This window comes from Pimephales promelas, chromosome 5 (genome assembly GCF_988280905.1).
Source record: "Pimephales promelas chromosome 5, fPimPro1.hap1.1, whole genome shotgun sequence".
Lineage (NCBI taxonomy): Eukaryota > Metazoa > Chordata > Actinopteri > Cypriniformes > Leuciscidae > Pimephales > Pimephales promelas.
This window is the reverse complement of record NC_142773.1, coordinates 30,855,648-30,999,826: the sequence shown is the minus strand read 5'-3', so window position 1 is coordinate 30,999,826 and position 144,179 is coordinate 30,855,648. Positions and strand designations below refer to the sequence as shown.

The window sequence follows — 144,179 nt, the reverse complement described above, 5'->3', positions numbered from 1 at the left end:
CCGGCTGATGCTTATTGCACACAAAAATAACATCTCTAGTTCTGATCGGATTGGCAGGTGTTTAGCAACTTTTGGAAATAAAGGCACATAGATTTTTTTACAATCTGAGCTGTTCATGTTAAGAGTTGATACAATGAGGAAGAACTAATACCTAGATTTGACAAGGTTAATTACATCAGGGTTTGGCTTGAAGCAAATTAGCAAGTTAAAGCATCACAGTGCAGTTTTTTACCTCACCTGAATAGCTTCATTGCCCTCAGTTGCCTCTGAGCGGAAAAGGAAGTGTCGCGTGATATCAGGTCTCGCGATATAACAAATTGCTTTACGGGAGGAAAGATCTGCTAAAATAAACGTTAAACAGAAATAACCTGGTGCCCTATACATGCGGTGTTCGAGGCGTATACAATACAGACTGCCGACAGTACAATAGGGTGCAGCTCTTAAAGGGGCCACACCTTATTTCCACTCGTTACAGCTTCAATCCTACTGAACAGGTACTGGTATACAGGGGGAGAGGATCAGGCTTTGAGTGCAGATACATCTCTGCGTGAGTGCTATTTACGACAGTACAAGTACTCCACAGCGACTCTAGGGGTCACAGTTGGACAAAAACGGAAATCCTGCATAGTGCTGCTTTAACTATATATCCATGAGAAGAACTACATTCAGATGTGTTTTCTGAATTATGTTCACGATGGAACTTCAGACATCACATTTTGTGTTATTTTCAGGTGTTTTTGTGCCGCAATTGATGGAAATTTCATTTTATGGAGCACCACACATGACGAGCGTCAGAATAGCCATGAATTAACAATTCGTTCCCACAAATTATGATGCTTTATTTAGTTTCCATTCATCCGTTGCTACACTAAGTTAAATTGTGACCACGTTGTAAAAATGTGTTCTCTCGTTTCATAAAAACAGGCAAATGAATTATTACAACGTAGCTAAACAACTAATTAATAAATCATGGTCACAATATCTTGGGGTCTTTTCCCCTCTGTATGCAGTGAGCAGAGCCTCATACATGTTCAGTCTTTTATTATTATTATATTATCCATTTCAAATAATCCAAGCCCAAAGGGCACATATAAAACAAACGTGTCAATCAGTTGGCCTCTTCCTGTCTGAGTGGGCGGTTCTTGGCCAAAATAAGCTGCCAAGGACCAAACTTCCAATTTTGATTAAGCCACTTGTCTTGCTGTGGTGTATTTTTTTCCACTTATAATGTTTGAATAAATATATTGTTTGCTTGTGTGTTTTAATGCTGATAAAGTATGATTCTGTTTGAGATGTTTGTCACTGGCCTCTGATACATAATCTAAATGTTATAAAGTCTGAAAGTTACTGCATTTACTATTATTAATAAACACATTTTCATTTATGAGTGAAAGTTTCACTTTTAGCAATTATTTTGTTGAAAGTCCCTCAGCGTTGTGTTAAATTCTGCGCTAAGAATTTGGGGTGGTTATTATTTCTGCCAGAGATATGCGACTGTCGCTTTGGTTGATTCAATAGCAAATGCTTAAAATCAATGATTGCTAAACAATGTTAAACTAGATTAACAGCAGGGCTGCCTTTCCCAAAAGCATCTTAAGCTTAAATTTATTAAAGAGACATTGGCAACGTTTTTAGAGCAAACTGTCTGAGGGAGACTGTCAGGGGACTGAGGAGGACACTGTCAGATTGATAGACAATCAGCCTGTTTCCGTTGGGAGACAAATGAACAATAGCGTCATTATATTGAGTTGTTTCTATTTTTTTACATAGAGAGAGAGAGAACATGCTTGGCTGAGAAATAAATGTTTGATAAAATGGTGTTAACATTTATCTGTCTTTACTAGTATTGGAGCACAGTTTGTTTGAGGTTCGATTCTTTGTTTTAAGCAACGTAAAAAAAAACTTTGATATGGATAAATGGCAAAACGAGGAATAGCAGTCTTCAGAACACTTCAGAATCAGTTAATTATTAAGTTTAATTATTGTGTGCAATATGTACTTTACTAAAAACAACTTAAATACTTTTGAGACTTTGTGAGTACTCCTTTACATGGCAAAAAAAATATTATTTCATTTTCACCTTCGGTCTTTCTCAGTGAAAATTGTTTCAAAGTAATTTCAACATCATTTTTTTTTTTAGGGAATATTGACCCACCTTCAAAATCATATCCAGTCATTGTTGGAAAGGGTTAAGAATATGCTAAATAAATAGTTAATCAGGTAATGACACAGTAAGAATCAAGGGTATTTAAACTTTTGAACATGGACATTTTTATAAATCCAGCTATTTTTTGTCTTGACTATGTCATGATTTGGTCTAGTCTCTGTCACATTTTGGTTTGTTCATGCCATGTTCCGTGTCTGTCATGTGATTCCCTGTTTGTCATCTGATCTTGCCATGTACTTTTAAAACGAGTATTTATGTACTTTTACTTCAGTAAAAATTGGTCTTTACAACTTTTACTTGTAAGAGAGTAATATTTGACCAGCAGTATGGACTTTCACTCAAGTAAGGAAGGTGTGTACTTTGTCCACCTCTGGCTTCAAACCTAATTAAATACCCGGTCCATGCTCATCAAGTCCATCAGGCTTATTTACAACTACAGGTATGGTTGGAAGTTGGAAGTAAACTCTTTTCCCAGGAGTTGTGTTGTGTACCCTTGATGAATTCTAGATCTGATATAGGGCAATTTGTTCAGCAGAGTGATGTAATCTTCATTATGATTGCATCATCCATGTCTTCTAGGAATAACATGATGCAACAGATTGCATCATTTATTGTTTTGTTTGAAAAGCAAGTACTATCTAATTACTGTCTGTTTCATCTTCTCCCAACTTACAGGCAGAAATTTGAATCTGCCAAGCCTGGAGTAAGGACTATAAAAAGATGGACCAACGAAGCAGATGGGAATGCAGAAGACAAGGAAAGCACCAGGCCCAGATGGTGTTTCACCAGCCTGTCTAAAAACCTGTGTCTCTGTCCCCCTCCCCCCAAAAAGCAGAACCTAATGACTACAGACTACAGTTAAGTCATTTGAGGGACTATTGTCTTACCCAAGGAACATCACAGGACCCTTGCTGGACCCAATGCAGTTGCATATTGAGCGAACAGGTCGGTGGATGATGCAATCAACATGGAACTGCATTATATCCTGCAACATCTAGACAAACCATGGAACTTATGTGAGGATCCTGTTTGAGGACTTCAGTTTGGTTTTCAATACCATATAGCACTAAATTAGCCCAGCTCTATCTGTCAATGGATCACCGGCAACAGCAAGTAAGAATAGGGAAATTCACATCTAACACCTGCACAAACAGCACTGGCGGCCCACAGGTGTTCTCTTCCCACTGCTTTTCTCCCTGTCCACAAACTGCACCGCCTTCTGTCAAACTCCCGAAGTTTGCAGATGACACTACAAGCATCAGGCTCATATACAATAGGGCGATGATGAACAGCTGTCTGTTTTGTTGTGGTGACGCCATTACAGAAAGAACAGAATTGTGCTAGTACACTACAGTTCCTGTGCTCTATAGGGACCTGAAGTGGAACAATCAGATTGACTCCATTGTGAAAAAGCACCAGCTGAGGAAGATCAACTTGCTGCAAGCGCTGTTGATGCAGTTCTACTCAGCCGTCATTCAGTCTGTCCTCTGCACTTCAATAAGTGTCTGGTTTGGCTCAGCTACAAAAGCAGACATCAGAAGACTACAGAGGACAGTTCAGACTGCTGAAAGGATTGTTGGTGCTCCTCTGCCCACCCTCCAAGAACTGTATACATACAGAGTGAGAAAAAAGGGCCCAGAAAATCACCCTGGATCCCTTACATCCAAGCCACCTTCTCTTTGAAATTTTGGTATCTAATCTCTCCATATACAGAATAGCCAGGCAAACGAAAAGTTTCTTCCCCCAGGCAATCTGCCTCAAGAACAGTTAAATGTCCTCCCCACTGCACAAAGATCAATATCACTTATCTATATGATAATACGAGCCCGTTCTCATCCTTTGGCGTCATATAGGTGGCTCCATATGACATTTCGTCGAAATACTACGCACATGGCACCCTTTAGCGTCAATATGAGACGCAGACCCTACCCCAGACCTAAACCTACCCATAACAGTGCGTGTTATATTGACGCTAAAGGGTACCATGTCAAGTCAAGTGAAATATATTTATATAGCGCTTTTCACAATACAGATTGTATCAAAGCTGCTTCACAGTATCAATCAAGACAACTTACAGTGTTTGTTTATTCATGAAAAAAAAAAGACAATCAAGTTTGGTAAAGCTGATCAATGGTATGATGGGTCATTTAGCTGATCAATGTAGAGCTGATCAATGGCATGTGTGTAGTATTTCGACGAAATGTCATGGGCGTCACCTATATGAATCCAAAGGATGAGAATGTGTTCGATAATACCCTACCTCTTCTTATTCCATTCCCTGTTAATTGTATTATAATCTGTTTATATATATATATATATATATATATATATATATACTGTTCACATCTTTATTTTCATTTTATTATCCATGTACTGGAAGCTTGTTCTGTCACCAAAACAAATTCCTTATCAAACATACTTGGCAATAAAGCTCTTTCTGACTCTGACTCTGTCCAAACCCAGACATAGATTTATTCATAGATCCAGTCAAAGATGTATTTGAGTAATTTCTGGTTTAAATTGAGAACCCTTCCCATTATTATTCACTTATCCTCCACCATTCCCAAGTATATATTGACCCAATACCATATCTTGAAAACTAGAGCAAATCAACCATTTTAAGCATAATCAGTGACCCAAAATTAGTCAAGTTTGACAACATTCAGAAGCATTTTGGCTGTGCAAGCTTGTCATTCTCTTGAGCATCATGCTTTAGCCCTTAGCTGTAGTGCCACCCTGCTGCTAAAGTTTACACAACATGACCTGAAATAGAGAGCGGCCATATGTCGATGATTCAAACCTCACAGCCTGACACCGAATGCTTTCTGGAGAAAAATCTGTCTGTAAAAAAAAACTGTAGTTGCTAGCTCAAAACTCAACATACCACTTTTAATAATATTAGTATGTAATAATACTAATACATTGCCTGGCCACTTCAAAACGATTGCTTTAAGTATGCAAGTGGGTGTGATTATTAAATAATTTAACTTGTGAATGTAAATATAGAATTTAAAATATGTGGTTTTTGTGATGTTTTGGGGTTAATTCATTCTTCCCTGTTGCCACTGGAGGGCACTCCAGGTTGCATGTTGTTTGGCTGATGATGCTAAAAGTAATAAAAGAAGATGCAGACGTTTAAACCAGTTTATTAGGTACAAGCATTTGCAAACCAAGCAGGAAGTCTGGTCCAGCTGAAGAGAGATGAGCATTGAGTTTTGATTATCTTTACAGTGGTATCTATTTTTAGTACTTTTATCACTTGCCACAAACCTAAGACGTAGCTTATATATCAGTTTAAATTATACAACATGTCTTAAAACCTAAACAGAACACAAAATAATTTAAATACACTGTGCACACAGTGCATTTGAATTACACTGGTCACTGACTGTCATCCTAGCTTCCAGTTATTTTTTCTTCTCAGAAAAATATATCCATAGGCCTACCTGTTATACGTGCAGCTTGTACTTTTAGTCCTACAGAACAATATCCAAAGAACAATGAGCTAACTAGTTAGAGCTTAGGCCGCTTATAGGCTATTTGTTTTCACTTTATTCTGATGGTCCCTTTAGCACACACTGCTGACTATAAGGAACGCTCACAGCCTACCTACATGCACATACTAACTCTCATTAGAGTGTTAGTAGAGTGTTGTTAGTAGACTTGTAAGGTTAGGGTTAGAGCAAATTCGCAAGCAGTTGCAAACAACCTGCCATCCTTAATGTTTATCAAACAACAAAAAGAAAGTCCTTCACTTATTATTTCATACAGTGGAGACTAGTGTTTATTTTGCATTTGATTACTTAATTACATTTCTGCAATTTCATGAATACTATTGTTAGGTAGACCTTTAACGTTAGGTAACATTTAATATTGCCTTGTCAGATTTACAAACACAGTTTGAAAGGAGACTGGCAAAACAGTGCTAAAGTATCTCAGGATCTCATCCTGCGAAAATGCCTCTGGATGTACACATCAGCACTGGGTTCTTCTGTCATCCAGAAACTGATTTTTCTTCTATACTGCTGCTATTCACAGATGACTTGCAGCTCTTTGTGTCGTTCTACCTGGACAACCCCACAGTGCACGGATCTCTGCGTACCTGGCAGACGTCTTAGACTGAGTGAAAAAACACCAACTTCAACTCAACCTAGCGGAAACAGAGCTTGTCATCTTCTCAGGTATAACCCATTGATTCAACGTCACAAAAAATAGACGTAAAGGTCACAGAGGAATGCTGTGAATACTTTTGTATGTGACTGACAGCTGCATTTAGTCTTACAATAATTTAAAAAACTACTATTTCACAGTGTCTTCACTGTGCTGCTTTACTGTGCATAAAAGAAGAGTATAGAGCTTTTTATGTAGACATATTACATGGAAATACTCAAAATTTTAAATGATTGATTTGAAGTGATAAAAAGTTAATTAGGTAAATTACAGTAGCATTCTTAATTCAAACGTGTAGCATTCACTCTATGGCATACAATATTAGTCATTTAACTGTGGCCCTTGTTTTCCTGTTTCCTTCCTTCTTATTTCACAAGGCTCTTTGACTGATTTTTATGATTCCAAAATAATGTTGCACTCTCACATTATATATTTTTTTCCAGAGTTTCTCTGGAAAAAAATATTAAATTATTATAATATTGGATATTATGATGGATGCAGCACATTGCATTTGGTTCTCCTCTGCTGTTAGAAGCAATGAATGTAAACATAATGGAATGTATGTTTTAATTTATCAGTCACATTGACTGAATTGTTGCCTCTAGAAAACAATTTAAATATAATTGCATCCCTTCCACATTAATCAAAAGGAAGACATCCAAGATGCCAAAACGAGTCTGGGTGAGACTAGCTGTGATGGCAACCTTCTGCCACAAGGGGTCTCAGTGCTGTTTTGCAGGAACGTGACACAAACTGTTCAGGTTTAGTCAAAATAGAGCTTGTGAATGAAAGTTTATTGCTTTTTCGTTTTTAGTGTTTCCCATATAGTATTTCTCTCACAGAAATAAGGATTCATAAGTAAAAAAAGCACACTTTTCTGGCAATTGATAAAATGGTACTATAATATTCCACAGATTTGTGCATGAAATGCAGTGGGTCTTCCTCAGCTCAAATCTCTCCATAATCTTATCAGCAATGATGCCATTATGATAACATGCATCCTCCAAAACTTATTCCAAATTCCAAAAGAATTTTGAAACGACAAATAAAACCTTGAATTAAACATGACATTTTTAACAGCCATGGAGCCGTATACTCATGGAAAGAAATGGGAATGTCAGTGGACATATACCTTGACGTATGAGCTAGTCCCTCACCACACATTTAAACGGCAGTTCTTATTTCTTTTATGGTTTGAAGTGAGACCTGGGCAAAAATCAATCATAATACAATCATGCAATGCGAGTCCATAATGATTATGAACCTGCGAGGACAAGAGCAGCATATTTGGACACAATAATTAGGTCAGTTGTCGTAATAACTGATCCCAAAAAGAATTCAAGTGAGATTAATACACGGATATCTTTTCAAGAGAGAAGCTCTTACGTTTGAATACTGTTACACTTGGAGAAGCCACAAGGTCTAGTACCTCATTCTCCATTTTGAGTCTGTAATGAGTGTGTATGAAATTGGTAAGAGCGTGAAACATGTTGTGAAGGCAGTCGAGCCACATAGGGTGTGCGACTAATTGGCCAGAGAGGACGTGAAGAGTGAGGCTGAATGGCTGACTGATGATTTTATTAACTCTCTGCAGCTGGGCCCGATCCTGTGGTATACGAGGACTGCCCAAGAGGCCTCATACAGTCTCCTGGGAAACTAACGGTAAGCCTATTGCTGCAGGAGACCCCCCCATTCTTCAAGTGAAGGGGGGGGGGGAATGGGGGAGGAGCTGTTTTTATTTTTTTGCCCCTAGCTTCAGTTCTCTGGTATGGCACATTTGGAGCAATGTGTGCTGAGATTTTTCAGGGGAGCTTTGCATTTCTATTTAGTGCCCATGTTCTTTGTCAGATAACATTGGTTTTAAGTTATTTTAAAAAAAACACCAGGGGGGCCTGGTAAACTACATTATGGGGATTAAATATCAAAAATCCTTGTCCTTGTGGAAACCAGCTTATAATGTTCTTTGAAAATGTAAAAATGTAGAAAGTTGTCAGTGATGGGTAAGATTAAGGGATAGAATATGCAGTTTGTATTGTATAAAAATCATAGTCCCAATGGAAAGTCCGAAATGCGTGTTACAGTCCGAAATGTCTACGTAACTGTCCAGAGATTGTAATAAGGAAAAAGACACATTGTTAGGCTGAAATTCTATATATATATATGAAGGTAATGAATGAGTAATGAAGGTATAGAATGCAAACTTTTAAGTAAGTTCAACAAATTATTGTATTGAACATTAAGTAAAGTTAACAAAAAAGTTCTTAGTAAGAACATTGTTAGATTTTACAGTGTTGCGAATATTCAAATTAATTAACCAATCAGTAATACCCTTGATCAGCTCTACCAAACGTGGATGTTTTTCCACTAAGAAAGGAACATTGTTATTATGTTTTGATTGATACTTTGAAGCTGCTTTGATGCAATAGGCCTATATTGTGAAAAGCGTTATATAAATATACTTGACTTGACTATTAGATAATTATTTATTTTTCAGAAGTGTATGAAACTAACAAAGGTTATTCATTATTTTGTATTCGATTTTTGCTGTTTACCATCTCAAACATCTTTATTTGTCTTTGATTCATAGACCTATTTTATTCAATACACTACAACCAAGCAGGACCTGAGCTCACAAACACTTGATATTTGTGTTTACTAATTGTATTTAAATAGCCTACATTCGTTAAATTCATATATATTTTTTCTATTTCTATTTCTGGACATAGATTAAAAGTTGTCTCAGAATATAAGTACTTAGGACTACACTTGGACTCAAACCTTACATTCAAAACCCACATAAAGAGGGTCTGTAATAAAGTAAAGTTCAGTTTGGTGAATTTCAGGTATATCAGGACCCTCCTATCAACTGAGGCAGCTAAGGTATACTTCCACTCATTAATTCTCTCCCACATAAACTACTGTTTGATAAGTTGGTCCAACGCACACGCTACAGCCTTAAAACCATTAAAGTCATTATACAAACAATCACTTAAAATTCTAGATAAAAAGTCATTTCGTCATCACCATTGCCATATCTTACAGAAGTATAAATTGCTTAGTTGGGATAATCTAATAAAATACAGAAATGTCTGCTTAGTTTATAAGATCATGCACTGCTTAGCTCCTCCTCCTTTATTTGGCCTTATCACTTTTAAATCAAATACAAACAGAGTTACAAGAGGTGCAGCTAGGAGAGACTGTATAATCCCACTTAAAAAAACTGCATTCAGTCAGGCTGTCTTTTCATTTACTGCTTCGCATGAATGGAACTCAATACCCCCACTAATTAGAGAGTCTACACCTTATTACTCATTTAAGATTAATGCTAAGAAATGGCTTATTGAAAATCAACACTGTCAACATTGATGTGGGTCCAATTCATCAACAATAATTGTATCGTTTATTAACATCTAATTATATTTTATATCTCATGTTTATTTGATTATTTGTGATTTTAACACAGTTTATTTTTTTTACTTTTTGTTTATTGTATATTGAACTGTATTGCATTGTTATTATTTATTATCTTAGGATGCCTAGTAACATCTGGCAAGGGGACTGCCGATGAAAACTAGCCTGTGGCTAACTCGGGTACACTTACATTTGTTGTGAATGTTGATTAGTGTACATTGTCCCTTTTCAAATAAACAAATAAATAAATATATTGAGCCATATTTACATTATATTCTGTCATATTTTAATTGTATGTTCCATTTCTCTAAAGATAAAGTGGGTCTGGAATTGGGGGATGTTGAACAAATGAACAAAAGAGAACAAAATTAATCCAAGACCAGAAACATTCATGGTCGCCCTATGATTCAAGCAAAATGCGAGATTCACTCATGCGAGGAGCGAGCGTGCGCTTGCCGATGACGCGCTGATGTTCTCACTGGAGGCGTGCGGCGCCATGTGCTGCTGCTCCGCTTGTGACGGGGAACATACCTAGACACAAAGGAGCGCATGGTCCAAATGCAGCCCCACCCCATACAAATAAACAAAGACCCCAAGCTTCACACCTGTCTAGCATGGGTCCACATAAGACATTTGCTTCGAGAAGAATACCTCAGTATCTAAAAGTACAGATAACGTCCAGCATGATAGATCAGTCGATGCACATGCACAAAGAGAGGAGCGCGCGCTGTAACCCTTGCGGTCATGTGAACAGAACTCACGTCGCGTCTTTATCTCTTCTTGCACATTACGGGTTGATGGCTGGAAATAAACGGGGGTTTAGATGCTCTCCGTGTGTTTGTGTTAAAAAGTGGACCGCCTCCTCCCTCATTTCTGTCCCCTCCCTCTAGAAACCCCCTTCCCAATAGCCTTTTGTGTTCACGGTGCCCTACACAGTCACTGCATTCCTGTTTCGATTACTATCCGCTCACCCGAGAGCTCTGTATTTGAGATCTTCATGAGAAAGTGGCCGAATCCCGAGGAAATTCATCATATCTACTTCTGGGACTTTGCTACGTTGAGGAAATATAAGTGGAGTGTCCAGTCCCATTCATACTTTTATCCGATCACTTACCTTCAGCGGACGGGGGGAAGTGAACAAAAAGATATATTATACAAGCGTGAAATGGATTAAGTCGCATTGAGGAAAGCTGGAGCACCACAGACGAACGAAGCGACGGCGAAGGGGTCGGAGGGAGTCGATGAATTTCCAACATCAAAGAGAAAGAGGTGAGATATCATCAGTCGGATGGTGACCGAGTCTGTTCCATCCTGGGAGCCCCTAATAGCAGACATGCTGAAAACTGAAATGTAGAATCAAGATTTTGAGCTGGTTCCTATTATTTCTTTTTATGAAATACTCATCAATTCTAAAAAAAAGTTCCGGGGCATTACGCTTGGTGCTTCAGAACGACATCTAGAATAATTCATGACACCATTTCAGGATATGAGAGAGGTGTTTGTGAGATGGTAACTGACCACGAGGACATTTTGAAATGCCAAATCTGAGAGAAAGGGGAAAAAAACACGAAAACGTAGCCTTGATAATTTATAGATATGCTTGGCTATTATAAAAGACAAATATAAGAATGTCCCGTGAAATGTTCTATTCAGCACAGACGACCCTCATATTCCCTTTTAATGTAGTCAGAGCAATTTCAGTACCCGTGTAGTGGACAGCGCTGCTGGTACAGTAGACCAGTGATTCAAGAAAGGGAATTGTGGGGGGCGGGTGAGTTCCCCCAAACCCAACACACACAATCACACACAACCACAAAAGGGGTCAAACAAAACAAAACAAAAAAATATGGGGCGGGGGAGGGGGACCCTAAAAACGATGTATTATTTGTATTAATATATGTACATTTAAAAGCATTTTGTAAACGTTTCAGTAACCAAAAAGTCAAGTAAGCAAAAGCATAAAAAAAAACTAAATAGACTCTCATGAACTGAAGTTCCCTGAGTAAGTAGGCTAGCCATGTCATAAGTTCGTCGCATACTGTTCGTACATCGACAAAGCATAAAGGCTAGTTCTCGCCAGGAACGACAACTGTAACAATAACGGCAACTAAATTTTTATAATCGTTCTAGTTGACAATTTTGAGTCCATACCACAAATAACGACAAGGACACATAAGGAACGATATTGCTGGAATAACTTTATTTTTTTCCAGCGGATGAAGGATAAAAATATTGTCAGCCAATCAGAATCCATTAAGCACTTACAGAAGAAAAAAATAAAAAGTTTATATTTTGTAACACATTTCTGAATCTATATAAAATGCAAAGTAACAAACACAAAATAAATAATTCAATAATGAAATAATAAAGTCATCCACATTTGATGGACTTGTTCAATGTTAGGCTATACGTTGTTACGGCAAACAAAAAGAAAAAAAGTATTAGCTATTTTAACCATACTACTGATTAAAAGGTTGGATTCCCAAGGCGAAACTGAGAAATTCTTGAATTAGGTTTTTGCTAATATTAGGCTACACAACACACTACTGTAATTGAAGTCCCTTCTTTCACTGCAGACATTTTGGGTTATCTTAGATCTTGGGCATGGGCCTTGTACAGACTCTCGTTCAGGTTCTCAAACATCTTTTTCCAGCGTCGAGTAAGGAACCACTAAAACGAGTTGAATAATCTCTCACCTTCTCTGCTATACGTATTTATTCAGTAGCAACTTCCCACCAGCTCAGACATATTGCTGAAGAGGCTCACAGACCGACTTGATTGCTGCTTTATTGCTAAGTTCTTTTTATTTGCCAGCCAATAGACTCCTTGACAGCACAGACTTGAGTCTGTTCATTCTCGGCCTTCTCCTTATCCCCCTCTCTCTTCAGAGACAAACAAAGTTGTGCAGGATAAATAGCCCCCTCTCCCATGAAAAGAGCCTTCTTTGTTTGTGCAGTGTGAGGCGAGGAAGCCGATGTGGCCACCATGTGTCACCCAACTTTCATTAGCTGTCTCCCTGGAGAGAGATGTGGCTATTGAAGCTATTGCAGGCTATGTCAATAGTGAATTCCACAAGGCAACTCCAATAAGGGAAGCCTAAGTCACTAATCAGTTGTCTGGGTAATATGCAGAACTGACCATTTATAGTTCTAATATTCACATCACTGTTTTAATATGATACTAGGCAGTACATCACAATATTGACTGGCCATGCAGTCTACCCCATCAAATATCACCACAATGCTGTAATATCATCCAAAACCGTTAATGTTGCACTTTGTGTTACACATGTTACCGTAAATGTTGCATGTCTTTTTTATTTTTACCTGCAAAGACCATGGATTTTATAACATGCATATGTGGTTGAGTCTGATATCACGCAAAAAATAAATCAGTTCTTCCTCCATGGAAGTTTCCTTCTATTTAAATAAATAACCATAATGACTCTTTAATCCGTGTAACACATTTACACTCTCTGATTGTGTCTACACATTCGCATTATATTTGCATGGTTAGCAAGCCTAGTGATCCAGTTTCCAGACTGATTTGAACACTTTCCAAGACCATATTAGGTTGAGCCCATTTAGGCTATTTAACACCTCAAGCATAGAGACACTTACTTATCTTTTCAACAATATGTATCTAAATATCATGTGTTTTATCTTATTGTGTCTTGACTGTATTCTCTTTTAGATTTTACTCGGCCAAGCCCCAAAATGATGTCTCCAAAAGACAAGCCCAAGAAGAAGCCTCCCAAAGACAGCATGACATTACTGCCTTGTTTCTATTTTGTGGAGGTATGTTCTCACTGTATTTCAGTTGTTGTGGTGAAGCTTTAACAATCTCTGCAAGCCTTCTTCATCCTGCCCTTGAACGGCTGAAAAAAAATTGCATGACATGTCACGCACCACTGACTTATCTTGTGCGGAGAGTCATCTACATAGAATGCCATTAACATGTCGCTTTGAGTTACAATATAATGATGTGATGAATCCTATGAACTTGTAAAATGAAATGTGCATCTTAGCGTTGTAATTTGACATTTGTGAAGATGACATATAATGACAAATGTGAAGTTGATATTTAACACCATAGATGACATTTATTTTAGTCATAAGCTGGATAATGTTAAACTAAGGCGATGTCAAGTACCTCTTTAACCAGGGTTAAGAGATTTGAACAGGATTTTAACAAGGATTACTTGGGCTTAAACTGCTTTATTCATTTTCAAGGAGATAATATTGATGTAAACATCTAAGAAAAATGATTATGAAACATGAAGAGAAAATGTAGTTACCTCTAGACTTATTATTTTTTGATCCTTATTTACTTGTTTGAATGTCATTACAGTGGATTAAAAATAATCAAACCAATATAAAAATATCGAACCAAGTGGTATCTGGAAACACATGATATCAGAGCTTTTCTTAGAACTAACATCACTCTTTTGCTATTTTGTAATTAATTTAAATAATTGGTTTCAAGTGTTCGTGGTTGTATGTCAGTTGCTCTCAGGTTCACACAGGTCTCCGAATTAGTATGAACTATCGATTTTACATATGACACCGAAGCTTCGAAGCATTTATGTATCGAGTATGCATTTCTTTTTTTCGTGAAGTTCCGTGCCGGATCGCATATTGTTTTCAGAGAAACATGTGATGAATGGAAATCGTACTCGGTTACTGATGTCACCAAGGGCCTCTCTCAATTGGCTGCTTCAGTTGCCGCAGGACAGCCAATAGGCACGCGAACCGCCTTGCCTTTTACATTAATTCAAAATTAAGGATTATTTTTGGCTTCAATATCTCGTGGATCTCATGCTTCACTTTGAGGCCACGACTCTAAAAGGGTTTTTGGAAGTTCAAGTCCATTTACAAAAATATTTTACACCCCAAAGCCTATATTTAATTATCATATATTAAAACAGTATAAAATTGGCTAAATATTTGCTGAAGTAGTGAACTTTATTATATAAAACAAAAGAATCTAACACAAAGATAATCCAAACTAGCGAATGCAACGTAGTGCATGAAACAACTCCAAACAATGAACTGACAGAACTGAGGGCATTGTATACACAGAAAACTAATATGCAACAGGTGTGTGTAATCAACAGGAAATTATGATAAACAAACAGATAGTGTTTGAAAACGAAAAATGGCACAGTCCAAAAGTGTTAAAATACTTTTGGCTTAAATTTGAAAGAAGATCTCCTGGGCCCGGTTTTTCAAAAGGTTTAATCTGGATAAAATTGATCCGGATTTAGTAATCCATTTTTTTTTTTTTTTGAAAAACCCATTTTTAAAATTTGATCCAATCCGTTATCCAAAATCCTAGAGGATTTACTTTTGAAAAACTGGGCCCTGGTTTTACAGACAAGGCTTAAACCTGGGCCCAGAATAAAATGCATGTTTGAGTTGAAAAGCAACTTGCACTGATGTATCTTTAAAAAGTGCTTTTGTTTTGTCTCAAGATGCACACTAATAATGTTTTTTTTAAGGCATATTTATAAAAGCTAGCTAAAGGTTTGATATTTTGTTATTTAAAGCCAAGAAGTTCATACATTTTTAAGCTTGGCTTAAATGTTGAAATGTTTCGGGGCGCCACTGTATGCCTAATATTGTTTGCATGAATAATTCATGAATGTGTCCATGCAGTAAATGTTGACTGATTCCTCTCTCCATAATCCTCTCCTGTGCCACCTTTCCCATAACCCACCTATTCTTTCTCTCTCTCTCTCTCTCTCAGCTGCCAATAGTGGCATCCTCCATGATCTCTCTTTACTTCTTGGAGCTGACAGACATATTGCAGCCAGCCAAAGTTGGGTTCCGTTGCCATGACCGCACACTGAGCATGCCCTATGTGGAAACGGGAGACGAGCTCATCCCTTTGCTCATGCTGCTCAGCCTGGCCTTTGCTGGCCCTGCAGCGTCTGTGAGTGTTCATACTCTATTCATAAACAGCTTAACCTATTTATCCCAGTGTAGCTTCTGTGAAAATGATACAAAATCCTGTTACTCTATTCATTGATGCAATGTGGACAGTAACAGTGAATTGCACGTGTTTTTTGCATCTTGTGTAAAGCATAATTAAGTACTTGACAGATTGGATTTCTTATGATGCTTCAGGCAGCTCTCAATCTTCTATGCATTTTTGGCTTAGATCATGCTGGGCGAAGCTTTGATGTACTGCATGCAGTCCAAACTGAAGATTCGCTCTGGTTCAGAAGGGAGTATCAATGCAGGAGGCTGCAACTTCAACTCCTTCTTACGCAGAACTGTGCGCTTTGTGGGTATGTTAAGAGAGACCTCAAGTCTTAAAAATGGCAAACTATATAAATATAAATAATAATAAAAATAATGATTTAAAAGTTTGGGGTCTGTAATATTTTTAATATTTGTAAAGTTAAAAAAATATGTCTTAAACAAAACCTGCATTTATTTGATAAATAAATACAGTAACAAACAGTTATATTGTGAAATAGTTTTACAATTTTTTATAACTGTTTTCTATTTTAATATATTTTAACTAATTTATGGCAAAGCTGAGTTTTCAGCATCATTAGTCTTCAGTGCCACATGATCCTTCAGAATTATGCTGATTTGGTTTGCTGCCCGGGGGATGGCTCCAAGCTCGGAATTTGTCCCAAACTTCCTCCTCCTTGACTGGGAAAGAAACCAGCCAAGAAAAAAATATCCTGATTGTATATTGTATCCATCAACATTATGTAAAGTGTCCTGGGGTTCTTGAAAGGCGCTTTATAAATAAAACATATTATTATTATTATTATTATTATTATTAATAAGAGTAAGGTGATGGCAAACTAGGTCTCTTATTCTTAGTTTTGATACTTGGGACCTCCTCTGACTTTTAACATTTATTATTCATACACAACTCGACCGCATTCAGTCATTTTTACAGGTTTGTCTATTTTGGTAGAAGCATATGGTCGAGTGTTGGTCATGTAAGACTCACACAGACAAACAAAAACAAGCCTGGTTCGGTTCAGACGGTTCCACACTGACAGTTTCTCGTCCCCTCACAGGTGTTCATGTGTTTGGGCTGTGCGCCACTGCATTGGTGACTGACGTTATCCAGCTGGCTACTGGCTATCATACTCCCTTCTTCCTAACTGTGTGCAAACCCAACTACACACTGCCGGGCGTGGCCTGTGATAAAAACCCCTACATAACCCAGGACATCTGCTCAGGCCGGGACCAGTATGCCATCCTGTCAGCAAGGTGAATACACATAAACAACACACTCTTAGAAGAAAAGGTTCTATATAGAACCTTAAAAGGTTCTATTAGCGCTAAGTATTTGGAACCCCTAAAAGGTTCTATACAGAACCCTTTTTAAGGGTTCAATAATAAATACCCCTTTAGGGCTCTTTGTAACCAGGAAAAAGGTTCATGCATGTGAATGATCACAAAATTCAAGATATGGGGGTTAGAAAATGTATATATTTATATCATTTTATGTAGTTAATCAATCTCGCACGAAGAGTGCCATTTCAGTGTTTCTCCTCCAAAAATCAGCAAGTTACTACAACAGTTTAATAAACAATCATTTAATTACAACTACAAAATGTTGCAGAATAATGTAATATATGAATGAATAATAGCCTATAAAGAACCTTTGTGCCAAAAGGGTTCTTTCTTGTCATTATAGAATATTTTTTTAGCATAAAAGGTTCTTTGGAGTAAAAAGAAGCCTATGCTTCATATATAGAACACCAATCAACCCTTTTTTTCTAAGAGTGTTGCTTTCACGTGACTGGGTAAATTCATGTTGTTGCTGCATTTAGGCTATTGCATGATTTTCGTATAACTGCTAAAAAAACACATTGCATTTAAATAAACAGCAATATCTATGCACTATTCGCCCCCTAGTGCTCTGGAATATTATTGTTATTGTTAAAAATATTGGTATTCTTTATGTTTATCTCATTTTTTTAGTTTTTTTATCCCATTGCAATGTTTTCCAACAAGGATTACAAATGGATTTGTTCTCAAATCCTTGTCAGGCGGCACATAGAAGATGGAAGCTATTGAACAGAAATGACATTGTGTTTTGCTCACTGAAGTGTGGTATATTCCTTCTGCATCTCTTTCTTTGCTCATTTACATTTCTTCCTCACATGCTAAAACTCTTGGCCGTGCTTTTTTTTTTTTTTTTTTTTTTGATTATTCATGTGATGCGCAACTGAATTCATATTTTCCTCTTTTTTTGTCTGTCTAATCAGGAAAACATTCCCCTCCCAGCACGCCACTCTGTCTGGGTTTGCAGCTGTCTACATCTCCGTAAGCATTTCTCTGTTCTTCTCTCAGGGCACTTTGATTTAAAAATTATGTGATGCAAAATACTTGTTATTTGGAACCCCATGCCACTGTGATTATTGAGCTGTCACTGTTATTAGAAGGATCCGGCATCAGCATTAAGCACCGTAGAACCGTGTCAACTGCTGAGTGACCTCTACTGATGAAGTGTAGAGTATATAGGCCACAGTCAGCTTGGTGTCTCCCAGCTGTAGAGCTTGATGCTCATTAGTCTTCTTTTGTTAGCTATGCCTCGTTGAACTCAATGTGGGATTCCAACTGTTAATGAAGTCATTCTCTCTGGACTGTGGAGGGAAACATTCAAGCTGCTATAACTACATTTGGAGTATTTTAGTTAATTCTAATTGGAAATTAGTGTTATCCTGTAGAATATAATTGGCTGATCATACTTTAAAAGCATGAAAACTGGTTGCTGTAAAAAAAACCTCAAGTAGAGTGGACTAGGAATTGCATGTCTTTTCCCATGGAAGGACAAGCGTATCTTCTTAAATACCAAACTATTTATGTAAAATTAAGTTGCTGCAAGTACATTTAACTTGTAAGTTCCATGATTAATGTATCACTAGTTTTACTTAATTATATTGAATTAGCTCTAAATTATATAAAAATATAATGTTATAACATTACTTAGGGTTTACAATGTAGCGTTAACTTGGAAGCATAGCGAAAAATCAAAAACAGTGTTAATTTGAGAAAGCTGTTTGGGGGTCATCATTTCATATTTTTGGTTTTACTAGAGCAGTTGTTATTGTTGTGACACTCGTGTTTCTCTACTCAGATGTACTTCAATGCCGCCATATCAGAGAGCACCAAGCTATTGAAGCCTGTGTTGGTGTTTTCATTTGCCATAGCAGCAGCCCTGGCAAGTCTGACCCAAATCACCCAGTATCGAAGCCACCCGATTGATGTCTACGTGGGTTTTGTGATTGGGGCTGGCATCGCTGTTTATCTAGTGAGTCTTTAATTGTTTAGCAGTTTGCTTCTCTGAACATTTTTTTTTTTGCTTTGACAGCTTCAAATTTAGGTTAGCAGAGGATATCAAAACTTATTTATCTTCCTTCTTTCACTCTTGTCTAATCTTTTGACTGCAAGCTCTATATTTAGGATTTCTATTCTATCAGAGGAAGACAAATCCTTCAGAATTCATCAGGGACAATTTCACAGCTCCTTTTCACTCTCTCCATGTCATCTCTTTACTTTGTCTCTTTCCTCTTATATGCTTTTCTGTTATAATCTCCATAACCAGTGAAGTGGCTCGAAACAATTTCAGAGAGCATAATTTACATTAAATAGATAATAGGTAAAAGAAAAAAATTCAATAGCCAACAAATGACTTTAATGATTACTTCAATGTAAAAAGTAATTTAATGCTTTGGAGTACAGGAGAATATTGCAGAATAGCTTACTTCCCAGAGGAATTTGATATTTTCCAATAAGACAATGCTCCTGAAAATTGTATATGCCTATGCCTACATGAACCATTTACAGTTGGTTTTATGACTGCAAGTCAAATGCTATTGAATTTAGAAACGTGTGTACCAATTTCGTATGTAACTTTAGAGATGGTCCCTAAATGTCAGAATATTGAATAGTGTCAAGCCAACTTTATGCTATTATTTCACTGGGAATCGCTTAGCGTGAAACTTTGTATGCTACGTTCATAATCTGAGTCCAATTGCCTGTTCCTATATCTAGTTTAGCCTACACCCCCCTATACGTTGCGAGTTTGGTCTTTTATATCACTGTATAAGTCCATTAACCATTAAGACTCCTGACCTGAAAGATGAATGCCGCTGTCGAACATCACTCGTTCGAATCAGCTATCGCGTCTGCTTTAAGCGATTCAAATGTTTCCTTTTTGTTAAAAACCGAGCAAAGAACAACACTCGGAGATGTTTTTCCGCCGGCCGCCGTCTGTATACATCATCTCCTTCATCGCTCTGATTGGTTTTTGGTTTACCCGCGACATCCGTTGGTGACACCTCTCTGGAAATGATTTTATCTATGACGCTTTGCCAGACCATAACTCAGTTACAACTGAGAATGGTCTGGTTTTAACCAGGCTATTAGTGGTTGTGTTTTTTTTTAACAGAATTAATATTTTGGAAGTGAAATCTGGAAGGTGAATGGATTAGTCCAAGTCCATCAGGCTCATGTTTTCGCCTGGTCAGAGTCCAGATTTGGAATCTATAGTGAATAATTGGTCTCACATTAAACTCAAACAAACTGAGAGACATTTAGCACATTCAATTTGGCTAAAAGTAAATTAAAAGTTTAAATTAACTAAGACTAAAAATCTCTGAAAAGACTAAAACCAAACTAGTTGCAATGAAATTGAAATAAAATCTGCAAACAAAACAAATTCTAAGCCATGGACAGCCCTACTCTATAAAGGCAAAATATTACTTCAGCATTTCATTTTCAGGCGTTTCAGCAACAGGTCTTAGTCAATCCTGCTCTAACACACCTTCCTATTCTCAAGTAATCTTGAACACTCTGATTATGTAACTATGACTCTCATTAACCTTACAATAACAAGTGTGCCTCATATTCCAGGCTCTATATGCAGTTGGAAACTTTAAGTCACATGAAGAGTCCTCCCCTAGGCCATTAAAGCAACCCCATCCTCCACAAAAAGATCCTCTAAGAGAACTGACACAGCGTGGTCATGACTCCGTGTATCAAAAGGCCCATGCCTCTGAGAGCAACGATGAGCTATCAGCCCCGCCTCATGTGACTGGCCTGAACCGTAAGGTGCGTCGGGAGAAAGCCTCAATGGGCAGCCTGAAGAGAGCTAGTGCAGATGTCGAGCTCTTGGCTCCTCGCAGCCCGATGGGGAAGGAGACCATGGTGACCTTCAGTAACACACTGCCCCGTGCTAACACCAACGCTATGGAGGAGCCTGCTCAGCGTCACATGACCTTCCACGTACCGATGGACTCTCAGCGTTCTAAACAGCTGGTCTCCGAATGGAAGCAGAAATCAATGGAGATGCGCAGTCTCAGCCTTAGGGATGAGGAGGAGGAGGGAGCAACTGCAGAGGGAGTTGATGGAGTTGAGCAGGAAGCTTCAGAGGAGCTGGGCGTGCTGACCTCCCTTTATCCTACCGTGCAAGCCAACAGGGGAGCAACGACAGCAGCAGGTGGTGCCAGGGTGATCATACCTCAGAGGCCCGGTGCACCGCAGTTGGTTCATATCCCAGAAGAAGCCACCAGACCACCACCAGTGTCTCCTAAAAGCGTCACCACGAGGGCTAAATGGCTGTCCATGACAGAGAAAGGAGGTCCGGTACCAGCTGCCACGCCAGAACCCCCGCGGCTGCCCAACCAGCCAAGGGTTATGCAAGTCATTGCCATGTCTAAGCAACACGGTCCAGTTAGCATCACCACACCAAAGTCCTCTGAGACCGCCTCGTCCTGTGCCACCTCCAGCACTGGTTCAGAGTCTCCGTACTACCGCATACCATCGGAACCAGACAGAAGCAGCATTGTCACGGTAGACGCTCATGCTCCTCATCACCCAGTGGTCCGTCTGTCTTCAGGCAACGGGAACACCTGGGACTGGAGAAGCACCTCCAATGGTAGCACCGAGGTCCATGAGACTAGTCGGACACTGCCCAGGCAGGAATGTGTGCGTGATTATCGTCCCATGAAAACAGACTCCCTCTGTTCGTCTACCAACGAGCCTGACCCAGGGATCCTGCCTCCGCCACCTCATCCTGACTTACTCTTAGACAGCAGTCTCAGCCGAGATTCCTCACTTCATCGTAACTCCTCAATCTCAGCTAAAGACTGGGAGCCCGGACAGCCTCACCCAGAACCGGACCACTTCTTTAAGAACTTGCAAACAAACAGACAATTTAAAGACTGAAGAGGGTTGGGTTTTTTTTTTTTTGGGAGGACTCCAATGTGAATAATTGTGTTTTCAGTGGATAGTGAGAGAATACAGCCTTCTTGGTTATCTCACATTGAGCATCTGGGGTGGATTAGTGCAGTGGAGCAACAAGAGGATCACAAAGACTTGAGGGGGCATGCACAAACTGTGAGGACCCACAAACCTCAGAAAAATCTGTAATTAATACATGTATTAAGGGTTTATGGTCTTTTACATCTTTACAATTTTACAGTGCAGAAAATGTTTCATATTTCAAGATCCAGCTATATACCAAGACCAAACAACCAACCATATTTACATTTTTATTTGAGGTTTCATACACAATGATTTAAACTGGATTGTACAAGAGGAAATCATGTTACAGTTCTCTAATGACTAACTGAGGACAGATTTACCGTGGGGAAAATGGCTTTGCTGTGTATGGAATCCGTTTTAAGTAAGAACTTTCTTCTTTTTATACTAAAATATGAAGTAGCCTACTGTTCCTTGTTTGTGCGTGTTGCATGTGTTTATTTATGTGTCTTCTAGACCTTGGATGGACTGTTACATATCAGCAGGGATGGCCTCTTTCATTTTGCTGCCCACTGGTAAGGTTTTTGTAACAAACTTCGAAAATTTGAAAAATAAAATTGTAATAATACTATGTGCTTTCCGATCATTGTTTTGTCAATATCAACTGTATGAAAAGCAAGTGATTGTGTTTATTACTTTCTACACTTTCATAAATTTATATTCAAACAGTTTTGATGGATTATCATTTCACAGTAATAAATAATTTAGTTTTATAATTGTTTCAGATTCAGAATATAAACATCCCATGCACGTGTGCCTGCCGCTAACAATATAATCTGCATTAATATATTTTATATAATAGTTCAATAATGTTTAATTATTTATTTTTTTAGGGAAACACATACCGTAATTAACGTGTGTGAGTATATGAGCACATAAAAAAACAGCCAATATATCTTTAAAAAAAATAGGTCTGATGAGAATTAAAACACATTTTATGAGAAATTTTCATACACATCATGATTTTTATATTGTACAAACTGTATACTCTATAAACCCATAAACCCAAACCTTTACCTTTAAACACAGCCCTCACAGAAAACTTGAAAAGAAAAAAAGTGCGATCTTTAATGAGTTCACCAAAAAGATGACTAGATATAATAAACATGATTGTATTCTTTAACAAAAAATGAATTAGAGCCTTTGAAGAAACAAATATCTTCAAAGAGGCCTCTATCTAAAGAAACGACTGTCATTATTGGAGAGAATATGCTGTGAGTCACGTGTCATGTCTGTTTTAAAGACATTGATCAAATCATATACTCATTTCAGAATAGTACATTAAACATTCAGTGCCTTGGGCTAAGTCAGACTGTGACTCAATATTGCAGGCAGCTATGCAAGAAGAGTGAATGTTCCCTTATGGGTCATAAAAAGATCTGCAGCCCAGGCTGGCATGACTGTTCCAACAGCACACCTGACCTCCTTTTGGAGATGCATACAAGGATGGAAGATTAGCGGTAAGATGACTTTAAAACTGTTATGTTTTCCTAAATCAAGTGATTCAGGAAAACACACTTGTTCTATCAATCAAGACCACAACTGTCATCCTGGACACAATGTTTTGGGGTTTTTGACTAGAGATCAATGGTATTGTAGAATTAAAGGGGTGCTTCATTGCGATTTCACATTTTTTTATTTTAAATACTGCGCAATGTTGCTGTTGGTGCATGAATAGTATCTGCAAAGTTGCAGCGCTGAAAGTTCAGTGTAAGCAGAGATATCGTCTTTTAAGAATCAGGAAGTTTAATGCCTACAAAAACGACTCAATACTTCCCAGGTTTTATACGTAACTAACCCATACATTTGAATCAACCCTCCCTCCGGAATATGCAAAAAAGGGCATGGCCATATTTCTGCGACTCTTTGAAAGTGTGTTATGTTCACCCAGCTGGTCTTCTGTGTTCAGGCTTCCCACGGACGTTATAGTTTGTCAACAATGGATACAATTTATGTTGTAAATTGTAATTGTAATTTAGCTCTCTGTGCTGCACATTTTACGACAGACAGCTTCCAGAATCTCCACGAATTTAATGCCAGATTCAACAAGAAACTGTTATTAAAACATGAAGCAGTTTCAACTTTAAAAAGTTTCAACTTTTCAACTTTAACAAACTGATACACTGAGTAAACTAAATTTTGTGAATAGATCAACGGTTGTTCATTATATCGATAAAACAAAAACATTAAAAAAAAAAACATTTATTCAGTTATATTAAATGTTTAATCAGGGGAAAACCTCAAAAGCTGTCAAGCAGCAGTCGCTTTTTCAAGAAACAAGGTATCCAAATTCTTATAATAATAGTAGAATAGAATAGAATAATAATCTTTTTTTTTTTTAAATGTACCATTCAGAATCGTTTTGTATTAGCTGTGTGTGGGGAGGTTCTGCTTGACTCTCTTCATCTCCGCTTTCTGTGTCTGATTCTGGCTCAAACGGTATCGGCTCTGCAGACAGATATTATTGATTATTTACATTGATCGGAGCACATGAAACATTCGCCCGTAAAGGTAATGGGCGTAAAGTTTCTGGACAACGTGTACTACGCCGTTTAGCCAATTACAACACACCAGCCCAACTAACCAATCAGAGCCCACTGCCTGTTTCTGAGGGAGTGGTTAGAATCAGGATATCAATTCGTTCAAATGAGAGAGGAGAAAGCGGCTTACAATAAAGCTGAAATGAACCTGGATTTATTAATCGACATTAATCCACAAAGGGAGAAACCGGAACAAATGACATGAGCACAAATGGAAAGGTACTGTCCCTCATTTTGCTTCTATAACAAAAGGCAATAACAAAATAAGTTTTCACTAGTGAATGTGAGAAAGTATTCGAGTAGCTTAGCTTTAGCTTCTCAAATGCTTCCTCACATTATATCCTCTAATCAGTTTCCTATTTATCAAGAGAGCATTGTGTGAATAACGAGAAACCTCACACTGCTTTCACTTGCACTAGCTCTTCAGAACAAATGAATACAATTGTAGGAGTGACAAGTAGGCTATACAACACAAAAACTGCAATTAGTGATTTGGAAAATGCAACTTGATTTGGCCTGCTCTCATTTTTACATGTGCCTTGCATCTCACACTCAGGCTGATCGAGTGACATTATTCGAATTTGCTTGCAGATGCATGAATATTTTAAATAGTTACGTTGCTGTGAGCATGTCCAGCAGGCTGATGCTCTGACACAGTAACACTGTTCTTACAACAGATAATTGGGAAGACTATTTACTTACTTGTTTATTAGATAGTAGAGAGGTAAAGTCAGCATGAATTGTTCATTTATAGCCTATCACACTTGTATTACTGCAACTGCTCAAAGACTCAACTGCAGTGCTTCTTTCATTTCAATCAATCCTTTTGTAAAGAGTGATATACAGTATGTGGCCCAGACACATCTCACTGAACAGGCCAGCAGGGGTTGCTATATAATATAAAATCATACATGTTTCAAAGGGATACTCCACTTTTTTTTTTTTAAATAGGCTCATTTTACAACTCCTTCAGAGTTAAACAGTTGGGTTTTACCGTTTTCGAATCCATTAAGTCGATTTTCTGATATTTAGAAGAATATCAGTAACCAGACAGTTTCTGGTCTCGTTGACGTTGACGTCCATAGTATGTCAACCATAGTACTATGGTTGACGTCCATAGTATATTTTTTTTCCTACTATGGAAGTCAATGAGACCAGAAACTCTGGTTAAAATGAGCCTATCATTTTATTCATACATGTTTGTTTATTATTATTATTATTATTACATACATGTTTGTTTATTCAAAATGTCATTAAGTGAGATTCATATAGCTGTCTGTAAGAGGAAACTAAGTTTCATGCTGAAAAAAGATTTGCTTGTCAAAGTAAATTTGCCCACATCAAAAAACATAATTTTACATATTTTTTTCTTCAGTTTATAGGAAAACAATCACAAAATATAACTTGGTGTACTGATTTTTCTCTAGTTTTTACTTTCTCTTTCTTCACAGTCAAGAAAATGGCTTATACCACAATTTTCTCAATGCTTTGGATTGTTAAATAATGATTAATGGAATATTCACACATAATCCTAAAATAGGCAATTAGCATAAATGCCTCTTACACCTCTTCTAGTAGCATGAATTGAAAAAATAACAAAAAATATTAACCAAAAAAGTGCTTCATGCAGTAAAATCTAAATTAACTGATTTTATTCAAGTCAAAAATATTATTTAACATTATTTAATCAACCAAAATACATTAGGTTACTCCAACAAAACTAAATGTAAGGGTTATATCAGAGAGCATCACAAAACAGCAGCTTCACTCTAAATTCCCATAACAGTAATACATCGTCACACAGTTATCAACCAAAGCCACTATTCAATACCCCTGAACATATCCTTCAGCAGAAAACAAATCTCCCACATCTTAAAAAACCTTGAGCATTAGATTTTACTCATTTTATTCCATAGTAAATACTGAGTATAAGTGCCTATACAGCGCTTGTTTGATCTTTAAGCGTGATAGCCCCATGGAAAAGCCCTGCTGCTACCAGTACTAACAGGCTTGAGATTGAGTCTTCAATTTCTTTTTCTTTTACCTCTACCCCTCCCCTCTTAGAAGGGAGACTAAACGAATTGGCCTTGTAGTGGAGCTTGAGCGTTGACCTTCAAATGTCAGAAACAGATAAGTTCATATTGGAGTTATGAGAGGGATATCTTTATTTCTTCGCATTTATGCTGGCTCATATGCATTCAGAACTATTCAAATGTGGGTTGCAAGTGCAACAGCTATGCAACAGCTACTTCTAATTAATACCATTTCAAAAGCCACGGCCAATGAAATGTTGTGCATTAAAAAAAAACTGGTTTGGTCTACAAGTGCAGACTCTGTCCTCAAAGGTAATTAATGTTATTTTTAGAGGATGCAACACATTGGAATTTCCCTGATGCAAGTCAAAAAAATTGTCCTTTGCCATAAAAGATAGATTACATTTATGATAATGCTATTGTTATTATATCATCACACTGAACTCCCAGTGTTTTTAACACCTTACATTTTATTCTCACTGCAAATTACAACATTTATTTACTCAAAAATTAACTTATGGGCCATATGTGAATTGATGCACTCTTGGGTTTGAGTTGAAAAACATGGATTTCATGAATGGAGCCCTTACGCCCCCTACAGGAGATTAAGTTAATTGGTATGGGATTGGGTAAAAAAACGATTTTAAGGTAATCAATGATTCAAGATTGTATTGAGGGATATGAAGAGAGGGAGTGATATATCACTGTTTATAACCAAAAAGAGATAAGAGTACACAATAAACACTATAGGGCCTACTGTATTTAAATATATGTTTAAATGTTGGACTATACAACATTTGAATATTCTTCATCGATTATGTGCTATATTATCATAAACACACAAACTTAACGCAGGCATAATAATAAGAAAATGTTGTAAAGAGCAGATATACACTAAATTGGTTGTTGACTCAAATCAAATATGAAAAATATTACTAAAATTCCAACAACACTTCAGTATCAATCAATTTAGATATCTACTCCGAAAGTAAAAATGGGATTTGAAATCGCTGAAGTTTCTGATGTCAAACTACCTTGTTGATAACTACCGGCGAGTGTTTCTTAAACAGGGGTCAAAATTGACGTCACGATATGGGCGTGGGCGCGAACTAGTTGGCAGAAAGAACCTAAAGAACCAACACATACGCAGCTGTGTTTTGTCAGCATGATATTTTTTTGTACAAAAAAGCTAAAAGGAGATATAAGGTTAAGCTTTTATATAACCAGGGTTCATGTTCTCTGCCTGATACCTGAGTGAGAATTGGAGCAAAAGCCCGGACAAATGGCTTTTCAATGTTCAATGTTCAAGTTCAATGTTACGCCGGAAGTGATCGCTCAATATTTACACTGAGATTTCGGAAGTTTTACCTTTTACTAAACATATTTAGATATACCGAAATCGTCTTCCATTGCGGTTTCCCGTATATCTAAATATGTTTAGTGAAAGGTAAAACTTCCGAAATCTCTGTATAAACAAAGAGTGACGTAGGCGCGCAAGCGATCACTTCCAGCGCATGCGCAGACTGAAGCGCCCGTGCCGTCAGATCATTTTGTCATGGCAATGATTAAAAGAGGTAAAACGATATAAATACTGTTTGTTTTCTCACACAAACCGCTCGTTTCGTGTCTTAGGCCATCAATGTGTACTTACATGTACGAGTCATTAAATCATGTTTAATTTTGACTTCTCTGTGCCTGCTCTTTGAGGTGAACCGAGGTGACACCTACATCTTGGATCTGCTAAAGCTAAAACATATCAAAAATTAATTTCAAAGTGAACTTTCCCTTTAAACAATGTCATCTTTGCATTCAAAATGTCATTAATAAGCGAAAGACACTTGTCATATAAACATGCATAAACCCTACTTCATATCCAAGACATATGTCATATGGTTATGATAGTGTCATGTCAGTCTTATGCACACCCCTTCAAGTAAAGTGTTACCAAAGTGTTTAGAGTGCAGAATCAGATGATAGTTAATGAATATAACCTAATTGTAAAGTTTCACTTTATTGAAATACTGAAATATTGAGAATAAAAGATGTAAAAAAAAATTAGGTACGCCTAAGAACAGTTAAATGGTATATGTGAAAAATATTATATTTTATCTTATATATATATTTTTTCTAACCATTTGCTTCTAGTTAGAATTAATAGATTTAAATACATGTAAATATTTATTACTAATATATTTCAATATGTGACCTACCTACGTAGGGTGTCCGTCCGAACCCATCGTCGACGTTTAGTGCACTTTTTCAATCCCACTACTGGAATGTGTTCTAGACATACATTTGATATTGATATGAGGGTTGGTTATACACAACCAATATCTGATTAACGTGAATATTATTACCAGTCTCCTCGACTATATTATCCTTTTTTCTTTTTTTACCTTGTAGAATGTTTCAACGGGGTCCCTGTTGTAGGAGGGTCCCTAACTTACTTCTAGAATATTGTTGTAAAATCATCAATCTAAGTTTCGAGTCTGTGTTTACATCGTTTATACGGCCCCAAGTGTCCGGAGGGAGGCGTACCCAATGCATCTCTTCTCACTCTCTCTAGGAGGAGAAGCCAGACATTGCCCTTAACACTCTCCCTGAATAAGTGTCGCGCGGGAAACAAAGGCTTGGCTGCTGTGGAGTCAACAGTCGCGCGCTCCATCCTAAAACCATGTGAGAGATCTGCTGCTGCTGCTGCTGCAAAGGGACGCCACAACACATTCATCGTCGGGTTGAGCGCCGCTCCCCGGAAAACAGACCACACGTCTTCGCCAGGCGCCGTATTTGCAACTCGAGAGAATAACCGAATTAATGCCCATCATTAGATAGTAGCACCTCAGTCATATTGATCGCCCGTGTCGTTTACGCCTCCGAGCGGGGGTTTGTTTTTTTCTAAACGGGCGCGAGAGAAACATTCGCTATCGAAAGGGAACGGACCTGGCCATTGAGTAAGTAGCCTATTCATTTAAGAGCAATTGTTATTTTCCTGCGGGTTTTATTGTCTTTCGCTTCCTGACATCTCTGCATTGTTGATATAGTAGGCTTGGTTCTGCAATGGCGCTTTAAATCGTCTGATGTCTTGATCAGGCTACATTGCAATAACCGCGAAAATAACAGGATTGAGATGTAAAGTAGGCTTCCGATGCAAAATAAGTGACATTTACCTCTTCGAATAGATTACATGAGGGTTAATAAGATTTATAAAGGTTGCGTCTTTCATCATATGTTTATAAGAATTGTAGCACAAGCCTTCTGTAATGGCCCAATAACACGCTGGTGCGTTTTGCAGCGCATCCCCTTGTTGAAGCAGTACGTGCTCGGGTGTGGGAGAACCACATAATATACTGATGAAACTGTAGGATTATCCAATATGGCCGTGCAGATCTGGATAGCACCATACGATATTAAATGTCTTGGTATGCAATTGGATTTTGGTCATTTTAGTTCAGAAATCTGCAATTAATTTCCCCGCGCGCGCAATCAAAGCTTTCACTTCTGATGCTCTCTCCCCCCACTGTCAAATCTTCACACCCACCGCGTCCATTCCTCAGCTGGAAACACTTTATTTTCGCCAAGAGCAAGATGAGAACCATGACGCGTTTTGTATTATACACATTACGCAAAACAGTTGGTTGTTTATCGTTAGTAGCATAATTGTAAATGTATCGTTTTTTGGAGAATAACAAGACCCACATTAAGGGGTAGGCTAATGGGAGAGTGATGTCAACCATATTACATATCCAATGCCAAAGCTTTGTGAGTCAAATGTACGCTTCCATGAACATTTGAGGCACTAGGTCATTGGAGCCCCAAAGCATGTTCCTGGGGGAAAAAAAAAAAATCAATGAAGTGCTTCTAAAATTGGGGTAGGTGCATTATTCAGTGAATTGTGAAAATAATTTTTAGGACATGGGCAATAATGAATAACCACAAAAACTCTGGAGGGCTCTCTTAATTTAATTCAGCTTTAGAATATGAAAATTACGATTCTCAAGGAATATTTATGTAGTTTTAAGTACTTTAGTTTATAATTAAAACAAGATATGGTTAAAACACTTGCAGGGGCATTCACATTTGTTTGAGCAAGGTGTGTGAGAGGTATTGCTAGAATGTGAATAGTGTCTAAAGGACTTGCTTCAACCCCTTGAAACATACATTTACTATATATTAAAAATATTAAACCTGGCATGAAACGAAAATTCAGCCTATCTATTTTTTATTTATTTATTTTTATTTTTTTTACCATAATGTTAATTCAAAATGTCTTACCTTCCGGTGAAATCAACAGACTTCTTTCTGGTGACGTATGCAGGACTTCTCCAGTCATTTAGTCTAATGCCTGCCCCTGAAACCTTGTGTATATTTTACTAACATCATCATTCATTCTGATTGCATTATTTCAGCCTAAATTGCATGTAGTCCTCAAACTTCAATACTTCAAACATGATATTTGAAGCTGCTGATGTGTTTTTAAATAAAAATCCTCAAATTTTAAATGTTTCTAAGCTTCCAATAAGGGACTCACAAAAAATATTTCTAAGCTTCCAATAAGGGACTCACAAAAATGTCTGTACCAGTTTTCCAACACAGCAACCCTTATCTGCCTAGGTCCCCAGCCCACATTGCTTGCTGAAAAGCATTTATAATTCATAATTAGAGGGAAATAGTCTCTAAATTTAGATTTTAAAAATAAAATTAAGATTTCCCAATCAGTGCATCAGTGGCATAAGTGCATTCAAATATTTTACATTGACATCTAGTATTATGCAAGTGGCTAAATGGACACATGGTATCTGTCACTTCATGGGTGTGGCCAACTGGCCATCTAACAGAAAGGAGTCCTGACAGCTGCGGTGATTTGACACAGTTGAGACTGAACAGCTCTGGATCGTCACTGATGTTTTAACCTCTCACCTATATCTCTTCCTTTCACTTTTAGAACTCTGTAGCAGATAATTGCCCATAACAGAATCTCTTCATATACTCAAGCCCTTCCTGCTCACTCCAGCCATTATGAAAATATCTTAATGACTGCTAGAAATGAGTTTACACTCAATGCTGTCCGCATTTTTTCCTCTTTGTCGCCATCTCTGTTCGAAATCTGCAATTGCAGTCATTCGCGGAATTTCTACTTTATGATGATATGATGTTTGACAATTTAAAAGATACATTTTAAAATCAAGAAAGTTGCAGTTTGATGTAAAACTGTTGAGGTATAAGACTATGAAAATATGCAATTACAAAGACTTTACAAACTCAAAAGACGCACATTTTCTCTCAATGAATGAAGGGGCGTAGAATTTAGTAGGGACACTATAGGGACATGTCCCTAGCAATATCCAGTGACACTGATCCCTAGCAATAATTTAGATCAAAACTTTAAATATATTTATATATTGATGTTCCCGTCCCCACCAATTTTAAAATCAAACCTACACTACTGCTAACTTTACTGAAGGTAACATCTGTCATTTTTTTCTATAGTCTTACGTTATAATCATAACGTTACGCCATCATGCCTGAGTGTTTTGTACCAGACTGCACACATACGGGCAACGGATCTTGCTCGTTGTTTCGCTTCCCGGGAATTGTATTTCATTGAGCGATTTTCACATAAAACTAAATGTTACTCTTCTGTTTTATGACAAATTGCAACTTTCTTGACTTTCATAATTATCTTTTAAAGTGACAAACATCATATGTGTAATTCAGGGCACAGTTCAAACGGAATAAAAAGATAAGTTGTCTCTCGCCATTTACTAGTGACTACCATACATATTTTTTCCGAAATAAGGTCCCATGAGCCGGAAGCGGAGGGGAGGGACTTAGGCTGTCTATCTGTACAGATGTGACGTGATAACGCAAAGACTTCGAATCTCCCGCGGAAATCCACCAGTACCACTGGAATTAAAAATATTATTACAACAAGCTTACCGTTTTGAATCGAGCTAAGGCAAACAGATAGCATTGAACACTGGCTGGTTATGTATTTTCTCAAATATGTATTTTGGATAATTTTTAACCCCAAAAAAAGATACGTACTGCAGCTTTAATGACTCGCTTTTTCACAAATGGCCAATTTACAGGAGAATTTTAACATTTTCAAAAGTGGTTACGGACTACATTCGCTTATGGTGGAAAATACTCTTCAGTTTTATGAAGGCAGTCATCTCTAAAATCTCTAACTGTTAACCAGAAGGTTCCAGTGAGAAAGACCATTGAAGTGTTACTAGCTATTAAGTGTGACCTACATTCTATATGCTTGAAATATATATGCATGCGCTAACAGCTTTAGAAGGTATCCTCCCTTCCTGTTCTTCTCCCCATGGGTGATTGGGCCCTGGCTCATGGCATGTCTAAAATAAAGGAGTGCATGAAACTATTGGTGCCGTCCTTTACCAGCCAAGCTGGACCTTCTCAAAATCCTCATGTTGAAGTTTCTCAAGTCTCCCTCCCACATTCCTCGCAATCAAATAGCTCTTAGTATGTAACACAGTGTGTTTCTGTCAGTCCGTGAGTTTGTTCGGATGGCCTTTTTAGCTCTTAGAGGATAAGTTTTGATGGCTGATAATTTGTGATATTTATAAAAAATGCCAAATGTACCCTAATTAGTTTCTTAACTGCCACCAGAAAGCTTCTAATATGTTTTAAACTGCTTTTTCACTATAACTGATTGAACATCTGCAGTTTGCAATAACAAGAATCACTTCAGATGCAGTGGTGGACAAAGAACACAAGTCACATACTTGAGTAAAAGTACAGATACCCTACTAAAATATTGCTCCAGTAAAAGTACACATTTTCAATTTTACTTAAGTAAAAGTACAAAAGTACTGATTGACAAACCATATATTTATTCTAGATAGACCAGAAAGATTAGCCCATACGTTATATAATGTATAGAATTTTGAAAATGGGGAAAAACTTACGTGGTGACATATTATATTAGAATAAATATAATATAATACAAAATGCATCAACATTTGAACATAATACAAATATAGCCTGCTTGTTTATATCATTTGAAACAGCTAGGCATTCATTTGCTCATATTACCTGACATGCACACATTTAACCATTTCAATAGGCTTAAAAAGCTTGCCCTCTCTTACAACATATTTAGTTTGTAAATAACTGACAGTCATGAACCAAATATGATTTCATAGTCAATACTAAAATGCATAAGCAAATTACTTCGTGCCATCAGTTGCATGCACATTCAAGCGCCGATGATATCCCTGTTCTTGGCTCACTGAATCAATGGCCCAGATGCATTTTGGGCGATCGGATCACAAGTACAGTAGACGTGGGAGACATACACATTTACGCCTGGTGTTTTAATCCTTCTCTTTTGTCCACTTTCAACCACTTCTGTCCTAATTTCTTCGAGGGGAGGGTATACGGCTAAATGTACGTTTTTCAGATCTTTCAATGTAATGGATAAAATAAGCTTGCGCAGATTACAAATGAACATGCCTGGAGACGGGAAAAACATACGGAGAGCATCAGCTCTCAAGACGAAATCAAGACTAAATGGATTTGTCCACATCAGTGTCTACAATACTAAAGCAATCCAGTCGAATGCATTTTTAACTAGCCTACCTCTGTAAGTGATCAAAATATTTTATACCATTACACGTGTATTTAGCATTGTCCACTTGTGATCCGATCAACCAAAACTCATCTTAATACCAGGTGTAAACAGGACCAGTGAGTTGTTGACTCAAGAACAGATGCAATTGGATGCAGATGCAATTGGATCAGTCCAATTCGCTAATTAATTGTTCTGTGTTATTTGTGAACCAATTCAGGAGGTTTAGTGTAACAAGAAACTTGTTCACATATTGGACATCACTTTTGTGTTTCAGAGGGGGCAATGATTTTCTTCAAGCTCATTTTCATCCCATGACGTCATCTAACTGACGCTTTTGACCATACGTCACTTAGATGACGCTATCTAATCCTAACCCTACCCCAGACCTGAACCAACCCGTGTCTGACGCTAAAGGTAAAGCGGTAAAAGGGTACCCTAAAATGTCGGATGTTGACTTGTGGTCAAAAGTGTCAGTTAGATGATGTCTTGGGATGAGAATGTGTTGTTTCTTCAGTTGTAAATAATGAGGAACAATATGCTTTTATGAAATGTAGTCAAAAAAAAGTACGATGTTATGTTAGAGAAATACTTTTTGACTGTCCACCACTTTTCAGATGGTATGATTTGCTCAATGTTTTGGAGTTGTATATCCTAAAAGCCATTAAAATCTACCAATAAAAGGACTCTCAGGAGAGATTTACATCACCATTCCTGCATCTGAGGAATGAAGATTGGCTTGTTTTTTTGTAATTTACATTGTAATTTGTTATTGGAACCCAATGCATAAATAGGACCTGCCATTTTTGTCACATCAAAGTTTATTGCATGCATATAAGGAAGCCTTTGATTGATGTTGTGGCATGTTTCTTATGCATTTTATTTTCTCTGTAAAAATCTAGCCATGATTATCTATTGGCTGCTCTTTGTCACTTTTGGCATTTTAAACACTTTTGTTGGCCACATTTTAAAAGGTCACAGCATGGCTTTAGTGTGTTGCCCAGCAGTTGACTAGAGAGGGGAAACAAGCTGTAAGATAAGTGCACCCACACTGGAGACTTCACAGATTGGATAAAGCTGGCCAGCGTTGTGTTTTTCCTGGACTCCCAAGTGCTTTTCCAATGCTGTCAATGAGATGTGGCGAAAGGAAATGGCTGCATGGTGTTGAAACTTTTCAAAGAGTTTCTCCTTAGTCTTCTATTCCTAAACCACCAATGCAGTGCTGTATTAATTTGCATAGAGTTAGAGTTTTAATGTAAAGAGTTACTGATGAGTTGAAAAAAAAAAAGCCCCACTAAAGAACTGGTAAGATTTTGTGCATGTTATTGAGTGGAAAAGGATTATGAAACAAGACTAACACACTATTATACATTTGTGAAAATCATCTGAAGTGGCCATTTAAATACGATCAAGTTTAAATTTGTCTGTAGGCTAAAGATTATACAGAGTCGTTTGGTGTTAGATTAGGTTTCCCACAGTCATGGAAATCTAGAAACATCAAGGAATTCTTAAATTGTGACTTTCAGGGCTGGAAAACTTATGTAAATCAATAAAAATTTTGGATTTTATCCAGTTATCAATCCCTGGAAAAGTCATGGAATTTCATTGGTTGAATGGTGGGTTCCTATTCAGTTATCTCTGAATCATTTGCTTATTTCTTTTGTTACAGTCCATGTTGCTCCACTTTTAATGAGTGGGCAATACTGCTCCATGAATCATCCTCGGCGTGATCTCAAGTGCTGCATTTGTGACTATCTGCACTAGCGGTTTAAAATGCGGGTGTTAATGCAACATTGAGTATTTTACACTGAGGAGTGAGTCTGGGGTGAGATTGAGTTCAACTGTTATTCCATCAGTCAACGAAAAATACTTTGGTCTAAGTGTAGATGTAAATTACTTAAGCTATTGCTTAGATTTCATCTTGCATGATCAGTTTCATTGTGAGTGATTCTTTAGCTCGGAATTTAGAGAGAGATAACTTATCGACAAACATTCCCTGTGAGGGAGTGAACATGTGACTGGCTCTGCTCGGTTGGGCCATTGAGATCACTAATCAGCTGGATGACTCTCCCCTAGAGCCATTTCAGGCGAGAAGCTCTTTCTCTGTGGACCAGAGCAAAACCCTGAAGTAAAACAAGCTTTGACAAAAGACATCATTGTGCCAGGTTTATCATGGGCTTCCACTGCCCATCTCCCATTCCATGGTTGACCTCTTTTTATCCATGTGTCCCTATTCCTTTGATATTTTGTTCTAAGTTTCCTCAGTCATGCATTGTATGTTTTGCCTCTCTCTCACAGGATTCCCATCAATGTATGTAGCAAACTAGTATATAACCACAAATGGATGGTCATGTTTATATTGATGTTATTGCTCGACCTTGCCACCTTGAATTATAAATTCAAATACAGTATCTTTTACAGTATTCATACCCAAATCAAAGTCATACTGAGCTAGTGGAACAAATAGATTATAAAGCGTTTGCTTTTTAATCTCTCCAGCAACATTGGTCTTCCCTCAGCCTTATGTTGGAGTTCTGGAATCAATTTAGGGAGGAATGCAAAGGCCTGTTAACATTTTTGATATTTACATGCATGCCATTCATAACTTCTCCCCTCATCATTGTTGGACTGGTGTGCTGTGAAAAAGATTTGCAATATATATCGGTGCATATGTGAAGTTTGATTCCTAAGAAGAGAAAAAGAGCTGCCCACTTCTTTTATCGATCCCTGTCGACCTGCTTTCCCTCGAAGGAGAGAAGTCCAAAACACTATTGACAGTCTGGGCTCATATTTTACTGGAGCGCAGCATGTGTAGACATAAAATGGGGTCCATCTGTAATGCATTGTGAAAGAGTACAAGATGTTCATTTTTGCAGGTAATGGAACAAAGTCTTCAATAGGAAAAGTGTGTGCATGTGTGTCTAAAGATCAAGCAGGGATCTGGTCATACATTTTTGAACAAGAATGTTATATTGAATGCTTTGAAGAAATACTATGGTTTCAGATAAATGTAAAGTGATGCTAATTTCTCCTGTTACTGCTTTTTTTGCAGGATGTCGGAAGCTTTGTCACAGGAAGAGAAACTTCGGGCCATTGCTGTAAGTACACTGTAAAAAAAAATGTACTGGTAATTTTCTGCCAGGACATTATCTAATTATCTACCTAATGCAGTGCGTAATTCAAGATACAGGTAAAACACCTGTAAAAAAAAAAAAACAAGGCGGAAAATTCCTTCTTATTTATGTGGACTTTTTTTACATTGTAAATAATTACACTAATTCTAACTTATATTTATTAGGACAACTTTAAAAGTAAATGATAGAAAAAAATAATGAGTTTCATTATTGATAAGTCAGGTCTGTGCACCAGGCATGGATATTTTGTTCTTGCATTCTTTCATTTAAAGCAAGTATGCATTAATTGTTCAAAAGTGACATTAAATAAATTTATAATGTTTCAAAAGATTTCTATTTTAAATAAATGCTGTTTTTTAAACTTTCTGTTCATCAAAGGATCCTAAAATCCAGCTTTGCCATTACATGAATAAATTACGTTTTAATATAAATTTTAATATTTTAAAATTGTAATAAGATTTCATTTTTTTGATCAAGTAAAACCTTGGTTTGCATAAGAGACTTTTTAATAATTTATACCAAATTTGGCTCTTTTGTATAGCCTAAGAAAATATTTCTGACCCCAAACATTTGAACAGTATAGTATATACAGAAAATATTTATATTTTTAAAAAAATCAACATAAATAAATAAGCCTTAGTATATATTGATTAGCACTTTCAGAACTTTTCCTCATTACGCAGCTTGGATGTAACAGTTCTATATATCAATCTCACAGGATTAGCATGAGGACGAATGTGAGGAGACCGTTTAGATGCACAGAGGGCTTAAGTGATGTTAGTCTCATGAGGCATTATGGTCCTAGTATGTCAATGACCATCTATAATGGCTAATGTATGTCCAGTCATCAGCACTAAAGCACTTCTGTGAGTTGAATTATTGATGAGCCTTGCATTGTTTGTGAACCACCAGACTAATGTTGCCTTCAGCTGTTCCCCTTCATCCATCTTCTGAGAAGTGGAGACTTCCTGGATGTGCATGGTCAAGAGTTTTATTGGGAGTTGTGTTTTTCAGTTTAATGAGATTGTCTACAGTATGTTCAGATTGCCACAGAATACAATCAGTCCTGTTTTAAAGCGCTAAATAGGGCTTTGTGTCATTGGAAGGTTTTAGATCCAGTCACAGTCTTCCATCTGAGCTCCTTTCAGTTTTGTTGCCTGTGCATCACTCAAAGGCGGCACTATACATAGAGTAAAAAATAAAAATAAAAAAAAACAGTCCTTGCCTCAATTGGACTTGTTAAAAAAAACGTTTTATTAAGATAGAACTTTCTGAAAGTCAGAATGTTTTATATTTACTTCAGTCACTGTCATATGGCTACAGGTGTTATCTGTAAAAAATAGTAAAGGTGCTTGTCTGGCCTCTCCTGTAAGCTGTTGCATGAGCAGGAAAATTAAAATCAGACCTGTTAGTAAATGTATTTATATTAATGCATTTTATATATTTATATTTTAATAAATATATATGTAGTCAAATTTATAACTAAAACTAAAACCGGTAAAAACAATTTCGTTGCTGGAAATTAAATTAAAGTTAACTCAAATGAAATAAAATATAAAAAACTTATTTTATTTTAGCTAGTTGCCAAACTATTTTTATGTAGAATAACTCAAACTAAAACTGAAATAAAATTAATAAAAACTATATAGACAAATTTTAATTTTTTTATAAAAAAAACTGCAAATTTATTTCTAAATCTAAGTAAAATGAAAAAGAAAATGGTAAATATAAAAATAAAACCTATATTAAAATATATATACAACTAATAATATCTCATGATGCTGAAACAACACGATTGTAACACATATAATAAAAGATTTTTACTATTTCTTTGTTCTATTCTACACTTTTGTTAACTGAGATTTGCACAGAAGTTATTTGCTTTTGTCAAGTGAAGAGTTTGATATCTTTCAGCAGTTAATTATTTTGTCTCTTTTTAGGAGAAGAGAAAGAGGGAGGCTGAGATTGAGAACAAAAGAAGACAACTTGAGGATGACCGCAGACAACTCCAGCATCTCAAGGTATCAAGACATAACAGCTGAAATGTTTTCACATGTGCAGGTGTGTGTCTGTCATTGTCCTGGTGTCATCATTCTGACTGCTGTCAGAGTCTTTCTAAGAATTTACTGTCTGTCTGGTCACACACACTCTTCAAGAGAATTTACTGTCTGTCTGGTCAGTCACATACACTCTTCTAGAGAATTTACTGTCCGTTTGGTCACACACACTCTTCACATTTCTATTTAAAGCCCTTGTGTTGAAATTCATATTGTGAGAATGATTTTGCGAGATTTTTGAGTTGCTGAAAGGAGAGGGAGAGAATTAACAGCAGTTTCCTGTTTGATGGGGACAAGGGAAAATATCTGTATCCTCCCTTTAAGTAAAGTTCTGCCTTGTTATGGTAAGTCAGGCCCTCTCACAAATGTTTAAAAGGCTCAGTTTTAAAATGCTCGTGTACATTCTCTGAAATCATGGGAACCTTTTAACTTTTTATTGCAAATTTTAATTAATGTATTTAAATGAATCATCATTCTGTGTACAAGGTAGTTGTCATAGCAACTCTGCCTTGGTAGTCTGTATGTTGTCCACAGCTATAAAGGCACCAAATGGAAGAGTGACAATAATGAGTTTTTCAACTTGTTTCCAAAGCAAAAATACAACCTTACTCCATTCTTCTTAGATATAGTTGTCTCTTCTTCACATTAAGCCTGGATGCACTGTGAACCCTAATAAGTTGAGTTCAAGGGCGGCATAAGAGGGGACTTACAAGTCCACCCATTTTTGCTTTTATGATAGACTTTTGACTGCAATTTCATGTCATCTAAAGCCTTTATTTATAGATATGGTAGTCAACCCATTAATAACATAATTTAGATTATGTAAACCAACAACATTACAATTTAGCTTTTTGTACTTCATGATAGAGTGTGTGAATAAGCATACATTCATAACTGAAAAAAAGTATTCAGGGATTGACCAAATTTTGTGTCAAAATTGTCTTCAATTAATCAATTTTTTAATGTTATAAGTTGAAGGTAAGCAATGAAGACAAGGAGGCAGTTTTATTTTTAACTTTATTCATAGTTAAATTGCTAACTGGCAAATTCTTTGGTGTCACTGTCTAGAGTAATTAACTGGTGAAGTGGATTGACTTACTGTAGAGTTAACAAAAGATATCTTTTCAAAACGAGCAGTTCATTAATAAATGCGTAAGATCTTACCTTCATGCTGTTGAAACGCAAACAGGAAGACAGAATACAACAAGTACAGTGCTGAAAAAGGGCGGGGCTACCTAAGGTCTATTAGCAAACATAACTTTCACGTACATCTGACTGACAGATTAAATAGCATGCTCTTATTTCAGTGTTTATTATTTGATATTTTAGTTAACAGTTAACTTTAACGAGGGAAAAAGTTCTGTTTTTTATTTTAATGTTACTTATTTGCACCTTGCAAATAACATAAATATACAAAACATACAGGCCTAAGATGGTTAAAGGTGCACTATTCAGGATTTAGGATTATATATTATATATAGGATTATATTTAAATATTTACATACATTTCTAAGTTTAGTGTTTTCCATAACCATGGGAACTAATTAGGGTATATAAACCCTAAAAAATAAGAAAACAGCAAAATGTATGCAATTTCTAAAGTTCCCAAGTCTGCTGCAGGAGGATCCATGGTCAAAAATAGTTCGCCTGCGTGCCTATCCTCATCTCCCAAATATCCGGCAAGGCTATTGTTTGCCTTTTGTTATCTGTCACAACATGATATTTTTTTGTTTGTTAGTTTTATACCTGCCATTGTTTTTTTTGCAAAAGGGATTTTGCTCAATAGGGAACAATGGAACAGGCCTTAGTTTCCTACTGAGCGAGACTCGGATCCTTTGTCCTCCCCTCTGTGCGGGGATTGTATTGCGTGTGCATGTGGATGGGTGTGAACATGTGGTGATGTCAGCCAATCTGTCACCATGCCAGAATTTGCGGTCACAAAGTCAGAGCGGAGGGTGGGGGCTAGGAACGAGAACGAGAGCAGGAGAGGGTCAGTTTGGACTGTTTTGAATGTATACAAGTCACAATATATTATATGAAATTGAGGAACTTGTTGCTCATTCTGTGTGAAGGATTACATTTAATACTGACCCAGTTTCATTAGAAAAGGGAGTAGGTAAGAGTTTTGAAAAAGCTGTCAGTGAAAAAATGTCAGTAATTGCCTCGAGTCAGTCTTTTTAGTTCATGTGACTGTGCTTTTTCTATGAATGGCTCTTTTTGATATCTGCAAATCTGTTTTTCTTGTGATGGTGACTTTATTTGTTGTGTATTTTCATTAATTTTTTTTTAGGTCATTTGCTTTTAAAATACTAATTGCACACATACACTTTTTTGCTATAAGAAATGTCTTGAGTATAGTGATAAAGCAGGTACCACTTACCGACAAGGATGGACTTGCTACAGAGAGCAATGGTACACTCTAAAAAATGCTGGGTTGTTTTAACCTAATTTTGGGTAAAATATGGACAAACCCAGCCATTGGGTTAAATTTTTAAATTACATTTTTTACCCAATTGCTGGGTTTGTCCATATTTTACCCAAAATTGGGTTAAAACAACCCAGCATTTTTTAGAGTGTACATTTCCCTGTCGGCTGTTTGAAGGAGAAAAGTTCCAACATCCATAGACCGGCCCATTTGCAATACAGTGATGAATCCTGCATTATTCATTGTTAGTAAACACCTCTGCTGTGCTGTCTTCTTTTTTACTTTTCTTTCTTTTTTTTTTTACCATTGTCTTCCTTGTCTGATGAGGTCTCTTGTTTGTCTATTGACCTTCTTCCCAATGCTTTTGTTATTTTCTTGTTCTTGACCTCACCTTGCCCCTCTTTCTTTCTTCCCACTCTTAGTTATATATTTCTTTTCATTTTCTCCTCCAGAGGCCTGTCTGAATGAATCTTTCAGATGTTCAGCCTTGCGGAGCTCAGACACTACCGTCTGTACAGTAGACAGTGTAAGAATGAAAGAAGGAAGAACAACAACAACCTCGTATACGTAATTGTGAAAGTTTGTGATACAAACTTAATTATTTATTCATGTATTCTCATATAATGTCATTACCTTTATGACAGCCTCCTTTTTTGCTCTTTATGAAACAACAGGTGTTATTATCAAGCGCTCTGTGATGTTTTGCCCTATCACTGGTCTTCGGTTCACTGTTTGATGTTCAGCAGATGTTTGTTTTTATCTGCTGCAGGTTTAACAGCCTGTTCTGTCTCCGCTACAAGAATAGAAACAGCAGCACTGTTGGCAGCAGCAGTTTTGTAATGCTATAGTTTGTCTTGAATAAGCTTACTCTAATGGCATTGATCACTCGTGCTCGTTGAGAAGGACTTTGTTTTTTATTTTTTTACATTTTGCTTTCTCAATGTGACGTTTCTTAATGAAACATAGGGCAGTCTTTGTTGTTATCCATATGACAGGTGACTGGTTGGAACTGGTTGAGATTTCTAAGAATACAATAGACATCCAGTGTGCCAGGATGCCTTGCAGTGCTAATTGTGTTCCAGTGTCATCTCTAGGGCCACCTATGCTTGTACCCGAAATATCTTCCATCCCTGTGCCAGAAAATGTTCTTTTCAGACAGCAGTGGCTTATTCTGCTTATCTGCTGTCTGTTTCTTACCAACATGGTCTGTCAGGAAGCCCTGTTTTAGCAGGCGCCTGTCAAAATGTTTCACTTGCAGAAATGTGCATAGTGTGCATTAGCTGCCATGGAGAATGCCCTAAAGTGAAAATCTAATGGACATCTAATAGTCATGTGCTTCACTAACCTTAATGGTCCAGATATGTTTGCGTCGTCAGCACAATGAATCAGACTGACATAATCTCATTACCAAAAGCTTGTTTTGTTACTATGAAGCAATTAGGGACCATGATATATATTTTTATAGATATACTACCGTTCAAAAGTTTGGGATCTGTAATATTTATTAATGATTTTGAAATAAGTCACTTATGGCGCTTTACCATTACCAGAACCAGCTCGACTCGGCTCGGCTCGCTTTTTCATTCCGTTTTCCATTGCAGGCAGTACCGCCACAAATAGTACCCGGTCGTCATAGGCTATGTGCACAACTGTAGTTTCGAACTTCCGCTTTTGTCAGAAGTCGGCGTATCAGTTTCCGGTCTACGACTGGTCGTCCGCATCCACTAATAAACAAACAAGATGAGTGCTGCTGTTGTACAAAAAAAAAAGAGTTCTTAAACACATCTAAGTTCCTAAGAACTGTAGTGGATCTAACGTCCGTTTCACACCCGTTTGCAGTGTGTGTTGCGGTGCAGGAGCGTGCTGTTAGTGCGTTCACATATTATGAAGCGTTTGAACAGTGAATAACTGATCCGCGGCTGTACAACAAACACATACTTAAAGGGTTAGTTCACCCAAAAATGAAAATTAAGTCATTAATTACTCACCCCCATGCTGTTCCAACCCCGTAAGACCTTCGTTCATCTTCGGAACACAAATAAAGATATTTTTTATTGAATCTGAGAGCTGGATCACTCTTCTATTGGCTTCCTAAGGGACTGGCTCTTGACGGCCCATAAAGTCATTAAAGAAAATGTTTAAATGTTTCATGTGCCTACAGCGGCTCAATTATAAGTTTATCAAGCGACGAGACTACTTTTTGAGCGAAAAAAAAACATAAATAACGGCTTTATTTGACTATTCCATTACTTCCTTATGGGCGCATGCGCGAGAACTGAGACGAGGACGTTCTCATTCGACCACTTCTTGTTACCGGCTGCTCACCGCTTAGGAGTTTTACCGCCCCCTACCGTATAAGATGATAATAAGGCACACTGTCGTTTTTTGAGAAGATTAAAGGCTTTTAAGTGCACCTTGTAGTGCGGAAAATACGCTAATTGAAAAGCGTATGTACAGCGCGCATCTTCCTCTGCTTGTAAACAGAAAGTTTTGCACTTCCAGCTATATCAGCACATCATCTTATACGGTAGGGGGCGGTAAAACTCCTAAGCGGTGAGCAGCCGGTAACAAGTCGAAGGAGATCGTCCTCATCTCAGTTCTCGCGCATGCGCCAATAAGGAAGTAATGGAATAGTCAAATAAAGCCGTTATTTATGTTTTTTTCGCACAAAAAGTAGTCTCGTCGCTTGATAAACTTATAATTGAGCCGCTGTAGGCACATGGAACATTTAAACATTTTCTTTAATGACTTTATGGGCCGTCAAGAGCCAGTCCCTTAGGCAGTCTATCTAGGACTGATCCAGCTCTCAGATTCAATCAAAAATATCTTTATTTGTGTTCCGAAGATGAACGAAGGTCTTACGGGGTTGGAACAGCATGGGGGTGAGTAATTAATGACTTAATTTTCATTTTTGGGTGAACTAACCCTTTAACATTTATATTAAGCGACCAAACCATACCCACAGCGACCAAACCACCAAACAAAGGAAAGTCTGCACCTCATCGTTCGAGGTGCGTATCGTTCGTAACCACCACGGCATATTCTTCCGAGTTGCCATAATAATAGTAGTTAGTTTAGTAACTATCTCTGGCCAAGCTATTTAAAAATAGCGGGGGTATTCTGGATACTCCATCTTGCGCGTGTAATGATGATGCAGTGAATTCTCTCTGACCAATCAGCAGTCGACATTGTTTTCATGTAACATTTTAGTATCGCCTAAGGTCGCCTTAGCCAGAGCCCGTCTAACGGAGAGCCTTGGCACTTCCTATTAGCCCCATTGTGCATCACCTTGGTTGCAGTTCCATTAGAATTCCACTGGAGGTGATCGCGGGCGAGCGCAGAATGAATGGGAGTCTATGGGGCTAAACGGCTAAATGTCTCTTTAACCTGCTTGTCGTTAAATCAAAATAGATTTTATTGTTGATTCCGCAAGTTCAATATAGATTATAGGCCAAAAGTCGAATGAACGAGTACTTAAGTCCTTTTGATTTCTTACAGGTTAGGCTGTTGTTGGCCGGAACACGCTGGCATTCTGCTATTGTGTGACGTCATCACATTTTTGAATGGATTTTTAGAACAGATAAGTGAACTTAAAAATGCAAGATGAGTGTATTTTCTTAGCCCTCCCTTTTGAATGCAACTTTCAAATTACTTGACAAAAACTTACATCCTGAGAAAAGTGGATTTCTGGGGGTGAAACCCCATTGACTCCCATTCATTCTGCACTTGACCGCGAGTGCCCCCGCATGGACAGAGACGCGTTACTGCAGCCAGTCCAGAACCTGGAAGTAACCAGCCAGTGCCAATTCTCTTCAATTAGACATTCTCTGCCTCAGCCTTACTGTCTATGGCCTCAGCTCGCTCAGAATCTCGCCGGAGGTGGTACAAAAAAAATACCTGAAAGCAGGAACAGGTACAACTTTTACACAGTGGAAAACTGAGTCGGTACTGTGTAGTGGAAAAGCGCCATTAGGCTCACCAAGGCTGCATTTATTTGATCAAAAAATACAGTAAAAACAATAATATGAAAGTACCAATGCAATTTTAAACAATAATTTTCTATTTGAATATTGTAATTTATTCCTGTGAGGACAAAGCTGAATTTTTCAACATCATTACTCCAGTCTTCAGTGTCACATGATCCTTCATGATGATGATATGGTGCTCAAGAGATTATTAATTATTGATTCGATATTATTTCCAGTATTGAAAACAGTTGTTCTGCTTAATATTTTCGTGGAAACTATGATACAGTTTTTTTTTTGAATTCTTGATGAATAGAAAGTTAATAAGAACATCGTCTTTGAGACAAATCTTTTTTAGCAGTATAAATGTTTTACTCACTTTTGATCAATTTAATGCATCATTGCTTAATATTATTATTATTTTATCTTATTAACCCCAAACTTTTGAACAGTAGTGTGATGTGATTTACCATCATCGAGTCCATCTGAGATTACATGAAGGAACAGAAAATACTGGGACTGTAAAGAGAAAATACTTTTTAAAAATGGTCATAAATACGTAGATTGTATTTATCAATTAACTTCCATTAACTAATTCAGTGGTCTTTAAACCTGTTCTGGAGGAACACCAGCACTGCACATTTTGTATGTCTCACTAATCTTTTACTCCTAAGTCAACTCATGAGCTCATTAATAGAGACTTCAAGACCTGAAATGGGTGTGTCATATATAGGGAGACAAACAAAATGTGCAAGCCTGGTGGGTAACTCCAGAACAGGTTTGAGAACCAATATTTGGTGTGATCACCCTTCACGTTTAAAACAGCTTTTGTCCAGGTACACTTGCTGGATTGCTGGATTATTACAATTAATGTCAAAATGAATGTTTGGAGATGTAAACTGATATTTCCTATTGACACACAGCAAAAGATATGAGTAACTGACTTAAAACGATTTTATTTGTAGCGAAAATACTAACGTGCCTAAGAGTTTTGCACAGTACTGTGTATAAGTGTATATTACTAGTATAATATTTGCAAGATGTTTTTGATGTTATCTGTTGTTTAAGTGATGTTAACTTCTCTAAAAAGAAATATCTAAGCTATATGGCCTTTTTTGACAGTCAAAGGCTTTGAGAGAGAGATGGCTGTTGGAGGGAGCGCCATCCAGTGGAGAGGACGAGGCACAGAAACAACTACAAGAGGATGAAGCCAAGACCAAACTGCTGGAACAGACCATCCTCAGGTTAAGACCAGTCATTGAACATTTTTATACCTTCCATACAAAATTCTAGCATACGTTTCTGCATCTAGTTAATGTTTACCTATATATATGTTTTGTTATTAATAGACTAGAACAGGAGATTGATGAGCTTGAGACTGGCGTGCCTTTGAAAAAGGGAGACCAAGGCAATGAAAATGTAAGGTTAAGTTTACTCAATATGCTTTGAACTAAATTTGCATATATGTTCAGTTTAGTTCAATGATAATATTGACTTTTTGTCATATGTCTTCTCTGCTAGGCACCTGATGGTCCAGTGAAGGGTGAGTGTCAAAATACTTTGTATATGTCAATATTTTTAGTTCTCCATCATTCTCTGTTTTCACGTGATATTACGCAAAATGGAATATGATTAAAAATGGTCATTCACATTTGGCATAAACAGTAGTGAAGCCAAATCAATCTCGTTCTCTTTCCCCAGCAGTTGAGAATGGCATACAGCAGCCCAGTCCTAATGCAGATCAAAATAGCAAGAAACAGATCACAGGCATTGAGGCAAAGCTGCAGTGCACCAACCCTGATGTAGCCATTGAGAATGCCAGCGCAGAGCATCCCGTCACCATGGTGTTCATGGGCTACAAGAATGTAGAGGATGAGGCCGAGACCAAGAAGGCACTGGGCATAGAGGAGACAGTCAAAGCTGAATTTGTGGTCATTGAGGACGGTGAGAACAAAGGTGGAAACGAAGGGGCCAAAGAGGACCAGGCCCCACCAAACGGCAGCGCCTCCAGTCCTGACAAAGCTCAGGACGAGGCCAAGAAGGCGGAATCGAAAGAAGAGGGCAATTCAAAAGAAAAGCAGCCGTGCAAGTGCTGCACAGTCATGTGAGTGCGAACGCTCACCCTGAAGTTTAGACATTGGCGGAAAACTGACCCCCTGACCATAACGCAACGATGAATAAGTATACCCTGTATACTTCTAATTAACTTTTGTTGTCTAGTATGTATTTCTTTTTTTATTTCTATTAATATTTTTCTATATTTCTGTCTTGACATTTATATATCTATATATACATATATTTTCATTATGTAATGAAGTCCAGTATTTTACTTGTTGAAGAACTGAAAAATGAGGACCACAACAGACTCCACTTTAGACAACAACATAGTTAAAAGAACATCTTTGTGGTCCTCACCCTTATTTTGTTTTAAGAAAAATAGGATGAAAGTCTCAAAATATGAGCTAGCTATTTATCTCCCGTATACATTTGTGTTTCTAAGATATTACTTTATTACTGAGAAGAAATTACTATATTGATATTATGTTATGCTTTTAATATATATTTTGAGCGTTTTTTTTATTATTGTTATTATTTTATTTTTGTTTTGCTAATTCATCTCAGACCACTGTGAACACTGGTACATAGAGTGTAGTCTTCGTCCACAGTCATACAATCTGCATTACACCTCACAGTAGACCAATATGTTTGTAAATATGATCCAATTATTTATGACTCTTCATGCTAGAATACATTTAATCATTTGTTTAAAACAGGCTGCTGTAATTTCCCCCGGAGCCCAATTATAACCACAGCAGCTATCTGCTTTAACAGCAAATCACGTTTTATAGGCCAAATACTATTTACAAAAGGACTCATTTTAAACTCATTCTCTTTTCTACATGATTATAATCCATATTAATTTTTGAAAATGTAATAACAACATTGCAATGCCTCATATTACATATATGTAGTCCATATTGTTAAAAAGCATTTTACAGTGTGTAAAATATATCTTAATATCATTTGAAAAAATGCATTGTTTGAAGTTGAGGGTTTTTGGTGTTAAATGGGTTGCTGTAAGTTGCCCTCAATTAAACAAGAGTCCAACATGTTTCAATGTTCAGGCAGATTATTCCCAATAATGAGTTAATCATTGGTGATAATTCAAGTTCAAAAGCCTGTGGTCTAAAACATGTTTCTCATTCCAAGAACAACAGCTTTGTAAATGTAGTTTTGCCGTCTTTATAATATTTCAATTTAATGAATTATTCATTTCCTGTAAGACAGTATGTGTTGTGGATATCAGATAATGTCATGAGTTAAAGGTGCTTTATTGATATGGCCAATGCCTGTTATGGTCCAATTGTTTAAAACTGGAACAATGACAATAAAAAAAAATAAAAATAAAAAAAGTGTTTTCAGTCATGTACTTGTAATTATTTGGTAATTTTCTTTGGTATTTTTCTTTAACTACAATCAGTGAAGTCTGACACAGTTACAAATGTGAGTCATTTGGAAAACAAATTGTTTAGATTTGCCAAGGGACATGATTATGATAGTATCTATTCAATACAGAGAATTTCTGTGGAAAAAAATAACTCAATCCCCTGGTTTCACAGACAGGGTTTAAGCTAGTTGCAGACTAAAAAGCATGTTATCTATTAAAATATTGTCAGTGCCATTGTTTTGTCTCAAGATGCACACAAATAATGTTTTTTTTTTTTTTTTTTTTTTGTGAAGGTTGCCATCTGCAGGCTAAAATCCAGTTTGGTTACCAGTGAAGCACCAGTTTGTTGGCTAATTTGACGCTACTGACTACTAGCCTACTGTCACGTTAGTCAGAGCTGGCGTGTTGGGGGTGGGGGTGGAACATTGTCCTGGGACCTGGTGAGGGGGTATTTAAATACCAACTGTGGTATTTTACGGTATAGCCTACTTATTGGGCCTGAAGAAGGGGAGGCACACCCATTAAACATTTTCCAAGGCAAATACATTTTAGTGACAGTGCAAAGTATTGTAGCACTACACAAAGATGGTAAGTGAATCCAATGATTCTGACCTAAGGGTAGTAATTATTTATGGTGAATTCGGTCAGGTAAATTAGGCCACCTTTTGCAATCTCAATGACAAAAAGTGGCTCACTTTAAGGGACAGTTCATTCAAAAACGAAAATATTGTCATGCCATTTACTCAAATGTGTCCTTCCAAAAGTGTCGTACACTTTCTGAATTTTCTTCAGCGTAACAGCACAGAAGAAAATATTTTGAAGAATGTTGGTAACCAAATGGTGACCCTTCCATTATAAAACAAAACACTAAGACATTTCTAAAAAAAAACCACAGAGAATATTTTTTGGGTGAACTATGCAATGCATCATAGCCTAGAGAACAATATTTGAAGGTGCTAGAAGTGGTCCAATTTTCTTTAATGTCTAAAGTTGTGTTTAGATTTTTCATTTAATAACGGCTAATATGTTTGATCATATAAAATCCCTGTTAATAAGACTGTGCCTGTACCACCATCTTTAGTTTCTTCTGACATTATTATAATCCTACTGTTCTTAGCCTATTTTAGCAATGCGTCTGGTAAAACTGTTTGCCCTTTGACTAAACACTAAACGGCTTCGCCCTTTTCGTTGCGGATAATGGTGGGTTCAAGCACAGTTCACTCTTCTACTTCATTAATGGTGTGACAACGGAAAAGTTTTTGCAAACTTTTTTCTACCGCCTTCCCAGATCGACGGCTCTTCTGTCCAATCCCGCTATCCAAGGACACGCGAGGCCCCGCCCACACTCGGCGATTCAGAGTCGATTGACTAATCAGAGAGCGACAATCCCTGCTCCGCCATTTTGTAAGGTTATAAGACATACTTGCTGGTCTACCTCCCGTCTACGACAACCTGTAGTTTTCTGTAGTGCCATGGACGGGTAAGTTGAAAACATGTTCATTCCAATTCGGTAACCCATTAAACACGTTTTTTCGTTGGATGTTTGATTCGTTGTGGTGACAATACATTATGCACATTTTAAATGTGTTAAATGACGTAAAGTGAAGTGGAAATGGTGATTTTTGACTCGTCTCTGCCGTCTCGTCCGTCGCGTCCGTGCCGGAAGAGCCCAAAAGTTGGACCAAACTGACCAACAACCTGTTGCAAGTAGTCTAGATGAGACCACTCTATGAAACGCTAGCGAACTTAAGCTACAGTTTTTCTTTAACCTAACTGGCAAGACGAAAATGTCAAATAAACCTTGTAACGCACAGAAGAGACAGAACAGCCATTATTTGGCAACCAACGTGTCTCAGTTTCCGCATTGTTGTTGGGTGGCTAACGTTAGCTAATTACCTGCTAGCCTGCTAAACGGTACCGATACCAGTTCAACTTTATTGTAGTTTCACTCGTTTGTATGTTTGATGCACGTTGATTTTTTTTTTCAGTCAGTACCAAGTAAGTTTGATACACGTACAATGGTTCGATTAACTTACAGTAACTGTTTTCGAATGACGCGTTGAATATATCTGCTGCGTTTACACTGCTACATATAAGCATCTTTTAGTCCAATTTGCCACTGATCCGAATTTGATATAAAACAAGAAAACACAAAAATCCCAAAGAGGTCATTTTTGCACCCGTTCAGAGTCACTTTCAAAATGTGTTTTTGACTCCCATGTCTGGACATTTGACCAATGTCTAAACTCAAATATTCGATTTCCATTGAAAAATTCCAAGCCACAACAGTAGTTTTAAAATGTTGTATTATGAGGCAGACTTTCTTGTATGAGCTCACAAATTCATAATAGTTTGTATTTGTAAAATATTATGCTTGTATATTATGCAAACATTCAGGAGCACAGAAACGTGTTTTCAACCTCTGCCCTTTGAATTATTTTAATAAAATCTTAGCTTCGCTACTGAAAGCTGTGTTATATGTCTCATTAACAAGGTGTTAACTTGGCTGTTTTTCTTTATTAATCTCACCAATAAAACAAGAAAGTTCAATGCATTGCAAAAAAATACAATAATACCAGTTTATTCACAACTTAGACTGATATTTTTGTAGTACTGGCCCTTATATTTGAGAAGCCCACAATAATCTCAGTACAATTCTTTTTTTTCTTTCTTTTAAAAAAAAAAAAAATCTCAGTACAATTCAATTTTTTAAAAAACATTGTAACAATGGTTTAAAAACTGGACAAGTTTTCATAAGACTTCATAACACAGCGTGTAGAGTATTAACTCATGCACTCAAACACTTTGCTTGCCTCGCACAATTCTCATTGCATCATTATAAACTACTTGAAGCCTCTGCAGACTTGCTTTCTATAATTTGACCACGAATGAGCAGTATAAATTGGTGTACAATATGCTTTAAACAATGACATCTTCTCTTCATCTGATCAAGAACTAAACTAGAAGTTTGTTAGTCTGCATAGTGCATACATCTCATGATGCTGCCTTTCAGTCCCATTGACTTGTCTGTCATGGGCTCAGAAATAAAATGTCAAAGATATTTTGCCTTCACTCACACCACAAGATCTCTCTCTTACTGTCTCTTTCTTTAATTTATTTGAATTAGATTTAAACGATCCATAGATAAAATAACAAATGAAAACTACCGTTTTTTTGTTTGTTTTTCGTTATATATATCAAATTGCGCCGAAAAAAAATCCATAACCTCTTAACTTATCTGAGCTGGCAAATGGTCTGATCAATCACGGTACCACCCAACCTGAGTTATAAATTGATTATCTTACCACAGCCATTCAAAATCTGAGGATCAACCCTGTTGCATAGTAAATATTGAAGTGTAAATTGAAGTTCAAACAGATATTGGATACCAGTCGTGTCTAAAGTGATTATAAATGGGTGGGACAGTTTAACAACAGCTTCATTGTTCAGAACAAAACTTTACATGCTCCAACCCTGACGATCATTGTATTTGTAAAGTATAATCAAAAAATATATTTAGGCCTGTTTTATCTGAATCATTTGCATGAGAATGCTAGTGAAAGAATTTTAAATGAAGACTATCATTCAGTAGAATAGATTTAGGCAGAATGACAGCCTACAATGTATGTGATTGCTGACTGAGACCTTTTTTTCAGTCCAATCTCTTTGTGAGAAGCAACTTGCAGGTTGACTGATAGTGAATGAATGACAAAATATTGACACAAAATCCTGTTTTTTGTCTTCTGCAGCCGGTTAGAGACTGATCTGTATCCTCTGGGATCCAGTTACGTCACTGAAATAGAGTAAGTTTTGCATCTCTGCATTCAAGTACAAACAGGACTGGTTTTACAGCATTATCGACTGAGTTTACCTAAACTAAAGAATTCAAGAAATGTTCTCAAGAGAAGTGTGGAACTGATTGATACCGTTGAGTGGCGTGAAGAGTGGCTTAACAGGCATGCTTTGTTTTACTGTTTGCTTTTATATCAGGTTGCATCCTAGGAGGTGTGCCTGAATTGCAACTCTTGTTTTGTACAACGGCAGTATGTAGTTCCTGCTGGGCCTGTTTGCATGACTTTTGTGTACCAATCAGTAATTACATTTTCTGTACACCTATTGTACTAAAGCCCTGTTCACACATAATGACAGTTTTTAAAATGATGCCAAGTCACTGTGTCTGGCAACAGGCCCATGTCTGCACTCACATTGGTAGTTTCTGCATTGTTACTGTTTATTTGCATGAACTTGAGCTCTAAACAGACAGACGTATTCAGTGAGTTGCAGAATTTGTTAGCAACGCATGGTGACTTGGTGAAATGCACCAATGCAATGAAGAAAATTATTTAAATAAATTCATCCCATCTATTTTCTAATTTCAGCGTATAGATCTTTAATCCATACATTTTTTTTTTAATTATTTTTTTTTACTAAGTAAGTCATAACTTAATCTTCCGGTGAAATGAGACTTCTTTCTTATATTTGCTGGACTTCTCCAAAAAATGACTAAGCTCACATTCAGTTTTGCCTCCATCCAATCAACAATCGATGGGTAGAACCAACTCTCTGCTCTGCATTTTTTCTTTAATAGTCTGTTTCACTTTATGTTTCACAATATGGAAGAAGAAATGTGTTCCTGTTTCCGTTACGTAGCAAACATACTTTAAGTATTGCATAGCCCTGCCCTTATCTGTTGCTGAATTTATTTATCAAATGTGATTGAGCCTCTGATTTCTAATGTGTTAAATGCTTTTTTTTTTATAGCAGTGTCCATGATATAACAGTCGGCACAAAGGTATGTCTTTTTTTTAATTATTATTTTAGATAAGTGACCATCTCTGACTTTCAAATGTGTAAATTTTGTTGCTGTGGGTGTTCAGTAATTATTAGTTTGGTTTGTATGTCTGTTTTTTTACGTTGTGCGTTCCTCCTTTTTGTTTTCTACATTGCTGAGAGACTAAGGGTACTTCTCTAAATTGCTGAGTCTGAAATTCTTCGTCTGATCCTTCAACTGTAATTATTCTGGTCAAAGGGCACCTGCTGTTTAAACATTCACTGTAATGACTGATCCGAATGTGAAAGAAGTAGCTTACACAAATCTTGATGTTCTGTAGGCGATTCAGAAAAGTCGACCTGGATGATTTAGTTTCTACTTTTTTATATTTTACTACTTTAGATTCTGTGAAATAGTTTCATCATACAGTTATTTGTTTACAGTATTGCTGTCTTCACACTCATTTGGATGTGTTTGTACATGGAGACTGCCTGCTGTTGTTTCCCCTGATGTCTTTCACAAATGTGAGGAGTAAAGATGTAGATGAAGTCGGAGTCTGGGCACTAATTACTCTGGCTGGAATGCTGTGCTTGCATTCCTGTCTCCCTGACCTCCTTATTCAACACAGACTGTGCTCTCACCCTGAAGGCTTGCACTTTGTCAATGGATGTAAACATGTTGGCACCTGCAAGTCTTAAGCTCCTAGAGACCAGTGTGGGAGTCATGGTTCTCGGCTCCTTTTTCCTTTAAGCGAGCACTCGAGCTGCAATACCCTGCAGTTAAAAATAGAGGAAGGAAATGCTGTAGTTGGGTGGATGTCTCGCCCGAAAACAATGGATGGTTCAACCAGAGAAGGCTTTCCTGTCATAACTGTTTTATAAAAGTCATGTTGAAACCTGACTCCTGCAGGATTTAGCTGGGACTGGGAGGAATGTGTTGTTAGGTTTTTTTTTTTGCTGTGCCACGTAAACGGTATTAAGTTATTTTTCCCTTTCTCTGCAATGTTATAGACCGTTTACTGTAGGCAGTTTGAGGCTTTGGGCTGTATTTAAGGTAAACATTTATCCAGGGTGTAGTAAAGTGCTCTTGAGGCTGTTTGTAGTAGTAAACCATAAGGGAAAAATCTGCTCGTGGACCAGGCGTTCAGCTTTGTTAACAATACTTTCTTTTGGGCTGGAACAGAACACGCATTGTGGTAATGGAGTGTAAAGGCTTTGGCTTATCCAGCGCATGTGACCACTTCAGCAGAGACTTGCCATTTGAAGTGGTTTATTAAGAGAGTGATGCTGAATGATTTGCTCATTGCTCCATTGGCCAGCCAAGTGGCTCCAGCTTGGCCTTGAGTGAGAGACTTTGTGTTAGTGTTATGGCTGGACACAGCTGCCTCTGTTTACATTTCTCTCTTTCTTTGTTCTGCTTTTACCAGCAGTAAACAGTGTAGTGATCTCTTGTGCTTGGATGCCTATGTCGTAGTAATTGTAACCATTAGGCAATGAGGGTTTTTTTCTTTCGTCATTTTGGTAATGTTCCAATTGGATCATATATTAATTAATCAGACTGGTTTGGTGCATGCTTATGTCACATGAGTTTCTATAGGTTAATACTATGTCAGATGACAATTTGTGACCTTTTTTTTGTTAATGCACTGTAGCTGATTCACATCTTGTCACAGTGTTTAGTGAGTCTTCTGTTTTGAGTGTCCTATTTTGCTAACCTTATAATTGTGTCCTGCTTCATGAATCACTTTCCTTCTCTTTTCAGAGGGGATCTGACGAACTCTTTTCCTCCTGCATACCTAACGGACCTTATATAATGAGCTCTGGAGCAGGTAGGCATTTATGGCTGAGGGTTTATACACCATTCAAAAGCTTTGGGTCAGTATGATTTTTTTTTTTTCTTTTTTTTTGCAAAAGGGAAAGGTGCCGTTAACTAGAGCAGTGCAGCACCCATAGTAGGCTACAGTTTAGAGTGCACGTACGCAATGGGGAAAGCATTAAATAATGTATAGTTATCTACATCTTTCCATCTCTTAAGTATAGTTAGTTTTAAATACGAAAAATACATTCAGCATGACACAAGCGGTTGCCGTGGTAATGAACAACCTGCTTGTTAAAGCGAATGTATAAGGCAAAATAACTAAATATACAGTGTTAGTTATGTATTTTTATCTTCCTTTGATTCGATACGTGATTATAACTTGACAGTCAAATTAACCGCTTGTATTTTAGTAATGCAAAAGACACGCACATGCACTGAAAGGGAGCGTGGTGTGTCAGTGTTCACTGAGCTATCGTCAAATAATGACGTTGTTAAGTCTATAATTTAAACTACTTAGTCATCTCCAACAGTAGCTGCTGTTTGGTTTTCTTACTGCTGCTTTCCTTCGAGTCCCTTCTGAACTTGACACTTCTGAAACTCTTGATTAAAGCTCAGTGTCACTGGTTGCCAGATATCACGAAAAGAGCAAAACAAGACTATTAAAAAAGCAGTATAATAAGCGGACAGGATATAACTAGTTTTACCAATATCCTACAAAATTAAAGGAAGTAACTGATTTGTTATGAATAGAATAATTCAATATAAAATATTCAGATATTATAAACTGAAGTAAACTAGGGCTGCAACAACTAATCGATAAAATCGATTATAATCGATTATGAAAATCGTTGTCAACGAATGTCATTATCGATTAGTTGGTCTGATTACGTCACGGGGATTGTTTACATGCTACATGCGCTTCTTACATGCGCTTCTTACGTGCGCTTCATGAGGCACACACGCAGTCTCTCTCCCTCGCCGGTCTGTGCGCAACACGGACGGTTTGGAGCACATTATCTTCTGTCTCGCATGCGCGCATTCTTGATTCCGTGAGTTTGAACTAATTTGCAGGCATCAGGAAACCGCTATCAATATGCAGCATACACGAAAATCATTCACCTTTCGGCAAATTCGCCGTTTTGAAACCAAAATAGGTGACCTGCGTTAATCGTGTATACTTTATGAAGCCATACTGTAGTATAATGTGAGATAGAAATGTATATTTAAGTCATTAAATTCAAGTTAACGTAAGCTTTTCCCTCCACTGCGGCTGTCAGTCATTCTCTATTCGGTGTTCAAACAGCGCGTCGCGTTACAACAGTTAACATGATGAAACTCTTTCCAAGATGATTCAATGTTATTATTATAATTGATCCGTAGATAAAGGTCTATGGTTTCGTAATATAATGACTATCTTGCTAGACTTTTATTGCTGTAACTTAATCACTTTCTACTGAGTGTCTGTTAGATCACAACACTAGAGTAGACTCGGCGCACTATAATTGTTCTTCACGTGCACAGTAGCCTAAATGAAGTTTAAAACTGTTAAAAGAAAAGGCTGAATAAACTATTGCAAAGATACTGTATAATACACAGTCAATACCTCACTAAACAGCTGTGCATCTGATTTTTACGATGTTTTTCATGAATGTATAACAACAATACAAAGAGCAATGTGTAACGTTTTACCAGAGATAGTGCTACACTTATTGTCTCTTATTTTTTCCCCACTAAGGAATGTTTTTTTCACTAAATGTTCAGATTTTATAAAATTATTGTGCACTTGTGATTTTTCTAGGCTTAGTTTTGCTGAGTTATCCACTAATCTAGTTTACAATAGCATTTTTGTCATAGGTTATAGTCATATATATTTTTTTTTATTTGTTGTTTTTCTATATAATGAAGTTGTCTGTATTAAGAAGATTGTTTAACACACAAAATAGTGTGGTTTTTAGGGTTTTATTTAGTTATAATAAACAAAAAAATGCAATAAATTTTTTATCCGATTAATCGATTAATCGAAAAAATAATCGTCCGATTAATCGATTATCAAAATAATCGTTAGTTGCAGCCCTAAAGTAAACCAATGCATGAGATTAAAGTGTTGCTGGATCATTTTTCAAAGTTTAATTGCACCTATGAGTTGTATTTATTATCAATCACTTGGGTAAAGTTTATCTAATAGTTGAGAGTGAGAGTGTTTTGTTTACTATATTTGGCTATCAAAATAGTTTACCAAAGAAATAATTGACCAAATAAAAGAAAAAGAAAAATTAACCAAGGTGAAGTATTTGGGTTTATTCATTATACAAAGCCCTTTTTGTTAATTTTGAGAATAGCTAGGCTTACATATATAAATAACTATATCGTGAAATATACCCTTACCGTAAAATAACATTTCATGCCGTAAAACACAATTTTGGTCATACCGCCCACCCCTACCGGCAGTATATTTGAAATATTCTATCCAACTTTACATGCAAACATATAATTAATGCAAGGTAATGTATGGTATGTAGTAAATCTTGGCTGTTTATAATGGAAAAATGTAAAGTATTATTGCCCAGATCTAATCTGCTCTAATGCAGGCATAAAAAATATGAATGAATTATAAACCTTGACTTTTTTTGTAAAGCTGCTTTTGTGTAATGTGAAAGGTGTGTTTTTTTTCTTTTCTTTTTTCTTACGCACAAATGCAGTCTTGATGAACATATAAGACTTCTTTCAAAAACATTAAAACAAATCTTATTGACCTCAAACCTTTGAAAGTTAATGTACATTTTTATGTATTTGGATTCTTAATTATGAAATTAAATTGAGATTCTTTTTGTCAGCAAATGGTAATGACAGCAAGAAGTTCAAAGGGGAGATCAGGAGCCCTGGCATTCCTTCAAGAGTGATACATGTACGCAAACTGCCAAATGACATAAACGAAGCAGAAGTCATTTCTTTGGGGCTTCCCTTTGGAAAAGTGACTAACCTTCTGATGCTGAAAGGAAAGAACCAGGTAAAGATCACTGCTGCCTTTTCCCTCAAAATATGATCATACCACGCTTTGATTGTACATAGTCGGGCCTTTCCTTATTGCGTTCTCTCCTCACAGGCCTTCCTGGAGATGAACACAGAGGAGTCAGCACAGACCATGGTCAGCTACTACTCCTCTGTCACCCCTGTCATCCGCAACCATCCGATCTACATGCAGTATTCCAATCACAAGGAACTGAAGACTGACAACTCACCCAACCAAGTCGTTAGTACAAATTACATCACATTAGACATTTAATCAAGGTTAATTACTCAATATAAACTCTTTCAAGAATGATAATGCATACTTGTGCCCTGCCCCCTCCATTCCCATAGAGAGCACAGGCAGCACTGCAGGCTGTGAATGCGGTCCAGACAGGAAGCCTCTCTTTGAGCGCTGTTGATGGAGCAGGTATGGGCAGCCAGAGCCCTGTGCTGAGAGTTATCGTTGAAAACCTCTTCTACCCAGTTACTCTTGATGTCCTTCACCAGGTAATGACTGTCCTTCAAATAAAATTGAAACATTTATTTATAGTCCTCAAGTAATTTTATTATTAAATAAAAATTGTTGTTGTTATTATTATTATTTAATATTATTCCATTACTTATTGCCCCACCCTCCTAGATCTTCTCAAAGTTTGGGACAGTTTTGAAGATCATAACATTTACCAAAAACAACCAGTTCCAAGCACTGGTTCAGTACTCGGATGGAATGACTGCACAGCATGCAAAGCTGGTGAGTGGCATAGTGGATCAATATATTTTTTGGATGAATGGGCAGCTAAATCCCTTCTGAACCTTGTAATCATTTGGATTAACATTTTAACAGTCTTTGGATGGACAGAACATCTACAATGCCTGCTGTACCCTTCGCATCAGTTTTTCTAAACTCACCAGCTTGAATGTTAAGTACAACAACGATAAGAGCAGAGACTACACTCGTCCTGACCTACCTACAGGAGACAGTCAGCCCTCCCTCGATGCACAGACGATGGCTGCAGCTGCCTTGTGTAAAGCTTAATCTTTTTTTACTGCTGTTAATAAATGGCATTCTCAACATGCATATCACAACTGCTTTTTTTTTTTTTCAGCTGCTCCTGGTATCATCTCTGCATCGCCATATGGGGCTCATGGTTTCCCACCAACGTTTACCATTCAGCAGGCAGCAGGTCAGTCATAGCCCTCATAATAACTCTGTGGATTGCTTTAGCACAGTTTCTCAGCATAGCATCCATGCTGTGTAGTGATGGCTGTCTCTCCCACAGGTCTGTCACTGCAGGGCATGCCTTCCGGGGCTCTCGCATCGCTTGGTATCCACGGTGCTGCGGCAGCCGCTGCTGCTGCTGCTGGACGCCTGAGTTTTTCCAGTCTCACTGCAGGAGGAAACAGTGTCCTGCTAGTCAGCAACCTTAACCCTGAGGTTAGTGCTGTTTTGAATAGTTTAGATTTTTTGTTTCAACAACCCATAATCCATTTTGGTTGGCAGAACTGTAAAAACAGACAAATGTTAGATGGCATATGGTGATGAATGAACCAAATACTTCATATGCGTAGCTCTTCAAACCATGTAATTTGTGTTCATAACTGTGGAGGCTCATTTGACTACTGTACAAACATGCATGTCAACCATTTCTTAATATTTGTTGACCCTTGTCTGAAGCCATCTGAAACATTTCGTTTCTAGTATGTATTTCTTTAGAGCTATGAATATATTGTCTCTATCTTTCCTGTATTTCATTGTTAATCTTCTCTCCTTTCTTTATTTATTGCCTTAGTATTCCTATAGTGAAAAGCATTTTAATTTAGCAAGTTCTGCTGACTGGAACACTACATTTTTTCTTTGTGTATACTGACCTTGTTTTTTACTTCCTTTTTCTTGTTTCTCTCCCTCCCCATTCCCCTTCCCCCTTTTATTATTTTAATACTTTGACCTGGAATCTTTTGCCAACTGACTGCACCACTTGTTTTTTGTAATAATTTAAACTCCCTACCCACCCAAACAATATGATTCCCTATGCACATCAATACTGGATACATAAACAATTTGTTTTTCTACTGTGCAACCTACCAACACACAACAACATCCCTACACTACATTGCCGGATATCCTCCTTTACTTCTACCCTTCCCCCACCTTTCCATCATGAACGATATCACCCACCTTCATGATCCTACCACCGTTTTTCGCCATTCCTGTGGAACTGCCTCGCTGTGGACATGTTCAACCTCCACTGTCCTGCCTCCGATCTTTTCCTGTCCCTTCCTCCCTACGCTGCCTTCCTCTGCTGTCTTAAGAGCGTTACGCCCCAATGCCTCTTTATTCTTTTCGGTATGTTATCATTGGCATCTCCTTTTTATTACCTTTTTGTTTTTCATATTTTAACTTCATCTAAGATGTGTGCTTTGGTTTGTATATGTGACGTGGAATTTTAAAGAATTTTTGGGCTCCTTCATTTGGCGGATGCTAAATATATACTGCAAATGGCTAAATTGTTAAATATTGTGGCCATAACTGTTGTGTTCTCAATAAGCCCTATTTAATACTGCATTTAATAATCTTTAGAAAGTTGTATGTTTCATTCCCTGTGTTTAATCAAAGGTTAATGTGCAAATTTCCCGCAGCCCTAAACGTAATGTTAAACCAATCAAGATTACATTGAGTAAATCTTTCCAAAAGCGACATACTCTGTTTGTTGTGAAGTAATCATACGTTCATAAATGTAGAAAGCCGGGTCCAGTAGTAATGGGTCACAATAGAAATTTAGTCTGTTTGCACTAATAATGCATGCCTTACTTGGCTATACAATTACTTCATTACATAAATATTTCATTGAAACAACATTGAGTGTTTGGTTGAGAAAATGGTAATCAATTGTCCTGTCATACAGTAGTCACGTCCTTATGTAGCTACTGCTATCTTTTGTTAGGCGTGTATGGTGATGTCATGAGAGTGAAGATCCTGTTCAACAAGAAGGAAAATGCATTGGTGCAGATGTCTGATGGAACCCAAGCCCAGCTAGGTATTTATAAAGGTCTTTAAATTTTTAACAACTTTCTTAAGAAGCAACACCAACCTCTCTTGCCCTTTTTAGCCATGAGTCACTTGAATGGGCAGAAACTGTATGGTAAGGCTTTGCGGGCCACTCTTTCCAAACACACCACGGTACAGTTGCCACGTGAAGGCCATGAGGATCAGGGGCTCACCAAGGATTACAGCAACTCTCCTCTTCACCGCTTTAAAAAGCCAGGCTCCAAGAACTACTCCAACATCTTCCCTCCTTCCTCTACTCTCCATCTCTCCAACATCCCGTGAGTCCACCAAACTAATACCTGTTAGTAACAGCTGTTATTCTTCTTTAGCACTGCTTTATTCAATTTCAAGTTCTCTTCTTAGTCCTGCTGTCACTGAGGATGATCTCAGAGGATTGTTTCTAAGTTCAGGAGCTGTGGTTAAGGCTTTCAAGTTTTTCCAGTAAGACACTTTTACATATTTGATTTCTACAGCTTGTCATGATATTTCCTGGAAGTTTCAAAATATTGTATTAATCCTTTCAGGAAAGATCGTAAAATGGCTCTCATTCAATTGGGCTCTGTGGAGGAAGCAATTGAGTCTCTGATCAAATTTCACAATCACGACCTGGGAGAGAACCATCACCTCAGAGTGTCCTTTTCCAAGTCCACCATCTGATGGAGGCTGTTTTGTTTTAAAGAGGTTGAAAGGACTGTCACTTTAGACCAAACTGTAAGCCTTCCACAATTTATATCACTGTGGACAAATGTGTTCCACAACACACACTTGATCATTCCTTTAATTATATCTATATTCACATGTATGTCTATTTTGTAATTCCACTTTAAACAAGTAGACAAGAGGAACTCTTCAACCCAATGTGACTTGGGTTTTAATAGTACGTTTTCTCAGACGGTTTGTTTCATGACTTTGTTCATTGTTGGCACACATCGGTTTTGGATCATAGATGCTGCGTAGTTTACACTTGTGCCTCTGCGGAAAGCCGCACCCCTTCAGGTTGCACATGCAAAGGCCTTGTTTCGTTTGTTGAACCTGTAATTAACCTTTTCGAACTTATTCCCTATTTGCCTTTACAAAAAAAAGCAAGTGTGCCTTACATGGTGCTTAAAGTTAATCTTAATGGCCTTAGTGATATTTTGATGTTTTTTGGCCTCTTTACAAGAACCATTAACCTCAAACCTAAAAAAAAACCTACCTGCTGTTCCTAGGTGGTCCCCATTTAAATTTGACTTGTGAAAACAAGAACGTTTTCCTGCGAAATGTTTTCTGGTAAATTACTTTAGTTTATTAACAGGCTTTGGTTTTGTACCTGACTTGTCACAGCTTATTTTGCATATAGTTATTCTAAATGTGGACCTTTTCCTTATGTACCGTATGTAAGATATTCTATAATCTATAGTTTCATTCCTTTTTTTTATTGTAGTCACACGCATACTTCTATACTGTCGTCTATTTGGGCTTTAACCCACTGTGTACTCTGCCTAGACTGTTATATTGTCAGTTTACTTGGGGGAAACGTTTTATAATTTCCCCATTTTACCCCATTGCCTTGCTGCTTATGGGTTTTGTCAGTTATGAAACCGCTTGGAACCAAACCAGAGTTCACTGATTTTTACATAATTTGATTACTCTGTGTGCGGTAAAATAAGTCAGATTAGTTTTTCTGTTATCTAGCTCACGTGTTTTAATGAACATGTAAATTTCGACCTTCAAAAACACTTCTTTTTTTGAGGAGGTCTCTTATTGTCACTTGCCATTTATGTTCAAGAAAATGTAACATTACAGAGTCTTAAGTTCCTATGTGACATTTGTGTGAACCGAGACACCTGTGACAAGACTTGGGTTTGTTTTTGGCACTTCTGTGTTTGTGGGGGGGTGGCATTAAGGCCACGGTCTTTTCGAAACATCCATGTCATGTTTGTGGCAGAAGTCCTAACGCTCAGACATTCCCTTTTACCTTTGAGCTTGTACTTGTAACCTTTATATTTTAGTGGGGTTTTTCGCCTTTGCAATTAATATTTGCTTGGGTTTTTTTTTTTTTTTTTTCTTCCTGAAGAGTAGCATGATGGACCAAAGCATTTTCCATGCACTGCGAGACAGTTTTTGATATTTCCTGTATCTTACTGTGCAGCAATATTCTGTTTCATTGACTGCTTTGATTTCAGTGAGCAGAGGCAAAAAGTTTAGAGGCCTTATCTTTATATTATTGCCTTTGTTTACAAGACCTTAAAAGAAAACAATACACAAGACATTGTGGGCTTTTTTGGCCTAAAGCATGGATCAAAACATTATTTCTGTTGTCGGAACAGAACCAAACAAAAGTCTTAAAGTAGCAATAGAGCTCCTTTCTATTGCGTTTATAATAGATACTACTTTCTATTGCGTATATAGTTCTACTTGTTTTTCCCACTACGGATGTAATGTTGAGAAACAGAATGGGCGAGGGCTACTGTGTATATATATATATTTTTTTGTTTTGTACCAGTATATGAAAATCAGCATCATTTCTGTGTCAAACATGTATATTTTGATAAGGTAATAGCAGACATTCAGCTCATTGTAGAGCCTTCCTTTTTTATTACACAATATTAAAGAGATTTCAACACGTGTCTGAACATGTAATTGCCCCCTTGAAAGCATAACCTTCTTTTGATATAGATGCTCATACTTTTCTGTCTTCAATAAATCTTTCTTTCTTGCTTTCACCTTTGTCTTTTTTAATTTCTGAAATTATTAAACATCTTGATCTTTTCACGTTCTACATCTGTTTGCTCTGTCAGTCATGTGGTTAACAATCTCTCTTTTCTACCTTCCTGCATTTGGGAGACCTCTAATGACTCACTGGTTTCACTAACTTGTTTCCTACCATCTGTTTGCTGTTAGAGGATATAGAATGAGAAATCACTTGAGTGTATGAATTCACTTTAATTTTGATTGGAAGCTATTTAATTTTTGGAGTTGCTTCAAGTGGCTCAATTAAAATATTTTTTATATGATTGTGATGTTCAAAATGAGTTTGTGTATAGAATAGCTGGAGATACCAGGAGCTGCCGTCTAGACTGAAATATGGCAATTCCCCCAGTATAGACCTTTTTCAGAGTAGCGCCATGACTGTTATGAAAGAAAGGCTGTGAGGTATATGTATTTATTGTGCTTCAATGTCATCCATTTCTTGAAAAGAGATTTTTGCAGCGGTTCATGAGCAGAATAATCCAAAAACACATTAAATAACAGTGCAACCCACTGAAAGCTGGTTCTGCTGTGAATAAGGTCTATTACTGCTTTGCTAATTCAGTGGCTTTTCTCTGCCATTATCACTTGTAAATTTTTTTGGTATGTTTTTACAATATTTACTGATTTTGCACATTTGGATGCATTAAGTAAGAGCCATATGACAATGTACTTTTAAAGTTAAGTTTATAAAGAGCCTAATAAAGGTCTATATTTATACATGTATTAGCCTACAGTATGTGAAAAGTCTCTTTGACTTAATGTTATATTCTGCTTATCATACAGCAGGTGGCACACTAGTGTAAGATTTAAAAGTGGGTCATTCCTGCATTTTGGTGCCATATATACATTGATACTTGTGGATAATACATGTTTTTTTTTTTTTGTAAAGAAACATGGTATGTTTTAAGTTGTATTGGCTCAGAACAATAATTTATTAAAGGTGCAATATGTAAAAATGGAGTATCTATTAACAGAAATGCAATATGACATCCACAACTATCTTTTCAGTGGTGTATAAAGAACTTGCTTAATAGACCGTAATGATTTTATTACTTTAGAATGAGACATTTATATCAGAATGTCTAATATAGGGAGAACTCTTAAACTTCAGGGGTTCTGGACTGGTTGCTGTTACATATGAGGGCGCTCACAAGATGAATGGAGGTCTATGGAGCTATACCCCTAAAAAGCTTTTCTCAGGATATAATTTTTGTCTAGTAATTTGAATGTGTTATTTGAAAGGAAATGCAAAGAAATTACACAATATTGGGTGTTAGATTTTTTTAGAGTCACTTATTTGCTTTAAAAAGTGTTTTAAAATGTCAATGACGTCATACACATCGTACGACCAGAGACCTGCTTTATGGCAATCCTTCAGTCACTTACGCATAGACAGACGAAAAAAGCAGCTAAATTTAAAAATACTACCGTTATTGTGTCATGAAATGTAGTTTTAATAGTTTTTCAGTCAACAATGTAGTTGTTTAAAGTTCGTATCTGTGGTTAATTTATAAAGATAGTGCCTATTTAAAAATTTGATCTGACGTGTTCGGAGTTGTGAGATCCAGTCTTTCACCGGGCCCTCAGCGCTCATGTACCCCGCCTGGAACAGCCTTACCTCGGCTAGTGCTTCTGACGTCTGCCGCTGGTGCTGATGTCTCTAGTGGTTAAATATGAGATATATAATTCGTCTTGTGCTAAAGGATCCCTAAGTAATCTTTGTTATTGCTAAAATCGTGTCAATCATAGAAAATGCTTTTTTTCCACAATAAGAAAACTATTGCAGGAACGTGCATGTATCCATTATGTCTGTTTTTGCGCTCTGCAAAAACACAGCTGACACGGTTAAGTAAATGTGAGATTTTAGTCCACTTTAACATTGGTCCCTTTTCAGATGCCATGATGCCATCAAGCAGGATCTCTGGTCGTAAGTCCTTCACTGACCAATCAGCGTCCATTAGCAGAATGCTAGTGTGTTATGGGCAACAACAACTCAACCTGTAAGAAATCAAAAGGACATGAGTACACGTTTATTCAACTTCAGGCCTATAACCCATGTTGAACTTGCAATGGCAATCGGGTGAAAGAGACAAATTTAGCCTAGCCCTATGATAGATTCCCATTAAAGGATGAGAATGCGTTGTTCATTTTGTACTCGGAAGATCGCCCCCAGTGGAACAACCAAAATTCAGTAGGACTTAATAAGGAGTGGCCTTGTTTATATCTACGTACATAACTGCAGACACCCCCTTCTTTGAAGGTCAACATATTGTAACGTAATTTTTCTACCATAGCCGACAGTGCTACAGAGCGTATTTCGTCACTACCTTGAAAGCGAAGCAGCAGAACGCTAGAAGCTAGCGTGTGTACACTGTGAGTAGTGACTTTTCCCTCGTCAGTGGTGTAAAATATGTAGTTGGATTGTTTCATGTAACTTACTTCTTCTCCCTCTCTGTGTTATGGCTTTGCTATGTGGGGATAAATGTTCTGGCTACGGTCGTGAGACCGCTGATTAGCCTGCTCACCGACCGTAAAACTGTATGTTGAATCACCAAACCGATCGTGGTCGACAAGTGGATCTTGGAAGCATTTTAAGCTGATTGCGAAGAGATTTCAAAATCAGAGAAAAAAAGCCTGTAGTAAATGGTGTCTAGGGGATGCAGAGGCGCGCGCGCTGTTATAGTGCGTTATTCGCGTCAGGCGCGAGTGATTTCGATGTTAAGTCAATGCAAAGACGTGGTTCTTCTCCCTCGTTGTATTATGGGTTTGCTATGTGGGGAGAAATGTGCTGGTTATGTTTGTGAGACAATCAGCAGATTACTATTATTAAGTCCCTTCCTTGATCCTCACTTGACTATGGCTTTGTAAACTTTATCCTTGATGTGGTTTATAATGGACTATGGTACAGAGACAGTGACAATGCTGCACACTCTTACTCTGGATTCTCGACTGTCTCAGACTTGTCATCGCGGCAACACTAGAGCAGTGGGCTGAGCCCTTAGTGCAACTCGCAGTCGAACGGCTAGTTTAACCCAGCTATTTAATACATTACATTTAGGAGGGTTGTGGCAGTTTAAAAAAAAAGGTTTGGCCAACATGTAATTGAGGTCACATGATTAGACGAGGGTTGTGTTCTGATAAAATAGTCTCACTTTAGCATCTTTTTTCGTAGAGCCTTTTAATTTCTTTCTCTACAAATCTCTCTCCCATCTCCTTCTTGTTTTCTAAAAGTGTTGTCTCCTCTCCTCGGTGTCAGAATCCTTGGTATGCATCTGCTGTGCATCCCTGCAATCAAGAAGATATACATAAAATATGCTAATGTATTTCATATCTGAATAAATAAATTCAGATGTCCATCCCGTTGGCATCATTGAGGCATCAGGATTATAAAAAGTCTGGGCATTGAGTGGGTAAAATTAGCCCCTTCATACCACTAACTACATTTGGTTATACCGTTTACAAACTACCTAAAAACTAACCTTTACTGGGAACTAAAAAGGCACAAAATCATAGGAGTTTTGATGTGTTAATAGAATTGAGAGGCAATAAGCAAATAATTTTTCATGGCGCAGAGTTTGTGTGCGCTTGTGTGTGCAAAATCCAGAATGGCATGAATGTGCAGCATTTTGTACAAAGACGCAAAGTTGTTAATACAAAACCTCAATTTTCTATTAATGTAGCTCAGAATGTACGTGTGCAACAAGATGTGCAATGGGCTTTATGCCCAGCTGCACTACTTCCTGAACTTCAGCCAGCTCCTTGTTTCCTGTCTGCCATTATTGGCCAAATTGATTAATCCAGGTGTGCCTGACCTCAGTTGTCATGGCAACAATAATCAGACACACCTGAATTAATCAATTTGGCCAATAATGGCAGACAGGAAACAAGGAGCTGGCTGAAGTTCAGGAAGTAGTGCAGCTGGGCATAAAGCCCATTGTGGTTGAGGTGACACACACAGACACACACACATCAGTTGTATTGAAAAGTCAGTAGCCTATTGAATAAAAAGCTTTTTTATTTTTTTTTAATTATTTAGTTATTTAATTATGTTACATTTCACCCCGGTGGATCTCATAATGTTACAACTAACCCCATGGGGTGAATTGTAACATTTCACTCCTTGTGTTTGAAACTAAACCATGCTTTTTCTGTTTGTGTTGCAAAGATAATAGTTAGGTCATTTGATAGCAGACACTTGTAACTAGTGTGAATCACATTTTGAACACACTGGCTTAAAAGTAGCTACTCCGAGATTTAGACAGAAAGGTCTTCCCTAGTCGTGTGTGTGTCCGGGTCAAGAAAGTCTCAAAATCCAAATGAATCAAATGAGATTGACTCAGAAAAGACATCAATGAATGCACGCGCGTCACCCGATCCACACATGCACATCTTCTTTGTTGCATGCGCAAATTATGATAGGCCTACACTTATACAAAAGAAAACATTTGTTTTCACACACAAAAAAAATGTCTCTATTTGTGTTGCAACACATTCATTCAATTTTTAATTTAGTAAAACATTTCTGCAACATTAATCAAGTTCATTGATATTTGTGCTTGCACGTGTTAATTATTTTGATATTATATTAATCCCATATAGCCTATATGAGCAATCTTGAGATGACTGTAAACGGCCATAGACTGTAAAAGAAAGTAAACGGCAGAGGTGAGTTTGAAGAGAGCTCGTCCAGGCCCCGCCCCCTCCTGAAGGTAACCGCTGATGAGAACTGTCGTAAACGAATCAGATTCAGGATGATGAACTGAATTATGAAGAAGTGCTCGAGTCAGATGCGTTAGAAAGCTTGCGCGATTTAGTTGATCTAAGCTAAATGTAGGCTTTTTTTCCAGATCCGAAAAGCTAATCCAAAGTGTGAGCACAGGCGGAGATGTTTAAGCCAGAATGTGGCAAAATCGCCTTTGTTCCCCCAGGACAGAAAGGACTGGTGCAAACGGCTTGAAATGTGCATAGGATCTCTGCTTTTCAACTGGAGTGAGCTAGAAACAACACGATTCCGCCAACAACTAACAGATAACTTGTCCGAATAAGATGAAGCACTGAAGAAACGCTAAACGGAAAGGCGTTACAGACGGGGATGTGTTTCTTGTGTGCTTCTCGAGCAGACCACATGGGGTAGAGGTATCTGGAAGTTGCAGCGCTGCAAACGGGGAGCATCAGTGTAGGAGGCTCGAGACGCGCATTACACTGTCCCGCGTTCAGATGATGGACGGATTTCTGACAGAGGGATAGAACAATGACCGTGGACCACATTGGAGCCCCCTTGCAGCATAAGAACCGATTGTAATGGATTTCCCCCTGAAAAACATCAACTCTGTGCCGATCAAGAAGTAGCCTAAGCTACAGAAAGTGATGCTGCTCGTTCCGTCTGAAGGAATGAAAATCGCTCTGGATTACAAGCCTAGTTATGATGTTCAAAACTGCGTGTATACATTCACTCAAGCAAGCGGGTATTTGAAAATTTGTCTGTGAAATAAGCGATCGAGAATCTTCGTTTGGAGGTGAAGACTATACCAAGTCAAATGGAGTTGCCACTGGTGGTTTTTACGGTAGTGTGTTGGGTCTCCGTATGGTCGGACGACAGGATCATCTCAGACAGACATGCGGTGTACTGGAACAGTTCAAACTCCAGGTGAGAGTGCATGTAACGTTACGCTGTGGCAAGCTAGCTTAATATTTAGTCCTATATGTTACCGTACCATTTCCTTAGGAGTTAGTAGCTACCAATTTGCTGAATTCTTTAACATTTAATTCAAATATGCTTCATACCTAGTCCTTTCCGATTATTCCAGTTGTTACTGATACCGGTTTAACATTGAAACATATGAAAATGACTAGTGGCATTTTCTCACCAGCTATAGCTAATTTGCATTTTGATTTTTCAAAGATAGGCTATATTTAAGTAACCAGTGTCTAACCAGTAGAATAAGCTAACTAGTAGCTTATTAATAACTAAACTAGTAAAATTTAAGGGCCAGCAATAATTGAAATACTCACTCACTTGTTAACTTTGAGCAGTTGATTTTATCCTATCCAATGGCGCGCCTTGCAATTTATTAGGCTATTACTGGGATAGTGACTGACTAGTAGCAAATGACCACTAGGATCTAATTATTAAGCACTAGCAACTAATTAATCTGGTTCTTCGAGTCACAAATAAATGAATTACTGGTCGTTAAAATCGGTACAACTTAGTTTTAAGGAATAAATGTTAAAATGGCTTGCCATCGTTTAAACCCTGAATCATAAATCATTACTGCTATAAGGCACAGATGATGGAGATGGGCTTTTCATGTGTTTGAAAAAGATTAATTTAATGAATTTCAAGGTGTAAGTAACATTTTTTTGTCATGTGGACTGTAGAATATGCATCATCCACAAAATATTTGTGACTAAGTATGAGTTTAACACTTCTAATCCTCTTAGAAATGTACTCGGGGTTGAAGAAAATAGCAAGTAGGGATCATATAATTGCCAGGATTTGTTCACCACTGCTGATGCTGTCAGAGCCCCTGTATCATTTACAAAATTAAGCAGCAAAACTTCTTAAATGTATATGATGTTTCTCAAAAGATTTTGCTTGAGCTGAATAAAAAAAAAAAGCACATTATCATGATGTGGGCTATTTTAGTCAATCAAGAGAGCAGATGCAGCCCCTGATGCTTTCATGGGTTGACAGGTTTTAAAATCATAAGTTCCATGTAAAGTTCCTTGACATTGCTCATTCCTCCTTATTTGAAGGGTATCTGTGAGCAGGGTTCTCTTGCTGGCTTGGAAGGTTTGCTCAGGGGATGTCAGCCTAATGGCTTTTGACATGCAGCTCCTCAGGTAGAGCTTGGCTAGATAAATAAACACGGCGAAGGTGCTCTCACGGCTGAATTAGCAAAGTTAAGAGTGGCTGTCTTGCAGTACATCAGTAGTCTGCCGAGGTTTAAAATATTAAAGAGGCTCAGAGGAAGATTTCTTCTCGAGCTGGGAGCATGCTCTTCCACCTCAATGAAATGTAGGGCTGAATTAGAATTTTTTTTCTTTGCATTAAAAAAGCTACCCTGATGCGTTTAATCTTCATTGATCTCTATTTAGCAAGATACTTTAGCTTTTTTCACACTGTAGCCCATAAACGTGCAGCGTAAGAGTCTAAAATCCGTTTATGATGTAGCTTGAATCGGTAGGCATACATTACGCTCTTAAAAATAAAGGTTCCAGATGGTTTTTTTTTTTTTTTTTTTTTTTTGCAACATGGCTTAGAAGAACCATGTTTGGCTCCTCAAAAACCTTTTACTGAACAGTTCTTAAAATACCTTCTTTTTTTCCATTATTGTTAAGGATTAAAAACTTTTTTTCACTTTAAAGAGCATTGTGTGGAATGGAAAGTTTCCATGGATGTGAAAGGTTATTCATGGCTGCCATTAAAAGCTTTTATTATTTTTATATGCTGGAATAGTTGTCAGAACTGAAAGAAAAACGCTGCTGGTGCTCACAAAGAACATGTATTTCTTTTATTTTCCAGCTATTCTATCAAAAAGAGTCACATTTGCGCCCCTCCAAGGGATTGTACGAGAACCAATCCAAAAGAAAAAATCTTAGGGGTCAGCTTTACTTTTCAGCCCATCCTGACCTCCCTTCTTGTCCTCTTGCAGTATTGCAGTCACAATCGAGGTGAGCCTTTTGCAGGGCAATTCACCTTGAGCATTAAAAGCTTGCCATGAATCATATTTTCTCTCTCTTAAGCTCCCTGTCAGGGCTTTTCTATTGAAGCCCACACTGAAAAGAAGATGGACATCCCCTCAATGCCAATATGCTTGTCCTCTTGGGGGTCCAGATGAAAAAAAGAGAAGATGCCCAGCTCTGTAACCCAAGAGGATAGACTAATCTAATCCTGTGGTTTATCCTTCAAAAGGCCCTCTCTTCTTGAAAGCTTTGAGGTTCTTAACAGAAGTCCCGGCTCATAGCCCCTCGCTCAAGTTGTGCTGCGGTTGGCTGGGGACAGCTCAGTGCTGGATGTTGTCTCTGCCCTCGGAAAGGAAAGAAGAAGAAGAAGAAAGAAAAAAAAACAAGTGGAGCTGAGGAATCCAGTGCTCACAGTGATTCATAGATGGCTGCTGTCATTATTCCCTTGACAGCTCACACTGCTTTTTTCTGAGACACTCTGCGGCTGCCTTTTGGGGCCTGCGGTAGTGCTTTCTGTTGGAAGTCCTGGCACAGCAAAGCAACCCAGGGTTATTTGCATACAGGTTCATCTTTAAATTGTTACCATTATGGAAACAATGAATACGTGAAAAGGTCTTGATAGAAGCCACAAATAGCCCTAGCTCTGAGAAAGGCTATGAATATCTTAAAGTAAATTGCCTGCCCAACATACAATGCGTATAAAAGTCCAGTTTGCAAGTCTTTATATCAGCTTATTGTTATTCGTGATTGAATTTAATTAAACATAACCTCTCCTCTCGTCTGATTGTTTGCTATTAGATGGAGTTGCACAACCATGTCTAATGATTTTGACGATCCACAGCTGTGTTGATGATGATGATGATGTAACGGCTTTGAAATACCCATCTTTGAGCTGTCTTTTCAACGGGGAGAATCTCAAGCACTCCGGCTCAGATTTATACGCTATACCCTTCAGTCGTTTACATTTGCTCTTTAGGTGGAATTAAAATTTTTAAAATGAAACTTATTTATCTTTTCATGCTCATTTGCCTTACGCTGAGATAGCACTCGGATACTCAGGAGCGTGTCAAATTTCCTCTTGTCAGACAAGGCAGGTAGAAGCTCAAGTAGCCGTTTGAACAGTAAAGAGGTCTGATGCTCATGTTGTGATTTGTCATTCCTGTCTATCTCTGGTTTACAACCTTTGTGGCTAAAATGTATTTTCAAGATGTTTCCACCATATGAATTATCCCTTAAAACAGCACCATCTTGTCAGGAAACGGGTGGCTTTTAAAAACAGGAATGGTTGTTGGTTGAATTTTATTCTTTCTCTCTGTTTCTGATTTTACTGCACTCAAAGGGGCTTCACCAGTGACGCATTGTCATATGGGAATATGTCTTGAAATATGTAGGTTCACCAGTTAAAGATTCATCCCCTTTGGTTTTATCATTTGGTTGCAGCGCGTCAGAGTGCACCATTCTGTTTTTAGCTTTAGCCCTGATTTTCAACATTAGATGTGGTAAATATTTATCTTTGCTTGGTAAAAGTGTTTAAGTTTTCAAGCCCTATTACACCCTAATTAAATCTCAGTATCTGATGTGTATTAATGTAGTTTCATGGTTTTCCCAAGGCTTAGACATTTCAGCATTTAGAGCAACTGTGTATGTTTATCTAAGAAAACCAGAATAAAACATGTTCTTTGAGATAGACATGGTCAAAATCATACTATTACATAAAAAGTGATGCTTTTAAACGTTTAAAAATAGCACAAGGTACAGCTTTAACCCTGGGGCTACAGTAAGACCTGTGGCAAACCACTATATTAATGCATGTTTTTCCACTTTCCACAAGCAATCTGGAGGGAAAAAAGAGTGTCCCTTTTCCAGTAAAGTTTCATAAATCTTTCTCTTTAAATACATAGCAACGGTTGTGGATGTTGCTTTTGCTGTATATCTTGCTTTCAATGCTTGCACAGTATGCTGTGTCTGTCTTGGGAATACAACTCAAGGAATTTTTCAAGCTGTCAGAGCACTTTCGGCACTGTGGAACAGAAGCTCGGCATTGTTTTAGGCTGTGCAGTTTCAGACCTGACACATGCTTGTTCAGCAGTCATTGAATAGACCAACTGTACGTGAAATGTGAAAATCAGATTGTAGGATTCCTGTGCTGATGAAATAAGATTTCTTCTTTTGTGATTTATTTTTGTTAATTATCACTTCTCTGCAGCTTTTACACCTCAGAGCACAAAAGCTAAAAAGGCAATGTACACAACAAAAAGGTGCATTTACACAGTCTAGTCCTGCACATAAGATGCATAAATGCGTTTACATTGGAATTTGCAAAAGCAGATATAATAATAATATTATGAAATTTAATGTTTGTCAAATATTGAATTTTTAAAGCTGCAGTCGATTAAAAAAGATCCAAAATACGTATTTGAGAAAATACGCAACCAGCCAGTGATCAATGCTATCTGCTTGCCTTAGCTTGATTCAAAACAGTAAGCTTGTTAATAATGTTTTTAATTCCAATGGTACTGGTGGATTTCCGCAGGAGATTCATTCGAGCATGTCTTTGCGAGTTTCGGCTAGTAGGCTATATTGAGTCATTACGTCACATCTGTACACATAAAGAGGAGTCTCGGCTAGTATGCTATATTTAGGGATGCGTCGATCCGATACTCAGGATCGGTATCGTCTCCGATACTCAGGATCGGTATCGTCTCCGATACTGCCATTTTTGCCGGATCGGGTATCGATCAGACGAGACCAATCCAAATCCGATATTGTGCGCATACTATTCTGTGTTATTGTTAAGCCCCCCAAAAAAACAGAAACATTCTAAAGTACCATAAAGTTTTTGTTCACTTTATTATAAGTGTTCTGAAGCCATTAGGTGAGAAAGAAATTAATATTTAAGTCATTAAATTCAAGAGCATGTAAACTTTTCCCCCGCTTTCCCTCCCTCCGGCTGTCAGTCATTCTCCATTCAACGTTCAAACAGCGCGTCGCGTTCGGTTACAGTCAATAATGAAACTATATTCAAGATGATTCATTGTTAATACTATTATACTTGATCTGTAGATAAAGGTCCATGGTTTCGCATAAAGCAACTTTATCTTTATTGCTGTAACTTAATCGTGTTACTCTCTACCGGGTGTCGGACGCTGTCGGTTAGAGCAGCACTATAATTGTTCTTCACGCGCACAGTTATTGACATTTAAAACTGTTAAAAGAAAAGGCTCAAAAACTATTGCAAAGATACTGTATAATACACTGTCCAACAATATGTATTCCCTTTGTGCTGTGAGCTTCCCAATGCGGACTCGACGCGTTGCGCGCTGTGCGCTGTAACTCCGTGTGGCTTCAAGCGCATCATTCTCCGCTCGGGATGCGCATAAGCGCTTTGTGCCGCACTGTATTGGAACCTTTCATATCATAATGCAGTGACGCAATGAAAGCTTATTAATAGCCTTTCTTATTCTGTCCTATCTATTATATGTTGTTGCCTCATTAAACATCAGTGCTATACGTTTAAAAGTGTGATTATCAGAGTTATCATTGAAATTCTACTTGATTAAAAAAACTGCACTGGTATCGGATCGGTATCGGTCGATACTCAGATTTTTTTGGTATCGGATCGGTTCTGAAAAATATGGTATCGGAGTATCCCTAGCTATATTGAGTCATTACGTCACATCTGAATGTAGGCTACACATAAAGAATGAGTCTCGGCTAGTTTAATAAGCTATATTGCATGTGATGATGTTGGAGGTGGAGGTTTAAAGCCTTTTTACTGCAATGTCAAAACCAGAACAAAAGTGGATGTCACTTGTTCAGATTACATTTTCCGGTAAAAATTCTTATGTTGGTCATACTTGCAAATAGAATATCTGTGATTCTGAAAGCCAGTATCCACACCGGCACGTTGACTGATAGCCTCACACTCTCCTCAAACATTGTGTTTGTCATTACAAATATTTTATAAAAGTTATTCAGTAAAGATCACTTGTTTGGACTGTGTTTAAATATGAATATTTTTCTTACACAAACTCATTGCTTTGCCAGTAGCAAAAACATCTAGCCTGACTAATATAAATTATTTAAATAAGCATAAGAGCATAAATCTTACTTTTTTTTTTTTCTCTAAAATTAGATATAAGACATAATGATCATTTTAGCTTGAAGTTGAATAGTATCTGTCTCTTGCATTCCCAGCTAATTAAGTGCTCTCAATAAATTGTGATAATGTCCTTCACTCGTTTTAGGTGAAGAGCGGAATTCATGATAAGGGATCCAATCACTAAAACGAGTGTTTGCAGCTCATCAGACCTCGCTGATTAATGACATCTGAACAGCACTTTGCGCTATCTGCATCATATAATGAAGAGTCTATATTTCGCAAAGATGTCCTCTGGCAATTCTGCACAGCACACGGGATGTGTTCTTCCATCCAGCCAGCCAGTGTGTTACTTTACATGTATTAAAGAACAAAAAAAAACAAGGTTATAATGCTGTTTTCATCCAAGAACATTTGTGATTTCGAGTTTCCTGACATAAATGATCCACTGTGAGTTAGGTAGCGTGAAGTTCTCATTTCTGTCGCCTTAAACCGAGCTATAACTTTCCATTGTGCTCAGCACCGGAAAGTGGTTGTCCTATATCAAGCCCATCGCTGTCTGTGTTTCTCAGCCCCTCGCAGACATGCCCACAGTGGCTCTTAATTAAGAATGTTGTCACAGAATAAAACTTCAACAGATTGGTTATTGATTGAACCTCTTTTCTTGGCAACAGTCTCCAAATCCCCCATGACTTTTTGCCAGCGGCAGCTATTACACACGAGCAGTAGGTACTGCATGTTTAACTCTACCATTTTTCTCCAAAGCCATTTTACTTGCTTTATTTCTATTATGTGTGGTTATTTATCAGTGCCTTCTAACTGAGGATTAAAATGGGTTGTAGCCTAATTCCTAAATACATTACACACAGCTCTGCTTCGGTCTGTGCGTTTAAATGCAGTTTAAGATATTAACTGAGATAAAAGCTAGATACCAAACCTGTTTGCAGTCCTTAGGCATAGATTTTAGGATGTGGGATAAAATCACTTCCTAAGGCTTGGTCTCACATATGATTAGGACATTACACTAGTGTGAGATAAGATATCTTTTAACATTTGTGTTTTAGACCTTGGCTAACCCCAGATCATCTTATTGATTAGCACCATGATGCACTTTTGAGCAAAATTGCAAAAAAGGCATCACTAAAGTAGACTCCAGTGTTTATATCTGAAATATAAATGTTTATCCCTGTACTTTTGTGCTAACTTGAATTATTGTAACACAGAAGCAAATAATGATACCGAGTGGCTGAAAAGACTGTTTCATACCTCTGCATCATAATAATAATACATTTTTTTTATGGACGGCTTACGTGACACTCAAAGACACCTTGCATGCAGATAAAACACGTAAAACTATTTACAAGCAACAATTAAATAAGCTAAAAAAAAACTTTACGACCAATAGGAGATATGCGCTTTCAAACGAGATTTAAAAGTAGGGAGAGAGTCACTATTGTGAAGTAAATTCCACAGGATCGCTAAAAGCTCAAAATCCCATAGAAGCCAAACAAATGCGAGGGAAGAACTAAGGAGAATGTAGATGATGATCTAAGAGTTCGAGAGTGTGTTGAAAGTAGGTCAGATAAGTATGAAGGAGCCAGGTTATCCAGTGCCTTGTAAACAAGAAGCAAAGTTTTAAATCCATACTCGGTAACAGGAAGCCAGCATATTTGTTCCATCGTAGAAGTTCTAGTAAGTATTTGTACAGCTGAGTTCTGCACCAACTGTAACTTGTGTACAATTTTAAGGGGAAGACCATAAAAGAGAGCATTATGGTCAAAACATGAAGTGACAATAGTGGCAAGTGCTCCTCGTTGAAAGGGCTGCGTGGAGGCGATTAATGTTACATATGTGATAATAATCCGTCCGAGTAATCTTGTTAATATGTGCTTCGAAAGACACCCAAGCTCTAAACCAGTGTTGAAAAAGTGAATTGCAGAGCCATCAATACATATATTAAAACCCACATTTGTGTATGTGGTGTTTTTAATATACTTTAAGACAAACCATATGCCTGTTACTGTGTAAAATATTGAACACGGAGTTTGAACACGGAGTTGAATGTTTGCAGTGATTGTACTTGTTAAAAATGTAATAGATGAATTATCGTCATTAAGGAATAAGATTGTGTTAGTGTTGGAATTGAGATCACTAATAGGATTATTCATGCAGCTCTACTTTGTAGTGTTTTATGTTGTGTATTTTATTTTTATTTGTCAAAGTTAACTTTCATTACATGGAAAAATTAATCTTCTATGTTACACAGAAGAAAGCCAGTTATATGGGTTTGTAACACGACCAGCTATTGAATAGAGCACAGGGTACAATTTTCATCAAAGAATAGCAAAGATGGCCTATATATTTCAAATTTGAGGGTTACATGTATTTAGAATTACTGTTTTTTAATCTGTTTTTTAACAATCAATATTTTGCATATTATATTAAGTTCTGAGTGGTAGTTGCCATTTTCATTTATTTAATTACATTTAAAAAAAGTATTGATTTAAAGTATTTGACAAATGGGTGACAGTGTATTTTTTTTAGAATAAAAGTCCTCAAAAATGTAAGTCAAGTTAAACATTTTTGGTGAGACGTATTTAAAAAGACTACGCAATTTTTATAAAGTTTGCATGTGTGTGGTTGGAGAAACTAAAGCCCTGAGATTTCAGGCTTTAGAGAAGGAGAGTTTTTGGCCCCTTTTGCATCTCTTTACTATTTCATGGTCTTTTGATATTAAAATAAACAATCTTTTTGGCCAAATGTACTGCTAAGAATATCAAAGAAGTGGATGGCGTAGAGAGCGAGGGATGGGGTCGCTACAATTTTTAATGCCCTAAAGAATATTTTATGCATCATATCAGAAAGAGCTGGTAGTTGATTGGATACACTTCAAACAAAATAATGTGGATGTTTCACACAAACATACAAGTCATGCACTATGTTCATGTGTCTGTTGAAATTTGAGTTTGAATCAATGTTTATTAATAGTTAACCTTCTAATCTGCTTTTTTTATTTTCATAAGTCTTAGTGGTTAAGGACCTGGTTCAGCAAGGAACTGTTAAGATCTCCAATTGTAGCCTGTGAGAAGCACAGCATGTTGCTGTAAAGTGAATGGACTAGAAGGTTCTCTCTGCCCCAATGCCACACAAGGTGCCAGACATTTTCACCCATGGGACTTCTTTGCATGCTCAGATGATGTTCTCTAATGGACCATAATAGCTGCTTCCTTTAATGCACTCACTGACCAAGTAATAATTTATTCACCTTTTACCAGACTGATTTCAACAATTCTCTTACAATGCATGGCAACTTACTCTGCAGCTATTTTTTAAGTTTCCCTCCACTGTAGCATGTGGTTCTAGTCTACACCTCCCAGAGAACTAATTCATTTTCTGAATTCTTACTTATCTAAGTTTGTTTTCTAATATGAGGGGATGTAGGCATAAGTTTGTTGTAAGAAATAGTAGGCTACGTGCATTTGGAACTTTAATATTTCTAGAATTGCTGGCCTTTGAAACCTTTGCACCAATATAGTGGATTTATTAGTAGATTATTATTTATAATTTAGTTGTAATTTGTTTATCCATTTATTCTTATCTATTTTGCAGACAAATGACATATGCCCCTTAGGCTTAGTGCATGACCCGTGAGACCTTTGTTTATCTTCAGAATCAGAACCCAAATGAAGATATTTTTGATGAAATCTAAAATCTTTCTGTCCCTCCATTTATGCAGCTACTTTCAAGGTCCAGAAAGGTAGGAAAGACATCATAAAGTAATCCATGTGACTCCAGTAGTTTAACCTCAATTTTATGAAGTGACTCCAGTGCTTTGTTTGCTCAAAAAACAAACAAACAAAACATTTTTTATCACATTATTTACAAATGAAAATATTGGAATATTTGGAAATTGGGAAATATTATTCAAACAATGTCAGGTCAACTAAACATGTATAATGGTGCTGCTCAATATTTTTGTAAATTAAGCAGAGTTTGGTCAAAGTGACTGGCAGAGTTTTCATTTTATGAACATTTTGATGATATGCCAGTCAAATATCGCCACTTTAGTCAAGTTTAGGATAACTGGAGGCAGGCTATGTAACTTAAAAAATGACAAAATCAGGCTATATAGAATGCAACGTTTATTAGCCTAACTTTCAAATAGGCGGAAAAAAACATGAACGTCCGATTGAGGTCAATCAACGCCAATTGTTTTTAATATGGTCTCACATTCATAGTTTAACAAACCAATCCCCCTTCCCCACATAAAATATCTGAATAGTAGCCTATTGTTTTTACCTAAGCGAACTTTCAGTATGTCTCATTTAGCTGACACATTTAAACTGTCCACTGTGAAATGACTCTGGAACAACTGGAACAAACAAATGACTAGGCCTATAACATTGTCTCGTGTTTTTTTGGCTACTTTTTACGCTGTTTTGCAGTGCTGAAATGCGCACCTGCCGACTTAAAATCAAAACTTCCCAATGTCTCTCCACAACTTGCAATGCGCATAAGCCGCTGGCGGTCAAGTTGGCGCGTATGGTCAACAAGGTAGGGCATCATGCGAGGGCATCATGTCGCAGGCTTAACCCCAATTTATACTTCTGCGTTGAACGTGTGTAGCGCGTGTACCCTTCGGCGTACGCTTGTGTGCACCTCTCCAAAAACGTAACAACGCATCAATTCTACGCGTACCGCAAGCGCTGTGATTGGTCTGCTAGAACTGCTCCCCGGGTTTCACATGCTTGTGTAATTGCACGTCAATGCGGACAACGACGCAGAAGTATAAATGAAAGCCAATGCGAGGTCTATTGCGTAGATGCTCCACTGTAAGGCTCATTTATACTTCTGCGTCGGACGACCTATGCCGGGGTGGTGATAGCGCAGTGGATAAAACACATGCCTTGGTGTGAGAGACCCGAGTTCGAATCCACTGTAAGACACCAATGTGTCCCTGAGCAAGACACTTAACCCCTAGTTGCTCCTGAGGTGTCCGACCTCTGACATATATAGCAATTGTTAGTCGCTTTGGACTTTGGCTTTGGAATTATCGGACAACGGAAACCCTGAAATAAAGTGGTAAAAGGTAAAACTACTGGAGTCTCATGGATTACATAAATGATGTCTTTCTGGTCTGGACCTTGAATATGGTAGTTGCGTAGCTCCCAGTGGAGGGGCAAGAAGCTCTCTGATTTCATTAAAAATATCATCATTTGTGTTCCGAAGATGTTAAGGTGAGGAATTAATGACAGAATTTAAATTTTTGGGTGTACTATCCCTTTAAGCCAAAGCTTCATCCACCCAGCTGACACTGATTCCTTTTGTACAGTTAAAATGAAGGATGAAGATTGTCTTGTTTTTGTTGAGTGTATTGCATTACCAGTAGTTAAGTGTAGATGAAACAGATTAACTAGCCTTACTGGGTTCAGAGAGTAGGTCAACAGCAACTAGTTAACATAATTGTAAATAAACAGTTCATGTCATTTTTTTTTTCGGTTTTCAATGGCCTGAATCATGTTTGTCATCAAAATGGTATCCCCCCCTTTGTGTTTTACATCAATTTTATGTGTTTTTGTGTGTGTACCTACCTGTGTTTGTCGCTAGCAGAGTGTTGGCTCTGAGCTCCCTTGTCCCTTTCTGCTCACGTTGAGGGAGTCTCATGGTGCTCACTTTAATTCTGAAAGGCAGGCCCGTATAAATAATTCATTTCCCCTTTGCATGCCTTATTTCTGCATGTGGTACAAGTGTTACAGCCAATCTGCAGGGGAGGGTTTTGGGGAAATGCAAGAAGGTTACAAAGAAAGTAAAAACGGGTTGGCACTGGCAATCACTTTTATGCTCCTTCTGCTTCACTATATCGCTCTACTCCATTTCCTCCTTTCTCTCGCTCCGTATGCACTTTCTTTTGTTTACACATTGTCTTTGTTCCACATATCATCTTTGTGCAGATTGTTTTTTCTGGTGCCAAGAGCGATCAAACACTCAAATACTTTGACAAAAGAAATCATCGGAGCCTTACAACCAGTGAATGTTTTAGAAACCCCAGTTTTAAAGACTGTGAAATGCCAAGTTGACATTTCAGGAGCCATCAAGTTATTGTTGCCAAAAATAGAGACTGCCCTTCACTGTTTGGTTTGGTCACCCGAAAAGTTGTGCATTAAAAAGGTGAGGAGAATATTCAGTTTAACCTTGCAGGGATAGTCCACCTAAAAATGAAAATCTTAAATAGGAGGCGATCTGGCGGAACACTGGAATGTGTTTTTGAAGTGTTCGTTGCCAGTGTTTTGGCTCATGCGTATTCTTCACAGATTACACAGACGAGTGTTTGGAATTAAATGATGAGTAATTGATTATTATTTTTTTACAATTGTAAACTCTACTTGTTTAACAGGGAAAGTTAAAAAGTTGAATTTAAAGGTTTTTTTTTGTTTTTGTTAAAAATGTCAGATTGCTTTTGGCAGACTTGGCACAGCCAAAGTCTATTCCATGGGATTATGTTATGTTCCAATACAATTTTAATATTTTGAGTAGGTGTAACGATACACAAAACTGACGGTTCGGTTTTCCCACGGTTTTTGACGTCTTGGTTCGGGTCGTTAGATAGCTAAAATTGCTTTTTTTTTTTTTTTCTTTGTCTTTAAATAAATTCAGTTACAATTAAACGTTTCAACAGGATTAAAAAAAAATATGCTAATGCTGTAAACTATATAGGGATTTAATTCCAAACACTACATTAGTATAATATTAAAGGTTGTAGCTGAGACTTTTAACTTAAATTCAGATGCTATTTGTTTTTTAGATATAATAATCAACACACAACACATTGTATGAAAACATATTAACTGAACATTAGGCAGTTTTTGCATTTACTTGTGTTTTTACTCTAATTTGTTATTGAAATATAAAAATATAATAGAATGCACACCGATGGCTCCTGCAATGACTCAACTTTAGAGATGTCAATCTACATAAATTCATTGTTTAAATTAATTTGATTAATTGATTAACTGATGAACTTGTAAGTTATAACATTACCTAACAACCACTTGCTTAAAGGTGCAATGTGTAACAAAGTTGAGTATCTATTAACAGAAATGCAATATGACATCCATAACTATGTTTTCAGTGGTGTATAAAGAACTTACTTAATTAACCGTAATGTTTTTATTACCTTAGAATGAGACATTAATAGCTCCATAACCGCGGGAATCCCCTTCTATGAAGGTCGCCATGTTGTGACGTCATATTCCTACCGTAGCCGAACGCGAACAAACAGCGCTACAGAACGCGTTTCATCACTACCTTGAAAGAGAAGTAGCGGAAAGCTGGAAGCTAGCCTTACACTCCGTGAGTAGTGACTTTTCCCTTGTGAGTGGTGTAAAATATGTAGTTGGGATTGTTTCATGTAACTTAGTTCTCCCTCGCTGTGTTATGGGTTTGTTATGTTGGGGATAGATGTGCTGTTACGTTCGTGAGACAGCTGATGATTAGTATTCATGTCATTGACCGTAAAACAGTACGTTACAGGAATCACTAACCCGTCGATAGAGACTTTTACTAAAGTCTTTTATCACTAAAGTCGATCGCAAAGAGTTTTCAAAATCAGAGAAAAAAAAAGCCTATTGTGTGTAGTAAATAGTATCTATGGGATGCGGAGATGACATGATTGTAACAGCGCGCGCACTTCCGACCTTTGGACTCATGCGGACGAGTCCCAGCTCAGCCACAGTAACAGCTCATATTAGCCAGCTAAACTATTACTACCCTGTTAGAAAAAATATATAGCTGCTCCCTCGCTGTATTATGGGTTTGCTACAGTATGTGGGGAGAAATGTGCTGCTGGTTACGTTTGTGAGACAATCAGCTGATTAATATTATTATATTAAATTATATATTAAAACCCTTGATCCTCACCTGACTATGGCTTTGTAAACAGTATTCATGATGTGGTTTATAATGGACTGTGGTACAGAAACAGTGACAATGTTACACACTCTTGGCTTACTCTGGCTATTCTCCGCTGTCTCAGCCGACGAGATGTTTGTCCCGTTTTAGCAACCGTAGCTTCTTCGAAAGGGAGGGGTGAGCAGTGGGCTGAGCCCTTAGTGCAAACCTGGTGCAAACTCGCAACCGAACCACTAGATGTCGCTAAAAATCACACATTGCTCCTTTAACCAACAAAATAGGTGTTGTTTTAAAGCTTAGAAGCAGTGAAAATAGGGATTATGACATCACTTAACATTTGATTTAAAATTTACTGACATATTAGAAGTAATCTTATTTTCATAGTATGAAAAAACAACTACTTTACATGAAAATGTGATCTGTAGAATTATCGTATATAACAGATAGACTTCAGCTACCTCTTCTTCGAAAAAAAAGTTAAGATTTGCAGTATGAGAAATGTTTGGAAATAAAAAAAACAAAAAATGCTAGTTGTCCTCAAGGATAGATATCTAATTTTGAATCACAGAATCCAGTCAAGAAAATGAAATTTACAGTATAACGCAGATGTTATATAAAATGTGTGAAGTGATGGATGGATGAATACATCGAAACTAAGTACTGTGCAATAAATCACATCGCAACAAGAAGACTGTTCCAGGTCCCTGCCTACCTATTGTCAAATACACTCAAAACTTTAAGAAATTATGGCAAAAATGTATTGCTATTGTACAATAGAATGTACTTCTCAATATAATAACAATAATAATAAAATTTATTTAAACATTAAGGGATATATTTTTTGTCCATGTTTTAACTGAGTAAATCTCTCTCTGTTGTGCAGAACTTTGCCAAAAAATATAAAGATAAAATGAATTGAATTTTCATTTGATTACATTTTAAAACAAATGTTATCAATCAAATTATCAAAAATGTAATTAATCAAAATATTAGTTTTATGCATTCATTTGATTACCACCATTCTTTGGTAATAAATGTGTATTAAATCCTAAAACTATTTTTATTCTATTCAACTATTCTTTTTAAAATAAATTATTAATGATAAAAATAAGTTTTTAATCTAATCCATAATCAATTGTTACATTTAACTGATTAGACTTGTTTGTGATGATGGGGATTTTAATAAACTAAACAAACAAATGGTTTCAAGTTTGTTATAATGAAGCATTTGTTCATCCAAAAAATCTTTTTCTCATTAATTTACTGGTCATTTTAAATGATTGTAATAATACGAATATTTTGTATACCTCTGTGAAACTGTAAAATCTCATACCCTTTCTCATACCATATTCATAACAGAATATAATAAGCATATTTGTTTCAGTTAAAGTTAGAGACCAAACTATACCAAGTATTTGTGGTGTGTAGATGTGTAGCTCACCTGGATTGCTTTGATCGTTAAGATTGACAGGTCTTGATTGCTCACATTGTTATTGCTTTCAAATTATTAGTGTCATCAAGAAGCCACTTTCCCCCAAAAAAACTGTCTTGGCATAGGCAATGAGATCGTTCCACGTTTGTTTTTTTTGTTTTTTCAGTGTGCTGTTTGTTTACAGCTTGTGACTTTATAACCAGACCATTTCCCTGGAAACCCCTCTAAACAGACCATGCAGTTCTTGAGGCTTGAAGAAAAGTGCTTTTTCCCCTTGAACCCACAAAATTACTGTCTCGTTATGGTCTATTTGTGTTGGATAGATTTCCTCAGCGCTAATCTCTGCCACAGAGGACATTGATGCAGCACAGTGATATGCATTATATCCAGACCCAATCCTGGACTACCTCATCTCCTTAGAGGGCTATTTCACTTCTGCTCTACCCCGGTTTAATGCTGCTCCGTACAATTATACAGGCCTCTCTCATGCACACAATGCTCTGCCCTGCAATTTCAGGCCCTTTTCTGATATGGGTTATTATGCAGGCTCAGAGGTGACTTGCAAAAACTTTTGTCGGTAAACAGGCAATTCAACACACGGGTTCTTCGCTCAGTTGACATTCAAGAGTCTGGCCGAGAGTGTGGGTGGACCGCTGGGCCACAGGATATAGTTTCCATGACTGCTCAAGCTCACATTTCACAATTCAGATGTGGAAGCTGCTATATGACATGGCACTGTTTTCTCAAGCCGTTCTGCTGGTGGTCTTGGTATGCGTGGATACGATGTAACGTCTTATAAGAACATGGTCGTTCTGTTAGTCATCTTGAAGTTTTACAGAGCTCAAACATTCATCTTGATTACTGACTGGCACTGACTGATTTTATAGTGTTTTTGTTGTGTGATTCTACCTGTTTTTCTTGCTGTTGCAGTCTGAGAGTCTGAAGTGCCACTTAAATTGATTCCTTCATTTTAATTTAATTTCTTAGAGTTCATTTTCAAATTACACTACAGTTCAAAAATGTGGAGTCAGTTTTTTTTTAATTATTGTTTTGAAAGAAATTCATAGTTTTATTCAGCAAGGATGCATTAAATTAATCAAAAGTGACATTTAGATTATTTGAAATAAATGCTATTCTTTTGAACTTTACATTTATTGAAGAAAAAAATGCAGCAACTATTTCCAACAAAGATAATTATAAAATTTTCTTAAAGGGATACCAGACAGTTTCTGGTCTCATAGACTGCGATAGTATATTTTTTTCCTACTATGGAAGTCAATGAGACCAGAAACTGTCTGGTTACTGATTTTCTTCTAAATATCAGAAAATCAGCTGAATGGATTCGAAAACGGTAAAACCCAACTGTTTAACTCTGAGGGAGATGTAAAATGAGCCTATTTCCAAAAAAAAAGTGGAGTATCCCTTTAAGCATGCAAATCAGCATATTAGAAGGTTTTCTGAAGGATCATGCACTGCAGACTCGAGCAATGATGCTGAAAATTCAGCTTTACCATCACAGAATTAAATTATATTAAAATGTAATGTTACTGTTTGTGTTTTGTTCATATTTTGCAGCCCTGGTGAGGATTTCATTGAAAAATCTTACCAACCCCAAACTTTTGAGTGGTATATTTTACACTGTTTATATAGTTTAAATGTAACAAAATAATACAATAATAAAACTGACAAGTTTTTAAATTGATAAGTAAAAAAGTAATTTAAACTGTTTTAAAAGTAGCAAAAAGATTATAACCGAGTTGTAAAATTGGCAATTAAATAGGCATTTGTTTTTGACAAAATTCTAGTAAAAGTTTTTTTTTTTTTTACCTTTTAACATCAATTAATTAAGCAGTTATAAATACACATTGTTAATTGGTTTCTTAATTTGTTGTATCTGCCACTATAGTCCCCCACAAACTGTATTTTCTACATTTTCTGTGGATAGAAAGTGATTGATGAGACCTGCGCATTCAAGCTAACAAGAACCAGCTTGTCTTCAAGGATTTAAAGGTTTTTTTGTATCACCTTAACAAGATCAATCCATTGCCATTTCTTCTGAAAATAAGTATCGACTTCTGAATTGACAAAGCACTAGTCAGCAGATTACAGGAGTCAAGTATGGTCAAGTAGGCTTGGAGATCTTTAAGGAGTGTGTCTTTCAGTATGGAGCTTGATAAGTTCTCTTCCTGCTCCTTCATAGTCTTTTTTTCTCTCTTCTTTTTTTGATGAAGGAAAAAGCAATCACTTTCTATTTGCATTGCATGATTCAGCCTAACTGATTAAACATGAGAGGGCTCACAACATCTGTCATTTCAACCAATCAGGATTTATGTCCATATAATGTTTTGGATGTCTTTTGAAAGAAAGACTGTCCGTCTTGAACCTCATTAAATCCCTCTCAGCACCCTCGGCACGTTTACCGAATTTGTCAAACTGATCTGAGAAGATTTCAGACCACAGTGTTTGTGCTGATTCATGGCATTCATCAGTCAGCCACTGTAATGAGCTTCTCGAATCAATATCAATAAGCGGAGGATGAGAAATGTGATGAGGACGAGAAAGGCCGATTTAACACTCCCTTCTGCCTTCTCATCGCTCTCAATCCTCCATTTATTGTATAGGATTGGACTCATCTGTCCATCATGGCTTAGTGCATCACTGACACCAGCCTTAACGGACTCTTGTATATTTTTCCTCACATAAAGTAAACACGATTGAGTTCTCTTCAGCTTCATTAAATCTCGCCGAGTTTTCATACATATAAAGCAGGTGTGTTCTCCTAACAAAGATATCTATCTGCGTTGGAATATAGATTAAATATCCAGAATATAGAGGAGCTGATTTGTGGAAAAAACTGACAAATATCTCTTCATTCCTCTGGCCTGTTTTGCAAAATGCTGACCAATGACACTTATTAATAGAACAGTAAATGTATTGATTAAAGTGCTGCGCCTTAATAATTGGCAAATGCCTTGCAATATCGCTTTTCTGACATGGACTTGATGATGATTTTCGAGTTATTTTAACCACAATTTGAGCGTTGTAGCACAGTACATGCTGAGTTTCTGGGTGGTTTTAGTAATGTCTTGCTTTATAGCAACATGCTGTGTGGAGCAAGACAGCGCTACTCAACATGTGATGTGGCCCTCGAGCCTTTACTTTGGAACCTGCTTGACATCAACAGCAACAATCACAAACATGCCATCTTACTGTTTTAGTAACCAGCAGGGTGGTATGACAATATAAAAAATGGTAGAAATGTGTCAAGTGGCTGAGATTGTGCGGAACCATGTAATGTATTGTATTCTGCAAACTGTCGCAGAGCGAGCGCTTCAAATGTAGACAGCTTTGTTGATTAGAGTGGGAGTGATTTAGTTTTCATTTTCAGCCCATGTCCTGTTAGAAAATGTCGGCTATTTACAACAAGGGTTTTTAAGATGGGGTCCGCGGCCTGCTAGTGTATACAAAATATGAGAGAAAAGAAAACCATTTTACAGAATGTATTTTTGTAGGACTGTCAAAATAAACTGTAAATCTGCTCTGGGTTGATATTGATTTTGAGAAGTGTTAAACCAGGGGTAGGCAGAGTCGCTGTCCTGTAGAGTTAAGCTCCAACACTTAAAAAAACCTCTCCTGCCTATAGCCGTAGTAATCCTGAAGACATTGATTAGCTTGTTTGTGTGTTTGATTAGGGTTAGAACTAAATTTTGCAGGACAGCTGCTCAGGACCGAGCTTGCCTACCCCTGTGTTAAACAAATACATTTTATATCAAGTTTATAGGCCTTTCAAAGGGTTGAGGTACTTTTTTTTTTTTTTTTTTAAGAAATGAATTATTTTCTTCAAGGTGCATTATACATAGACATTTATAATGTTACAGAAGATTTCTATTTAAAATAAATGCTGTTCTTTCGAACTTTCTGTTCATCAAAGGATCCTGAAACGAAGATAGTCACAGTTTCCACCAAAATGTTAAGCTGCACAACTGTTTTTAACACTGATAATAATATGCATCAAATTAGCATATTTTAATGATTTCTGAAGGATCATTTGACACTGAAGACTAGAGTAATGAGGCTGAAAATTAATTTCAAATTTTATCATTTATCATCAATTTTAATCATATGAAATTAAATACTTTTTAACATGCTGCACAATGAGCTTAACTGTTAAAATTAAAACATGGAAGAAAATTTGATTATTCCTTAAAAAATAAGTTTTGATGATAATTTATTTGGATTAGTGTTAGTATTATTAAATTCTACTGTACAACAGTAATATATTTCCGAATATATTAAAACCGAACTTTTATTTTGATGGGTTGCCGTGAAGACCTTGAGTTTCTGTGTGTTTAAAGCGGTTAAATGATCATGAAGTGACTTTCAGAGTGGATCTAGAGCCTGGAGAGGAAGTTCATGCATTTGTGTCTTCATATAGGGAAAAAAACAAAAAAAAACAGCGTAAGCATCAAACGTGCTTCAGTGCGTGGTAAATAAAAACTGCACGTCGGCTGCACTATTCATTCATTTACACAGAACATGCAGGATTCGTATTTAAATAGTCTTTGTGGTTTAATATTCACACACTCTAGTCTACATCGTGATTTGATTTCAAGTGTACTGAACTGCTTTCTATTTATTCCTCAAAAAACGTACAAATTCTATTAAACCCCCCCCCCCCCCCCCCCAAAAAACAAAAACAAAACAAAAAACAATACTAGGGGAAACTCTGCTCTTTCATTTCCTGGATAATCAGGCATTTATCCTGGATAAATTTTTTTTTGATTTTTTTTTTTTGATTTGTCCTCTTTTGGATTTGTCCTCTTTTGAACTCTGATATGTCCCCCATTATGTTGTGGGGATTGCAATAGTACTATTGCTGTGCTAATTCAACCTTCAAACTCTGCTCTTACTGATGGAATGGGCCACCCATATATAGACGTGAAACCTCCAACACTGAATTGGCCAGTGTTTCAGTTTCATTGTCCGACCCCTTGTCTGACCCGCACCTCGGCTCTCCTGTATCCACCAAAAATGTTTGTCGGGAGCTCCACAGAGTCAATATTCATGATCGGGCTGCTATAACCAAACCTTTGGTCACTCGTGCCATTGCCAAATGTTGGTTTCATTGGTTCAAGCAGTGCAAATCTTAGGCGGACAATAGGAAACGTGTTGTTCTTTGAGCCCACATTCATTTGAGTCTTTCCCACATCCATGGCACTCACGGTGTGGACTCGAGAAGCCTCAAAGAGGCTCAAAACCTGTTCTGTACATGTGACAGAATGGTTTGTTAAACATGAGTTGTTAAACAAAGTGAATTGAACTTCTCCCACTTTTGAGCCACATTGGGGCATTTTGGAGCGTGGCTCTTGATGATAAAGAGACCTGCTTTGTGGCCCCCTTTGTTTTCCAAAGTTAATTAACCTTGGAGTAAACTGAATATACAAATGTTTTATATTATTTTTGGAAGGAAAGATGTTTTTTTTCCTCCAAAGAAGGGGGCAGCAATAGTAAACACACCTCCTCTAAGGAGGCACGTGGAGCGGATCAGAGGGCATGCTGATTGCCCATTGGTGCATTGTGTGGCGAGTATATTCAAGGCTCCGAAACTGGAACGAGTGGCCCCTCCTGGCGAATGATGGGTCAGGTCCCTACAGAGACTGCTTTCCCCTCTGAGTAGGCCTTGTTTCCCCTGGCAACATCACAATCCAGGAGGTCACAAAGGGCTGGGGAAAAGAGGCTTTAGGGTTCAGTTCTGATGGTTATTTCTCCCCTTGTCTGTCAGAGGCTGAATGAGACGGGGAGCTAGGATTACACTGGACAATTCCTCCCTCTCTCACTCCTTCCTCTTGTAATGTGCGTTAGAGCAGCACTGAGAGAAAACGTACACGATCTGCGCTTTTTGTTTTCGCCGTTTCGCTCCCTGCTGAGCATGGACCTCCACCAATTCTCAGAGCTGTAGTGCGGAAAGTGGGCGAGAGACTCTTCTGTTCTCACTCATTTGAGTCCTCTCATTCACTAACACAGAAACAAATAGACACAGAACAAGATTTGATTGGCTATTAGTGGAGTTTGCATGTCTCGAGAAAGGAGTGATGGATAAAACGATGGTAGACTGCAGTCCAATATAACTCCAATATAAAGTTCGCCTGAAACTTTGAAGTTAAGTGAGCGTGAGCTAATGCCGTCTGAAAACAAAGCAACAGATATAACAAATGATCCACCCTTTGAGCCTTTTCCGTTTGAATTCGGCAGCATGCAGGGGTGTTCATTAAGTGCAAATAAATTAAATCCTCTGAAATCTCCCTCTCTGCTTTTGTTGAGGCGATGAAACACAGAAGCTAATGCTAAAAATTGAAAAGAAAAATAGCAATAGAAGATGACAATGAATTATTCATGAGAGATAAAGTCACCATTTTGTGTTCCTGTTTGTACGTGTTCCTCTGGAGAATGAGAAACAAACATGAATGCAAAATGCATGTCAGTTTGCTTATTGGAATCAATTACAGTTATTGTTAGAGCGTTTGTTTTGTCATTTTGTTTGACCTCCCTGGGGACAGATGAACTTGTAAGTCTCTGATAACATTTCTCTGAACTTTCCTCTCATGAGGTGTGTTCTCAATTTACATGGTGAGCTTTGCTTGACAAATGAGTCACATAAAATAAAATAATTTGATGATGTTTATTTGTTCTGTTGTCTTGCTGACATACTCTACTCTAAAGATGACAATGGCATCCCTTCAGGCCTTCCACACTATTTAACTATCATTCTCAGCAAATGAAATTACTAATAATGATGAACATGGTCTGTGTCGATCCAGGGAAAATTATTTAGGAGACTTAATCTCCAGGTCTGATGTTTAGAAATGAAGCTTTATGCCTGCAGGAAAAGACGACTAGAAGATTTGGCTATAATTGTCCTTGCTTTGGATTTAAAAGAGCTGCTTTTTGTAGATTTCCCATTAGCTTCTCTCTGTAGACAGGGTCTCTGTAGACATTCTTTGCTTATTGAACCATAGATCAGAGAGCTCAACCTGGATAGAGCGATGTAGTGCTGCTTTAAACGCATAACAAAAACTGAACATTTTAAAAGGGGGCATCAAATGTAATGATTTATAGTGCAAAATAATGCAATGGGTATGTTTTATATAGCTAGCTTATATGACTAACAGTAAAATAATAGAATTTCCATAATCTAACCAAATCTTCCATAATGTAACCAAAAAATTAGAACATTTTACTTTATGCATTTTGGCAGATGTTTTTATCTAAAAGCCTACTGCACATTGTACTATTTATAATAGTCCTTTGCTACTGTGCGAACATGATCCATGCTGTAAGCCATGTCACACTGTAGGATCTCAGTTGTCATTGATGTCAGACTCTACGGCAGTCAAGACGCGCTAAAAACAGATTCACACAAGAAGACTCGTCCAGAGATTTACATCATCAATCCGTGACATGTTTAGTGAGTGACGTGATCTGCATTTACATGGGGGATAGAAATGGTAGCTAGTAGCAAACGAAAACAATCTCTGGCGTTGATTTTGATCATCTTGAAAAGAAAAAAATGAAGACGATGTGTGTGAAGCAAGTGGTGGTTTGTTACTCTTATTTGTTTTTGTTTTGAGTTGTTGTAGAAGTCATACAACAGGGCTGTGTGTCAAATCTTATTGTGCTGTGCGGCAAGACGTGACAATTATATTGTTAGGCATATTTCACATGCAACTTTAGAAGTATGGTGATAATGTTAGCGACATTTATTACATGAGTTTCTGAAATATTTTATTCTGGTCAGGTCAAATGTTATTAAAACGGCAAAACTGTATGTTTGACCATTATCTTTGGCAACCATGAAGTGTCCTAAAACCTTGTATCCCTCTGCTGCCTCTTCTCATATGATGAAGTAATCTAAACTCAAATCAATATGTCATGTCCCTTTATTTATTTATTTCTCTAAGTAGCCATGTATTAAGTGGGATAATGTACATTTCAGCTTGTCATTATCTGAAAATAAACCACTCCAGGATAATACAAGACTCAGCTTTGTGTCAGTATCATGATCACCCTGTCAGGTGTTGTTTTGCAATAATGACCGGCTCACTGTACATTATCCCTTACATAACTGCTATTTGTTATGTGATCAAATTGCACGTCTTGTAGCAATGAAATGGAAACTATGGAAAACATCAACATCAAAATCTAACCATCAAATCTCAGGGAACAAGGATTTTTATGCAGACTAGATTATGTTGAAAATGCTTTTTGAAAAAAGTATGGTAATCAGCATTTTTTAGAAGCCAAGTTTAAACAGAAACAATGCACTTTACTAAGGGTAAATAGTCCGAGCAGTGTCAGGCAAGTTGGTCAAAAATGCCTTTGGCAACAAGTTTACACATAGTGTAAATAGACTCAGCCTATTTTATTTAACCTTTTTGACACATTTTGCTAGGCATATATACGATGTATCACAAATATTCTATCCACATGGCAGTGAGCCTGCAGGCAGTGACATCTCTCTTGCACAGTGTTCCCATCAGTCGAGCTACAGCTACAGTGTGTTTATCGAGCAAAGATTCGCGTTTTTTTTTTTTTTTATCTACTGGACATTTACACTTTAAAAAATGGTGTCAAGGTCACATAAAATACAAGTTTGACCAGATAACCGAAATTACCTATTGATTTGTTTTGCATGCAACTCCCGTTCTGTAGAACACATCAGTTCTTGTGTGATTTCATCTACATTTGTTTGAGGGACTGTCAAAACCTTCCCACAAAGCATTTCATGTTTCTGTCGAGGGCATCAGTGCAATGGTCTTCTGGACATGAAGTCTGACAGAATGCTGAAAACCTCACATGAGTTACTGTGTCTCTCACTGATTTTATCTCGCCATTACACTCTCATCCATTTTCTTGTGAAGGTTAGGGAGTTGGCAGTAGCCTCGTAAAGCTGTACAAGAGCAAACAGCAATCTTTCCTGAGGCCTTTCAGACATAAATAACAAAATGCCAGAAGGATTTGAACAGTTCTGTCAATAACACAAGCTCCCTCTCTATTCGGTTTTGTCATTCTGCACCCCGAAAGTTATTCCAATACCATTAGTGCATTACATGAGTGGGGTGTCACTTTATTGCTATTCCATTATTTCAAGCTCCCAAGTGTAAAGACAAACAACATAGGAACTGATACACTGATCTGGTAATGGAAAAGAGGTCAATGCTCAATATGTTATTCCAGAACACACCATAGCACAGAAATCAGAGCCCCCGTTCAGCTTCTGCTGTTGACAGCATCCTACTTATGAGATGCAGTTGGTACAGTGACACCTGTTTGGAGTTTTCTCTCTCTCTTTCTCTCCCTCTCTGCGTGGTTATGTTCCCTTGAGTGTTCTAAGCCCCAGCTGGTGAGAGTCTCTCATCTGAGAGATGATTAATGAACAGGCATACAGAAGGCTGCCCAAAGAGCTCTTCAGGACCCCTCCAAACCGCACCACAGCTCTGCTTGTAAATCATCAGTTACCGCTAGCATCCTGCTGTCAGTGCTTTAGTTTTAATGTGTTTAATGTGTCATTCGTACATGTACGTGTCCATGTGGGAAATCATTGTTTGTGGCGGTGATGGATTTGTTCTGCCTTTTCAAATAATTGTTAAGAGTGATGGTTTGTGGAAACCTGGTAAATGGGTAGATCTCCCAAAAATGGAAATTGTGTCATTATTTCATCAATCTCGTTCCAAACCCATGTACATGTGGAACAAAACGGGAGATTAAAAAAAATGTTCTAGCTCCTCTTCAAAAAATGAAAGTGAATTTGGAAAGAATGTAAAACTCCTATTATGACTAAAAAACACCAGCAGTTTATAAGATCACCCTTCCATTATTTGGGAAAAAGTAGAACTGGATTTCACCAACATTTTTAATTTGTTTTAAAGGAGTAGTTCACTTTTGAAAAAACTTGCCGATAATTTACTCACCCCCATGTCATCCAAGATGTCCATGTCTTTCTTTCTTCAGTCAAAAAGAAATTAAGGTTTTTGATGAAAATATTCCAGCATTTTTCTCCATATAATGCACTTCAGGAACCAAACGGTTCACAAAAGACACTTTCAGTGCAAACTGCAAACTGTTCAAAGGGTTTTAAACGATTCCAGACGATAAATAAGGGTCTTACCAAGCGAAACGATCGCTCATTTAATAAATAAATAACAAAGTTTAAGTTTTATAAGCTCAAATGCTCGCCTTGCACTGTACTGCAATGCATGTTTGTGACTCTCCTGTTTGAACTCGTTCATCAAAATGAACGAATCTTTTTCCGAGTCAATTTGTTTGTTTCATTCGTAGATTTTTCAAAAGTGAACTACTCCTTTAATCACTGCATTGTAAGTAATAATATCCTGAAATTGATTCAGTAACTGCTATACTGGACTTGCTATCTCATCAGATTGATTCAAATGGTAACTCTTAAGCTTGTGAGCCTTTGAATAATAGACTGAGTCATTTGTTTGTGAATCTGAAAATAGGAGTAAGTAAATGAAGACCCAAATTTCAGTGGAGCCATTACTTTAAAAGCAACAGGAGGTGAGATAAGAATGAAGCTCACATTGCCTCTTTCTTGCAGATGATCGTAGTGCTGATGGAGGTGTGCGCCAACAGAGAGACAGGGAAGCAGCGTGGATGTGCAAATAAAGTACTTGTCAGACATTGACTGTGCTAAACACAAATTCATGACTTATGAAATGACATTTATTACTTAAAAGCATTCAGAATCTGCTGTCACAGATATAGTCACATGATTAACATGGTGGATTACTTTTTGAGAGCTTAATCAAGTACTATACTTGCAGAACGCTTAGAAAGAGCATAAAGCGATTCTACAAAGGCAGAGCAGTGAGAGCCATCCGGCAAATTCCCTCGATATAAATGCATCTTGTTAGACATCATTAAGAGTATAAAGGTCTAAAACATTAAAGGGCTGAGATAATTCGGCATGAAAGTGAGGCGAGAGCTCATGGGAAAGCTGGTTATGTTAACTTCATTATGCTATCCCAGTTTCATCAAATGACTTCAATTTTATAGAGTTAATATACAAATACAAATCTGATATCTACAGTATTTATTACTATTGTTTCAAATGTTTGAGTACTGTATGCTTGCATATTAGTGCATACAATACAAATACTGTACACACAAAGTGTATTTAATCTTTAATAGGTTTTGAAAAAGTTGTGTACTGTGTATTGAGCGTGAATATTTTTTTTGACATAATATCAGCCGGCAGGCAAACACGGTGTTCCTTCAGTTCCTTGGAAAAACTAAAAAAGGAAAGATAGTTACAAGATTTACATATTGTTCACTCTCTTCCTCTGCCTGCATTTCTCATGTTTTCTAGTGTTCTGGAGTGTAATTGTCCATCTGTTTGACTTGATCATGTGGAGGATTCAGTGTGACTCCTCTCATGCAATGTATAATTTATTTATCAAGTGACATTTAAAAAGCTAGAATTTCATTTGCAAGATTCCTATAAATGTTAACACAAAGTCGAGCAGTCACTAAAGGTGCCTTACAGCAGTTATGTAAGACAGTCAAGTCCCTAATGACTCAGTAAAAGTCACTGAATCGCTGAGTCATTGCGCATTACAATGTGTGGGTAAATGTTTAAGACCACATTGCATTCTAACTTGCAGATAGATATTTTGTATTTGCATATATTAGTGCAAAGTTAACTTTGTAGGTAGAAGTTATTTAATAAAGTGTTTACCTGCTAGAGGCATTTATTCCCTGATGAAGTGTGCAAGTGAGGTTTCTTTGGCGCTAGTGGCACCAAATGGAATAGCAATCTATTTGTTTTAATGGCTTGACTTACCTTGACATAATAACTTACTTTGGTTCAAGTAATGGCATGAGTTTTCCAAGACAGGTAAAAAACTTTAAGTTCAGATGTTATGAGATTGGCTTTGTTGTTGTAAACTGCACAGTTCCAGGCTTTTTATTCTGATTGGATGAACTGGATTTCAGAAGGGTATTACAAATTTTACGTTGACATGAAATCAATCAATCGATCCTTGATGGGAAAACTGTGGCGACATTTATGCACAATTATATTATGTTGCTTCTTGTGTTTGTTTTGTGGTATTTTTAAAGTGAAATATCCAGTGCACGGTGCAAAAAGTGTGAAAAAATCTGTCAAAACAGATTGAACATAAATTTTGTAGCCTTATGCTGGTTGTAGTCAAGATCGCCTAAACAGAGACCAAGACACTACCAAGACCAGAGGCTATCAAGACCAAAACAAGACCAAGACAGACCAAGACCGAGACCAAGTCGAGACCGAGACCAAGACCAAGACCAAAAAACAGACTAGTGTTTTTGAAGCTAAGCAATAACTTTTTTTATTTATCTATTTAGAAGGGACAATGCATATTAATGAACGTACAAACATACTGTAGTTGAACGTAAATACGCCGGATTTAGCACAATGTTAATTTCCATCCGTAATTAGCATTATTATGGATGGAAATTAGATGGAAACAACTTGTAAGATTTTGTTTTGCATTGCATGTCTATCTCTGCCGATTTCGAAGTCTCCAAATGAATCCATTCTGCAACTTTTAAATACATATTTTTAAAAACAAAATTATAATCTTAAGTGCAGGATCCGAAAGTTGGTTGTTTTGTCGCTATGGTTATACCCCCCCCCCCCACACACACACACACCATTGGCTGTGGGCTCAAAATCATCTGTCAATTGTGCAGTTACCCAAAATCTCCTGAATGAAGTTAAAACCCATCATGTCACTCATATGTGTTTTACTAAATATGAATACATCAAAAACTACATGATATGTTTTTTTTAAATCAAGTGATAAAAGTGCTCGTTGCCACTGCGATCAGTGGCATGGGTAAGGTGTTTTCTCGTGTGGCTCGCGCACACCGCACTTTCTTCGCTCGGACGCGCGCTTCAATCCGTTGCGGATATCGTCGTGGATATTTTAGTTATTGTATTGCTAAATCCCCCGACCACTATGTCGGTCTGAGACAGCGAGACCTAGACAAGACCGAGAGGTCCGAGACCAAGACAAGACTAAAGACCGTCAAGGCTGTGACAAGACGTGGTCTCGAGACCAAGACCGGTCTCGAGACATACATCACTAGTTGGTTGTCATACATATTGCGGCAGTTTGAAAATAGAATGTCCAGTGAGTGGTGCTGAAAGGTTAATCGTGTTTAAAAATAATGTTCAACTTAAACTGAACCCTACTTATACTGTCAGCAAAAGCAAATGTGAGATAAAAAAGCTTCATTTGCTGAAGCAACCATGCTATTTTAGAATGCTTTGAGCTCTTCAATTGTAATTCACAGGACCCGTACTCAAGCGCTCCACATCACAAGTGCAGTGCTGTACTAGTTAAACTACTGACCAAGTGTAACTTTGAGGCAAGGACAAAGAGTGAATCCAATAGCAAGAACTTTTAATAATAAAAAAAAATGTAATCCAGGGAACACTCAGAACAGGAACCTCAGACAGGAACAAAGACAGCAGTGGCGGCTGGTGAAAAATATTGGAGGGGGGGCTGAATAAGAGGGGGGTCTGGGGTTCCCCCCCCCCAGAAAATTTTTTATTTAGTAGATGTGATTTCCTGCATTCTGGTGCATTTTAGGCCTTAGGCCATGCCCTTACCTATACCAATAAAATAACTTAAACCAGTCAATACCAATGGTCAAATAATACAATAATAATAATAATAACAGTTTCACAGTTAATGATAATGAACAAGTTGCATGTTTATTATGCTCTGTATGCTGACAGAAAAAGTGCAAACGCATAATATTGATAAATTATAATATAGGTAATACAAAAAATAATAGGTAATACAACAATCTAGTTTAATTAATCCCCAGCTGTAGACTACATATTTTTGACAAATTGACAATTGGATAATGGATAACAATGTGTTGATACTAGAGAAAGAGAGAGAGAAAAGGCTCTGAAAGAGAGGATGGGACAACATTCTTGAGGGTAACACCCAAGTATGAGAAGAAAGTTGATTTTAACTAGTATGAAACACAGTAATCTAGCTCAGAACTTAAAAACATCAAAAAACAAAGCAAACACACGGGTATTAATATTCCTATAACTATTTTAATATCAAATGTGTGTGAAACAGTGTTTATGTGTGTGTGAGTGTGTGAGTGAGTGAGTGAGTGACAGAGACAGACAGGTCAATTCCCACGACTAACTTTACATTATTTCCACTCGACGTCACTGGCGCTGCCATTCTGCTCTCATCTGAGGTAAAAAAAAATGTCCCGTGGTGCGCGTGCACGGTGCACTCCCCTCTTGAATCTGATACTGTGGGCGATATTTTCAGCGCCCCCAAACCATAAAATTTGACGACGCTGATTGGCGAAATATAAACTTTTTTGCATAGCAACCGGGGAACCATTGGCTTAAATTCCAGCACTGTGGGGCTGAGCGAACTGGCGCCCTGAGAAGACAGCTATACTACTACACCAACATGATAAACGTAACGAAAGTGAATGCAAATATTCTGGTGAGTTCAAAACACTTTTCAAAGTGAAACCATTATTAGCATATAATTAACACAGATTATTTTTCAAAATGATAAATTATAATATATATTAAAAAAACAGACAGACAGGTCGGAGGAAGGGCGGGCGCCCCAGCGCCCTCTATGGGCGAGCCGCCCCTGAAAGACAGCTAACAGCAAACATTACAACATCAAGAACTCACAAAGATTGAACTAGACACAGGGCTTAAATACACATGCAAACAAGAGGGGCGTGGCTAATTAGAAACACCTGGGAACATGATCAGAAAATTAACAATACACATGGCAAATAGGGAATCACATGACAGACAAGACAGTGTTGTAGTCGAGACCACCTCACTCGAGTCCGAGTCGACACCGAGACCAGAGAGAGTCGAGTCCGAGTCAAGACCGAGTCCATAGAGAGTCGAGTCCGAGTCGAGTCCGAGACCACAGACGGTTGAGTCCGAGTCGAGACCGAGACCAGTGAGGGTTGATTACCTAATTTACTTTTATTAACTTAGAGAAATCCTTTTTTTTTTTTTTACTGAATTTACTTAAAGTTTAAAAAATATGATCAGTTTAGGGTAAAAAGGCCACATAGTAGGTGGTGTTAAAAGTAATTTTATTACAATTTGTCATGCGCAGTTGCACACTAGAAAATCGCCAATCACTGGGCGTGTCAATCAATTTAAAGAAATATTTTATTAACATACATTATTAATCTTGAAAAATATTTTGAATTGAACTCGAGTGGACTCTGGAATAATTCCGAGTCCTAAAAAAAAAATGTTCGAGTACGAGTCAATTCCAAGTCCAAATGGACACGAGTCCATGACAAGACCAAGACCATTAAAATATGGTCTCGAGACCGAGTCCGAGACGAGTCTGAGTCTCGAGTACTACAACACTGAGACAAGAACAAGAAACAAGACACAAAACCCAAACCGTGACAGCAAGTTTAGTTAAAAAAAGCCATATGAAGCCATATGCAAATGAATTAGTTAACTGCATGAAAATAAGTCTTTACTAATTGATAATCTGCTCCTGTAATCATAATTTGTGGGAAAAAGAGTAAACGTTATTGCAATTTTACTGCCGTTAGAGTTAATTTTAGCTGGAAACCGCATCGAATTGTACTTATAAGTACGTTTTTGTGGAGACACATTTTTCCAGTGAGCCTAGATTGGATAAAAGAGCTTATATAGACAACTGTGACCACACATATTCTATAGATTCTGCCACTTTTATGTTTTCACCTTACCTACTGCAAGATTGGCTTTTGTAAATTAGCACTTTCATTAGCGTTCTTAAAAGGAAAAGTTTAAGGGCACCAAGTCATGCATAGTTTAACATTTTGCCTATAATTGAAATTCTAGTAGGCCAACGTACCTTTTGCCCAACAGAACCATTAGACCATTATAGGGTAAGGCACAAAATGGTGTCTTAGATCAAGATGACAGATTTCATGTTATGTGCTAATGTGGAGCTCTTTGCCCCTAGCACTTAGCTCGATGAATGTGAACTCTTGACAGCTGTTGCCAGTAATAACACTATACTTACAAAACAGTAACGGAACAGTTCCCTCAAGCATAATGGTCTGCAGGGGTAGAGATGTATTACAGTAAGCCTCATCAATGCTAATAATCTCCAGAGGGGCTCTCAAACAATTAGTTTCATCATCTGATCCCCAAGCTCTGTGACACACTCATGAGAAACTTTGACTGCCGTATGCTAACAACTACAGATATGTACTGGGTGAAAATACCATGATCATTAGTTGACATTAATGCTATTCTTCACAGTCTCAGCAGGGTATTAAACAAGATGAATATTTCCTGCAGATTTTGTCTAACCATGATGATCATTTGAAGTTGTAGATAAACAGCCCAGAAAGCATACAATGGGGTACAGAAGTGAGAAACCAGTAAAGAAACCAACGGGTGTTGATATTTCAAAATGTCTGACTACACTCACTCAGCCACAGGCTATCTCAGATGACTTTCAGCAGCAGGATGAATTTTGTGTTGAAAAATGCTGCAGTTGTGTTGTGTTCCTCTGTGTTGTTGACAGTCTGGTCAGGTGTGGGAGGGTGGGAACTCTTGAGGGACAGTACAGACACCCTGGATAACTATAATTGGCCCCGGGTGAATAGTTGTGTCAGCGGTGGAGGAGCGTGGGAGATGGAAGAGGGCCTTATAGATGAGATCGAAAGAGCAGGATCGATCACAATTACAGATTCACTCATATCCCAAGTGCTTGTTAATGACTTTATGTGTTTATGATGGCTGAGGTTGAATTGTAGGTGGAGTGGTTTTCAGCTAGAGCCAGTGATTGGTTTGAGATGTCACTGGCCATAGTTCATCATGATGCCACTTCATAGGATGAGTATGAGTTATGAATAGCATGCGCTGTCACAAATTAGGCTTGTTTCACTCTGCATATATAAGCTATGCGCAAGCAAATCTGAAACCTAACTAACAGCATCTTTGCTGCACAACAGAGTTGTGCCTTTATCATCATCTGTAACATATCAGTTAATGGTCGATTTTACTCATTTAAAGAGAGTAAAGACATTTTTAATGTTACAAATGATTTCTATTTCAATAAATGTTGTTCTTTTTAACTTGCTATTCATACAAAAATCCTTAAAAAAAGGTATCACTGTTTCCACAAAAATATTAAGCAACAAATGTTTTCAGAATTGATAATAAGATTTTCTTGAGCGGCAAATCAGCATATTCGAATGATTTCTGAAGGACATGTGACACTGAAGACTAGAGTAATGATGCTGAAAATCTGTTAAATTGTGATAATTCATTAGTACTGTTTCTACTTTTTTAATATCAAATAAATACAATACTTTTCAAAGACATTACAAATCTTACAGACCCCAAACTTTTGAACGAGTACATTATAATGTGTAATTTAATTAAGTTTTAACTTTATTTTGAGACTATATAGAATTTAGATTTCTCCCATTTACTGTTTTACCAAATGGTAGGTAGTTAGTGGCAATATTTTATCATGTTCAGGGCTACAGACTAACTTTTTTTACTAGGAGCGCTGTTGCCCCTGACTGAAAATTTTAGGAGCGCAAGCAAAAAATTTAGGGGCACACCTTAAATAAGCTTGCAATGCAATTATTCAAATTTCCCACAAAATAACTGTAATACTGACAAATTCTTTAATAATAAATAGACTTAACATTATGATATGCTGTTTTATTTTAACTTCACAGGGCTCCAGACCCACAATTGAGGGCAGCATCACCTCAAATGAGAACTCACAGTTCTATTAAAAAAAATCTGGTAGCACTGGGGCTAACAATAAATCACTAAGCTTAATTTAGGGTGTAGATGAAATTAACTTTAGTTTTTATCATTTATAATGTCTTAATATTAATTAATAAAAGTAGTGAAAATATGTATATGGAGTGAAAATAGCACTAAACATCCTACTGTTTACAATGGTATTATTATTATTATTTTAAGTGTTTAAATAAGAGTTTTCAAACATCTTAAAATTGTTCGTTTAAGGACAATCTTTAAAGGATGAACAAAAATGTGTTGGTATGGTAATCACATAAAAAATACAAAAAAATAAAACATTTATATATGATATTATTGAAGTGCTGGGAAAGGATGTAGTAGGCTACTTACACATTATCATATTTATGGTAAGAGTTAACTTGCCTAAATTCATGGTTCTGTTAGGCTGATTTGTGGACTGAAAGCCTTCCATAAGTGTTTTTCCTGGTTTCCACGTCAGCGCTGTTTGATCTGATATGGTTTATAACAGAACTCTGCGCCGAATCGGAGTGTTCACTGGATCTCGTGGTGTTAATGTTATTAATTCTGAGGCGAATTCAATGGATTTCTTCACTGGCTCTAGTAACAGTGTTGCGTGAGCGAGATCGGCCCGCGACTGGCAAGTTCGGGGCTTTATTTTGTCAATGGTTCGGATCGCTGCTACAGCTGAGTGGCGTATTTTCGTTCCAATTTCATTTTGTTTGCATTCGTTGCTAGATAAGACTAAAGAGTCGATAGATCGCTGATTGCTCTGACGCACATCAGTTTGTGATATTTGTTTCCGTCTCCTTCCCACAAACGTTTACGCGCGCTATTCTTGTCACAGGTTCATTGACGCGCCTCTTCCACGCTTTACCATGCGTTTAACGTGTGGCAAATTTACTGGTCGCACATGTGCGACTGGATGTAAAATTCAGTCGCACACTCTCAATTTTTGGTCGCAAAATGCGACCATTTGGTCGCAGTCTGGAGCCCTAAATGCCCATTTCAGAAGATTTTTAATAAATATTTTTCTAGTGCATTTTCTCCAGGGTTTTTAGCAATGCAGAGTCGCGCTGCTTACATCAATGGTGCGAAGACTGTGACCAGTTAATGTGGGTGCCAAAATGCATACACGCTGCTTATGTGTTAGTGTGAAACAGGCTTTAACAGAAGCCGAGAATGAGCTTCTTGCTTGAGCATCGATTTTGGGGAGATAGTCAGCAAAAATCAATTTGCCTTTTTTTTCATTTATGTGCCAGAGGTGGAGTGTAAAGTTGTTAAAAGCTGTGAGAGAAGGAGGAAATGAGCAATATTGTCAAGCTGGAGGAACTTCCTGAAGGTTGGCTAAGATCAACTGACAAGCCTCACAGGGGAATAAAATCAAAGCTCGGTTCAACATCAGCTTCAGTTAGCCTAACGTTCTTTAAAATGCGCAGAGCAGTCAGGCATCTCATTCTGAGGAGAGTAACCCTTCTATCTCTTTTATCAGCAAGTTTAACCTACACAACAATTAACATGCCACTTTCCTTATGATGACTAGCATCTCTGGTTGCTTTGATGTGTAAATGAGCGGAGGTCGTTTTTTTTTTTTCCCTCTCCTTCTCCATCGCAGAGTATGTTTACATAACGCAGAGCGCTGGGAGCCAATGAGAGGCAGCGTGCCAGTGCTGCCAAGAGAGGACCGATAGATCTCAGTGTCTGATCTCCGCTTAGCCATGGGCACTGAGAGGCGGTGGGAGAACCCGGGAATACATTATCCACTCAGGGAATTTTAAAGAGGGGGAGAAAGGTGGAGGATGGAAGAGAGTGAGAGATAGTTGGGGGGAGGGCGGCTGTTGGGATGGGGAAGGAAGAGGGAAGATTCCCACAGACCGCTTGGCCGGATTCACCCACCCAACCCCCTCACTCACTCTTTCTCTCTTCGTCTTTCACTTCCTATGAATCGCTCCATCCAAGTGCTCACTAATGTACTGTACTTTTGTCCTCAATCCACAGTTTGCTATTGCTTTATTTATTTACCCTAAGAGGAACGCTGCAATCCGCTCAAGGTCAAACTCACTTAAGTACCTCCATCTGTATTGCGTAACCCCAGTAAATATTCTCTTTGTTTCTTATGCCTGACTCGAATACTAAAGCGTGTACTAAGTTGTGCATGCTGATTTGGAAAGTTAGAGAGGAATCTCATCTGGCACAGCTGATTGAAGTTTTGCATCGCATCTTATTCGATTTAAATATTTCATACACATAGTCTGATTACTGGTGCGTGGGTACCACGGCTTCATTAATTACACTGCCGAGAAGAACTGCGTTGAACAACATTTGGGTACAAGTTGAATGGCACTGGTTTGGTGTTGGTTGGTGGTTGACAAAAGTAGCCTTGCTGGTTAAGCTAGTGGAAAATCCTGTTTGTTAAGGGTTTATTTGGTTAGCATAGCCCAGTTAGCCCCTGGTTGTAAATCCCTGAACTACACCATCTGGCTGCAAAAATAATAATAATAATAATAATTCTCAATTTATGTGTATTCTGACACATAAATTGTTCATATTTTTAGTATGGTCCTTGGTCCAGGATCAGAAATGGCACATTTAAATCTCATACTTCCAGAGAGATCTATACCAGCCGAGAAACTGCCATTAAGATGAATGTTTTTGTAGGATCTTGACCAGGGTTTTCAGCAGTAATCTTTTGTTTTATTTTGAATATGATAATTGCCGGCTATATTAAAAGATGTTTTCATTTTTTTTATAAAAACATTGAGGAAATTTAGTAGAGAGTATTTGCAGCCAGTGTTGTTTATAAATATTCTTAGTTAGGATTTCTGAGGAAAAAAGTTAATAAAAATCATTAGACTGCGCATCATTACATGGTTTTCTTTTTAATTAATTATAAGCTCTAGTTTAGGCTATGACCTGTTGTTTTCTAAATCACTTGAAACAAAGAGAAATCCTGGAGTGAGGATAGTGTGGCTAGAACGTGCCGTAGTGGGATGAAAATAAGTGTCTCAAAGTGCAATACTTATCCCAGACTTCGATCATTTGCTGGACACAGACCAAACCTCACACACAGCACGGTGCCAGGGACCCGGGAAATCAATCGATGTGACAAACTGCTCGCCATCTGTTTAGGAGTGTCTTCCCCCTTTGAAACCACCTGCCGGGGGGCGTTGATCTCAGAGACTTGGCCAAGATATAATTAACATTATTTGTGGATTATGCCAAGCATTAGCATTATTGAAAAAAAATAAATAAATAACAGTCCTTTTTGGTTCTTTTCAAAGCGTGGTACCATGGTATTTTGGACATGATATGTTGTATTATCATTCGCGAGTTCACACTTACATACAATTAAAGGGAGTAAAGTTTAATCCGTATTCGGTGTGAGGGCCTGAACCTAGAGTACCCCCCCAAACCCCTTTCCTAAGTTTTTCGGCTTTAAGTTATAATCGGGACATACCTTTACCTACATGAGGGATGGTGTCCTAAATCCTCCTTTTGCAGCCACTTTGCGTCCACATTTTTTGCAAATTGGATATCTATCCTCAAGGACAACCACGCTTTTTTCCTACAAAGTACTTTTATACTGGCCATAATTCACTTCATAAGAATTTGAGGGTGCTTTCACTTTCAGCTTCAGCTGGGTCTGCATCACCTTTCTTGCGCGTTTGTTCTCCTGCCCTTCAATCAATGCAGTAGTTTCTGGAGTGCAGAGCTGCCAACTCTCATGCCTGTGAGACACCCGCATTTGATTGGTTTCCGTCAACCTGGGGTGCGTTTCCCAAAAGCATCGTTGGCCAACTATGATCGCAACTTCCATTGAACTCTATTGTTAACGACGAAACTTGCGACCATGGTTGGCTTTGGCAAACGCACCACAGGTCGGTCAAATGCCTGTAGGATGAATTTTTCTATATATCTACCTATTTATCTACCTGTTATCTACTGTGAGCCACTCGTGATTGAGTAGTTATGCCGCAAATAAGTTAAATTCTCCTGGAATTTACAGCGAGCGTGTGACAGAGAGGGAAAGCGAGTGGAGAGTGTTGGAGTGGTTTTTTCTTTAAGGTGCGCTAGACACCGTGTTCCGTACAGCGTCCTGGTTGTCGCCATCAAGTGGTCGGGAGTGTGCTAACGCTTCAGACTCAAATATCGAGCGGAAGTTTATACGCGGTTGTGAGGTATCTGAAAAAATAGTTCCACTCTAGCAAACAACACGGATTGAAAGCATACACTGCGCCGATATATTTGTTTTTAATCATCAACGAACACCACCAACCACTTGGTGAGTTGCACAGTTTTGAAAATGAACGTTAAGAGTTGTTTTAAGGACATGTTTGTGCATGCCCATAGACAGCCAGTCTAACTCTGTCACAGGCGATTCTAAAATAGTCAAAAAGTCGAGACAGGACCCATTGTCGAAATTTCTAAGTCCACCACTCTATTTCATTCAAAACAAACTACAAAATAGACTCAAGGTGAGTCTATTACATTAGCCTCTAATGTAGTGGAAAATATCATCAAGTTCTGTTATTCTTTCAAACCAAAGCCTCATTGTGTTTCTCAGTCATCTATCCATTGAGTGACCGAAGAAATGAAGAGTGAAGGAAAAGGAAACAAGCTCAGCGGGCATTATCAGAGTGTGTCATAATTAAATCAGCGTTATTTAATGCTATTCAGCTATCCTTCAGAAGACCTAGAGAAGTCCCGAGAATATATCAGTGTTACAGTATTAACCATCCTTCTTTGCTGAGCTCATATGCCTATCTGTCACTGTCCTGTTTTCAAGTAGCACACAGCAGCACTTCTTCCTCACAGGTGTGAGTTAGGAGATAGCAGGACACCACTTAATTCAGATGTTTCCCCTCACAGTTATCTTGCTGTGATCAATGCAACATGACAGTGCTGCTTTTATCAGGGGTATATATAGGCCAGACCTTGGTGGTCCGTCCCTTCCCCTGACAATGCAAACTCATTAAGGGTCAATCAGACAGCTTCCACACCTAAGATCTAGTCTCATGGTAAGTGAAAAACCATGTCTGTATCTTTGCGAGACTGTCTGTCACCTGACTGTCCTCGCGGTATGATCATGGGAAGGATCTGGAAGGACTAAAAGGACTCCGTTCATACCGCAAAGTGTTAGTCAGGCATGAATTGCTTCAAACTGATTGAATGCTTCATTGAAAATGATAATTCCTGACATGTCACCCTCACGGCTCATTCCTACAGAGTCAAATGTTTGTTGCTTGAAAATAGTTCCTGCTTTGTTTACTTCAGGCCTATTACATATGCAGGTTTTAGATACAATAGCTCATTCACAAACTTAGTCAAGCAGTTAATTAAAAATCAACAAACATTTTTGACAGTTAGAGTCGCACATAAAGTGCTAAACATTACATTAGCTTCGGCTAATCCACATTGTAGGGCTATTGCAACGTTATGTGGTTATCACAACTCGGTTGTAATGCTAACTGTCACCGCATGCCAAACATCCACTCTTTTTACGCTTCACGTTATAGGCTATTTAACAGGAGGAGAAGGATTCTCCCTTTTTTAGTCTAATTAGCTAATGGCACAGAACAAGGCAGTGAGGGGCTAAAGGAAGGAAAACAGGATAAGAAAAACAGCAGAGCTAGCAGAGCTCATTAATGAACTTCAAAAGAAAATATTAAAAAGTGAGTAAAACCAGGAGCAACAATTTGGTTAAGTGAATAATTAAGCAGCTTAATTAAGTGCTTACCCTGGTGCTGAATTTCTTATTTTTGGGGTGTAAAAAAGGAAATATAGGCCTATACTCCACCCGGCTTTGTGTCTACATTGTTGTTAGCATCAGTTTTAACCCAAGGGGCTCAGTAACTGTTCAGCAGTTAGCCTTGCATCCCGCAACACTCTGGCTGATGGCTAAACTGTTGGGAGAGAAATTTAAATTCACACCAGCTAATGCTCGAAAGTCACGTACTATGGCTAAATAATATAAAATTATGTTTGTCAAGCTTTTTATTTCAATGACTGTCTTTCGTTGACCTTGATAGAACTTGATATGAAAGTCAGCGGGTTCTTTTGTTCTTAAGTCACCTCTTTGACAGCTATTCCCCTGTGCTTGCGTGGGAAACATCAAAAATGTATGTTTGTAAGAGGACTCTTTTATTTTGAGCTGATGCCCCAAGACATAGCCCTTCATTCTGTACTTTTAGATTTCAGTAAGCAGTCCTTTCATTCAAACAAAAGGAAACAAAGCATTGACCCTGTAATGTAAGTCAAGAGAAAGCTAGTCGAGCCACTGTTAAGGTGGTTGAGGTGAAGATACTAAATGAAACTAAGAAGTGACTGATAAATTATTTTGTTGAGGAAACTCAAAATGAAAAAAAGATGTCATGTTATCTAACATAACAATATAGCATAACACAACAACATAAATAAATGCCTAATGCCTAAATTCTATACTGTTCTGTTCAAGTTGTTCATTTAGTGTATTTAAGCCGTTAGCTTCGTTTATGATGGAAGTGGTTGTTCGTGTTTCGTGTTTTTTCGGGGAATCGTTGCGTATTTTCCAGGTAAAAACTTAATTATTTTATTTGCCATGCTGTGCAATTATTACCGCTACCTAGTGTTGTCAAAAATATTGATATTTTGATAAATATCCATACTGAAATATCTGAACGGTACCAATACTAATTTCCCGAAGTAGCTTTCGATACTAGTCGAGCAGTCTTTCACTTCTTTCCTAAGGTGCGTTGACAAACACCACACGTGACGCACTTGTCTCATTCGCTCTGGTAAAATATCAAAAGTGAATGGAAAGATGGCAATGGCGCCCCGACCAGCTTTAGTTGATTTATAAAGAACACCGCGAGCAGGAGTCGGAGTCGGAAAAAAGCGTGGACACGTGCGACACACCGCGAGCGGGCATGTCGGAGTCAGAGAATAGTGTAGACGCGCTACACACCGCGAGCGTTCATGTCGAAGAATAGCGCAACTATCAATAATCGTCAGGGATGTGAAACATCTTTCTGCTTTTAAGAAGTACAAAATAAAAAGAAATACCATTTGTAGTCTCAAGGCATCGATTTGATCATTTGCTTTAAAATTAGGCTGTTGCAGGAGCCTGTTTTTCCCTGGAGTATGTACCTATTTCAAGAGCTCTACGAGGGTCAAGGTTTGGTCAGTGGAGGAGAAAAATAGCGTCCTCGTTTAAACAAGAGCAACTGCCACTTTAAAGCACTGTACTGGCAATTTAGAGATTAGCCAAACCTCCCACAAACTGCTGTAGTTATAGCTGCAACACTCCAGAGACAGAGTCCCCATCTACAATAAACAGAGATAACTAGCGAAATTATTCACACTTTAATAGGGCAGTTGACATGACACATTGCAGCAGAGTCCTGCATTCTTTCCAATTGTACCGGTTTGTGGCCTCATATTAATTGAGACGCTACATGGAGAATTTGTTTATACAATGGAGTTATACTGTGTGTATGTGCGCATGTGTATACAGTACTGTGCAAAAGTCTTAGGCAAATTAGCATTTTCACCATTTTTGAGCTATATCTTTAGTTTGTCAGTACGAAATATAAGTTTACTTTTCCAAACATTCCTTGTGCCATTAATTGTAGCAAAAAAAAAGATTTCTGTATGCACGAGGAGTTTGACAACAGCCGGTTGTGCTCCACACAGGGATCTATCTATATATATTTATATGTATTAGGGCTATCGATTTAACATGTTGATATTATGAATTAATTATGGAAAAGTAAGGTGTTAAAATAATTGAACGCACTATATTATATATTAAACTTTTATTTATATTATATTATATATTATAGGCCTGTTATATTTGTCAACAGTGCTTTTTGCTACTTTTTTGAGTGTGTGTGTGTGTGTGGGTGAGTTAGTTGCTATTGTTGCTGCAGCTGTTGAAGGACTTGAAGATTTAATTTAGCTGTTTAGGTCCTTAAAGCACTCAGTATTCCGATCAGTTTCTATACCACCTCTCAAGTTTGTAGCCTTGTGCCTGTGTGTTAAATTGACCGTTCTGTCTCAGACCAGTCATGCATTTCAGTAGTGAGGACAGCTTTCCACAGGAGCCCTCCTGATTAGAGCCAGTCAAAGAAGAGTCGATGGAGGGTGAAAGCAGAGCAAAGTACTGTTTAGAGCGTATACACATTCATCTGGAGTTTTTTTCGAGGCTGTTCGGACCGTGCCGTATGGTCGCTCTTTTATGTGTACAGCACGCTCTCATTTGCGGAAGAAGGGGGGGGGGGGCTGGTCTGGTCAGTTGTCTCGCAAGAGATGGATCTCCCAAGAGCTCTGGTCTGAAACCGATTTTTCAGCTATGTTTATGGGACAAAACAAAAAAGAGAAATGGGGAAAGCGGTGAATTGTTTCCAACTAGCAGGACTGCTGAACACATGCTGTATTTGTTGATTAATGCTCTGAAAAAGGCAACAGATGGTAATGTTTTGCATCTGTCAGAGCAATTACAGAATCAATCAACCTACCCCGACCTTCACTTCAAATAGTCCTAATTTATTTATCATCAGTGGCATAGGGGTTGCATATCGAAATTTGTTATATTTATTGAAGTCGGTTTACCTCTTGAGAGTGATAAAGCTCTGTTGTAGCAGATAAAGCCATATCACACACATAGTCATATTTACTTCATATCTCATTATATTATCTCGCCTATAAAAGAGGTTTCTGTGCATAAATGTTCAATGTTTTCCAGATAAGGTGCAAGGCAGTTACTAAATCATCTGGTAGATATTGCTGCTTTATACAATCACGGTCTCAGTTGGTACGTGTTTGCTCTTTTGGTCTGCTCCAGTTTCGGGAAGTTTTTCATGAATAATTTCAGGTTTGTGTTGGATTTTGGAGTCGAGTCACCGGGTCTCGTTTATGGGCCGTGTTCGGGCTTCAGCTCGTCACTCCTCAGCAGTCACCTTCACCGAGCTAGTCTTCTGCGTGTAAAGGCAATCAGGATATTCATTCTCTCTCCATTCGCACAAATCACAATCATGTTGTAAAGTGGGTGATGATGGCTGTCAGTTGAGCTGCATGTTGGGGCACGGCCTCATTGGAGTCCTGTCAGTGGAGAGAAGATTCCCTTTCACTCAGTTTTCATCCACTGTGGGAATTCAAGAGTCTTGTTTAGTTTCAGGCACGAGTGTAAAATCCACTCCACGACAGCTTTGAGCCCAGCTTCATCTGTAGGACTCTCACGAAGAGGCTGAGTGTCTCCTCTGTGGACAGCTGTCCAGCATCATTAGGCTTCCTCCATCAGGGAGACACGTGCCCACTGTAGATCACCTCGTCAGGTGAGGTGAGACGAGACTCTCAGTTCCCTTCAGCAGAAAGCCATTGTTCACACTGCACGCAAATCCGATTTGGTTTTCAAATCCGATCTGATCCGTCCGCACTGTCATTTTGCAAATGATAAAATCTGTTCAGAGCTTGTAGTCAATATCCACTGAATCACTATCTGTTTGTACAGCGTGTAAGCGTCAGAACAAATATAAGAGACTTTCATTTAAAACGACTGAAAATAACTGTCAGTGTTAAAGGAGAGGACACAAAGCTGGAAATTGTACCTAATGACATCTTGCTGTGATGCTGATCTCGCAGGGAATATTGTGTGCCTAAAACTGCTGACTCTATTTCTCATTCACTACTCACAACATAATGAATGTCTCGCAGTTTGATATATGATAAAACAGTGAGCAAAAATGAGAGTATTTGAGTAGTGTAGAATACTGTGTATTCTGTTACATGCATTGTCATGACTGTACTGAATAAGAAAAAAAAACTACTTGACACCTGATCTGACCATTGAGACTGGGATATCTGGAATCAGATTGCAAAAAAATAAAAATAAAACAAAATCACATTCTAATGGGGTTTCAAACCACAATTGGATCAGGTTTGTGAACATTGATTCAGAAATTGGTTTGCAAACACATTTCATAGATTAGACTACAAAACTCTAATTGAATTTATTAGTGATAATAAAAGAAATAATAATAAGGTTCATTAATAAAGTCAATTAACCTCTTTCAGGGGTATTACAAATGTATTACAATATATGAAGAGTTCAGATGCAAAAGCCTCTAAATGCCATTTGAAATTTTCTTCTTTGATGATTTTTTTATCAAACTTGTATATTTAAGTTCAGTAATTTCACTTAAATAACAATTAATAGGTAATTATCATTGTCATTTAAGTGAAATTACTGAACTTAAATATACAAGCTTGATAAAAATCATCATTCTAGAAGAAAATTTCAAATGGCACTTAGAGGCTTTTGCATCTGAACTCTTCATATGTTGCCTTTCAAGCTTTGGGGTTGAGATGAGTTTTAAATATTTTTTTAAAAAAAAGTCTATGTTAATTTTTTTTAAATGCATCCTGTGATGGTAAAGCTGAATTTTCAGCATCATTACTCCAGTCTTCAGTGTCACATGATGCTTCGGAAATCATTCTAATATGATGATTTGCTGCTTAAGAAACATTTCTTACTATTACCAATGTTGAAAACAGTTGCGCTGTTTAATATTTTTGTGGAAACAAATCGTTTGTGGATTCTTTGGTGAATAGAAAGATTGAAAAGAACAGCCTTCATTTGAAACAGAAATCTTTTGTAATTACGTACAAAAGTCACTTCTGATCATTTTAATGAATCCTTGGGGAAAAAAATCTTACAGACCCCAAACGTTTAAACAAAAATGTATACAACATAGACATAGCTTTGGATTTGTACTAAGCAGTAATTTGCTTTGTCCTTTTTTTCCGTTGATGGATTTTCTTATCCATTATTAATGTATCCTTCTAAAGGATTCATCAACGACCCAAATGACTCTTGACAATTTACAGACAAAAAGTACTATAATTGTCACTCTTCATGACATAATCCATTTTATAGTCTAACAATGAGACACTTTTGAACTGCTTCTGTTTGACTTGATGCTCTAAAATCCATTCTATGAGAAAAGAATAAAAAATATGTGTTTTATGTCCTGCCCTCTTTAATAAGTTACACAGAAGCTAAAGCTTTGGGTCCTGCCTCCAATATCATGCAAAAGAGCAGACAAATCTCCTGGTTGTGACTTCCGTACGTGAAAGCTCATAATTTCACGTTTAAAATGATTACGGCCCCTGCGAGGCTGCACAGGCTCCCCGCTGGCATGTCACTCCCTATTCGGTGCCGTAGCTAGCCGTGCAAACCGAGCTGCCTAACAATGAGGCAAATATTAGGACCGACAGTGCCTGTGGTAAGATGCCACACTCCCGATCCGGTAATTGTATTCAAAAGTATTATTTCTTCCCATGGAGATGCTTCTCTATCCCTGCTGTGTTTCTGTCTGAGCGGAGGGGAGTAATGAGGCCGGCTGTATGCTGCAAGGAGGCTGTGGACGCCTTCATCATAAGGATGGGTCGCTCCCTCCAGAGCCCAGGAGCCTGGCTGCAGATCTCTGCCACTGTGACCAGAGGCAGAGTTACGATCCAAACGCCATCTATCATACAGCAGCTTGCTAAAGCAGTCAATGGCCCTGATTAATCACTTCGGCCAAGCATTGCTTTAGGAGGACTGATCGAGTCTGGATATTAGGGCTTTATTTTATTTTTTTACACCCTCCATCAATGCCATATAATAGATTAGATTGCATAGTGCATGAGTTCAGTCACTCGCTGTGATGTGTGTTGCAAGAGAATCTTTCTAGAAAGTGTCAGTAATTCCTCAATGAAATATTAAGAGTTTCCACGATAAAAGAAATCTAAAATCTTTATACACAATTGGCAAAAGTTCTTAGAAATGCTCTCATGTTGGTTTCGGTTTGAAAAGCTTCTATAGCATTTTCTAGGAAAGTTTCAATTAAGGACTTTAAAGATGTCATGTGGTGTAACCAAGGAAAGAGAAATAATATATTTTCCTCAAACCTTACGCGTGTACACAAGTACATGTGACATTTTATTTTATTTATTATTTAAAATATATACAGTGGTGGCCAAAATGATTAGAACGGTAAGATTCATTTAATGTTTTGATGTCTCTTCTGCTCACCAAGGCTTTATTTATTTGATTTAAAATACAGAAAAAAACAGTAATATTGTGAAATTTACAAAAACCGTTTTATATTTGAATACATTTTATGTAATTCAAATGTAATTTATTTCTGTGATTAAACCTGAATTTTAAGCATTACTGCAGTCTTCAGTGTCACTTGATCCTTCAGAAATCATTATAATATGCCGTTTTGCTGCTCAAGAAACATTTTATTATTATTAGCAATGTTGAAAGCTGTTGTGTACTATTTCTTTTCAGGACTTTTTGATAAATAGAGAGTTCAAAAGAACAGCATATATGTAAAATAGAAAGCTTTTCCAAACATAATAAATGTCTACTGTCATCTTTGATCAATTTAATGCATTGCTGAAATAAAATTTCTTTAAAAAAAACTCTTAATGACCCCAAATGCTGTTCTTTTGAACATTTTATTCATCAAATAATTCTGATTCATCAATATTTCTGAAGGATCATGTGACACTGAAGACTGGAGTAATGATGCTGAAAATTACACTTAACCGTCACAAAAAGTAAATTGTGATGAAATATCAAAATATAATATCAAATATATATCCAAATAGAAAACATTTATTTTAAATTGTAAAAAATATTTTATAGTGTTTTTGCTGTATTTTGGATCAAATAAATGAAGCCTTGGTGAGCAGAAGAGACTTCTTTTAAAACAATAGAAAATCTTACCCGTCTAATAATTTTGCCCACTACTGTATATATTTAATAATATTGACATTTTTATTACAAAGAAAATATATAAATATTAGTTTTTAAATATTTAAGATTTTAAAGCATTGAAAAGTATTTTTTTAATTTTTTTGCAAATGTCATTATTTATTCATCAATATATTTTAGCCTTGCCTTGTCATAATGTCATGAGATCAAATGATCTGATGATTTTTAGGACATTTATTGAGCTTGTCACAGCCATAAGGCCTTCTCTATGATATTGCGTGTTATCATTTTGATTGTGCTGATTTAAAATGATGTATCAACCTAATGAAGTACCCTGGACAACAGCAACCGTGTTGACATCATCGTGCAGGCTAGATTTGGCTCTCTCATCCAGCGTTGCTGTCATTTGGGCAAACTTGTTCAGAATGGCAGCACTCTCTCTCTCTCTCTCTCTCGCTGTCCCTTTCTCTTTCTCTTTTGGCAGCGTCAGTACATCCTCGCTCCTCTTGACATAACAAGGTCCGGTTCCCAAGCCCCTGCATCAGATGCGGGCAGCAGATAGCCCCAGCGATAAGTGGCTTTTCTCCTCTCTTTTATCTCGCATGGAAGAGCTTTGCCTTGGAGCTTTGCATTCACAACATTGTGGCAGCCCTTTGCTTTTCCATATCATTAAAAGCCCCCAGTGTCTAGCAGGGCTGGCATGATGGCAAAAGGCCTGCTTGTGGCAAGAACACAATAAGTGGGGCTGGAAAGCCTCCAGTATCACATCGTACCGAGCCGCTGCGATGCCTCACAATGTGTAACGCAAGTGTGTGTAATGCCAGAGTTTCGGCTCCACCACCTGAAGATTTACAGCAGTGTGTGTGCGCTGTGCGTGCATGTGCCTCAAGTGATCCTTTGGTACAAAGACTCGGGGAAAAAAGTATGCAAGACTTCCTGCGAGGCTTAAAGAAATGCTCACATGCTGCCATCTTCACTATTAATAGCAAATTTTGCTGGTTTCAAGTGTGTGTGTGTGTATGAAATGTTTGTAGAAATGCATGTTTTTACCAAAAATAAGTCATTTTGAATTTTTCTAAGTGGTTTACATAGAATTCTGATGTCTACTTTGGTGGAAATCCATGTTTAACCAATCATGTGCAAACCACCATGGATGATGAACCTTACCTATAACTCTAAATGTCAGTCTGACTGTATGTCATTGTGTTTTTATAGCAATTTTAGTTCAACATGATTGATGAAAGTTGTGAAGTATACTATTAATACTGAAATCTCTCAAAACACATTATTTTGATAAAAGAAGAAGAAAGTTGAGATTAAGAAGAGGTTTTTCTCCTTTGGGATTGAATTATTTATGCATTAGAGGGTTAAAAACATTTAGAAGTTTTTGTACCAGCGCATATATGTCCTTCAAAAAGCTTGTGTGCAACGTTTACAATTTTCTCAAATGTTGTTTACCAGAATATGAATGTTCAGCTCCGGTATCGTTGCATATTTTCTCCGATTGTGACAGTTTAGATCCATCGAGCTCTCTGTCTAAAAGCAGCTTCAGATACTTGAATGTGAAGATCTTCTGAATATCAAAGTTGTGAGAGACAAAGGGAAGACGACAGCAGGTGAATGAGGAGCGGCGTGCTGTGAGGAACTGAAGAGTGTTTGTTTAGAATTCTCCATGATGCTCCGCCTATTTGGGAAAGCAGGGAGATATGCGTGTGTGTGTGTGTACATGAGAGAGAGATCTTTTGATATTTCTGAGCACGAGCATCAGTTTATGATTCAGCTGTCTCCTCATCATGTCTGTTAACACTTGCCCCCCTCCCCCCAAACCACCGTCGGGAATAAAAATCCATTTATTGCGCGATCCCGTGTTCAAATCTGAACCAATCAGCGGTTATTTTTAATGAGGTTATGGAAGCCGCTGTAAATTCACAGATCGATATTTCACCATGAACCATAAACAAGTTCCTGATGTGCTTCGGGAGAGTTTGAGAAGGTCAGACTCAACAGAAGAAATGTGTTCCTGGAAAGATCGTGAAGGATGGGTTTCACGCACACACACACAAGGTTGCGATCCCTCAACATATGCTGGGATGTTCTGCTCGAACTGATATATGTCCCCTCGGTAATCTGTTCATGCTTGATTAGAAAGAAATATCTCCGCAGCGTTTACGTTGAAGGTCAGGAGCTCCAAACTTTCCGGAGATTTATTCCTTTTGATAGTATAAACAAGTGATTAGACAAACAAGTCACTTGGACTTGTTTGAAAGGACCTAAAATACATTTGTCCGCTTAATGTAAACGTGGGTGAAGACAGATGAAATTGAGGTAACAGTTTGGGAGTGCGGCTAATCTACAACAGGTGGACCCGATTTAGACTGTGAGAGCTGAATTACAGTAACATATCCAGAGATGTTCCGCAGCATGGAAGTCATTTACGGCACGTTTTATGGTGCGTGGGTATTTGTGTGTGTGTGTGTGTGTGTGTGTGTGTGTGAGAGAGAGAGATTGTGACTGCAAACATCTGAAAGAGCCATTAACAGAGGGCAAAACAAGCTGCCTTTTGGAAAGGCACTTGATGTGAGGAAATCACTGTGCCAATAGTTTGTCTTGTTAAAGGAAAGACAGGCAGGTGCTGTAGAGGGCAGCTTGTATAGATGAGAGCACAGGACCTCATTCTGAACACTGGAGGTAAATGGACCAGTTCCTGATGGTCCTTCCTCGCTTACAGAGGTGCCAGTGCTTTCTGCTGTTTTCACTCTATAAAATTGTCAATCTATGACAAAAAGGGAAGGTTTACATGAGGTGCACTTTTTGAAAATATTGTGCTATTGGTTAAATTTCTGCTATTCATTGCGGTTTGAAAAAATTTAGTCTTGTTTTGGTTTCTAGTACAAATTTGTAAACATTCATGAAGCAAAATGCATGCATGGATGCATCTCACGAAAACATGTTTTGGTCATATTTCACCAAAAGAAAAGAAAAGAAACACACACACAGAGTATGTATTCAAAAGTTTGGGGTCAGTAAGATTTATATTATAAATGACTTTGATGTCACATTTGATTAGTTTAATGCATGCATAGAAAGCTTTGTTGTTCTTTTAAAATTCACTAATGTAATACAAAAAATAATGCTTTTATTTGTATTAATTAAAATCAGTCAAATAAAAACCATTGCATTAGTGACTCTTTTTTTTTTGCATTAAAATAATATTAATGCAGTAATTCTTGATGGTAGAATAATTATTCATATCATGCAAATATAATAAAAGATGACCCTGACATATCCATGCCAACACAAAATTGCTTTAAGGCCGTCAAAAAAATGTGACTTGTCTTGTTCCAGTTGGCACAGTTGTTACTTGTTTTAAGCATAAAAACCCCTCAATACATCTAATGTTTTATGTTTTATTTTGTCAACAGCAATTTATTTTTCATTCAAAGGCATATACTCACAGGACTCTGACAACACAGTAGTGTCACACACATTCGCAGCCTCTGTAGGTCACACTGACTTTCAAACTGATTCACTCATGCTATCTTTTGCCTTCCCACCCGTTCTCTCTCCCTCTCCCTTCTTTTTTCTTACGCTCTGAGAGCTGCATTCTCATGAAACGCTCACAAATGCAAAGCATGAAAAATTATTTTATGGTGCTAGTGTGGTTCAAAGCTTGGATTAAGGGTGGAATTTAATATGAAGTTGATGATTTATATGACAAGCTCAACTCGCTGACTACATTTGTGTTTTTTTGTGAACATAATCTACATTTTCATTCATTCATGTTGCTACTGCACTAACCCAAAAATATGAACAAAGTTGTTTTTTAAGAGGTCTATTTTAGGCCCTAGTCAAAGATTTTTCTTTTTTCTCATTACAGTATTACAGCGAGAGTTTGGTTTTCTGTGTGTTCTGGTTTGCCATTCTCTCTCTCTGCATAACGGTGACCTAGATAGAAAATATGCATTGTGGTTATTCATTCCAGCTTATTCTGTTGTGTTCCCTGTGATTTTCTGCCCAACAGATTTAGCCTTTGTGTGTTAAACATCGTTCTTTGCTGCTGTATGGTTTGAATGGAAGCCAAATAAAAAAAGGAACCAAAGATTATTTCAATTGTCCAATTGTACCAGAAGTTATGTCAGTCATTCAAATCTAAAGCTTGACTCTCCGTTGCAGGTTCTGGCAGGGCGAATACACGGTGGCCGTGAGCATCAACGACTACCTGGATGTGTACTGTCCGTACTACGAGAGCCCCCAGCCTCACAGTCGCATGGAGCGCTACATCCTTTTCATGGTGAACCACGACGGTTACCTCACCTGTGAGCACCGCATGAGGGGCTTCAAGCGGTGGGAGTGCAACCGCCCCCAGAGTCCCGACGGACCCCTGCGCTTCTCTGAGAAGTTTCAGCTCTTCACCCCCTTCTCGCTTGGTTTTGAGTTCCGGCCTGGGCACGAGTACTATTACATATGTAAGTGTGTGCATTTTTTCATTATGTGCACGTTTCCGAAGTGGCATGTGCCAAACTTCTAAAATAAGACAAAGTCGACTTAGTGTTGCAGTGGTTCTCAACCTTTTTGACGCTCCATTGTAACAGTCCCCAAAAGTTTTCCAAGGCCTGACATTTCTAGTTTCTGTAAATTTAATTTTGGGATTCCAGAAGTTTTAAAAACAGAATGTTCTTAAACCAGTGATACCATTGTGATTCACTAATTATAAGGATTAGGATTTTTTACTCTCAATTACTCGGTTTGGCTGCTCCATATATTTTTGATCTTCTTTCATTTTATCATACATCCAGACACCTCAGATCAACCAGTAGTTTATGGTCACGTCTTAAACTGAAAGGAGATCGTGCCTTTTCAGTGGCTCTGGAATAATCTGCCACTTTACATTAATTCAACATATGATGATTTTAAATCTATTTTCATAAGTAGGTACAGTAGTATACTTTAGTACATTGCATGTGATTGTTTTGTTTTCTAGTTTTAATATTGTTTTCTGAACTTTTTACAGCACTTGTTGTTTTTAAATGTGCTTTATAAATAAATGTGATTGACTCTTTTAAAAGTAGGCTACCACATCAGTGTTATTTTAGCATTAATTATTATTCTTTTTTTAATTGGCTGGAATTTTACATTTTCAGTTTTAACTCGTAATGTTTAATCTTTTTGTTATGTGCTTGGTCATTTGTATTATTTCAGTTACTTGCCCGGACAACGTTTCTAAGGTTTTCTATCTAGTATTTGTTCTATTTACTTAAATTAATTTTACTTATAGTTAATTATTACAACACTGCCTCACATAAGTTTTTCAAGACAGTGGGAACCAGTTGTTGTGGAGGTTAAATACAAATAAGAAATATCTCGTTTGTGCTTGTTTTGGTTTATTTTAAATAATTTAGTCATCTTGAGATTCCAGGGTTTTCTGGGAGGCCCTGGTTGAGAACCACTGCAATGCGGCTTATTTATTTAGGACAAAAAAAAATGTCCATTTACATGTGATGTTTACATGATTTTGAGGTAAAAGGCATACTGAACATCATTGCACATTTCCTATGATGCTATTATTATTATTATTGATATCGTAATACATTAAGGCCTAGTTTAAAAACAGGGCTAAGCCAGGATTAAGTTTAATTAGGACATTTAAGTAGCTTTTATAAACATGCCTTAGGAAAAAAAGACATTACTGTTGTGCATCTAGGGACAAAACAGTGGCACTGACATAATTTAAGATATGTCAGTATAAACAGCTCAACATGCATTTTAGTCCAAGCATTAAGCATTAGCATTAAATCCAAGTCTCAAAAAGTAATTGAAATTTAAAAACGAATTACTACAACAAAACATAAGCATATTTTGTGTAGCAATTATTGGCTACGACTAGATGTTATTGCTTGGTAAATAGGTTTATTTATGGTCTCAAAAACAGAGGTACATCTTTAATTTAATTATATCTGAGTAGTAACTATACGTAATCTGAACAGGAGTTGTTTTCTTTGTAATTAGTTTGTTTTGACCAGTTTGTGGACTGGCTGTGAACATGACAGGCTGGCATTATGGCATTGACAGGGTCAATCAGCCAATCACAGAGACTTTATGTGACTTTTCAGACTGCATTCACGTTCAGCATTCATTGGAATCTCTGAGAACACAATGAGCTGCAGGGAAGCAAAAGAGACGCTGCCTAACTCTGAAACCTCAGCTGGTGGACCTGAGAAAAATGAGTGTTTTACGTGCAGTTTGAGCTTGTATTTCACACTATTTGTTTTGGTATTTCTTTTCTGTCATTTGTATTTTTTTCTTTCATCCTTGGTTAGAACGTTCTAAAGTTACAGGACATTTTGAAAGGCACGGATAGTTTGTGAGAGAAAAAGAAATTTTGAAAAAGAGATGCTTTAATCTCAAAAGCTTTAGCTTTTCCTAAATGAAAAACATCCAGTAGGTCATTCCCATTATCCTGCACAAAGCTTTAAACTGGTGTGTTCAAATGGAAAACTTGTCCTTCAAGCATTTGTTTTACTCTCCTCTAGTGAAGACAATTTAGTGTGGCTAAACCAAATTAAAAGTAGACATTCAACAAAAAAACATCTATTCAACCGCCTAGCTGTTTTAATATGATAACATGAAAGACTTGTATCAGTAAGATGCCGGGAGAAAACAGGGAACGGCAAGCAAATCAATAATTTATATGGTAATTACAATTCCTGATATGGGAGGCTGTGGCGTGGGCAGATGTGGCTGGGCCGGGAGCCACCTGTGTACAGTACAGAGAGTCTGGTGACTTTGAGCTCTCGTCGGCTTTGTGTCGCAGAAGCGCTCTGTCCATCAGCAGCCACTCGCACAGCGGCCGGACAGGCCTTCCTTTCTCCCATGGAGATTGCCACAGATCCTACATGCTTTTCATTTGACTGCTGATTATTCCCTGATTGACAGCTCAAACTGAAAGGGAGCGAAGCAGGCGCGGAGGGGGCGTCGTTCTGAGTCAACATCCCCTCCGCCCAAACCCCCCCCCCTAAATCAGCAGGGCGTAACGCTGCTTATCATACACGCCGCAGTGTTGTCTCCGTGCACGAGAGAGAGAGTGAGAGAGATGCCATAATAAACAGGCAAAAAGGTTCAAAGATACCCTTCAACTCTGTGTTTCTGCCCCCAAACTGATTTTTAATGCATCTGCCTCGCAGCTCCCAGCCAGGTCCTGCATTGTGAAAGCTTTTGTTTCAGGCTGAAGGGGCAGGGCTGGAAAAGGCCTTCGGACACCCCCACTCCCCCACCAAGACGGCCCCATTCAGCACCCCAGCCGCTCCCTGAGAGGATTGTTTGGTTACCGGCAGCTCTATGGGCGTCATGGTCCCTTGAGGGATTGATGCTTTGAGGCAGGGTCGATGGGGTCAGCGATGAGAGATGGATCTGAGAGGTTATCACGGGGGAAGTGGGGGCTGATCTCGATTGTCTGCTAGTAAAAGAACACGTCCATCAGACCTGGTCAGACTTAACCCCCGGACTTCCATCTCTCCGCCCGTGTATTGATCGGCTGTGATGACATCTTGACAGGCGTCTTCTACACAGCTGCCGGCGGTTGAGGTTGGGTGCTCTCCAATGAACCTAGGATCCGGTGTGCTGGACATGCCACAAGAATACACAATGACCTGGGGTGGGCAATGGGGCGTGGGGGAGGGGGAGGGTTGTTCAGGTTAAGAAAATGACAAACTCAAGACCAGGGTTGGATTTTTTTAGGGATCCACTGAAAACTTTCGTGAAAATACAAATATCTAACATATCTAGCAATACTCTAATAGTGGTTAGAAAGAAAAGATGCATCGGAAACGTAATTTGTAAACATTTTCAAGATAATATTGTAATAATTTTTATACATTTTTTGCTTTAATATGGTGATAAAACTATATACTATATAAAAAAGCCAATAATTTATAAATTATTAAATAATAAAAAATAAATTATTGGCTTTTTTATTCTCTCTCTCTTCCTGTGTGTGTATATATATATACACAGAAAGAGAGAGAGAGAGAGAGAGAGAGAGAGAGAGAGATAAGAAGTTTGGGGTCAGTAAGATTTTTTTATGTTTTGGAAAGCCTCTCAGCAAGGCTGCATTTATATGATCAAAAATGAGATTATTACAATTAAATGATTTTTTTTATACATTTCTATTTTAATACGTTACTATTCAAAATACTGTCACTTTTGGTCAATTGAAAAGCTTCCTGATCCCATATATATATATATATATATATATATATATATATACGTTTGTCATTTCTTGTCTGTATTCAGGGTTCGTACTACAGCAGCTTGAGCGGTACATCATGTGCTGGGTTTTCTTTGTGGACATTAGACTGCAGCCAAGTTCAAATAAATGATTTCACTCCCCCCTTCTTTCACAGAAGACCCTATAAGGAAATAAGCAGGAGATGTGTTGTGTCTGGAGCACAGAGATGAATGAAGTAATCTGTCAGAAAGCTTGTGTCTGGGGAGCAGAGATGAACTGTGTTGCTGATGTTCTGGTGGAGCCGATCTGATGGTAGACTGCTCGCTGACTCAATAGTGACTCTTTGCTCTCAGGTCACTGAGTGCTATGTGGGGTAATTTGCTATGGGAACATTGCGTGTCGCAGGCCATTGTATATGATGGCACCAAGCTGGTGAAGGTCATAGCAATTTTCCTGAAATGAAGAAAATCTCAGACTTTGTTCTTGATTTGGTTGTCAATGGATCAAACATCTACAAGCGTTACCTCACAACAGCAGGAGGATCTTAAACCGGATTGACTCATTGGCTTGCTGAACGATTCTGTTTGTCGCAAGAACATTTAGCTCATTATTTCTCTTTTACTTCCTTTTCAACAGCCTCTCCTCATCCTAACCACGCTGGCAAGCCGTGTTTAAAGTTGAAGGTGTACGTGAAGCCTACAAGTAAGTCACGCTCTAACTGTTTCGCCCTGTCGGCATAGAAAATAATATCCCCTCATGTCTACAGGTCAGCCTTCTGTTAGGCATAACAGGAATGCAAAAATAAGCAGTGTTTGACACATTTTCCTGGAACATTTTGTTAATGAGATGTCATATTTATTTTCAAGCTGTGAGAATGTGTTCAAATGCAGTCTGCAGCTGTTGAGGTTTAATGGGACTATAGGATTATGACTATTGTGGATTTTTCCTTTAGGATTTTACCTTCCTTTCTCACCAATGGAACTGAATCTTAAATTCTACCAAAAATTTAAATTTCTTACAATTTCAAAAATCAAGATTTCTATGGAGCATACTGTTAAAGAAGATATTTTGAGACATGTCTCAGTGTTGTTATTTTTTCCCATACGATGCAAGTTATCGGTAACCCAAGCCAATGTCCGGTTATTCAATTCAACATTATGCAAAATATATATAATACTACCCGACTATAGCATATAGTATAATTCTATTGTGAGACTACAGTATACATTGTAATTGTTTTGTGGGAAAAAAGATGTACTTGGTAAGAAGGAAAGCAAATAAAGTACGATTGAAACACATTTAGTAAATTCTAGACAGAATAATGAACTCAGAGAAGAAAAGGAAACAGTGTGTTCACTTTCGTTGTCACTCCGAGTTACGTCGGATGACGATGAATGGGGTTTCGCTTAGAAAGCCTATCAACTTAAGGATTACAAAACGAGCCAATGGCAAAGAAATGACATGGGCCTGCATGGCGTAAGTCCGCCCACCTCGTATAAAAGCAGGACGCTGACAATATGTAGATATGTTTTTGCTTCGGAGCCAAGTTTATTAGCCATCTCTGAACTGTCAGCCTTTACAGACGAGTGAGATTTTCCGATGTTCATGTGACTGCGATCTCCCAGCGAGTTTACACTTCCTGTTTATCTGTGCAGTGGTTTGTCAGTGAGTGTGTTTCTCCCTGGGAATTTAATATATTTTCACTTAATATATTTCAATAATTTTTTTACAGTTATTACTGTATTGGTCAATCAATAAATGGAGCCTTGGTGAGCATTCTCCAAGTCTCCGTGAGATTTCTTTTAGACACATGGGCCGTCCAAACTCGGTCCTGGACGGCCACTGTCCAGCAGAGTTTAGCTCCAATTTGCCTCAACACACATATCTGGAAGTTTCTTTCTAGTATGCCTATAGACCTTGATTAGCTGGTTCAGGTATGTTTAATTGGAGTTGGAGCTAAACTCTGTCAGACAATGGCCACTCTAGGAGCTGATTGGACACCCACGGTTCAGAACAACAGCGTTCAAGTTCCATTTGGAAATACAGCGTTTACTTTAAATTCATTGGCACAGATATGTCAGGTTGGTGTAATCTATGAAAACCTTGTGTGAAATGTGAACCAGATCCTCTGCCTCAGTAATTAAACTCTAATCAGGTCACTGCTGTGGGCCCCTGCTGCTTTGAGTAAAGGTATGCATTTCCTATAGCGCTTCTTCTCCGTGTGCTGTCTCTCTGTGTTTGTGTGTTTCAGATGGTTCGGGCTATGAGTCTCCAGAGCCCTTCCTGACTGATCAGAGCCAGCGGTGCAAGGTGGACGGCCCGTGCATAGCTGTGCTCCTGCTTCTGGCCTTTCTGCTGGCCCGCGTTTAAGAAGCACCACCGCTGTCCAGACTGCCTACCGCTCTCCCTCCATCCATACTCCCTCAGGGAAGCCCTCTCATCCAGCCCCCGGCTCACAGGCCAACGCGCAGTCATATTCTTTTTTGTTACTGAACGAGCTCCTCGCAGCTGAACCGAGGACAAAGACGTTCGCCCTGCTTAGCGGCTCATGTAAAGCAGTTGTGAGACTTAGACACCTGTCGTGGAATGTGACCTTTTATATATGCTGTCATGTAATCGAGGCTTGTATTCAATGTGCCATTTTGTCACATTTCAGGGCATAGCGGTTTACAAATGATTTCAGATTTCACTTATTTGGTCAGCTATAATGCCCCCCAAGTCCCCCATCACACCATCTTTACTCCTTACTCCATACTCAGCCCCTGTTTACCCAGAAATGAAGGGATTTCCCCCACCCTAATAACAAATGACACCAAAGGACTCTCTTCAGAGTTTTAGTTTTATTTTCCGTTTGAAGGGAGAGAAGAAATGTGTTTTGTGGTAGCCAGCAGTTAGGGACTTAGTGTTAGACGTTCACATGCATGTGAAACACTGTGAAACAGAAACTGATCTTCTTACAATAGTAACGATATATTTTTGTTAGCAAAAAGGAAACAAAAGTAGACCTTCTAGCCACTCGTTCAGTGTATGGCTCAGCTGGTGGAGTTCGGATGAGACGCAGCCAAATGTCAGTGCTCACTGTTGGCCTTCGCCTCAAAACTATATGTCTACTGGCGGGACAAGGACACTGAATCTCCGAGATGAGAATAATCACTTTGGTGCAAACCCGAATGCCGCTTAATAAAACTCTGCATTGTTTTTTCTTTCCAGCTCTGCGGGACAAACAAGCAATGAAACGCAGTGTGTGTTTCAAAAAATGATCTGTGTGGATCAGGGACTAGCCACTTTTAATTCACCGACACACGCACTGCGGGCATGGCCGAAAAGGGAATGGATTTTTTGTATTCTATTTCATGTTATTTTTGTAGCATTTAAAAGCAACATTAATTATTCATGTGATATGAGAAACGGTTTTAGTGGCAATACAGTGTGTGAGTCAGCAGTCGGACGTATTCAGATGGGCCCACTCTCTCACTCTTACTGTTGTTATTGTGATCTTGTCAAACTGTATTCAGTATTTAAAGAGACAGAAAGCATCTGATTTGATTGTGTCCTCTTTTTCATGTGACATTTTGTACAGCCAACATGTTCTGTCGAAATGAAGAAACATGCAGAAATGAAAAACAAAAAAAAATAAAGCATTTTTGTCTACGAGATGTGAGAAAAGATGCATTGTCTAAAGTCGACAAGTAACATTTTGACTCAGCTTTGTATAGAATAGATGTTATATGAATATTTTACATTGATGCTAAAGGTGCTAAAAGGTCTTTTTTTTTCTCCTCCCAAAATTAAATGACGACACAACACATCTAAAAACTTATTTGTTTTGCTATTCACTGCTAAATTTTCCTGATCTGTAAAGTTCATTTTGTACAGTATCTAAATGTTGATTTTTAAAGTAACTCTATGTAACTAAATTGTGCTACATTATAGTGTTCTTAAGAGAATACTTTATATAATGATGACATATATTTTGAGATAAAAAAGAAAAGGCTTTAGGCATCCTGTGATTTAAAGGTGATTAAATCAGCAAATTATACAAGAAAATATTAGAAGAGACAATAATTTTCTTCAACAAGGATGCATTTAATCCATCAAAAGTGACAGACATTTATAATGTTTCTGTTTCAAATAAATGTGTTTTTTTTATAAAAAAAAAAAAAATCAGTTTCCACAAAAATAGTGCAACTGTTGTAATCAACATAGGGAGTTAACTAGTTAAAGCTAGGGTATACGATTTCAAAGATTGTTCATTATTAATATCCTTGTTTATATGCTGGTTATGGTTATAGTACAATCCTAACAATATGAATAGAAAAAATAATGAAAAAAATCCATTCACTCTATTCCCAGACAGCAAACTGACATTGAATCAACGTGAAAACGACGTCTCTCATGACATCGAAACAACGTTGATCTGGCATTGGGTTTTTTTTATATTAAATATATATATTACTCTTTCACTGTATTTTTGTTTTACTGTATTATTTTTACAGTTTTCATTATCATTTATCGAATTGTGTTTTAGTCATTCATTTATACAAGTATAAACTAAAATATATAATTTGTACTTCTGTTTTAACTCTTAAAATGTAATTAAAAAGGATCATTATAATTATCAGCCTTTGTGAGCATAAGAGACTTCAGAGTTCAGAACAGTTATGTATGCCATAATGTACTAAAAGCAAAATAATATATCAGATTTTAAATAATACTTGAGGTTTTGAAAGTAAACAAAAAGGAATCATTGTACTTTAATTAAAAAATATTGCTATTTCCAAAAACAAATTTTGTTGCCCTTATATTTACACTGTATCAATAGCAAGTGGACATGTAGCTCCATTTACATTTTAATTTGAAAAACTCCTTTTGGCCTTTTTTCCCACACAGATTGTGTTGTTTTATCAATATTAAATACAAATTTAATTATTATGATGATTATTAATATTATTATGTCATTAACTTTGACACTAACCTTTTCTTAACCCATTCAGACCCTGTGTCCATTACAATGGACATCACATGTCAGCCCCCATTTTAACTTCTGGACCATTTCACCTAGTTTAAAGCCTACAGTCCATGAGATTGGACGTTTGTCATCCAATCAAATGCCAGTAAAGCTCTGCATGTAGTAATTATATAAAAAAAACTACATTGAAGAGAAGCATGGCAGCACTTCACTCCAAACACAGAAGCAAGCAACATTTTCTAAGGTGTATTTACATTTTGTATATATTTTTGCCAGTATTTCATAGTTTGTATGTAAAATAGAAAGATTGAACTTATTAATTAAAGTTAAAATCGACTGTAGAATTTCACGTTTTAAATCAGGATTTTTTTTAAAATGTGTCTGTCCATTAGAATAGACAGTAGGATTGAAAGCCTGTTACTGAAGTCACATTTTCAGTGATGCTGATTGAAATTTCTTTTTTTTTAAATATATATATCACAGTACCGATACATTTTTGAAACTTTTTCATGTGCAAAATATACAGTTCTGTAGTGCTTGAACATATAGCTGATGAAAATATCTCAGATGTTGACTTTATGTGGAGTAATGAGGAAGATGGAGATGTAAGAAAAATGTCCATATTTAAAACTTTATAAAGTAAAATAACTTCCGACCAAAAGAACATATGGATTTGACTTAAATCTAAAGCACAACTTAGATATGAATATTTAAAATATTTTATATTAATATATATTTTTTATGGATAGATGCACTTTTATGATGGATAGATGCACTTTTATGATGGATAGATGCACCTTTATCATGGATAGATGCACTTGTATGATGGATAGATGCCCTTGTTCTTTGGCGTTGGCCCCGTCCTTAGCGAGCAAAGCGAGGTTAGCCGAATCTGCATGTCCAGCCCGAGATGAAGGCGGGGGCGCAGCCGACCCCCTGGAGGTAAGGAAGGGACCATCCTGGTGGTGGTGATGGGGAGGATGGAGGGGAAGGTACCATCTTGGAGGTGGTTGGGGAGGATGGAGGTGAATGGCATGCGTCAGCATCTGCGAACTCAGACAAGTATAAGTACCAATCTTTTATACTGTGACTGTTAACACCTGATTGGATAGGAATGAGGTAATACATGACACGCTTATTGAGTCTTCCTTCATGACACGCTTATTGAGAATCCAATCTTCTCAAAACTTCTCAAAAACCCTTCCAGAGCTGAGATATCGAAACTCAAAATTTCGACCAGAAAAAAAACCGACAGTGTTACCCCTTACGTTTTTTTTTTTCGGGCGAAAAATTAAGTATCCCCAATCTTCTCAAAACTCTGGATTCTGATAGAGGGCAATGAGACTTAGTCCTGAGTGCAAAAATGGAGGCTCTAGACCCTTCCAGAGCTGAGATATCGAAACTCAAAATTTCGACCCGAAAAAAAAACGACAGTGTTACCCCTTTCGTTTTTTTTTTTTCATTTTTGGGCGAAAAATTAAGTTTCTCCAATCTTCTCAAAACTCTGGATTCTGATAGAGGGCTGTGCGACTTTGACCTGAGTGCAAAAATGGATGATCTAGACCCTTCCAGAGCTGAGATATCAAAATTCAAAATTTCGACCCGAAAAAAAAACGACAGTGTTACCCCTTTCGTTTTTTTTTTTTTTTTTGGGTGAAAAATTAAGTTTCTCCAATCTTCTTAAAACTCTGGATTATGATAGAGGGCTCTGAGACTTTGACCTGAGTGCAAAAATGGATGATCTAGACCCTTCCAGAGCTGAGATATCAAACTTCAAAATTTCGACCCGAAAAAAAAACGACAGTGTTACCCCTTTCGTTTTTTTTTCATTTTTGGGTGAAAAATTAAGTTTCTCCAATCTTCTCAAAACTCTGGATTATGATAGAGGGCTGTGAGACTTTGACCTGAGTGCAAAAATGGAGGCTCTAGACCCTTCCAGAGCTGAGATATCGAAACTCAAAATTTCGACCCGAAAAAAAAACGACAGTGTTACCCCTTTCGTTTTTTTTTCATTTTTGGGCGAAAAATTAAGTTTCTCCAATCTTCTCAAAACTCTGGATTCTGATAGAGGGCTGTGCGACTTTGACCTGAGTGCAAAAATGGATGATCTAGACCCTTCCAGAGCTGAGATATCAAACTTCAAAATTTCGACCCGAAAAAAAAACGACAGTGTTACCCCTTTCGTTTTTTTTCATTTTTGGGTGAAAAATTAAGTTTCTCCAATCTTCTCAAAACTCTGGATTATGATAGAGGGCTGTGAGACTTTGACCTGAGTGCAAAAATGGAGGCTCTAGACCCTTCCAGAGCTGAGATATCGAAACTCAAAATTTCAACCCGAAAAAAAAAAACGACAGTGTTACCCCTTTCGTTTTTTTTTTCATTTTTGGGCGAAAAATTAAGTTTCTCCAATCTTCTCAAAACTCTGGATTATGATAGGGGCTGTGAGACTTTGACCTGAGTGCAAAAATGGAGGCTCTAGACCCTTCCAGAGCTGAGATATCGAAATTCAAAATTTCATCCCGAAAAAAAAAACGACAGTGTTACCCCTTTTGTTTTTTTTTTCATTTTTGGGTGAAAAATTAAGTTTCTCCAATCTTCTCAAAACTCTGGATTCTGATAGAGGGCTGTGAGACTTTGACCTGAGTGCAAAAATGGAGGCTCTAGACCCTTCCAGAGCTGAGATATCAAAATTCAAAATTTCGACCCGAAAAAAAGACAGTGTTACCCCTTTCGTTTTTTTTTTCATTTTTAGGTGAAAAATTAAGTTTCTCCAATCTTCTCAAAACTCTGGATTCTGATAGAGGGGTGTGAAACTTTGACCTGAGTGCAAAAATGGAGGCTCTAGACCCTTCCAGAGCTGAGATATCAAAATTCAAAATTTCGCCCCCAAAAAAAAACGACAGTGTTACCCCTTTCGTTTTTTTTTCATTTTTGGGCGAAAAATTAAGTGTCTCCAATCTTCTCAAAACTCTGAATTATGATAGAGGGCTCTGAGACATTGACCTGAGTGCAAAAATGGATGATCTAGACCCTTCCAGAGCTGAGATATCAAACTTCAAAATTTCGACCCCAAAAAAAACCGACAGTGTTACTTACCCCTTTCGTTTTTTTTCATTTTTGGGCGAAAAATTAAGTTTCTCCAATCTTCTCAAAACTCTGGATTCTGATAGAGGGCTGTGAGACTTTGACCTGAGTGCAAAAATGGATGATCTAGACCCTTCCAGAGCTGAGATATCAAAATTCAAAATTTCGACCCCAAAAAAAAAACGACAGTGTTACCCCTTTCGTTTTTTTTCATTATTGGGCGAAAAATTAAGTGTCTCAAATCTTCTCAAAACTCTGAATTATGATAGAGGGCTCTGAGACTTTGACCTGAGTGCAAAAATGGATGATCTAGACCCTTCCAGAGCTGAGATATCAAACTTCAAAATTTCGACCCAAAATAAAAACGACAGTGTTACTTACCCCTTTCGTTTTTTTTTTATTTTTGGGCGAAAAATTAAGTTTCTCCAATCTTCTCAAAACTCTGGATTATGATAGAGGGCTGTGAGACTTTGACCTGAGTGCAAAAATGGATGATCTAGACCCTTCCAGAGTTGAGATATCAAAATTCAAAATTTCGACCCGAAAAAAAAACGACAGTGTTACCCCTTTCGTTTTTTTCATTTTTGGGTGAAAAATTAAGTTTCTCCAATCTTCTCAAAACTCTGGATTATGATAGAGGGCTCTGAGACTTTGACCTGAGTGCAAAAATGGATGATCTAGACCCTTCCAGAGCTGAGATATCAAACTTCAAAATTTCGACCCGAAAAAAAAACGACAGTGTTACCCCTTTCGTTTTTTTCCATTTTTGGGCGAAAAATTAAGTTTCTCCAAACTTCTCAAAACTCTGGATTCTGATAGAGCGCTGTGAGACTTTGACCTGAGTGCAAAAATGGATGATCTAGACCCTTCCAGAGCTGAGATATCAAAATTCAAAATTTCGCCCCGAAAAAAAAAAACAACAGTGTCACCCCTTTCGTTTTTTTTTTCATTTTTGGGCGAAAAAATTAAGTGTCTCCAATCTTCTCAAAACTCTGAATTATGATAGGGGGCTCTGAGACTTTGACCTGAGTGCAAAAACGGATGATTTAGACCCTTCCAGAGCTGAGATATCAAAATTCAAAATTTCGACCCGAAAAAAAAACCCGACAGTGTTACCCCTTTCGTTTTTTTTCATTTTTGGGTGAAAAATTAAGTTTCTCCAATCTTCTCAAAACTCTGGATTATGATAGAGGGCTCTGAGACTTTGACCTGAGTGCAAAAATGGATGATCTAGACCCTTCCAGAGCTGAGATATCAAAATTCAAAATTTCGACCCGAAAAAAAAACGACAGTGTTACCCCTTTCGTTTTTTTTTTCATTTTTGGGCGAAAAATTAAGTGTCTCCAATCTTCTCAAAACTCTGGATTCTGATAGAGGGCTCTGAGACTTTGACCTGAGTGCAAAAATGGATGATCTAGACCCTTCCAGAGCTGAGATATCAAACTTCAAAATTTCGACCCGAAAAAAAAACGACAGTGTTACCCCTTTCGTTTTTTTTATTTTTGGGCGAAAAATTAAGTTTCTCCAATCTTCTCAAAACTCTGGATTCTGATAGAGCGCTGTGAGACTTTGACCTGAGTGCAAAAATGGATGATCTAGACCCTTCCAGAGCTGAGATATCAAAATTCAAAATTTTGACCCGAAAAAAAAAACGACAGTGTCACCCCTTTCGTTTTTTTTCATTTTTGGGCGAAAAATTAAGTGTCTCCAATCTTCTCAAAACTCTGAATTATGATAGAGGGCTCTGAGACTTTGACCTGAGTGCAAAAATGGATGATCTAGACCCTTCCAGAGCTGAGATATCAAACTTCAAATTTTCGACCCGAAAAAAAAACGACAGTGTTACCCCTTTCGTTTTTTTTTCATTTTTGGGCGAAAAATTAAGTTTCTCCAATCTTCTCAAAACTCTGGATTCTGATAGAGGGCTGTGAGACTTTGACCTGAGTGCAAAAATGGATGATCTAGACCCTTCCAGAGCTGAGATATCAAAATTCAAAATTTCGACCCGAAAAAAAAAACGACAGTGTTACCCCTTTCGTTTTTTTTTTCATTTTTGGGCGAAAAATTAAGTTTCTCCAATCTTCTCAAAACTCTGGATTATGATAGAGGGCTCTGAGACTTTGACCTGAGTGCAAAAATGGATGATCTAGACCCTTCCAGAGCTGAGATATCAAACTTCAAAATTTCGACCCGAAAAAAAAACGACAGTGTTACCCCTTTCGTTTTTTTTCATTTTTGGGCGAAAAATTAAGTTTCTCCAATCTTCTCAAAACTCTGGATTCTGATAGAGGGCTGTGAGACTTTGACCTGAGTGCAAAAATGGATGATCTAGACCCTTCCAGAGCTGAGATATCAAAATTCAAAATTTCGACCCGAAAAAAAAAAACGACAGTGTTACCCCTTTCGTTTTTTTTCATTTTTGGGCGAAAAATTAAGTGTCTCCAATCTTCTCAAAACTCTGAATTATGATAGAGGGCTTTGAGACTTTGACCTGAGTGCAAAAATGGATGATCTAGACCCTTCCAGAGCTGAGATATCAAACTTCAAAATTTCGACCCAAAAAAAAACGACAGTGTTACCCCTTTCGTTTTTTTTTCATTTTTGGGTGAAAAATTAAGTTTCTCCAATCTTCTCAAAACTCTGGATTATGATAGAGGGCTCTGAGACTTTGACCTAAGTGCAAAAATGGATGATCTAGACCCTTCCAGAGCTGAGATATCAAACTTCAAAATTTCGACCCGAAAAAAAAACGACAGTGTTACCCCTTTCGTTTTTTTTTTCATTTTTGGGCGAAAAATTAAGTTTCTCCAATCTTCTCAAAACTCTGGATTCTGATAGAGCGCTGTGAGACTTTGACCTGAGTGCAAAAATGGATGATCTAGACCCTTCCAGAGCTGAGATATCAAAATTCAAAATTTCGACCCGAAAAAAAAACGACAGTGTTACCCCTTTCGTTTTTTTTCGTTTTCGGGCGAAAAATTAAGTTTCTCCAATCTTCTTAAAACTCTGGATTATGATAGAGGGCTCTGAGACTTTGACCTGAGTGCAAAAATGGATGATCTAGACCCTTCCAGAGCTGAGATATCGAAACTCAAAATTTCGACCCGAAAAAAAAAACGACAGTGTTACCCCTTTCGTTTTTTTTTCATTTTTGGGCGAAAAATTAAGTTTCTCCAATCTTCTCAAAACTCTGGATTCTGATAGAGGGCTGTGAGACTTTGACCTGAGTGCAAAAATGGATGATCTAGACCCTTCCAGAAATGAGATATCAAAATTCAAAATTTCGACCCGAAAAAAAAAAACGACAGTGTTACCCCTTTCGTTTTTTTTTCATTTTTGGGCGAAAAATTAAGTGTCTCCAATCTTCTCAAAACTCTGAATTATGATAGAGGGCTCTGAGACTTTGACCTGAGTGCAAAAATGGATGATCTAGACTCTTCCAGAGCTGAGATATCAAACTTCAAAATTTCGACCCGAAAAAAAAAACGACAGTGTTACCCCTTTCGTTTTTTTTCATTTTTGGGCGAAAAATTAAGTGTCTCCAATCTTCTCAAAACTCTGAATTATGATAGAGGGCTCTGAGACTTTGACCTGAGTGCAAAAAATGGATGAGACCCTTCCAGAGCTGAGATATCAAACTTCAAAATTTCGACCCGAAAAAAAAACGACAGTGTTACCCCTTTCGTTTTTTTTCATTTTTGGGCGAAAAATTAAGTTTCTCCAATCTTCTCAAAACTCTGGATTCTGATAGAGGGCTGTGAGACTTTGACCTGAGTCCAAAAATGGAGGCTCTAGACCCTTCCAGAGCTGAGATATCAAAATTCAAAATTTCGACCCGAAAAAAAAAACGACAGTGTTACCCCTTTCGTTTTTTTTTCATTTTTGGGCGAAAAATTAAGTGTCTCCAATCTTCTCAAAACTCTGGATTATGATAGAGGGCTCTGAGACTTTGACCTAAGTGCAAAAATGGATGATCTAGACCCTTCCAGAGCTGAGATATCAAACTTCAAAATTTCGACCCGAAAAAAAAACGACAGTGTTACCCCTTTCGTTTTTTTTCATTTTTGGGCGAAAAATTAAGTTTCTCCAATCTTCTCAAAACTCTGGATTCTGATAGAGCGCTGTGAGACTTTGACCTGAGTGCAAAAATGGATGATCTAGACCCTTCCAGAGCTGAGATATCGAAACTCAAAATTTCGACCCGAAAAAAAAAACGACAGTGTTACCCCTTTCGTTTTTTTTTTCATTTTTGGGCGAAAAATTAAGTTTCTCCAATCTTCTCAAAACTCTGGATTCTGATAGAGGGCTGTGAGACTTTGACCTGAGTGCAAAAATGGATGATCTAGACCCTTCCAGAAATGAGATATCAAAATTCAAAATTTCGACCCGAAAAAAAAAACGACAGTGTTACCCCTTTCGTTTTTTTTTCATTTTTGGGCGAAAAATTAAGTGTCTCCAATCTTCTCAAAACTCTGAATTATGATAGAGGGCTCTGAGACTTTGACCTGAGTGCAAAAATGGATGATCTAGACTCTTCCAGAGCTGAGATATCAAACTTCAAAATTTCGACCCGAAAAAAAAAACGACAGTGTTACCCCTTTCGTTTTTTTTCATTTTTGGGCGAAAAATTAAGTGTCTCCAATCTTCTCAAAACTCTGAATTATGATAGAGGGCTCTGAGACTTTGACCTGAGTGCAAAAAATGGATGATCTAGACCCTTCCAGAGCTGAGATATCAAACTTCAAAATTTCGACCCGAAAAAAAAACGACAGTGTTACCCCTTTCGTTTTTTTTCATTTTTGGGCGAAAAATTAAGTTTCTCCAATCTTCTCAAAACTCTGGATTCTGATAGAGGGCTGTGAGACTTTGACCTGAGTGCAAAAATGGAGGCTCTAGACCCTTCCAGAGCTGAGATATCAAAATTCAAAATTTCGACCCGAAAAAAAAAACGACAGTGTTACCCCTTTCGTTTTTTTTCCATTTTTGGGCGAAAAAATAAGTGTCTCCAATCTTCTCAAAACTCTGAATTATGATAGAGGGCTTTGAGACTTTGACCTGAGTGCAAAAATGGATGATCTAGACCATTCCAGAGCTGAGATATCAAACTTCAAAATTTCGACCCAAAAAAAAAACGACAGTGTTACCCCTTTCGTTTTTTTTCATTTTTGGGTGAAAAATTAAGTTTCTCCAATCTTCTCAAAACTCTGGATTATGATAGAGGGCTCTGAGACTTTGACCTGAGTGCAAAAATGGATGATCTAGACCCTTCCAGAGCTGAGATATCAAACTTCAAAATTTCGACCCGAAAAAAAAACGACAGTGTTACCCCTTTCGTTTTTTTTATTTTTGGGCGAAAAATTAAGTTTCTCCAATCTTCTCAAAACTCTGGATTCTGATAGAGCGCTGTGAGACTTTGACCTGAGTGCAAAAATGGATGATCTAGACCCTTCCAGAGCTGAGATATCAAAATTCAAAATTTTGACCCGAAAAAAAAAACGACAGTGTCACCCCTTTCGTTTTTTTTCATTTTTGGGCGAAAAATTAAGTGTCTCCAATCTTCTCAAAACTCTGAATTATGATAGAGGGCTCTGAGACTTTGACCTGAGTGTAAAAATGGATGATCTAGACCCTTCCAGAGCTGAGATATCAAACTTAAAATTTTCGACCCGAAAAAAAAACGACAGTGTTACCCCTTTCGTTTTTTTTCATTTTTGGGCGAAAAATTAAGTTTCTCCAATCTTCTCAAAACTCTGGATTCTGATAGAGGGCTGTGAGACTTTGACCTGAGTGCAAAAATGGATGATCTAGACCCTTCCAGAGCTGAGATATCAAAATTCAAAATTTCGACCCGAAAAAAAAAACGACAGTGTTACCCCTTTCGTTTTTTTTTTCATTTTTGGGCGAAAAATTAAGTTTCTCCAATCTTCTCAAAACTCTGGATTATGATAGAGGGCTCTGAGACTTTGACCTGAGTGCAAAAATGGATGATCTAGACCCTTCCAGAGCTGAGATATCAAACTTCAAAATTTCGACCCGAAAAAAAAACGACAGTGTTACCCCTTTCGTTTTTTTTCATTTTTGGGCGAAAAATTAAGTTTCTCCAATCTTCTCAAAACTCTGGATTCTGATAGAGGGCTGTGAGACTTTGACCTGAGTGCAAAAATGGATGATCTAGACCCTTCCAGAGCTGAGATATCAAAATTCAAAATTTCGACCCGAAAAAAAAAAACGACAGTGTTACCCCTTTCGTTTTTTTTCATTTTTGGGCGAAAAATTAAGTGTCTCCAATCTTCTCAAAACTCTGAATTATGATAGAGGGCTTTGAGACTTTGACCTGAGTGCAAAAATGGATGATCTAGACCCTTCCAGAGCTGAGATATCAAACTTCAAAATTTCGACCCAAAAAAAACCGACAGTGTTACCCCTTTCGTTTTTTTTCATTTTTGGGTGAAAAATTAAGTTTCTCCAATCTTCTCAAAACTCTGGATTATGATAGAGGGCTCTGAGACTTTGACCTAAGTGCAAAAATGGATGATCTAGACCCTTCCAGAGCTGAGATATCAAACTTCAAAATTTCGACCCGAAAAAAAAACGACAGTGTTACCCCTTTCGTTTTTTTTTCATTTTTGGGCGAAAAATTAAGTTTCTCCAATCTTCTCAAAACTCTGGATTCTGATAGAGCGCTGTGAGACTTTGACCTGAGTGCAAAAATGGATGATCTAGACCCTTCCAGAGCTGAGATATCGAAATTCAAAATTTCGACCCGAAAAAAAAAACGACAGTGTCACCCCTTTCGTTTTTTTTCATTTTTGGGGCGAAAATTTAAGTGTCTCCAATCTTCTCAAAACTCTGAATTATGATAGAGGGCTTTGAGACTTTGACCTGAGTGCAAAAATGGATGATCTAGACCCTTCCAGAGCTGAGATATCAAACTTCAAAATTTCGACCCAAAAAAAAAACGACAGTGTTACCCCTTTCGTTTTTTTTCATTTTTGGGTGAAAAATTAAGTTTCTCCAATCTTCTCAAAACTCTGGATTATGATAGAGGGCTCTGAGACTTTGACCTGAGTGCAAAAATGGATGATCTAGACCCTTCCAGAGCTGAGATATCAAACTTCAAAATTTCGACCCGAAAAAAAAACGACAGTGTTACCCCTTTCGTTTTTTTTCATTTTTGGGCGAAAAATTAAGTTTCTCCAATCTTCTCAAAACTCTGGATTCTGATAGAGCGCTGTGAGACTTTGACCTGAGTGCAAAAATGGATGATCTAGACCCTTCCAGAGCTGAGATATCAAAATTCAAAATTTCGCCCCGAAAAAAAAAAACGACAGTGTCACCCCTTTCGTTTTTTTTTTCATTTTTGGGCGAAAAATTAAGTGTCTCCAATCTTCTCAAAACTCTGAATTATGATAGGGGGCTCTGAGACTTTGACCTGAGTGCAAAAACGGATGATTTAGACCCTTCCAGAGCTGAGATATCAAAATTCAAAATTTCGACCCGAAAAAAAAACCCGACAGTGTTACCCCTTTCGTTTTTTTTCATTTTTGGGTGAAAAATTAAGTTTCTCCAATCTTCTCAAAACTCTGGATTATGATAGAGGGCTCTGAGACTTTGACCTGAGTGCAAAAATGGATGATCTAGACCCTTCCAGAGCTGAGATATCAAAATTCAAAATTTCGACCCGAAAAAAAAACGACAGTGTTACCCCTTTCGTTTTTTTTTCATTTTTGGGCGAAAAATTAAGTGTCTCCAATCTTCTCAAAACTCTGAATTATGATAGAGGGCTTTGAGACTTTGACCTGAGTGCAAAAATGGATGATCTAGACCCTTCCAGAGCTGAGATATCAAACTTCAAAATTTCGACCCAAAAAAAAAACGACAGTGTTACCCCTTTCGTTTTTTTTCATTTTTGGGTGAAAAATTAAGTTTCTCCAATCTTCTCAAAACTCTGGATTATGATAGAGGGCTCTGAGACTTTGACCTGAGTGCAAAAATGGATGATCTAGACCCTTCCAGAGCTGAGATATCAAACTTCAAAATTTCGACCCGAAAAAAAAACGACAGTGTTACCCCTTTCGTTTTTTTTATTTTTGGGCGAAAAATTAAGTTTCTCCAATCTTCTCAAAACTCTGGATTCCGATAGAGCGCTGTGAGACTTTGACCTGAGTGCAAAAATGGATGATCTAGACCCTTCCAGAGCTGAGATATCAAAATTCAAAATTTTGACCCGAAAAAAAAAACGACAGTGTCACCCCTTTCGTTTTTTTTCATTTTTGGGCGAAAAATTAAGTGTCTCCAATCTTCTCAAAACTCTGAATTATGATAGAGGGCTCTGAGACTTTGACCTGAGTGCAAAAATGGATGATCTAGACCCTTCCAGAGCTGAGATATCAAACTTCAAATTTTCGACCCGAAAAAAAAACGACAGTGTTACCCCTTTCGTTTTTTTTCATTTTTGGGCGAAAAATTAAGTTTCTCCAATCTTCTCAAAACTCTGGATTCTGATAGAGGGCTGTGAGACTTTGACCTGAGTGCAAAAATGGATGATCTAGACCCTTCCAGAGCTGAGATATCAAAATTCAAAATTTCGACCCGAAAAAAAAAACGACAGTGTTACCCCTTTCGTTTTTTTTTTCATTTTTGGGCGAAAAATTAAGTTTCTCCAATCTTCTCAAAACTCTGGATTATGATAGAGGGCTCTGAGACTTTGACCTGAGTGCAAAAATGGATGATCTAGACCCTTCCAGAGCTGAGATATCAAACTTCAAAATTTCGACCCGAAAAAAAAACGACAGTGTTACCCCTTTCGTTTTTTTTCATTTTTGGGCGAAAAATTAAGTTTCTCCAATCTTCTCAAAACTCTGGATTCTGATAGAGGGCTGTGAGACTTTGACCTGAGTGCAAAAATGGATGATCTAGACCCTTCCAGAGCTGAGATATCAAAATTCAAAATTTCGACCCGAAAAAAAAAAACGACAGTGTTACCCCTTTCGTTTTTTTTCATTTTTGGGCGAAAAATTAAGTGTCTCCAATCTTCTCAAAACTCTGAATTATGATAGAGGGCTTTGAGACTTTGACCTGAGTGCAAAAATGGATGATCTAGACCCTTCCAGAGCTGAGATATCAAACTTCAAAATTTCGACCCAAAAAAAAAACGACAGTGTTACCCCTTTCGTTTTTTTTCATTTTTGGGTGAAAAATTAAGTTTCTCCAATCTTCTCAAAACTCTGGATTATGATAGAGGGCTCTGAGACTTTGACCTAAGTGCAAAAATGGATGATCTAGACCCTTCCAGAGCTGAGATATCAAACTTCAAAATTTCGACCCGAAAAAAAAACGACAGTGTTACCCCTTTCGTTTTTTTTTCATTTTTGGGCGAAAAATTAAGTTTCTCCAATCTTCTCAAAACTCTGGATTCTGATAGAGCGCTGTGAGACTTTGACCTGAGTGCAAAAATGGATGATCTAGACCCTTCCAGAGCTGAGATATCAAAATTCAAAATTTCGACCCGAAAAAAAAACGACAGTGTTACCCCTTTCGTTTTTTTTCGTTTTCGGGCGAAAAATTAAGTTTCTCCAATCTTCTTAAAACTCTGGATTATGATAGAGGGCTCTGAGACTTTGACCTGAGTGCAAAAATGGATGATCTAGACCCTTCCAGAGCTGAGATATCGAAACTCAAAATTTCGACCCGAAAAAAAAAACGACAGTGTTACCCCTTTCGTTTTTTTTTTCATTTTTGGGCGAAAAATTAAGTTTCTCCAATCTTCTCAAAACTCTGGATTCTGATAGAGGGCTGTGAGACTTTGACCTGAGTGCAAAAATGGATGATCTAGACCCTTCCAGAAATGAGATATCAAAATTCAAAATTTCGACCCGAAAAAAAAAAACGACAGTGTTACCCCTTTCGTTTTTTTTTCATTTTTGGGCGAAAAATTAAGTGTCTCCAATCTTCTCAAAACTCTGAATTATGATAGAGGGCTCTGAGACTTTGACCTGAGTGCAAAAATGGATGATCTAGACTCTTCCAGAGCTGAGATATCAAACTTCAAAATTTCGACCCGAAAAAAAAAACGACAGTGTTACCCCTTTCGTTTTTTTTCATTTTTGGGCGAAAAATTAAGTGTCTCCAATCTTCTCAAAACTCTGAATTATGATAGAGGGCTCTGAGACTTTGACCTGAGTGCAAAAAATGGATGATCTAGACCCTTCCAGAGCTGAGATATCAAACTTCAAAATTTCGACCCGAAAAAAAAACGACAGTGTTACCCCTTTCGTTTTTTTTCATTTTTGGGCGAAAAATTAAGTTTCTCCAATCTTCTCAAAACTCTGGATTCTGATAGAGGGCTGTGAGACTTTGACCTGAGTCCAAAAATGGAGGCTCTAGACCCTTCCAGAGCTGAGATATCAAAATTCAAAATTTCGACCCGAAAAAAAAAAACGACAGTGTTACCCCTTTCGTTTTTTTTTCATTTTTGGGCGAAAAATTAAGTGTCTCCAATCTTCTCAAAACTCTGGATTATGATAGAGGGCTCTGAGACTTTGACCTAAGTGCAAAAATGGATGATCTAGACCCTTCCAGAGGTGAGATATCAAACTTCTAAATTTCGACCCGAAAAAAAAACGACAGTGTTACCCCTTTCGTTTTTTTTCATTTTTGGGCGAAAAATTAAGTTTCTCCAATCTTCTCAAAACTCTGGATTCTGATAGAGCGCTGTGAGACTTTGACCTGAGTGCAAAAATGGATGATCTAGACCCTTCCAGAGCTGAGATATCGAAACTCAAAATTTCGACCCGAAAAAAAAAACGACAGTGTTACCCCTTTCGTTTTTTTTTTCATTTTTGGGCGAAAAATTAAGTTTCTCCAATCTTCTCAAAACTCTGGATTCTGATAGAGGGCTGTGAGACTTTGACCTGAGTGCAAAAATGGATGATCTAGACCCTTCCAGAAATGAGATATCAAAATTCAAAATTTCGACCCGAAAAAAAAAACGACAGTGTTACCCCTTTCGTTTTTTTTTTCATTTTTGGGCGAAAAATTAAGTGTCTCCAATCTTCTCAAAACTCTGAATTATGATAGAGGGCTCTGAGACTTTGACCTGAGTGCAAAAATGGATGATCTAGACTCTTCCAGAGCTGAGATATCAAACTTCAAAATTTCGACCCGAAAAAAAAAACGACAGTGTTACCCCTTTCGTTTTTTTTCATTTTTGGGCGAAAAATTAAGTGTCTCCAATCTTCTCAAAACTCTGAATTATGATAGAGGGCTCTGAGACTTTGACCTGAGTGCAAAAAATGGATGATCTAGACCCTTCCAGAGCTGAGATATCAAACTTCAAAATTTCGACCCGAAAAAAAAACGACAGTGTTACCCCTTTCGTTTTTTTTCATTTTTGGGCGAAAAATTAAGTTTCTCCAATCTTCTCAAAACTCTGGATTCTGATAGAGGGCTGTGAGACTTTGACCTGAGTGCAAAAATGGAGGCTCTAGACCCTTCCAGAGCTGAGATATCAAAATTCAAAATTTCGACCCGAAAAAAAAAAAACGACAGTGTTACCCCTTTCGTTTTTTTTCCAT

At 37.6% G+C, this 144,179-nt stretch overlaps 5 protein-coding genes across 11 annotated transcripts in view; all 5 read left to right on the top strand.

Moving 5' to 3' along the window:
• grin3ba (glutamate receptor, ionotropic, N-methyl-D-aspartate 3Ba) overlaps positions 1-1,399 on the top strand; it is a 50,952-nt gene extending 49,553 nt beyond the window's left edge. The window contains exon 10 of the mRNA XM_039678219.2: positions 1-1,399. This exon is cut by the window's left edge and continues 986 nt beyond it. The gene's annotated coding sequence lies outside the window, so the exon portion shown is untranslated.
• A 3,908-nt stretch (positions 1,400-5,307) lies between these two features.
• On the top strand, positions 5,308-22,724 carry plppr3a (phospholipid phosphatase related 3a). 2 transcript variants are annotated; one of them, XM_089131288.1, is made up of 10 exons: positions 5,308-5,400; positions 6,206-6,348; positions 7,932-7,999; positions 13,442-13,545; positions 15,497-15,682; positions 15,911-16,040; positions 16,794-16,989; positions 17,994-18,051; positions 18,866-19,039; positions 20,644-22,724. In XM_089131288.1, exons 2-10 carry the CDS (start codon positions 6,206-6,208, stop codon positions 21,955-21,957), a joined length of 2,373 nt encoding a protein of 790 aa, XP_088987414.1. In that variant the 5' UTR covers positions 5,308-5,400; the 3' UTR covers positions 21,958-22,724. The 2 variants fall into 2 exon arrangements, with proteins under 2 accessions (XP_088987414.1, XP_088987415.1); XM_089131289.1 differs by lacking the exon at positions 5,308-5,400 and adding an exon at positions 10,062-11,017 and having other exon boundaries at positions 6,306-6,348.
• A 2,069-nt stretch (positions 22,725-24,793) lies between these two features.
• palm1b (paralemmin 1b) lies at positions 24,794-48,040 on the top strand. 4 transcript variants are annotated; one of them, XM_089131287.1, is made up of 7 exons: positions 24,794-24,812; positions 37,273-37,318; positions 39,295-39,375; positions 46,924-47,045; positions 47,151-47,220; positions 47,323-47,344; positions 47,506-48,040. In XM_089131287.1, the coding sequence occupies exons 1-7, from the start codon at positions 24,805-24,807 to the stop codon at positions 47,907-47,909; spliced, it is 753 nt and encodes a 250-aa protein (XP_088987413.1). In that variant the 5' UTR covers positions 24,794-24,804; the 3' UTR covers positions 47,910-48,040. The 4 variants fall into 4 exon arrangements, with proteins under 4 accessions (XP_088987413.1, XP_088987412.1, XP_039533931.2 ...); XM_089131286.1 differs by having other exon boundaries at positions 47,503-48,040; XM_039677997.2 differs by lacking the exon at positions 24,794-24,812 and adding an exon at positions 29,238-29,577 and having other exon boundaries at positions 47,503-48,040.
• Positions 48,041-50,640: 2,600 nt separating this feature from the next.
• On the top strand, positions 50,641-64,500 carry ptbp1a (polypyrimidine tract binding protein 1a). Of its 2 annotated transcripts, none has more exons than XM_089131284.1 (16): positions 50,641-50,729; positions 52,999-53,052; positions 54,014-54,041; positions 55,782-55,848; positions 58,673-58,845; positions 58,942-59,088; positions 59,199-59,354; positions 59,488-59,598; positions 59,692-59,872; positions 59,954-60,031; positions 60,128-60,282; positions 61,158-61,191; positions 61,790-61,882; positions 61,955-62,171; positions 62,257-62,334; positions 62,418-64,500. In XM_089131284.1, exons 1-16 carry the CDS (start codon positions 50,722-50,724, stop codon positions 62,548-62,550), a joined length of 1,713 nt encoding a protein of 570 aa, XP_088987410.1. In that variant the 5' UTR covers positions 50,641-50,721; the 3' UTR covers positions 62,551-64,500. The 2 variants fall into 2 exon arrangements, with proteins under 2 accessions (XP_088987410.1, XP_039532245.1); XM_039676311.2 differs by having other exon boundaries at positions 54,011-54,041.
• Positions 64,501-69,327: 4,827 nt separating this feature from the next.
• On the top strand, positions 69,328-128,206 carry efna2a (ephrin A2a). Of its 2 annotated transcripts, none has more exons than XM_039678137.2 (4): positions 69,328-70,273; positions 120,500-120,792; positions 125,187-125,252; positions 126,802-128,206. In XM_039678137.2, the coding sequence occupies exons 1-4, from the start codon at positions 70,164-70,166 to the stop codon at positions 126,918-126,920; spliced, it is 588 nt and encodes a 195-aa protein (XP_039534071.1). In that variant the 5' UTR covers positions 69,328-70,163; the 3' UTR covers positions 126,921-128,206. The 2 variants fall into 2 exon arrangements, with proteins under 2 accessions (XP_039534071.1, XP_088987411.1); XM_089131285.1 differs by having other exon boundaries at positions 69,331-70,273; positions 125,187-125,254; positions 126,807-128,206.
• The last annotated feature ends 15,973 nt before the right edge of the window (positions 128,207-144,179 follow it).

Excerpts from the sequence above, each read along its gene's own strand:
- plppr3a (XM_089131288.1), top strand. The coding sequence starts at position 6,206 with ATGACTTGCAGCTCTTTGTGTCGTTCTACCTGGACAACCCCACAGTGC. Across the intron at positions 13,546-15,496 it reads CTTGTTTCTATTTTGTGGAG|CTGCCAATAGTGGCATCCTC; the intron begins GTATGTTCTCAC and ends TCTCTCTCTCAG. Across the intron at positions 19,040-20,643 it reads CTGGCATCGCTGTTTATCTA|GCTCTATATGCAGTTGGAAA; the intron begins GTGAGTCTTTAA and ends CTCATATTCCAG.
- ptbp1a (XM_039676311.2), top strand. Across the intron at positions 55,849-58,672 it reads TATAATGAGCTCTGGAGCAG|CAAATGGTAATGACAGCAAG; the intron begins GTAGGCATTTAT and ends TCTTTTTGTCAG. Across the intron at positions 60,283-61,157 it reads TCAGCAACCTTAACCCTGAG|AGCGTTACGCCCCAATGCCT; the intron begins GTTAGTGCTGTT and ends TGCTGTCTTAAG.
- palm1b (XM_089131286.1), top strand. Across the intron at positions 37,319-39,294 it reads AGAAACTTCGGGCCATTGCT|GAGAAGAGAAAGAGGGAGGC; the intron begins GTAAGTACACTG and ends GTCTCTTTTTAG. Across the intron at positions 47,046-47,150 it reads CTGGAACAGACCATCCTCAG|ACTAGAACAGGAGATTGATG; the intron begins GTTAAGACCAGT and ends TGTTATTAATAG.
- efna2a (XM_039678137.2), top strand. The coding sequence starts at position 70,164 with ATGGAGTTGCCACTGGTGGTTTTTACGGTAGTGTGTTGGGTCTCCGTA. Across the intron at positions 70,274-120,499 it reads TGGAACAGTTCAAACTCCAG|GTTCTGGCAGGGCGAATACA; the intron begins GTGAGAGTGCAT and ends TCTCCGTTGCAG. Across the intron at positions 125,253-126,801 it reads GGTGTACGTGAAGCCTACAA|ATGGTTCGGGCTATGAGTCT; the intron begins GTAAGTCACGCT and ends TGTGTGTTTCAG.